Raw genomic sequence first — 135,254 nt, forward strand, 5'->3', positions numbered from 1 at the left:
TTCATGTAATTTATTTGCCATGTGTATGTATTTTGTATATACTCTTGTTAACAACATGTTTTATACTTCTTGGGAATATAAGCAAACCTATTTTTATAAATGTATTTCGTACGCGCCCTCATAAACACCTTATTTTAACAACCATCACTGTCCATCTGCCAGCTCCATCTGGTATGCACAGTCGATTCTACACAAACATTATAACAAATCACATCAAACTACTTTGTGTTCATAGTTGTTGTTTCAAGAAAAACTAGCTTTTGACATAATTCATCTCGGGATTACAGCATAAAAAAGTTCATGGTCCTCTAACATGTTCAATTACTACAGAATAGAAAACATAACTGGAAAGTTCAGTGTGTGAAATATCGGTCAGGGCGACACCAGCAGAAGTAAATATTTCACAACGGCGCTCGGACACAAGAACACATCGACTCATAGCTGTCGCTGATGTAACAGAGTGTAATAAGAAGTCATTTATCTCTGGGGAGACACTCCGCTGAGTAGCTCCTGTCTGTTGGTTGTGATCACAGCCGGCCCAAATAAGTATTCTCTGTGTGGTCAAAGGTCAATTTATTTGTACTGCACGCTGCTAGCACAGATAGTCATCATAGGTTTTATTTCAGAAGTTCATAATAACGTTATTACGACACTACAATGTCTTAATTCTGCTTTGTCATGAGCACAAAGCAGGATTAAGAAAAACTTTTGATTAATTCTTGTGTAGATGTTTGAAGGACCGTACAAATCCTGAGATTGTGTTGGAGCCAATGAGACTTTAATGAGAAGCTTTGGTCCACCTTCCAGCCCTTAGAAGGAAACTGGCATGTTCAAAGATGCTGCGATAGCAACTAATTAATTGCACATGTAATGCTACACCACATTGTGCATCTTTCGTGTGCATAAAGTCGGACACTTCTGAGCATCAATCACCTTTTTAATGGTTCATCTTCAATGGGCCAAATGGCGTCAGCATGAATTATGATGTAACCACCTCTCTGCCTTGAATGCAGTCGTTGCCCTTGATCTCTCTTGAAAGGGGGAATCACATGTTGCTGCTGAGACAGGAACAGAGACACAAGCTGCACCCCAAAGTGCAGCGCAAACGTTGTCATCCAATCACAGCGAGACACATCTCCATAAGCAGCCGCACGAAAATAGAAACTAAGCTGAGAGGGGGAATCTCAGAGGATTAGTAGTCTCCATTTCACGTTACTTTAAGACCACATTTCCCCTTATCCCAGTTACCCGCTGCGTTTCTTCTCAAAATCTCAGGGTTCTACCGACACACCACATTCTAAAAGGAAGAATAAGTATAGATAGAAGTAGTGATGAAGGGAAGATGAAATACAAAAAAGAGCAGCGGCAATAAATGGGGGAAAAAAACTATTTCTGCTCCCTCAATTCAGCTTGTTATCCGCTGACTCATGTACATCATATTTGAATGTAATACCATCAGAAAAGGCTTTTGGGGCCCAATGGCATCATCAGGTCTCTTTCCAGGGTTTGGTCCCTGGAAACTCGACAAAGCCCCCCTTGCCCCTCTTGCTATCAGCCAAATGAAGCTCTGACTCACATCCTCTCGACCCCCCGGGGCTCCTGCCGCGCTCCCAATCGGCTGGAACAGAAGGGCTGTGACTCAGCAGAAACACAAACACCTCAAACACCAGCAGGGTTGCGCGCAGACAAGGGAAAGGGAGTCATATTTAATTCATAAGCTCTTGTAAATGCGGGCGGAGCCGATTTTCCGATGCGCCGAGGCCCGGGAGCTCCTGGCAGCCGGCAGAGAGAGAGAGAGAGAGAGAGAGAGAGAGGGCTGGTTCCTGTCACTGAGGCAGCTGCATTTACCCAAGAGGACAGCTCCATCTTAATGGGCAGCAAACCCATAATGGAGCACACGTGTGGCGGGGAGATGGGTGTTCTGGTAGTGACGGCCAAATCCATTTGTCCTGATGCATGGCGATCCGCCGTAATGCAGTGGACCAACGGAGCGGTCCCGTCTTTTTCTGTTCCGAGGAGTCAATGTTCTTCATTAGTTCCCCGACGGGAGGACAGTCGTCCACCAACAAACAACGAGTATCCAGAGGTGTGATTTTATGGAAGGCCGACTGTACTTCTCCTTTGTTTGGTTCAGCATCATGTTGATTTAGTAAATCATTGTCCTCTTGAGAATAAAGCAGAATGTGGCTTGTGACTGACGGGTCACTACCACTGCGAAGTCACATTCAAGTCACATGTTGTATTTCATACATTTACATATTTATTTGCATATATATAAATGTATATAAAGAGACGGTAAGAAACTACATAGTGCAGGAGGAGTTAGTAGTAACTGACAGTAGTAGTGAAAAGCACTTAAATGAAAATAATGAAGCAACATAAATTTAATAATTCATTCAAATTGAAAGACCAAACAGTAAAACAAAAACAATGAAACTTTTACCAATTAGATAGTAGTTTAAGTTAATAGGTTGAGGTACATTACAATAAAATCGATATAATTAAGGTTCACTTCAAATGTTTTTGGTCTAACAATACAATAGATGATTACACAATCAGGTTGTGCCAAAACCTCGTCTATATTTCATTGACAATTGATTGACAGAAGTCAGAAGTTAAGGCCGTACGTCTAATGTCACGCGCTGCCTCATTTCACTAAGAGGCTCAACGCGACCGCTGACGGCCTTTTCGATTCACTGATGAGACGCACAAAGAAAGGACTGCATGTTGCTTCTGTGTGCAGTTTTCCATCGTAACACAATTACTCATTGATTGATTATTCATTCCTTTAATGCACAAAATTAAAAAGTTCGGAAAACACTGTATATAGTCACACTGGAAAGAAAAACACAACGTGGTTTAATAAGTGATTTAACTTCCAGCCCACATGTACACTACAAAACCTTATTTCAATTTCTATTTTGCGAAGCCGATCAGGATGTTGCCGCCGTTTGCTGTTACGCAGCAGAACCTCTGGCTGTGACAAGAACTATAAAGGATGTATTCCTAATTAGAGTATATGAATGATGTTGCGATTAAAAAAAAGAGGAAAATCCTGAGAAAATGTGTGGATTTCAAATGAATTTCCCTCCATTTATTTTAATCCCACCTCAATAGGTGAAATTCCACAGTAAATGCAAACAAAACAAACCCCAATTACATGTTTTCATAACGCTTTAAAATATGTTTTTACAGGCTCGCAATTGTGTCGTCTTGTTGCTGCCTCTTCTTCTAGACTGCTTTACCGGCACCTGACATTCACATAACCACACCGGGGTGCTGAAAATCCGCTTAACTTCCCATTTAGTGTTAGTGGATGTCTCTGGACTTTTAAAAGCGGAGTTGCTTTAGCATAGTGGCTTGCCTACTTCGAGCTGAATTGACATTTTGCCGTTTTCCCTAAGCAATGACACAGCTATCGTTTTTCTTTAACGGAGGTGATGACGATTTTCGGGCAATACTTGTACTGTTGGACCGTTGGTAAGATGTTGTGCTAAAATCGTACGAGGGTGTGCTGAGTGGAGGAACTGACGCGCTGGGTCGGAGCGAGGCTGCGCTGGGTGGAGAAACTGACGCGCTGGGTCGGTACGAGGCTGCGCTGGGTGGAGAAACCGACGCGCTGGGTCGGTACGAGGCTGCGCTGGGTGGAGAAACTGACGCGCTGGGTCGGAGCGAGGCTGTGCTCACCGTGGGTTGATAAGATCTCGGTGGCGGTACCGACGTGTAGCCACTCAACCTGTCAACGAGTGGGTGCGCGGCCTTGTACTGCAGCAGGTACTCTGGGTAAATCTGGAACTTCTCAAACACAACAAAGATCGAAGGGTCCAAAACGTCGTCCACGCAGCTGTGGTAGAAGTTTATGTCCCCTCCGTCCTTGGAAGGAGGTCGGCGGTAGCTGGAGTTCCCTTTGGTGTAGTCTCCCACCAGCACCCGAGAGACGAACATGGAGCGGACGTCAGAGTCACCGGTGTAGCAGTGCGAGTACTTGGCGTCCCGGGCAAAGTAACTTCCTGTGTTGGGACACAAGAAAATACATTTTTGGGGAGTTTTTCCTGTGCCGATGGTGGGTTTCGGGACAGAGGATGTTGTATGTGTACAGACTGTAAAGCCCTCTGAGGCAAATTTGTAATTTGCGATTATGGGCTATACAAAATAAAATGAATTGAATTGAATTGAATTTCCCAGCGTCCAAGTTGACTCACCCCAAAGCATCTTTTGTCATCAAATCAGTAAATGGCTCACAATTTATATTTCTTCAACTCACCTTGGCCAAACACCGTTCCATTAAGTCCACAGATCCTCCAGTCAAAGTTGGTGTGGCAGATGCCATCTACGTACTTTGGGTCAGTGCCGTGAAAAAGCTGTTTTTCGCTCACATTTTTCCCGTTGTTGTTGTTTTTCATTTGATTCTTCTGCCTGTATACAGGAATGAATCAGGAACGGTAAAGCTGATACTTTAAAGGAAAGAGTGCTGACAAACTGGAACTTTGGCAACCACAGAATAATAATAAATACTGATATGTGGCTATCAGAGGGTGAGGGTGTTATTTCCCCATTATAAAAAACGTACGTACCACTGAAAGACATCCCAAAGAGCTTTGTTCTGGATCCTCTCTATTTTCACAATGTCAAAGCCTCTCATAGTTTTACGGAAAAGACTCTCAAGCTCCTTAAAGTCATCCGAGAGGCGCAGCAGGGGCACTCGCTGGGAAACACACAGCAACAGAATTACGTTTACTCAGGCGTACGGCTTTCACACATTTGTTAGCCACAGAAACACATTGGGAACATTGACATTTCACCTTCAAGGTTTATTTACACGTCCATCAGCTTTTTTGAAATAATAATTATAACATTATTTCTGTTTGAAATATGGTACATTATTAAGACTGATATAATCAATGGTGATATTTGGATCCCATTAGTTTGGTAATTTTATTGTTAAATATTCAATTTTTATTACAATGATGAAGATTATTGTTAGTATTACATATATTTTACCATACAGTTCATAATTACTAGAATGATGATCATCCTGGTGATGATTATAATAATTAGTGTTTACGTCACCATTGTTGTAGTCAATTGACTGAGAAATAGTACTAAATGTACTCCGGTTCCGCCGGTTAATTATTTCCCCGTATCTTATCTGTATTTACATCATTTTTTGATTGCTGTTTCTCTCTCTGGCCCTGTCATGTCTTGTGCGTGTATTCATGTAAATTACTTGCGTAGCACAATTAATAAGCTCCAAAAAAAGAGAGCGAGTGAATATATATATATATATATATATATATATATATAAAAGAGAGCGAGTGAATATATATATATATATATATATATATATATATATATATATCTCTATATATATATCTATATATCTCTCTTTTTTTGGAGCTTATTAATTGTATATATATATATATATATATATGCGGACATTCTCAATCACACCCTACTGCAAATAATAAGCAACACTATGTGAAAGCTTCGAAACTGTATGTTGCCCGTCTTTACGTTGGATGCATAGAGAGCAACCGGCTTGGACTCTAGAGGAAGCATTCTCAGACGTATCACTTGTGACACGTGGAGCCAGTGCCGAAACGTGAGTGTGTCGTCGTTGTCGTAACTGCTTTTGGCGCTACAAACTGCGGTACGCGTTATTTTGTCTTGGCTGTAGACGGCGCACATCAGCACCACTACGGGTCAAAGCTGCTGTTTCTGCGTCGGCGGATTTGTTTGCTTACAGGTGCAGCAGGTTGGACTGGATGCCGCAGGCCTGATTTCAGAGACTCAGTGACACAGCGTGTCCTTGTTTTTTAAGCCTTCCATGTGGTGACATATCTCCATCTTAGTCAGCGTTTTAAAATATTATTTGTGATTTTTGTAAAAAAAAAATCATTTTTGAGGTGGTGACTACATGCTTGAGCCGCTTTGAATAAAAGCCATGGCTAAATAAATATAACGTTAACGAGACATAAAACACAAAAGAAAAGTAACCTATAAAAGCTGGGTACTAAAATATTTGTCTAACGTTACTGAAACAGCAGAGAAGCGTGCATTTGTTGGGGACTATTTCCAGATGTGGATTAATACGCATTTGGAGAATTTACAGCTGCAGGATGTTGAATTTGGGATTGATAAACGACGGCAACAAGTTAATTGTAAAAAAGGAACATTTTTGTTTACAGCCTTGAACACGCCTAAGAACGTAGCTGCCATTAGCTCCTCGTATGACGGCGATATGTCTGCGGCTTACCGCACAAACACGTTATGTAACATTAGTGTGCCTCATCACTTACAAGTGTGGTGTTGATGGGCAGAACTGAAATAAAAAAGAGTTATCAACGCATAAAGTAAAGTAAACATTACAAAAGAGGGAGACGCACACAACCAAGTAAATTAAGGATATTTTTTCAAATGAAATAACCCAGAGAGGCCACTTAAACCAGCAGCGGGGTGTAGTTTCAGCATAGTCAGTAGTGTAGTTAAGTGCAGGAGGAAAAATTGATTATGCAATGTTGTTTAGTGTAGAAACAAACAGTAACCTCAAAACGGGCGACTCAGGAAGGAGAGAGGCACAAACTGAACACTGGAGAGCTTTTTTGACAGACGGCACGGATTTCTCCAGGGGAGGAAATCCAAATAATGTTATCATAGATCTTATAGCAGTTAGTATTGTTTTTCTAAAAAAAGTAATCGAGGAATAGAAATAGATCCTTGGAAGTAACGTTGCCAGAGCACTTTGAATATGCGCCGTGTTCCACATACCTTGTATCCTGTTTCTGGAATCTGCGTCTTGTCCCAGTTGTTGGGGATGGTGCTGAAAGCCGGTTGAACAAGTGGCCTTCTGTGGTCATAAAAGAAAAGGGTTATTGTCGGTGTGAGGCGGCTTGAAATGGTTCCCAACACAGCGCGTCTGAGATGTCGTACCTCAGCCTCTGTGTTCGGACATCAACTGCGGAAGCAAACTTAGGCCGTCTTTTCACGACCCTCTTAGTGTTGTAGCGCGTGTTTGTTTGCATCATGTCTGCGAAATAGAAAAGATTATAGCACTGCTTGAATATTCCAAAATGCACCGAAGTGTGGCTGGAGAGATCTGTTGCGTAACATTTGTTTACCCTGGAAGCTGAGTGAGTAGGACTGTGAACCGGCGGTGAAGTTCACCACATCTTTGTCATTGCTCAGGAACTTCTGCTCCAGTGTGGCGCTGTCCGTGTCCGCTACACTGCGTCCATCAGCCTGGAACACAAGACACAAGCAGAACCGAAAAGGTGACCAACGACCAATCAGGAGTTGGTACCGTGTGCCCGAAGGCCTCCAAAAACAAAAACAAAAAAAGTGAAAAGAGAAAAAATTAATATCAAATATTATCAAATTATTATTTTCTGCAGCTAGTTCACTGCAATGTGAAGTTGTTTGAAGCAATGGTGCTGTTGACTGTCGACACAGGCTCGGCTTTGCAAGTGGGATCATGATTTTAAACTTCAATAGTCCAAAATTCTAATTGGACGGTCTCACTTATTTTTCTCATGGTGTGGCAAATGTTTGTGGAGTGAGGTTGCTGCAGTGAACTGCATTCACGGTGGTGACCCGACTGGACAAAATGTCACCAAAAAAGAGGTAAACTGACCTTTTTGGCCCCCATCAGCTCGGCTAGCTTTGCGCACCGTGACACCTTGTCAGTGTGCATACCTTCAATAAAACTGCAGGCCGCAGCGGCTGATGCTATGCTTCCATGCTGCACCTGTGTTTGCTAACTCGCTCCGTTATCTATGAGGAACTGTGTCAATGTTTACTGAAATGATATCACTTTGAACTTTGATCAGACTTCGTCTAATAAAGGCCTTGAACATTTCTATTTCTTAAATAATACCCCAACACCATTACATAACGAGTCCATTGTTGCTATGAGAAAATGTGAGGAGCAGCTTTAGCAGATCACAGGATATCAAGCACTCACATCAACACACTTATACTTACACCAGTGTGTAGTGCTGAAGCGTAAACGTTCCACTTCCCGAACTCGTCCTCCCAGTACCAAAGCCACTCAGTGGTGTGGATGAAGGTCGGCTCAAGCAAAGAGTTTGCGGTGGAGAGTCGGCGTACTTTGTCCGATCCACGGGTCATCGTGTCAAAATGCACCGGTGTGATGCCGGCACTAGAATACAGACAACCAGAGAGCCATTGAGAAAAGCCATAATATACAGAATATTTCTTCCTGTAAAATAATATCTCTTTAAGTCCCACCCAACAAACAAGTAAGATTAAACTAAAGAAACAATCTGCTTTTATTATTCTTTGTTTGCACTTGCCGTATGATTACTGTAGGCGTTGTATGAACTGGATGTGTTGAAAAGCTAAAAGGAGTTTGATATCTGACTTTCCCTTATATCCATATACAACCTGCATATCTACCCAACAGACTTCGTTTTACTCTCACATTTTTCTGCAAATCCCCCCCCAGTATATACACATTGAGATGGTTGTGCTAAAGAACAATATCCCAGAAGTACCTGTATGTTTTTGCAGGGTCACAGTAGTCCTTCTCGATGGCCTCATTATCAGGCAGGTCGGTCCACCTGTCGAACTCTCTGACCTCCCATTTGTACGGCATCTTAAAGTGCACTTTAAAGCAGCGCTCTGAGAACACATTGGTCACAACACCCAAATGAGCATCGAAGAATGATTGACGTTCCCCCATGACGCTGTGTCACTGATTACTCACCATCATCATGTATGCAGCGTCCCTTGACGAAGTACAAGCATATCTCAGTTTTATCTGAAGGACACAAACAAAAAGTGCACTTTTAAATTCTTGTTGCGGTTTCTTTTTTAAACGTGTTAATAGTTTAACACTTTTCCCCCCCTGAGGTTTGCAGGTGGTGTAGTTCACCTCTCACGGGTCTTGGCCTCTGCAGTCCACCCGGAGCGCTGGCACCCTTTGTCTCATGGTCCTTGACGGCCCCCGGGATGTCGGCACTGGAGCCGGCTTGGCTGCCCGCTTGGCTGCCCGGTGGTCCACCGCTCCCTTTGGCTGCGGTCGAGGTATTCTTTGGGTTTTGTTTTCTGTTCTGAGCATCGTCTGACAATTTCCTGGCAAAGAAGTCAAGCGGCTGCCGAACTTCATTCAGTCCATCTTCGCTGTACAGATCCAAAACGTCAAAGTCGATGTCATCGCCAATGTCATCGGGGGAAGAGGTTTGCTGCCGCAGTAGATCGTTGCCATGGTCTCCTCTGTTTCCGCTGCAGCCTCTCTGGCCTCTGCTGCCTCTACTACCTCTATTGCCTCTATTGCCTCTGTTGCCTCTGTTGCCTCTGTTACCTCGGTAACCACCTCTCCCTCTGTACCCCTGCCTTTGCTCTGAATTCCCACCATCGTCGCCGCTTCCATCATTGACAGTGGAGGATTTGCCCCTATCGCCCTTTCTGTCATTGTACTTCATAGCCAATATATTCCCATAAACTGACCTCAGAGAGGGAATGAGGTCGTCAGGTACGCCTTTCTTCCGCAGGTTCTCGTGTGGCTGGGGAGCATTAAAATCATGGTTCTTGACACAGCTGCAGTCGCGATTCATGTACTTCTCGCAGATGTGCATTCTCTTGCAGCCAAGGCCATCCCCACACAGGCCGAACTCCCCGCCGCCATTGTTGTAATTGTGGCATATCTGGTTAGAGGAGACGAGGTGGTTACAATCGAGAGTAAGCAAAGGGGGATGATTGACAGACGTGTGGATGAAGTCATTCAACTTCTGCTACTTCAGAGGACACTAGGATCTCTAGCAATCCTGTCTTCAGAATCTGTGTCCCCTTCTGTGCACGGACGCATCAGATGCAACAATGTGAATTAGAAAACCTGCTGTGGTTGAGGTCAAACTTACGGAAGGCAGGAGCCAGTTGTCATTCTGCAGCAGCAGCGTGCGCAGCTGAGTCAGGTTGAGACTCTCCAGCTCATGCAACTTCAGCATCCGCATATTGTGATCAGAGTCCAGCTGATGGGAGAATTTGAATGCCAACCTGTCATCAAAGAACACAAAAGACCCATGGCACATGAGTGGGTTTGATCTTAAAAACACGTCCCCTGTTCCAAACGTCGAAAATGAAGCTGTCTGTCTATCCGTAAATAAAAAGTAATATAATAAGAGAGACAGTGTATTGGTGTGATATAAAAATTATCTTGTGGGAGCATTACCTGACATTGGTCCCTGTGAAATATGCTGAGCTTAATATTTTATCTGAAGATACTATGATGGACCCTCCACATAATTATTCCACATGCTTGTGTATGCAAAAAAAAAAATCCCAACATTAAATTGGAGCAGGAGCACAAAGTAGGGGGACCAGGGCAACACACCAATGGTGACACACACAGACTCCCATCGTGAAGGAAGATGTCCTCCCTAGTATCTGTATACTCATTTAACTCTGGACCAGAGGTAAATAAGCAAAATTGTAAATTGGGGTTAAACAAATAGTCTGACTATTACTCAGATAGTATCGTTTTAACTTTGAAGCTGCATCACACACTTCATTGTGTCGAACTAAACTCCGCGCTGGTCTTTATGACAGCGGCTCTCGCGGAAACCTGCAAATCTACGGTGCTTGAACGCATCACGTGTGTCGTTCAAAACAAGTCAATAAACGCACCGAAACGCAACTCCGGTGGCCTCCTTCTGCACTGAATAGTTCTATTTACATATTTAAAATATGGTGATTATTCGGATTTCCACAATAAAGACCTCTTTAAAAAAGAAGAACTGAGATATATTTGAAGTAGTCACGGGCCTCCCTTGGTTTCACGTTAAGCCTCGTACTTGAAGGGAACTCTTTACCTGCCATGATTGACCGGACAGGATCCGGTGAAGAGGAACCTTTTACACAGGTGAAGCCCGCACAAGAAGCCATCGCAATCTCGGACTTTGCACATCTTCAGCTCGGTCCTGGCCACCACCTTCTGCTGCCCGAAGGGACAACACATAGCGAATTTCTCCTGGTTGCTGATGACGTCATTGATAGCTTCGCCCGAGCCGAGATTACACGTCAAATCATTAGTGTCGACTGCTCCTTGATTGTTGCAGATGAACTTCAGTATTTCGGAGTCCATGGTCTCGGGCCTGCTTCGTTCCGTGTGTCCTTCGGCCGTCTAAGGCAAGGAGGCCGACACCGCCTGCCTTTGTCCAGGAAGTACGGTGTCGTTTCCGAAGACTGGAAACCGAAACTTAGCCGCAGCTCTGCTGTAACGCTGCTCTCCTCCGCCGGGGGGCGTCGTCGTGTTATGTAAAACAAGCTCACTGGCGTATTAGGTATAGGGCATGACGTGAACGTGTATGAACGTGATACATATTGTTTTAGAGCTTTGTAAATGCGCGTCATCTGGGTCACGTGACACCTCCTTACATTGAGGGCGGGTTTTAAATAGTTGCATTTGATTTACGTTAGGGGATTGAATAAGAAAACGCAACGCATGATTTAATAATCTGTATTCAATACTTTGCATTATACTGACTGTTCCCTTGCGTTTTTGCCGTTGTTGACAGTTTAATGTTTAAGTGTTTTTACGGTGGGATTACAATTGCCACTCAGAAGCTTCAGCCCTCTAGAAGAACAAGACCATTCTTTCTCCCTGTTAAATAGGACCCGCAGGCTCGCTGTGGAACGGATAACAACAATAATGTACATCACATGTAGTCACCAGATCTCTACTTGAGTCAAACCACTGCAGGAGATTTGAGAAACAATTTCATCATCATCGAAACACAAAATGAGGGAGTGACCTTTGGACGAATAGAGATCTTCACATGCAACAGAGGAGTTTGAGAGACAATCTGTGCCAAAGATCACTGAAGCTTTTACTGGAAGCTCATTGGTGGTGTGACATCCTTCAATTTCTCCCCCATCATATGTTCGGTTAGTTCATTTGGGCCTGTGAGGAGGGGGGGCTTCAGTTCACCAAATCGATTCTGTCCTAATGAAATACTGTGCAACATTGATCTATTTCAAACCGTATTTACTGTTTTTCCGACCACATGGGGGCAGCGGAACAAGCTGTTTTCAAACTTTTGACATCGATACATTGTCAAGTGCCTAATAATTGCATTTGCTTATTTACACATCCACAAACAGAACAACAAAAACATGTTAATTTAACATTTAAGTTATGTTTCTGATTCTACTTCATATCAACTTATCATTGTAGCTCTGTTTTGGTACAACTCTCTCCAACCACATTAGTAATTGAATCCATTGTTAATACAACGATGTGTCCGCCGCTGCAGCCTAATGATCCAAATACTCAGATTACTATTTGAGTTCCATAATACATACTAACGTGGACAATGTAGGACCAGCTGGTCCCTGGTCCTCATTGACGAACCACCTCATCTAACCCCCCCCACTCAGCTCATAAATCACAAGAAAAATATATTTACTTGATGCAGCAGAATGATTTCTGGAATCACCATGACAACATACATTCTAACGAAGCGAATATATTCCATATTGTCCTACATGCTAAAAAAAACATGTAACATGTTATAATATTAATTTCTTTCCCACGCAGTATTGCTTGCCTATGCATTATAAATCACAGTTTTTGCACTGCAATTCCTGAGTGGAAGTCAATGATTGACTTCAGCTTTGTGAATAATAAGCGTCATGCAATATTTAACATTACGAAAGAAGCGCATTAATTAGTATGAAATAATTAGTTTCGCGTGGAGTCCCTACATCACACATTCCCTCATACCCTTCCTGATTGCTTTACACTTTTTTGCAGTTTCTTTTTTTGCTCCGCGTCATTTAAGCCGATGGAGTGAACGGCATCAACGTCAACTTTTTACTTTTAGAAATGCATATCTGAATAAAAAGGGTCAGCCGCGTCTGCAGCGGCGACCTGCTTCGGGTTCCCTTTAAAAGGGGGCAAGGCTCAATGCCGGGAATTCACGTCATTTCGCCGTTTTACACACATCCAGATCAATGAGGGCGAGACAGAGAGAGAGAGAGAGAGAGAGAGAGAGAGAGAGAGAGAGAGGGAGGGGGGAGAGAGAGAGAGAGAGAGGGAGGGGGGGGAGAGAGAGAGAGAGAGGGAGGGGGGGAAGAGAGAGAGAGAGAGGGAGGGGGGGAGAGAGAGAGAGGCAGGGGGGGGGGAGAGAGAGAGAGGGAGAGAGAGAGAGAGAGGGAGAGAGAGACTGCTCTTCCAGGAAGGGATTATTAACCAGCACGCTGCCGACACATGAAGGGAAAACACACGCAGACAAAAGAAGTTTTCACACCGACAGCCGCGCTATGGAGCCGGTCAGCAGATAGCGAGAGAAGAGGCAAAGGGACGACAAACAGCAGGCAATGTGAAAAGAAAATAAACTAAACTTGTCCCACAACAACGAGGCGAGCGGCCGCTGCTGCCGAGCGGGTTCCTCTCGGGAGGACGCGGAGATAAAGAGGAGGACACACGGGAGAAGTGGAAGGAGAAGAAGTTGACGGCGGATAATGTCCGAATCCTCCTCCGCTGCGAACAAGGTAACGCGCTCCCCTTTCGCCCCCCCCCCCATCACCACTTTCCCTTCGGGGGGCTTCAGACACTCTCCCCTCCCGGTAGGAGCCGTGGTGCATAAGCACCTCCGAAAAGACGCGCAGCTGCAGCGCCATTCGGCCGGGGTGCGCTCGTTTTGCTCGTCATCTGTTGCTCGCGGCTCCACGCCGGCGGGGAGAGGATGCGATGTGAAGCGGAGCCGCTAAACTGACTTCGCCACGCGAATGGGGGATGCTCTCATTGACCCGAGTGTTTGCGCGCACACACACACGCACTCACGGTCAACACGTCACGCGGAAGGTCTTCCTCTCGTTAGCGGACGGTTAGAAAATGAATGGCCACATGTCGGTTTAATTGATTCATAAACATGAATTCTCATCAAACGTTTGGCTCAATCCACCACGTTTGATGTGCTGCTTTTATTTGTTTTACACACCACGTTTTGGCCTTTTTGTGGCTGCTGATTGATGACGACTGTGTCAAGAGTTTAAGGACACTTTGTGGTCCTGGTGCGCACTTCTCTTTGACTTGTTGTAATCTAAATGATCATCATCATCAATCGGTAATGAAAATAATCTAGAATAGCAACCACAAGAAGAGGAAGCTGTGATTGAAGCTTTTATTTCCATGTTTTTTACTATTGCATTGACAGGTTGTTGATCCATCTTTTGACAGGTTAGTTGTGGATTTAAGCCCTGCTAGAACTTTTCTAGAAACAGTATTTGAAGCCTCCATGCGATCTGTTTTATGGCCTTATGTGAACCAGGGAGGTTTTCCTGCGATCAGCACTCCACTCTGAGAAGTTTCTCCCTGAATCCGCAGAGCGGAGGATGAGAGATAGCGAGAGAAGCCCCCGTCTCCGAGGGGAGGAAATGGAAGCCTGCAATATTATTACTTTGCTTCCAAAGGAACTTCCTGGTGGGTGCAGGACTCTGAGGGGCCGGTTTGGGGCAGACGGCTGAAACTAAAGGGGCTTCATGCCCTGCGCTCCTTTTTTGCAGGAAAAGGAAAGCGGTCCTCAGAAGGACCCGCCACTGGGACAGGAACTGTTGGGCCTTTTCACTTTTTAGGGGAAGGATGACTGATCTAACCTAAAAAAAAATCTGAAGTCACAGAAAAACATTTGGGTTGATGGTCTAAGTCTCTGTTCTTTGTCCCGTGCAGACGTTTCGTTTATGTTCTACATCTGTATAAAGTGCCAGAGAATAGTGAATACATTTTTTTTTTGTCCGACGACCCCCCCCCCCCCCCCCAAAAGTTTGATATTGGACCAAAAAGAGCATCACTTGTGTTTCCGTCACATTGAAAGATGTTTCAAGTCATTTCGTCGAACTCCCAAGAAGTTACGTGGCGATATTTACCATCTTCAATTGAATGATCGAGGAAAATGTGCATATCTGTCGATGCGATTAATTGGTTACAGCGTCGCTGGGTGTGGACGGCGTTGTCTTCCCCACATGCAATTATATAAATAAACATGCTCTACTCCTCCCTGGGTGGACATGGACTGGGATCATTTTATGTGTAATGCAACATCGGGGGCCGGCGTTAACCGTCGCTCTCCAAACTAAGACGTGCATGTAGAGATCGAGTGGGGCCGGGGGGCCGTTTGGGTTCAGGGCCGGCGTGTTGTGGAGCTTTGTGAGCCATTGCTTTGTGTCTCTGTGTCTATTCATAGCAGGAGAGGAGCTCTTTCAGTCCTTCCGCCAACCCGCTGCCAAACTCCACTTCCTCCCCCGTCCATGCTCCCGCCGCGAGGCCGGCCAGCCGAATGGAGGACGAGCCCGCCAGGCTGCCCGCGCACCTGCGTGAGTCACACTCACTCACTCAGTAACTCTCTCACTCCCTCACACACACACACACACACTCACACTCAAAGAGAAGAGTTTTTTTTGTTGTTGTCCCTTTTCTTGCATATTGTGGTGTTTTATGTTTGCATTTGGTTGAAGTTGTAATTGGGGAAGTGAGATTTTCGTTTGTCTCGTCCCAGAAAATCCCCCGTCAATCAAACCGCGTGGGTCGGCGCTCCGTGGCCTCTTCTTCTGCAAACGCCGCTGTCCCAGAGTAACAAACAGTTATCGGGCAACGTGAATACATCAAATGGTTTCCAAGATAAAGCTTAGATAAAGCTTACGACTACACCTTATCGCACGCATTACTTTGCGGGACCCAAATATTACGTACTGCAAGAGTCCTGCTGGGGCAGGAGAAGAAGAAGAAGAGGAGGAGGAGGAGGAGGAGGAGGAGGACTGGCGGTAAAGGGGACCAAGACCTTGTTGGACTTCTGCCTGACACCGACGGCAGAATTGGGACAAAGTGGCAATAGACTGAAAGGCGACCCGCTGATGGGGATAAATATCATGTATCACAATAATAACAACAGGTCAACCTCTGTTCTGTCTCTTAACCAATCGCAGAGTGGGCGGGACCGGCGCCGTGCCAACAGACGAAGTGTAACCCACGGCCGCTGTTGTCCGTTAATGTTTAACCGGTTTATTTATTTGTCTACTTGGAGCAAGTGTGAAGTTCAGGGCCTTTTTGTGGGGGCCTGCGCAGGTTGGGTCTCGATGCGACGACGCAGGAAACTCCCTCGGCTCACTTCCTCTTCTGCATTGTTGCAGAAAAAGGAAGAGCGCTCTACAGGTCCGCGTCGAGTTTCCTGTCGAGTGAACCGAGTGGTCAGCTCACATCCGCAGATGTGGAAGTCCTTCTTTGTTTTGAGTCGGCCCGCCAGCGTGGTTCCTCACACAGGCAGGACTCTCGCACATCTGCGGTTCAGGAAAATGTCAGGGCCCCCCCCCCGTCCTCCCCCGCGCACCCGTCCCCTACTCCACCCCCCCTCTCCCCCCCTCAGTGTTTAGTTTATGGCTGCGGCTGGTCGGGACTCTCGAGTCTTAAACACCTTCTGCTCGTTCCTTTCTCGTCCTGCGTATGTGAGCGTGCATTAGCTGGAAAACAAACTGCCCATCGACCCCCCCCCCCACCCCCCCACACCCCACACACACTGTGAGGGAGTTCTGTCCTGGAGGGGGGAAAAGGGGGGGGGGGGCAGAAAGAAAAAGAATGAGGGAGGAAATTGCAGTGTGGGCAGAAATCCGCCTTCTCCATTTCCTGGGGAGGAAGTGGATTAGATCGGGGAGAGTAGCCGCCTGCTCCTCACACTGAAGAATGCTGCCAGACTCTATCTGAATCTACCTTTCAGCCCGACATTACGCTGTAATACACAAACCTCACCATGTGTTTCTAATAGTCTAAATGTCCCTACGATATATTTTATTACCTCGCTTTTAATTCGCGCACTAAAACTGTCCTGTTTGTAATTGTAGATATTGACGGAAATGGATGCAAAGGTTCATTAGAAACAAAAACAGTGTATTACAGTGTAATGTAAGTACATTCTGTAGGTAGTAGCGTGTATCTAGTTAACAGAGTGGATAAGATGTGAACTAATGTCAAAGAGCAACCTAAATCACATTTACGATCTCTATATAATTCTATAATGAGTCAAGAAGTGAGGAACTACAAACCAACGGCATAACCGCGTAAAAAACATCTGTCTGTCGGGAAATAATTACTTTGAGACAATAACTTCAGATTGAACCCGCTTGTGATCACTTTGGATGGAACTGGTCCGTTCAGCTGGTTTGTATTCAACTGTGTCGCCCGTAGAAAATACCCAACCAGGAAACCGTCCAGCACGTGACCGGCTAGTTGTGGCGGAACATGTGTTTCCAATTCCAGTGTCATATTTAGCATGCAGACATGGGAGGTATCAATCCGTTCATTTGATTGTTTTCTCATTTTATTTTAAACTACCACAGAGTATCATTCACGGCTGGATATATCTGTGTGGACTAGTTTGCTTAAGAGCCAAACCTCATTAATATTGCTCAATACTATACATACTATAATAATAATAACAATATAATCTGCAATACAAGTCTAGTTTAGCGCCGTGTTGCAGCAGAGGCTAATTTCTAGTCGTCCGGACTGACTGAGGCTGAGCAAGTAATAACTTAAACTGGTTTAAGCTCATTCCCGAGCGGGGGAGCGCTGTCAACCACCCGCGGTGTTTTTTGTTTGTGTGTCAAATACGCCCGGGAGGGATTCCCGCCACCACGCACAACGGCGCTGTGCTGGCGTTAACCTTCCGGAGCCGCATTGAATTCATTCCATCGCAATCCGGGCGCCATCGCTGGACGCGGCTCCCACGTACTCTGAGCGTGACGCAACGCGACAGCCAGTCAGTGGGAAGACACTGAATTATTTAAGGTTCCAAAACACAAGGCCTTCCAGTGTGTTATCTAACAAAAAGCACGCACGAGGAGAGCGGCTGCAAGAGCAGGGATATCTCACTGGATGATTTAAAAGATCCATGTCCATGGAAACAAGACAGGCTGGTTTCCTTGGTGCGTGTGTGCGTGGGTGCTCACAGCTGGCTTTGCACTATGATTGTGCAAGTGGGTGGAGTGTGTGTGTGTGTGTGTGTGTGTGTGTGTGTGTTACCGTACATGACTGCAGCCCCTCTCCCTACGACATCCTTTGGTCTCTCTCTCTGCCGCTTTGTTGTATATTACCCATTTTACTGTGCGGGCCAATTGGTGTCATAAAGAATGTGTGTGTGTGTGTGTGTGTGCATGCAACGAAAAAGAAAAAAATGGCATGTTGCGTGTGTGTGTTTGGTCTTTCAGTGGGGAAATTTCCTGCCCCTGGAAGCAGCTCTTGTCCTCAGGAATTTCCTGAGTGGGCAGACGGCGCTTCCTGAATAAATGTTGTTGTTTTTGTTGTGTGTGTGTGTGCGAGTGCGTGTGTTTTAAACTTGCTCCCTTCTGAAAGGGAAACCGTTCTCACATGCCAGCAAGTAAGCGGAGCGCAGCCCCCTTCTCTCTTCCTGCCCACAACACACTCCACATGGTGTTTCTGCGTGGGGGGGCGTTTCTTTACTCTAAATGTCACAATAATAAAAACCCCACTAATGCTCATCCCCTTGATAAATATCCAAATAATGAAATCTACATGTTCTCCATGGGAACGTCCGCTAGAGTGGTTGGTATTAATGTGGAATAGGGAGGGAAATAAGAGATGCTGAGTATTAAGAATTAGCCGCTCGGCAACAGAAACTTTATCAAGAGGCAAACTGTTTCAAAGCGGCATTCTGGAAATGTAAAATTGCACTTTTTTGGGATATGTGAGGAAACTGCTCCACCCTAAAACTGTCTGGGCTGAGCTATACCGACTTCTATGGCCTACTATGGTATATTATCCAAAACCAAATGGGTTCTGCACTTCCCATAGTCAAACCCCCCCCCCTATACGTTTCCTCAATGAGCTTAAGTGAATTTCTCTTTTTGGCCTGTTAAATCGGTAGAGTTCCCTTTTGATTTGAGGGATGATTCTGGAAAAAAAAGTCCCCAAAAAGTATCTGACTTTCTCAGAAAGATAGAGGAAATGTTCTGAGATAAGGTTCATGATTTCCACTTCAACCGCTGTTGAAAGCTCTGCAATGTGAACATATGGAAATAAATTACATGAATCAGTGGCACAATGTGTGGAGCCGTCAAAAGGGTTAAATGGAAACTGATTTCGATGCTGTTTGTGAATATGGTTCACTGGGAGAAGTGGTTTCACTGACCTCAGTAAAGGTTGTACATTGCATTCTGGGATGAGACCACGAGTAGACATTGTCTTGGACCCAAAAGGTTCTGAAACACCGACATGGAAGCTTTGCAGTCGAGATGATTACTTAAATTTCCCCACATGGAAAGTGTGTGTGTGTGTGCGTGTGTGTGTGTGGTGTCAGACATGCAGGGGCCTTTTTATTAGAACAAACATCTTTTGAAGCTCCTACACCCCCCCCCCCCCAAAAAAAAAAAAATCAAAGAAAAAAAAGGGCTGGCGAACAGAAGAAAGAGTGGCAGTTGACGCTGAATTCAGGAACAAACCTACAAGAGCTGGCTTGCTCCTTCGCTCAACAACAAGCTATCATAGAACAGGTCGCGCTACTTCCGAACCACAAAGGCTCCGTGTGATTGATGCTCCGTTTTATGTTTGTTTTGACTGGAAGGAGTCCAAGCCTGCTGGAAGGGGACGGGCACTCGCATGTCGGTGGAGGAAGTGGAGGATGAATATATGAGAATGGGCGGGATTTGTCTCTAGTAAATGTGTGTGTGTGTGGGGGAGGATTCCCCCCCCGCCCTCCACCCCCGCCGCTCCCACATGACGTGGTTTCAGTGTGCAGAGACGCACGAAGCGGCGAGGGGGAGATGAAAAGCGCCGGCATTGAACGCGGAAATGTGTAGTTCTCTACCCACATGTCCCTCAATCAGGGTGTAACAAGGTCACGGTCAGCCCTCCTCCTCCTCCTCCTCCTCCTTCCTCTGTCTGGAGAAAGAAAAACCTTTTCTCTATTGAGATAGCAAAACCAATATCCGCCTACTTCTGCTTCGGGAGAATAGGCAAACATTTACTGAAGAACTGAGTGACCAAAGTGCTTTTGAGAGCAAAGTCCCAGCCGAACCGACACAACGCTGCACTTTTGTTTATCTAGTTATAGTTCATTTAGCTCAGGCTAAGCCGCAATCCTCCGATTTACGTGTTTATCTTTTGATGTGTGTTGAAAGTCACGAGTTTAACAATATTTGAGTATCAGATTTGAGTATGACTCAAGGAGGAAGCCAATAGAAAATCTCAACACTGGAGATGACTACACATGAAATTTGGTGTCGTAAATACAAGTTCAATTAACGTCCTCCATTTTCTAACCGAATACCAGATCTTTGCGCTGGTGGCGTTTGGCTTCAGTCTTCAACCAGTGCCACTGAAATGTTGTCTGAACAAGCTGGTTAAAAACAGCCCTCTGTGGGTCTGTAGAACCTGTAGGTCCACAGAAGTAAAGCTGGGGATGCACATCGCAGTCTAAACGGACGCGTTTCTCCAGCTTCACCACCCAAACACGGAGAGGCTGATGTAATGTTGACGGGTCTGCTCGGGTACCTTTTTTTTGGAAGGTTGATATTCCTGTTCTGTGTGACCCGTCCACCTCCCTCCTGCTGGCCTTCCTCCCCTTCTTTCACTACATCGCTGGTCTGATTTCATTTGAGCACCCGCCAAAAGAAAAGGATCTTGGTTGTCTTTATATTTGCATTGGCAAGAATGTGGCACGTTTCCCGAACACTGCCGCCAACAGATTTCACCAACTACAATGTTTTACAGATTGTTTCTCTGAGGTCACGTTAGCTCGCAGGCAAAGCCACGTAAATATCAATCAGATTGGTGGCTAAATGATCCGATGGGGCACGTCTGTAAGCATACCTGTGGCCCTTTTCTAAATGGGACGCGCTCCCTCTTGCACGTCACCCTTTGTCTTTCAAAGCGTGGACGGGACGTCTCTGCGCCCAGCAGCCGGACGGGCCTCATTACCTTGTCTGGCTGGGGGGAGGAGGGTGGGGGGGGCTTCCGTACCACAACAACGAAACAAGATACCAGTGATCTCATCCTCCTCTTCATTCATCCCGAGCGCTTCCGAGTTGCCCTGGCAACTTGTGGCGGTGTGTGTGTGTGTGCGCGTGCGAAAGCACAAAGTGAAAATGATGTGTCATCAGAGCGGATTAGGAGCCCACGGTTTAGTCGAGGGCTCGGGATTCTACTGCTTGAGGGTTTTATTCAATGTAAATACACATGAACACATGAGCGCACACGCGTTCACTCCCATGAACACGGCGAGTCTTTGATGCGTTCAACAAAAGGCTGATGACAAGGAAGACTGAAATTGATTTTTCTTCCTGTAACCTTCGGCGCGTCTGGAACGGAGTATGACAGGGGGAGGAAGTGTGTGACAGTGTTGAGGGAATAAGGTGTCAGGGACCACAGCGCGCTCTGTTCTCCTCTCACACTCATTTTCCTTCCCGCCTCTAAGTAAGCAAAGGATATTTTTGTCTCACACAGACAAGAAGGTTTTCCGTCCATCACTTTCTGTCTCTGTCGCACGGACCTGAGGTTTGTCCCCACGTAGACGAGACTCTAAGATCAACCGCAATGAATCCCTGAGATGCACCTAGATGTTGTGTTGTCTTTGGCAAAAAAAGGTGACGTTTTGTGGCTCACTTTAAATTCACCTTTGTGTGACGTAAGAGTAAGCGGTTAAATATCATCTGACATTCCCTTTTTGACCCGGCTAACTAGTCGTATTTATACCATTCCGAAGGATCCTGAACCTCCTCTCGTCACTAAGGAAGCACAAAGCTCCGCACAGCAGGGAGCGACAACACAGCTCACAGGTGCATGCTGGGAGTGGAGTCGGATACGAACAGCTGCCGCGTTGGTGGCAAAAGGAGTGACAGCGCAGGATGCGGGCGAGCGGTGCGGCGGTGGAAGTACGCCGCCAGAGGCGATACGTGGATATATATACGTCGACTCCGAACAACGCGCGTCCCAGAATAGCAACGCAGAGCGCGCAAGAGTTTCAAACGAGCGAGAATTTGGGGCGGCTCGGGAACCTCCCGCTCAGCCAAGCATTCGCTTGACTTTCCTTCCTCTTTTTTTTTTTTTGTCTTTTGCTCGGTGCTCTGCCGCGCTCAACACTTTCCTTTCCGTTTCCACTCTTCACTTTTCTCATCTCTGTTAATAAGGCTGCCGGCGTCGCTCTCTAACCTTACCGCAGGAAGTTTCCTGTTCTAAAGCGGAGCCCACGCTGGATCGCTTCCTGCCAAAGTGCGTTGTGGGACACGTTTGTTTGGGCCCCCCCCCCTTCCTCCTCCTGCTCCCCCTTGTCGTTTCCTCCTTCGAGCTCCGTGCAGATGGCTGAGGCTGGCGGACCGGATCTCGGAGGGCTTTTGGCAGAACAGCACCTCTCTGCAGAGCGCACACCGCAGCCGTGACCCCGCGACCCGGGCTTCCCTCCTGCTGGCTGCCCCCCGGCCTTCGCCGCTCTCACGAGTCAGCCGCCCGAGACCAGCGCAGGGCCGGTGCACGCAGTGCAGATGGCAGCGCGGTTCCTCGTAGATAGAAAGTCAACAGGAGGAGTTTAGGAGTATTCCAGTATAGATCCATCCTTGTTATAGAGTACAGACAAATTTAGCATAAATGTATTTGTTTTCTCAGGAATATTTCAACATGTGGTTTTACCGCTGGCTTTTCTTCCATGCTTGATTTAAAGTTAACTATACTGCCGAGATCATACATCAACATGATTCCCACAAAGCATCGTAAACATGCTACTAGCTTATACCGTGGCCAAGAAGCCGATCCCAGGGGAAGTACGGTTCCTTATGTGCCCGCTGCTCGCTCCTGTTGTTGAGAAACACCTGCCGCTCGCCCCCTGACACCTTCTGAGCAGCTCTGTTGACAATGATGAGGGTCCGAGCTCGACGGGCCATGTGCCGTGCTTCAGATAACCGGCGCCTTCCCGGACCTATCAGCGATAACTGTGACTGTGTAGAGGAGGGGAGGGGCAGGAGCGGGAATCTGACGATCTAGACAGGGTTTCATTTTGTATCGATCGCTCTGTGTGAAAACCTCCTCTGTTTGACGCGTCCGTTGGGAGCCTGACAGAGCGCACACGGTTCCTATTACTTGTCTGACAGTGACATTGGCGGCCCAAGATAACGGCTGTCCGACTCCCAGAGGAAGTGTTTGAGGCCGCGCGATAAGTGAGATGTAAGAAACGACTAGTCATGCGCCGTGTGGGTGTCGCAGATATTGTGATCGGAGCTTCACACTGCGAGTTGTGCGTGTGCAAGTGCATGTGTATGTGTATGTGTGGAGGAGAGGCAGGTGAGTCGTACTGTAAATCTTATTATACCAAGACTGTAAAATGATGCAATTTAGTAGCGACATCTATCAGAATAATATATAAATGATGTTGTGTTGGAAAATATCACGGTGAGATTACAGATATCTTTGGTACGAATCAGGATCATTGACAGGATTACAAATTTGGAGGTTAACATGAGCACACATTACACCACTTCAGGACAGGAGCCTGCAATGGTAGTAGAGAAACGCTTGGTGGAAATTCCTGTCTTTTTCAAGTTTTCCCCAAGCAGGAAGGTTTGAACACTCTACAGTTTATCTTTCATGGAGACAGACAGACAGACACACACACACACACACACACGTACGAGAGGCGTACCGGCATGAAATGACAGTTTGTAGGAAATGAGCTTCTGTTCCAGCAAACATAATACCGGACAAACCGGGTCAATATAATTTCATTTATGTGGGTATTGTTGCTGCACCGAGCTAAAATCCTGTCCCACTAATGCGCAGAATGATTTGAGCCGTCGGATGATGACTACATTTAAAAAGGAATGGATTTTTTTTAAGCTATCCTCCAACCCCCCCCAAAATGATGAAGCCTAGTGCTCTGGCATTAGAATGAAATCAAAAGAGCATTTTATGCACTGTTACGGACCCCTCGATAAGGTGACGGCTCGTTCAGCCGAGGGGTCAGCCACATAAAGAAACGCGATAGGCAGGAAGCGATGCAAAGTTCTTTTTATAGTTTTCCAACCTCCAGCCTCTCCGTTTCACACATTAATATATCACAATAGTAGCTCGAACACAAAACACTGGTCTCCTGGTGTTGAGGCCGGGGCCTGGCGCTCTCGCAGGTCTCCTCCTTCTCCCGGCGCTCAGTCGCTCTCCCCTCTATATGCTCAGCCTGAGCCATCACCGCAACCGCTCTCAGGTGCGCAGGGGCGGAGCCTGCACTCAGAAGGGCCAAACCAATTAATAATCACAAAAACAAACTCAGAAGGCTGTGGCCGTAACACTTCCCCCCCTAGAGGAAGAATCATTTTTTTTTTTTTTCTTTTCCTCCTTCCTTAGAGGGAAAAAGAAAAACTGATTCTGCATGGGTTCATACAGAAAATCCTGTTCCTAAATTAATCCGCGAGACAACGCATCTGCAACTACGTTGTCAGAGCCTCTTTTATGACGGATCTCAAGATTGTACGGCTGAACCATTAAGGCCCACCGCATGAGTCGTTGATTTTGGTTATACATTTTGCTCAGAAAAACAAGTGGATTATGATCTGTATAAACAACGACAGGAGACGCACTAGCCCCCACGTAAACGTTAAACTGTTGTAATGCTAGCAACAGAGCTAAGGTCTCTTTTTCAATGGTTGAATAATTCAACTGATGACTGTTGAACTTAGCTGAGAAGTATGATACGGGGTGGCCTAGGTTGTCAGCACCCTCCTGGAGAAGGACAGCTCCCACTCCAACCGCGCTGGCGTCCACCTCCAGCTGGAACGGACGAGTCAGGTCTGGGGCGGACAGCACCGGTGCACTGCAAAGGAGAGATTTTGCCGACAGGAATGCCTGCTCGCATTCGTTAGTCCAAAGAAAACCCACTTTTGGACTACACAGTGTTGTTAACGGCGCAACAACAGTCGAGAAGTTCTTGCAAAAACAACGATAGTACCCCACCATTCCCAGGAACCTACGTAGTTCTCTCCTCGTAGTAGGTGTTGGGTAGTTGAGCACAGCAGCCACCTTTCCGTCCCGTGGTCGCACTTGACCATTTCCCACCTGCTTCCCTAGATACGTTACAGAAGCTTTTACAAATTCACATTTTTTTAGATTTAACGTTAAGGAAGCAGCGGACAATCGGCCAAACACGTCATGCAACGTTAACGTGTGTTCCTCCCACGTAGACGAGTAAACGACAACATCGTCTAAATAAACAGTACAGTTAGGAACCCCCCCTAAGACTGTGGACATTAACCGCTGAAATGTTGCGGGCGCGTTTCGGAGACCGAAGGCCATACGCGTATACTGCAGAAAAGCGTCGGGGGTTACAAACGCAGAGATTTTAGAAGCCCGCTCGGTGAGGGGCACCTGCCAATAACCTTTCAATAGGTCCAACTTGGTGATGTAGTTTGCACCCCCAAGACTATCCACACAATCGTCCACACGTGGTAAGGGAAAAGCATCCGCCACGGTGACGGAATTGACCTTTCGGAAATCGGTACAAAAACGAAGGGACCCATCAGCCTTCGGCACCAGAATGCACGGCGAGCTCCAGGGGCTACTGCTCGGAACAGCGAACCCATTCTCTAGTAAATATTGCACCTCAGCTTTCATTGCCTCTCTCTTAGTTAATGGACAGCGGTAAGCATGTTGCTTGAAAGGTCCTGCACGGCCAACTTCGATGTCATGCTGGATGACATTAGTTCCGGGAGGTACGTCATTGAACAGATTTGGGAACTCCTTTATCAGGTCCATTACGTACCGTTGCTGTTCGCGAGATAAATAGGCCAGTTGAGAAGGGAGTGAAGTTAAGACTTCCGAATTTTTGAAACACCCCCCGTTTAAAACTTCCATAGAGACATGCAACCCATCATCCTCAGTGTCGGCAGGTAAAGCATAAGTTACCAATGAGACCTGCTCGGTGGGTACCTTAGCTACCGGATCGTCAGGGGTGGTCGCTTTCGGTTCAACACGACATAAATAGGGTTTCAACATATTTATGTGACATACACGTGTTTTTCGCCTCCGTTCTGGAGTGTACAAGATATAGTTAGTTTCATTCAACTTACCCTTGATCACGTACGGACCCGAAAAACGGGCCGAGAGAGTGGTCCCATGAATGGGGAACAACACGAGAACTTTATCTCCAGGCAGGAAACGACGCACCACCGCTTTTGTATCAAAGCGTTTCTTCATCTTCTTTTGCGACAATGAAAGCGCTTCCTTCGCCGTATTACAGGCGTCTCGCAAACGTTCCCGAGTACGTGAAACCAACTCGAGAACGTTTGTTTTCGCGGACAAACCTCTATCGAGAAACTCTTCCTTTAGCATTTTTAAAGGACCCCGGACATCATGCCCGAACACGAGCTCAGCCGGACTGAACCCGAGAGAGTCCTGTCTTGCCTCACGCACTGCAAATAAAACTAACGGGACCCCATCATCCCATTCCTTTCCAGTCTCGGTGCAATACTTGCGAAGTGCGGATTTTAACGTCTGATGCCACCGTTCTAAAGCTCCTTGCGACTCAGGGTGGTAGGCACTTGCGACGACATGAGCCACTCCAAGAGCCTTTAAGGACGTACGGAAAACGCGAGACATAAAGTTTGAACCCTGATCGGTTTGGACCGTTTTCGGCAACCCAAAGGTGGTAAAGAATTTTGTTAGTGCCTTAGTTACCGTCTTGGCCGTGATGTTACGTAACGGGATGGCTTCCGGAAAGCGTGTCGCGACGCACATGATTGTTAACAAGTATTGGCACCCGGACTTAGCACGAGGGAGTGGACCGACACAATCAACTAGCACGCGCTCGAATGGTTCGCCGACGGCAGGAATAGGACAGAGGGGAGCCGGCGGCACAACTTGATTAGGCTTCCCATTGACCTGACAGATGTGACAGGTTTTGCAGTATTGTGCAACATCAGTTTTTAAACCTGGCCAAAAGAAATGCTGGAGCACCCGGTTATAGGTTTTAGTGATACCGAGGTGTCCGGACCAAGGATGGTCATGGGCCAGTTCTAAGACCTGTGATCGAAACTTCGAGGGCACCACAATTTGATGCACCACATTCCAATCGTCTTGCTGCCCAGGATTTAGCGATCGACTCCAGTGACGCATTAGCACCTTATCGTGCCAGTAAAACTGGTGATTACGCAGCGATATTTTCCCCTTTTCAGCACTCGCCCGACATGGAGTTAAAGATAAATCTTCTCGCTGCGCTTCAATCAGAGTTTCGCGCGAAACAAGCAAATTAGTAATGAGATCAAAGCTCCTAGCTGACCCTGGAGTCGTTTTGGGCGGCTCTGGAGGATCAGCCAGCACGTCAGTTCCCAGAATCTTGGGAAACACAGAATCGCAGAGTATATTACTTTCCTGAAGGTCATGTTTTGCTTGGGCTCGTGTCACCACGGCGCTAAACACCCCTGGCAGGTTTCTAGCAAGCACATCCGCCTGAGAGTCGTTGTGCGGGACGTCGACCACTTGCACCACCGGCATGACTTTACCCCCAGCTATATCGTTACCCATGATAAAGTCAACGCCTCTCACCGGTAGCGAGGGACGCACTGCCACCTCAAAACATCCAGACGCCAACTCAGACGAAACGTGCACCCGATGCAACGGGACAGTCACAAAACCCATTTCAATACCCTGCACCACCGTGCTGGTATTACACGCGGAATCAACACCAAAATCCAGAACATCTGCTAATATGAAGGACTGAGACCCCCCTGTATCCCGGAGAATTCTTACCGGTTTTCGATCCTCGCCCCTCTCACCTACTGAAACAAAACCGCGGAATATGAACGGCTTGAAACAGCTGTCTGGGGTCGTGGGGGACACTGCAACCGCCGGAGACAAAGTTTTCACCAACACCGAGCCTCGCGGTTGAAAAGATGAAGAATCTTGTCGTTCTTGTTTACGTTTCAACGTACGACACTCAGCCATACTATGACCCATTTTGTGACAGTAACTGCATTCTCGATTAGATTTCGGACTGGGAGGACTCCATTTACTTCTCGAGTCGGAAAGATTTTCGTTCTCCTTCACGGCGGAACCCCCAGAATCAGACGGACGCTTGTAAAACACCGTTTTGTGCATTAAAGCATACTCGTCAGCTAACACCGCAGCCTGCTGAACAGTGCTGACTTTTTGTTCGTTCAGATACAATGCAGTACGTTCAGGAACACAGTTCTTAAATTCTTCGATCAGCAACAGCTCTCGCAAAGAGCTATAGTCAGTTACCTTGCACGCCTTGGTCCAGCGATCGAATAAGATGCCTTTTTCCCGAGCGAATTCAACATACGTTTGCGACGTGCCCCTTTTCGAGGTACGGAACCGTTGTCGGTAATGCTCAGGAACAAGTTCGTATGCCCGTAAAATTGCAGCTTTCACGGCTTCATACTGTACGCTTTCCTCTAACGAGAGAGATGCACATACCTCCTGCGCCTTACCTGAGAGTTTACATTGCAACATTAGTGCCCAAACCGCGTTTGGCCATCCTAAAGCTAACGCCACTCGTTCAAAAGCTTGAAAATAAGCTTCCACTTCCTTTTCCCGGAAGGGTGGAACGATCGAGATGTTTTTAGCCACGTCAAAATGTGTTGAAAACGGCGCTACCGAATCACCACCAGTACCAACTGGTTCGTCAACGCCTCCCGACGGTGATGGACCAGGCGACGTAACGGGATCACCTTCGACCAGAGATGTTTTGACAGTAGATTTCTTTGGTACCTCGGGCGCAGCCTGTAACTCCAACTCCCGCAGTCGTACTTTGGTATCAGCATCAATTCGATACATTTCGATCTGACGCTTCAAGTCATCTTGCCTTGCCTGAGCTCGGTCCTGGGTCTCCAACTGCAGCCGTGCTAAACGTAGTTTTAGACGTGCATCTGAGCGACTCCCTGTTGATTCTGTGGAAAGAGAAAGAGGCTCAAATTTAGGCATCGAGTAGGCTAAACCTTCCTCCGCACCAACCCCCACCAAGGGAGTTACTGGACCACCACGCGATACGCGTAAAGGCGAAGTTCCCGCAGCAGCTGGTGCCTCCAACTCCGCCGCTACAGTGGGACTAGACTCCATGGCCGAAAAAACACCTTTATTAACCAAGCCAGCCACTAAACAATCTTTTAACTCTGCTTTTCTTAGTGTTCTAGAAAAAGGAATCCCATAATGTTGAGCAATAAGAGACAAATCACTTTTTCGACATGTCCCTAAAACTTCAACATTTGGTTGATCTATAAATCGGCTTAACTCAAACGTTGCCATTTTTAAACAACAATATGCAGAAATAATCAGGATAATCCAACATTCTCTGGGCCTACTTACCTAACCCATAAAGCTAACTTTTCCTCTCTAGTCTTCAGAGGGTACCGATTAAGAGATCGCTCTCTCCCCCGGAGTACCTCCAAAAATAACAAACTAAAATAAGAAAGGCAAAATAATAAACAGTAAACCGTTGTCAGGACTGGCGCTAAGCACAGCCCCGCTGGCTTACTCTGTCTAACCAGAGAACGTGGATCACCCGAATTAAATTAGATCACTCGAATTCCTTAGCTACTATCCGGACACAGATATCCCGGACGAGCCCCCATTTATGTTACGGACCCCTCGATAAGGTGACGGCTCGTTCAGCCGAGGGGTCAGCCACATAAAGAAACGCGATAGGCAGGAAGCGATGCAAAGTTCTTTTTATAGTTTTCCAACCTCCAGCCTCTCCGTTTCACACATTAATATATCACAATAGTAGCTCGAACACAAAACACTGGTCTCCTGGTGTTGAGGCCGGGGCCTGGCGCTCTCGCAGGTCTCCTCCTTCTCCCGGCGCTCAGTCGCTCTCCCCTCTATATGCTCAGCCTGAGCCATCACCGCAACCGCTCTCAGGTGCGCAGGGGCGGAGCCTGCACTCAGAAGGGCCAAACCAATTAATAATCACAAAAACAAACTCAGAAGGCTGTGGCCGTAACATGCACTTCCATATTAGCGTAGCGGTAGCCTATTTAGAATTTGACGTGGCCGGTCAGCTAGCTAGCTAGCTCAGGCATTTGTTTGCGCCAAAAATCAAATGCTACATTTTCGTATTTCAAGGCACCGCAGTGCAGACTGTTCTCTTGAGCATCTTTTCCCTGGCGGTTACCTTGTCTTGTCGGGGTTAGCATGAGGACAGTGGCTGCAAAACGAGCTAAATACTTGTTTGGCTGGTTTTAGCTTTAGCCCTTCACCATCACAAAACAATGAAAGAAAATGTAATGGCCATTTCCGACTTCGACTGGATTTCTCTGGAAAATAACCATCCATTTCCAAAACAAATATTTCTGCTTTCACAACCATTCTGCACAACACCCCCCCCCCCCCCCTCATTTGTATTTTCACAGTGACTAAATGATCGTGCCGATGTTTTACACTCCTGTTTCCACAGCAATGACAGACAAAGTTAAGAGTGCGAGGGAGAGAAACCCAAAAGATAGGATCTCTGCTGCCCCCCCCCATGTGTCCATTTATACACAAGCTAATAAACGGGCTGTCCTGTGATGCCTGACTGCATCGCATAACCGATCAAATTAAATAACTCTCACACTCTTTCTCATATCCCCCCTTGCGTTTTCTTTCCTTTAAACCATCCTCTTCAAATCTTTTATGCCTCCCTCCTCCTGAATCTGTCTACTCTTTTTTTCTTCTTTATCTCTGCTGCCGTTCCCATAATCCCTCCCTCCTTTTTGGCTTTTATCTCCACTTCCTCAATATCCTTTTTACTGCCTCTGCCTCCTTCCTTCCTCCCCCTCATCCCCCTTTGCTCTCTCCCCTTCACACCCCCCCCCCCCCTCCTTCCTGCCTTTCCTCCCTTCTCTGCTGAGCTCATCCTTCCCCCCCCCCCCCCCACGTTTAACAAGACCTGGTCTCAACTTCCTTTTCTCCATCATCTCCCCTCTCCAGGTTTGCAGCCGGTCTTCTGGAGCAGGGAGGACGTGTCCCAGTGGCTGAGGTGGGCAGAGAAGGAGTTCGCCCTGCGGCCGATCACCAGCGGCTCTTTCCAAATGAACGGCAAAGCCCTTCTGCTGCTCACCAAGGAGGACTTCCGCTATCGATCTCCCCACTCCGGTACCCGTTTGCCATCATTTCCTCCTCCTTCTCGGTGGTTATAATAGTGGTTTCATCTGGACTGGGAAAACCGGAGACATCAGTGAAAATCTTTTTGCGAATAAGTCAGTTTCATTGATCGCATTAGATGTTTGTTATTGTCCAACTGGAGCGACTGGACATGACTGGAGTTGCCAACTAGGGAGGAAGAGCAGGTTTAGCTCATTGAAGCAGAATGAAGGGAAATACGTGCAATTCTACATAGAAACTCTTCTATAATAAAATAAATAAACATTCATGATCCCACATGTGTCTCCCAACAAAATGTTACCCGTACTTTAGTCTGCTGTTGCCCTTTGTGGTTTAAACCAGTATTACAGTTTATTTCTACATGACAACCTGTGCCGGTGTAGCTGAAACATGACCGTGTTTACAGCTAAACGGCGCCCTTTAGAATTCAACGGAGCGCAGAGGTGGCGAGGCGGCAGTGGAGGGAGGCAGCCGTTACAGCGAGGCTGCTGGGGGAGGAAGTAGCGGATGGTTCATCAGGAAGTGTAAACCAACCTCAACCGTCTCCCCGGCAACGCGAGCTGCCGGGCGCTTGAAAATAATGCAGAATAAGTTGACGGATTTCCTTTGCAGGCTTTTGGATCCGTGTTTGAACCAGGAGTCAAAGTCTGATTGTGCGTCCTTGGAATTGTACGCAACACACTGCTGTGTTGGACACAAGAGTGGAATGAAATGAGCCATCAGCCTTGTGAAATATTAAGATAACGCGAAGGATAAATTGCACGGCCTGGAAAAGAAGACTCCCTTCAAATCCAGAAAAGAGTGGGAGTGTATAGAGGAGTCAAAATGAATGTGCTATGAATGCTGAAATAAACAGGGAAATAAATGTAATTTCTGACATCTTATCCTTCGAATCTTTTCATTTATGTATCTAATTCTTTCATTCAATTTGACAAAGTAGTTTATTTCAGCATTTTACCGATCACTGATTAGATCCAATGAGGTGAGAAAAGGTCGCCCTGTTTGTTCTCCAGCCAGAGACCCGATGCGTCCCCTTTGCGTCTTGCGCCACGTTGAGAGGAATGAACTGGAGCTACAGCGAGGTGACGCCCAGCTGACAGCTGTTGTCAGGCTTGTGTTCCCATTCCAACTCTGCAAAATTGTTCACATCCTGTTGTGTTTTGGGGGGGATGAAAATGTGGGAAACGTGATTCATCGTCGCATTCTTATTTGTCATTAGTCGTCTCAATGTGACACGGACATTGTCTTGTTGTGAAAATGGATTTGAGCATCAGCAACCGTGGACGCTACAATTTACATTTTTTTTAAATCATCGGGAGTGGAGAGATAAACCCGACGGCGATTGATCACATTTTAATATCAGGTTAGTTTTGGCGCTGTTGTCGAGTAGAGAAAGTTCTTTTGGGGAAGTGAGCAAATGGTTTGGCTGGTGATGTCTGTTTCCTCCTTTTAGGGGATTGGAAGAGTGCAGTTCCCATCAGCCCCTGCTTTGTGCCATATTTTCCTTTTGTCAAACAACACCCCCCTCCCCTCCAGAATGTCTTAACCTCACGTCTGAGCCACCGTTTGCAGAGCTACTACTGCGTGTTTGGACTTGAACTCCTCTTAATGACCTAAATCCATCAAGGTGTGTGTGTGTGTGTGTGTGTGTGCTTTGTCGGATGACACTTTCTCCTGTTTCTTCGAAGTCTTTTGTCATTGCGAGTGCCACCGATTAACTGTCAGGCACACGTGACGTTTTAAAAACACACATTTATAAGATCCAGAATCAAAGCATCAGGAAGTGGGAGCTCGTACACTCCCCCCCCACCCCGCCACCCAACTGCAACCCAACACCGCAGGACCAGAAAGTAAGAACTGAAAGGGTGTGTGTGTGTGTGTGTGTGTGTGTGTGTGTGTGTGTGTGTGCCTGCACTCGCCATTACTTCCTTTATGAGAATCATTTCCTTGTTATGGTAAGGCTTTAAAAAAAAAAAAAATCCCTCATGCTGGTGGCCTTTGTTCAAATCAGTTATTTTTTAACCACGCATGTGTTTTGTGTCGGCGGGCCGCCATCGTGGGCGTTGAGGCCAAACCAACTGCTGTTAATGATTGTGGAGCTTCCTGCCCGGTGTCCCCACTACTGTACGAGCACGCCGGGGTCATATAGAGCTACGGCCCGTCTACTCGCGGTCACCACCCAGGTCACGTTGGCCGCTGACTGGCAAAACATCAGGAGTTGGAATATCCAGAAGAGGCTGTTTTCTAATAACAATTCTCGAGTTGCCACAGAGCCGTGTCCTCAAACGTCACGCTTACGCGTAGTTTTCCCCTCTGAGAAGCTTCCATTATTGCTCAAGCTCCCCGCTGCCTTGAAAACAAGAAAGGAGAAGAAGGGGAACCGGTCTCTGCAGATGACGCCAATGCAGGCTACTGGTGGTAACCTCTGACCTCTTGTGTGTACGCAGGGGACGTCCTGTACGAGCTGCTGCAGCACATCCTAAAGCAGAGGAAGCCCCACGCGTTCTACCCGTCGGCCTACTTCCCCGGGAACTCCTTCCAGTCGCTGCCCGAGAGCGCCACGCAGCACCTGAAGCTGGAAGGTGAGTTCTACAAGTGGGTTGACCTCTAGAGTCTGCAGGGAGGTCGCCCCCCCCCCGCTTGGTTCTTTTCCTCCTCCTTAAGCGTCTCCAACATGACGGGGTCTTGTTCCTATGAACAACCTCAGCAATCGACGACTACTTGCAGCATCCGTGGGACTATTTCATCTGCGTCTAGGAGCTGTGTTGGAAATGAATAAGGGGAAATATCAAATAATGCATCATATTTTAGTACTTTAATAACACGGTCAGGCACCCATCACCAAGTCAATATTCTTTGTATCCTATGTGCAAACATGCTTGGTAATAAACCGTTTCTGGTTCAGATTCTAATGATGTGAATTGCCCATAAATAATCAGCAGCAGCTATTTATATATTTATTAAATATACATTTGTCCAACTGTCAATGAAGAAGTATTTACATCGACTTCATCACAATAGCAGATGCTGAGGGTGATGGCATTTTCTATAAGGTAAAATATTGTCTTCTGATAAAAACAATGGCTGCGGCTGCGAGGGCGGCACGGTGGCGTGGTGGTTAGCACTGTTGCCTCACAGCAAGAAGGTCCTGGGTTCGATTCCGCCCAGTGGCCTTTCTGTGTGGAGTCTGCATGTTCTCCCCGTGTCTGCGTGGGTTCTCTCCGGGTTCTCCGGCTTCCTCCCACAGTCCAAAGACATGCTCTGGGGATCAGGTTAATTGGGGACTTTAAATCGCCCGAAGTTGGCTGGGATGGACTCCAGCCCCCCCGCGACCCTGTGTGCAGGATAAGCGGTTTGACAATGGATGGATGGATAAAAACGATTGGACGTAATAGAGAGGTGCAGGAAGGAAGTCGACCTGTCCTTGGTGTGTCCGCTCGCGCTCATGTGACCGGGATGACATTTGTTCACAACCGCAAGCGCAAGCTTCTTCACACTGTGATTTAGATTTACCGAGAATTCATGATAATTACATTAGAAGTAAGTTAGGCTTAAAAAGAGGTGTTGTTTGCTTTACGCAAGGAAGTATCGGTTCATTTCAGATGGGTTGGTTGAGTTCACATGTTGGCAGTAAAAGCCGCTCCACCGGCTCCACGCAGCTCTGCCCGTATGTCTCACTACCGACTTCCTGCGTTTCAACGCCCTTTCCACGTATCATGCGGCCAAAGGAATCAAAGCAACATTCCAACCACTTCTGACAAAAGCCAGAGAACTTCTGCTGAAACTCCTAAGGTCACCGTCTTCGTTCTAAGTGCAGGGTATCAGGGACACCTAGTGGTCTTCTTCTGTGCGAAGACCGAATACAGAGAGACCAGGCGACACAGTAAACAGCAGTCAAAAATATTTGGTTTAATATAAAGCGAGATGAAACGCTGGAATGAGACGCTGGAAAACGGCCGCGAGGGTAAAATCCACGGGCACCACCACCACCACCATCAAATACCCCTGTCTAAAGACAACTCCTCTTGTCTTTAGAAGCTGGAACCATTGCATGTTATGAAAATTCATACAGTTAAAAAAAGTTATCTTTGTTTTAATGGAGAACAGTCTAAATTAGCCCATATTGTGTTTTATGATTACTAAAAAATAATCAAATTGCCTTGTTGTTTATATGGTATAAATATTTTTTTTATGCCAATTTAAAAAAAGGTTTTATAAATTTAATAATTTACACATTTGGAAATTGGATTGAAAGATGAAGATCAAACATTGATAAAAATAATAGCCACACTTTTGAATTATTTTATCTGTCTTAAATACTTTACTAAGCGCTCAGCGCTGTAATGAATTGCTGTAAATTTATGGTGGATTTTAAACGGCATCTTACCGTTTTTCATAATAACTTACAGAAAGCTCATTGTTTATCCCTTGCATGTAATGCAGTCAATAACCATAACAGCAAACTTCTGTAGTTTAACAATACCACAGAGATATTGATGTATCCATATTGTATCTTTTGAAACCCTAGAAACGGTACGGCGAGCACCGCGTGGTTCAGAGCCGCTGCCCCAGCATCCACCCACCATCGAGCTGCGTCACCGCTCCCGCTCCCCCCACCACCAGACCGCCAGACAATCCCCCCTGGATCCAAGCCACCCGCGCACCGCCGGCGAGGACCACACCCAGGCCTTCCCCCAGCTGCCCGACAGCAACCACCACCCGCCCGAGGAAATGTACCCTCTGTCGGTGTCCCCGGCGGCGCCCAACGGCCGCTGCGGGACGCCCCGAGACGGCCCCTGCCCGGGGAGCCCCGGGGGCCAAGACGCGGGCCCGCCTCGCGTCATCCAGCTCATGCCCAGCGCCATCATGAACCCGCTGCTCCTCAGCCCGAGCAGGAGCGCCGGGGGCGGCGCCATGGACTTCCGGCACGGCCGCGGTGGGGCCACTACGCAGGGGACGCTGGAAAACGGCCGCGAGGGTAAAATCCACGGGCACCACCACCATCAAATACCCATGTCCCAACAGCAGCATCTACTGCAGCAGCAGCAGCAGCAGGAGGAGGCGCTCTACAGGAACCACGTCATCATGCCCGTGTCGCCTCCAGAAGAGCCACAGATACCCATCGGGCGGATCGCAGGTAAACACTTACAGCCCTCGTAAGGTTAAAGGGGCAAAGCTAAGAGCGGCGGCATCGCATCCGTTGCTTTGGTCCCACCGCAGAGACGGCAGGCCTCATCTTACTTACCCCGTCCCTCTGGAACTGTGTGAGCATCTTGCAACAATGGTGGCAACTCTGCCCGTGTTTCCCTGTCGCTTCCTCGCAGACTGCAGGCTGCTGTGGGACTACGTCTACCAGCTCCTGTCAGACAGCAGGTACGAGAACTACATCCGCTGGGAGGATACAGAAAGCAAAGTCTTCCGCATCATGGACCCCAACGGCCTGGCCAGGCTCTGGGGAAATCACAAGGTAAACAGGCACTCGCTGGGCTCCAGATGTGCAGCAGCTGTCGTCTGCAGGCGCGTTCCTCTGTAGGACAGTTTGAAGTACGCATCAAACGATTGGACAAAGTAGCACTACACATGTGCATGAACATGCACACGCCCAGCTCAGGTGTGTGTGTGTGTGGATAACATTTAGAACTTAGGACCTTTTCTTTGTCCATTTTTCAGTTGTGGTACACATGATATTCAGAAAGGGGGATGAAACATTTTTTCTAAGAATTAAATTTTGATTAAATGACATGATAAATAATGAAATTGAATAAAATCAAGGGATGATGAAATATTGGTTGTCCACTCCTGAGTTTCGTATTGTGTTTTTATCAAAGAGGCTAGTGTATCATGTGTATAGAGATTTTTTTGACCCATACATCGTATTTCGGGTGAACTGGTTGTAACAATCTGATAGTTGGACCTTTCGGTGCTGCTGTGAGCAGTATGTTTAGAAGGCATTTTCTGGCTGTCCCATCCAGGCCTTCAGGTATGGCTCCCAGTAGTGCTGCTGTGCTGTGCTTGTTGGATGTCCTGTTGAAATATCTCTTTGAGGGCAGCAAAGACTTCTCCAGCATGCACTGTATTTAGGGTTTAGTCAGAATATATATGTGTGTGATTGGCAGCATGTGTAGCACAGTTCCGGTAGCACAAGTTGGACTGTGTTGGCTACTATTTCCGGAAGAATCTAGTGATTACTCCTGATTGTGTTTGGAACCAGGTGTGCCTCTGTGCACATTTCCTCTCAGGTATTCTGTGCTATTATCCTGTTCATTTCTGCCTCCCATCTCCGCTTTATGTGTAGGGAATTATGTAGATTCTTCTATAGAAAGACGTAAAATAGCTTACCTACTGTTTTCTTATCTTCGTTTCCCCTCGGTACCTTTATTAAAAACCTTTCTATAGGCACACGTGTCACAAACTTTGTCCACTCTTTTTGTGTTGTTAGAAAAGTTTCTTTCTGAAATCAGAACTCAGGACCTTAGGTGATGTTGGATGTGTTTTCCAGCTTATCGTTATGTAACGACCCGTGTGTCCTTTTGCCTCCTAAAGAACCGGACCAACATGACGTACGAGAAGATGTCGCGAGCACTGAGACACTACTACAAACTGAACATCATCAGGAAGGAGCCTGGACAAAGACTGCTATTCAGGTAGGTTCACTCCAAGTGGCCTTTCTAAACAGAGTCGCCCACACTATTCATGACATATCCGTAACCGAAGTTTGAATAATATGTTTCTCGTCCACCAGGTTCATGAAAACCCCCGACGAGATAATGAACGGACAGACGGACCGGCTGGAGCACCTGGAGTCCGACACGGACGAACAAATCTACATCAAAGAGGAGTGCTGAGGAACTCTGAGGGGGGGAAAAGGACTCCGTGAACTACTTACTACTTCTACAGCCGCCGATGCCTTTCAGGAGCAGCCCCAACAAGCGCTGTTTGATCGGGAGCGCGTGGACGTTCGCTCGCATCCGCCCCGCGCAGACAGGCGTGAAATGTCTCCAGATTGCCTTGGGATGCCATTTTCCTAAAGTAAAAAGAAAAATAACATGAACGGCATCGGTTCTTGTGCTTTTGCAGCGATGGACAGAAAAGACTTTCTTAATGTTCCCTTTTATTTTTGAATGACCCACAGAAGCCAATCCCTCTGTGCTTTGGTCACTTTGATGATTTCCTTATTGTTTTTTTTCACCTGACACTTTACTGTGTTATACTGTGGAGTTTTGCTGTTTGTAAAAAGAAAAATCGGGTGTGTGCGTGTGTGTGTGTGGCTGGAATGTTTTCACCATGGAATAAACATTTTTGATCAAGCTGTATTGTTTTAGTTCTTTAATATTAATCGCCTTATTCTTCCTTCCGGTTTCTTCAGGAGGGACGTCGGTGAGGTTCGGTGAAATAAGTAAAACGTCCACATGATGGCAGTACTTTACCTGTTTCCACGATGAGACCTGAGCTGTTTGCAGAAGCTTCTTTCTGCTGTTAATCAAACCTGCTTCTCTTGTAAAGGGTCATTTACAGGATTAAATGTGGCTGCAGTTGATGGCACAAATGATTGGATACTATAGTCCTTAGTGATTGTCTTGCGTTTGGTGGAATTGGTGGTGTCTTAGTGGGAATAGATCGCCGTTGAGCTTAATTATGAATCAAATGTGATTGATGACTTATTAATTGCCATTTCAAAGCAGTAATTCACTAATTGCGCCCTGGCTGCTTTTTTTGCGTTACACTTTCTAATTAGTCTTTTGCTTGGTGTTCTCTGAATAATAACATCTGAATAATTCTGTTTATCATTATCATTATTCTGCTAATTTTCCAAATGAGCCGTTGACGAATAATACATATGCATTGGTTGCTGGTTTTATTGTGACATTAATTGGTGTTTTTCCAAATCAAATCACATCATTGTTGGTGATTAAATCTAGCTTCTTCTGCAGGTGATCTTTTTCTTCTGCGAGGCAACTCGTCCGTCTCCCCGGACAACTCAATGCGACGTCCAAGTGACGTCTACATGATATGACCCACGTGCTTGCAGGTAATCCGGATACTGTAACGCGTTAGCGGCGGAGGAGGCGGCGGCGCGCTCCGCGATCTGCGCTCCGGAGTCTCCATAAAAGTTAGTGCGCGCAGAGCTCAGCTGTCAGACCGGAGAGAGACGCGGCGAAGCAAACACCGCGGAACCAAGTGATCGGTCGGGATCGATCCTACTTTTATCACAAATTATCACATCCGTCGTGAGCGTGCGCCGCGATCGCGTGTGGGACTGTCAGCTGCCAAAAGGTGCACCCGCGGGACGCAATTAAAGCGCGTTATCCGGGTATTGTTTTCTGGACTAACGGAATAAACATCGGTTTGGATGCAGGAGAATTTCTGCTGTGCGGCGGATGAGATACAAACGACCCCGAATAAGACATTCTGACAAGGCTGATTTTTGAAGAACCAGAAGAAGAATCCCCCCAAAATAGAGGCACCACTCCCGTTGGTCCCGTTGTTCGTTTGTTCTTTTTGCGCCAGTCCAGGACGCAAATGTCTCCACATCACAGGCACACCACTGGATTGTAGTAGCAGCCCCACCGATGGTTTGAGAGGGCGTCAAGGTGCTGGAAGGGAGTAGGACAATTACAGGTAAGAGACACGCGACCCCGACACCCATTTTCTACCTTCTTTCGGGAGCTGATCACCCGTCGGCTGGTGCACACAGAAAGACACTCAAGTGTTTTATTTTGTAGACCTTCGGCCTCGCATCAATACGCAGGATCAGGTCCTCTTCAGGACGGCAACCAAATGCGTATCGGATCCGGTTTAAATAGAACCCCTTAAGCCCCTAGAGGCTTGGATTTACACTTTTTATTTTCATTCACGTGTCTGACTGATTCATAAAATACTTAACAAGTTTTAACAAGAAGTCATTGTAGTGGAGTTATGCTATTTAAATTACTTTATAGCATTACAGTATGTGATAATGATAAAAGTTGCTACATATAACTACATCAAACTGTAAGTGCATTTCCCAGCTGTTAGTTCTTTCCAATCAATTCACTTTGTTTTCAGCAAATCAGGGCTCCCCCACCACGGAGACCTCAGTATTGCAGCAGCTGGAGATGTGCGCAGTAGGTGAACAACATCTGTATACTGAAGGAGAAAAACTCAAATCCAAAGAAATATTCCGATACATGCAGGATCTCTGTTGTACTCTCGGGCTTCACTCGAACCAGAGCGGGATGTCGAAACATCTCGTGGTTTGGTGTTCTGTTGGAATTGGGAACGGGCACTTCCTCCAGCCTGGGGTCACACCGCCCAACGCTTTTCATTTGCTTCAAAAGGAACGAAGCGACATGCTGCCCGTTTACAACACCGGGATGATGCATGAGGTTGGACAATAGACTGTAGTCACAAACACAGTGGAGCAGACGGGCAGGTGGAGCTGCTCAAAGAGCACCACTTCTTTTTTCACTGCATCAATCCCACCTACATGGCAAAGAATAAACGTACTGTGCCTATATCCTATGTCATTAGCTATTGGACCAAGTGCAACAATTAGAACATTTATGCCTAAAAAAAAAGACCCTCTGAATGAAACAAACTGCAAATCCAATTGCAGTTTCTACTTTTTTGGCCTCCTTTCACACTTCCAGGTAGCTGTATGACATGTACGGCAGAAGCTTTTCTTCTCTGTTACAATAAGAATACTCCAATGACTCCTCTGATTCATCTTGAGGCCTTTTTGACATGGGCACTGTGTGAATGGCTACAAACAGCCAGAATGTAAAAAATAATATCAGTCACAGAGAGTTACTGTGACCATGCACTTCGAGAATATTTGGCAGTAGAGACATTTCTTCCACACCATTTTAGTACATTTACCATTCGCACATGAGTGATATGAGTATACACTTCTTCCACTGATGCCGTCTCCCGCCACTGAGCAGGACATGACGTCATGCGGCTCGAGCGGCTTTTCAGCGGCCGGCAGGTTCTTTCTACCGACTGGCAGCATGAGCGGTTCCCCGGCTCGCCGGAGGCCCGAGCAGCAGCTCGACTGATGGGGCGCAGAGCTCCTGGCCACCCGGCTCGGGTCAATTTGGTTCCACCTCCAGCCTCCAGCTGGGCTACCTGGCACCGTCTGTCTGGCAGGCGATGGCGGCTTGGACCAATGTCACCTTTTTTTTTTTTTTTTTGGTGGGTTGCATGACCTCGTACTCGGCATGCGTCGCCATTAAGCGGTGACACCGAGGCACGCGGTCCGCTGCTCCTCGCCAACCAGGTTGACTTAGCGCTGAACAGCTGTGACACACCACCAACAGCGGGGGGAGGGGGGGGGGGGGGATCTCTCCTTTATATATAATATTAACATTTTTCATAAAATTTCGGACCTACATTTACAAGGATGTGTTTTGAAAAGTCTCCAATAGTTAAAGCAGGAACAGAAGCGCCGAAGCAAACAGCGGGATACAATAAAGTAAGATGATTAAAACATAACAAACATTTACATAAATCATAAAATGACAGCTGAATTCCAGAGTTTTAGGCTCCTGGTATTTTGCAGGCTGACCTACGGTCACGGCTCAACCTTCGAGGTCAAAAGCCAGCATTTTACCTTCAAGGTCATCGCCCAATTTGAACCTTTTCAAGGTCAATGCCCAACATGACAGCTTTCCCTACCATCATATCACAGGGGCTCCACGCCTTTATTTCTTACCCCTTCTGCCAAGATCTGTTCCGACTACTAAGTTGTAAAGGTAGGAGAAACACTGCTGAACCTCTCAAAGTCAAAGCCCAATGCAGCCCATCTCAGAGGTTAATGCCTGCCATCTAGACCCCCTCGTGTAGGACAGAGCCACCAAGATCAATAGCAATGGCCCCCCTGCCACTATTAACGCTAAGCAGGTATCGCTAATCGCATGTCGTCTACGCGAGGGCCGGAGTGAGAGAAAGATCTCCACACCGACCTCTCTGTTGGTGTTGGTGTCGACGAGGTGGCATCTCCGACCGGGACGCTGCGGGAGGCCGCTAAGCCGAGAACAGACTCCACTCCGTCCGTCCGAGTTCTCTTCACTCGTCACCTCCGAGCCGAGCGATCGGCGGCGGCACGTTGTCACTCGTTTCAAGGAAAATGCTTTTAATTGCTGCAGCCGCAGAGGAACCGGAGAGATGAAGACATTAGAGATGGCAGGTTTTTCATCATTGTTCCAAGAGAACAGCGTTGGAAATAAGTGGGGGCATGTTGGATGGAATCTGTGAGACGCACCACATCGCCCAGGGATTTCTGGCCCCGATCAAAGCTCCGACAGGAGGTCAGCTGCTTGATAGGCGACTGCACACCTTCTCCTGAAACTTGAATTTGTTTAAATCACCCCCCCCCCCCCCCCTTCACATATATATTTGATACAAGGTTCGTACTGTTTCATTCAGAGTTAAAATAAAATGTGTACCCAGCGTTGAATAAACAGGAGCTCTGCAGGATGGATCAAATAATAACAAGCGATTCCTGACGTCCCCTTTGACCTCTGTCTTCTTCTCCCGGCTCCTCTTATTCCTCCTCTGATTACATTTTTGTCTCACCTTTGTCTGCCTTTTTATTGCTTAAACACAGTCATACCACACCGCTGCAAAGTGTGGTTACCCACATGGTGAACCGCAGGTTGTCGGTTCTAATCCCCCCCTCTAATTGGTGAGTTTAGGTGTGCCAAAAGTATAGTAAATACTAAATTTGCAATGTTGTTCTTTGGCAGTAGTTGCAGAAAAGAATGACTTGAAATATAAAGACACAGCACTATAACATTTTTTTTTTGATAATGCATTTAATAATTTATACATTAGAGTAGAATATGATAGTGATCCATCTTAATAGGCCGACACTAATAAAATAATAGCCACACATTTGAAGTAGTTCATAATTAGATACTTGACTTTGCCTTTCTGCGCATAAAGGGACATTTTTTTTTTTTTAAGACTGGTACATTTCTTTGTAATGCAAAGGATGTCTGTCTATACTCTTTTATTCTTAATTTTGTGTTCAAGGGTTCTTTTTGATTATGTTTTGTTGTCACTTTCAATTCACGGTAGTTATAAATGTATTTCTGTCTACAAAATATGCACAAGGCAACTACTGTGTGGTTAATGTAAGGGTAATTTCGTGGTTAAAGGTAAAAATTCCATAAATTGTTCCTAACTCACTATAATTTCGTGGTAAGCAGATGTGAGGATTTTTAAGCAAATGGCATTTTAAGTAACTGTTGCAACAAACAAAACCTCCACAGACCTCCACCCCACAGCCCAGCTTACAAACATGTGCCACGTCACGCAGGACAAGGACCGGCCTCCCAGCAGACACCCCCCCCCCGAGGAGCATTTCGGGAGAGCAGAAACATCCTCACCTTCCCTTCCTTTATTCTCCCCTCCCACCTCGCTGGTGTCACCCACTCGTCCCCTCCTTTCCATTTCATTTTCGATGGCTGACTTTGGTTTGTGCGGAGCTGTCGGCCTTCGGTGCTTTCGTGGAGCGAGCCAAACCCATCTGGGACTGGATATCCTGTTTACCAGCTCTCAGCACTCTGAAAACCACAACAATACTGAGCTGAGGCAGAAGTTCACAGCTCATTACAGTTTGTTCAGGTCACGGCCAAGGTCAAACTCAGAGAGCGGACTCTGGTATTCTTTCTTTATTTCAATCGACACATGTTGTCACGTCATCCTTTGTGAGCCAAACTCCCGGCAGACACATCTGAAGCTGTCCCGGGCGGTCCAAAAGATAATTGACTGAGCTATTTGATATTGCAGCACTCGAAAGTCAGACTGTGATGTGGTAGAGCTGCAACCCAGTCAACTCATCCTTTCCTGTATTTCAAGGTTCTACCCGTCTGTCTTTCTAATGCTCGCTCTTATCGCTCAGCTCGTGGAGGCTATTGTCAGCTGCTTCCTTTGTTAGCCATGCGGGATATGCGATCTGTCTGTTACATTACAATCAAACGAGAAAGGAGGGAAGCCGACATGAGAACAGTGGAGCAGATCGAAAAAGTAGATGTAGTGCGCTCGTTTTGTTGTTTTGGTCTACTAGTAATATATTTTTTTAACAATAAGAAGCATGCAGAATATCAACAGACTTATTAATGAAAAGAAGAGAAATGAATGTCAAAACAAAAAAAATGTTTTCCCTTATAAATAACCAAGCAGCATCGATGACATAACTCCAGTGTGCAATCTGAAAACAGGCTTCGATACACAAACAGCATCTAATTCATAGAGAATTTATGGAGATACAATATGTATATATGATAATCTATGTGCACTCCTCCCAAAATCCAATGAACGCAGGACGGTATCCTTTCTATAAAGCTGCTCCTATCTGTGTGTATGGCGATAGATACATATTTATTTTGGTGATGTGGCAAAAAGACACAGGGTCCTGTGTGTGTGTGTGTGTGTGTGTGTGTGTGTGTGTGTGTGTGTGAGTTTCAGCCCCCCCCTCCACACATCAACACTGAGCTCCGAGCTATTTGACCCGGGGGGCTGTAACCTAAAGACCTGATACTGGCAGCCTGTGGCTTTCAATCTGACCGCTCTCCCCCACTTATCTGGCAAATAAGCTGTTTTAATTGCTTACACACAGAGCCCTATCAGGCCGTGTAGTGAGCGTGGAGATAAGGGTTACACAGACTCGGGCATTAGTAACAGGATGAGCGGACCGCAGAAAAACAGAGCTGCGGGGTCCCGGGAGGACGCAGAGTCAGGAAATAGCTGTGGCCATCCTATTAATTTCAAACTCTCGGAGCCGTTTTCTTTGGCTCACTGTTGGACTCAGGAGGCGCCTTTCGGCCCCGCTTGCCCCCCCGAAATCCAAGAAAATTTGTGTAAATTGTACAGACGTTATTGGCGGGCCGACAGTGATGTGGAAAAATCACGCAGGTTACTGAGCAACACAATCTTTACAATTTCAGCCGTCTTCTTAAGCAGAGACGAAAGACAAGAAGAATGTGGCGCATTTGTCGTGAATTCTGATTCTTGATCCAAGAATTTGTCTTTCTGACATTAGTGCGCACACACACACACACACACACACACACACACACACTGACAACTTACAGATGCTTACAGCCCACACAGCAGGGCAAGGACACACAACATCACGCTTCAAATGCGTCCACACATTATTTTGTTTTCACACCTTAAAGCTTTATAATGGCATGTTGTTGGGTTTTTTTTTTGGTCAACATCTTACAGACTCCAGCAACCTTCCTTTCCAAAGAGATTTGGATTGTTGAAGTTTCAGCGTGTATTGTTTTGACCCTTGTGGCGCACATGAAGAGCCAGTCAACACAGCGGCTGGGTAAATGTCAGCTACACTCGGCTTCTAATGAGACCAGAGACTAAGGAGAGGGCTGACACCAGCGCAGGCTCGCTGCTGAGAGGCTCATTTACATTCTACCCGGCGACAGCTGGAGATATGAGAGGAGAGAGGGAGAGAGGTAGAAACAGGGAGGGAGGGACACAAGGAGCTGGAGAAACCGTGTTAGTTTTGGGGGTTTAAAAACCTTTTCTCGGAGGCAGTATTAATTCAACGAAATTGCCTCAAATAGTCCAGCTTTTCCCTTTCTCACGCGCACAGCGATCACTACCGCTCGTCTCCGTTAGTGATCCAGTCCAAAAGTCCAAAATGTATTTTAAAAGATAGAAGCCAATTACCAAATTAAGTATTCCGTATTTCTTGGCGATTCACCTTTCATTGACATTCACAATAAATTGCACATATACAACCAAAAAATCATAATTTTTCCATATTAGAGGGATGACTTAAGTACGATCACAGCCATTCAAGGCTTCATTGGAAAACCTCCAGAAAAGCTTTGAAGAAAATAAGACATTTTGTCCTACACTAGTCTCCACACTGTGAGAGAGATAATCCTACTGAATTTGCACCCAAGATGACATCAATGCATCCTCAATAAATCCTGACCAAAAACAAAATGTCATTTGTGATGAAATTATCATTTGGAAAATGAAGGACAATTGTTTAAAGATCACAGACAACCACTGACGTCACACTTTTTAAAAACTACACGCCAAACTCATCTGAAATCTGCTTTCAACCTGGGACGCTTGTTATGAATGTGGTTTTCTTCACTGCTGTCATTTTATCTTTTATATATATTGTAATTTCTTACTCTTCAGCTTCTGCCTTTAAATACCTCAATTCAGCACTACACAAATGAAATGTCCATCCATCCATTGTCAAACCGCTTATCCTGCACACAGGGTCGCGGGGGGGCTGGAGTCCATCCCAGCCAACTTCGGGCGATAGACAGGGTACACCCTGGATTGGTCGCCAGCCAATCGCAGGGCAACACAGAGACACACAACCATTCACACTCACACTCACACAACTACGGGCAATTTAAAGTCCCCAATTAACCTGATCCCCAGAGCATGTCTTTGGACTGTGGGAGGAAGCCGGAGAACCCGGAGAGAACCCACGCAGACACGGGGAGAACATGCAGACTCCACACAGAAAGGCCACTGGGCGGAATCGAACCCAGGACCTTCTTGCTGTGAGGCAACAGTGCTAACCACCGCGCCACCGTGCCGCCCTCAAATGAAATGTGCTACTTCCTAATTTCCGTAAAGACTAAATGATTTACATTACAGTAATTACATTTTGAGAAATACATATATATATTTGCTCAAAACAAGATTTAGCATTAATAGAATTGATGCTTATTTATCCCCACGACCCTCGACTCAATCTCAGGGAGATACGAGAGATCCGATCATGAAGCATGTCCCTCTGCTGCTAAATACGTTCAAGTGCAGTGTGCTAACAAGGGGACTGTATCCAGCGACACGAATGCCATGATCATGAATGAATACTAAAATGAGTCTCCGTAGTTTCAAAAAAGTGTGTGGTGACTTGGCTTAAAAGCATCTATTTTGTGATCTGCTTAAACTGATTTGTTTGTGTAAAGATAAAACTAGCCTGTGTGGAATCTCCTCTGCTCGGCTCATTGTGTTTGATCTAATGTCACATAGACTGTCTCGTGTATTCGACTGTAATCCTGTGATCTTACATCTGCTGCAATCTTTGCATCCTGGCAGACAAACCAAAACAGCTCTGATGCAGGATGAGGAGCAGTGGAGGTGATGAACACACGATGCGTCACGCCTTTGCCCCTGCAGCTCCTTGTCCTCTCTGGCTCAACATCAGGCCGCTATACAGTTGTGGGAGTTAGAGAAAGAGAAGAAATGCAGTCGCATTGGTTTGCTAGTAACATGCTAGAAATGAGTAACAGCCCCCAGACTACAACCCACAGAGCTCCGGCCCCACGGCTCTGGATCTGTTGGTTTGCTGATGTACATGCCAGATGTTGCAGGTGTCACTTGAGACGGTTGTCAATTTGTTATAGTTACCTGAAAGACATGTTCAAATATTCATAAATGAAGGTTTTTTTTTAAGCCGTAGGCGTGCTGGTTTTAAGACAAAACAAGTGGCAATAATTGCTTTATGTCAATTATCTTGAATGTATTATGGCCGCAACCGACCCCTTTCATACAGCTGACAGATATGGGAGTGTCGTTGATCTTCTTATCCAAGCCGTTTAGAGGCAGAGAGACGCGCTTTAGGAGAATGAAGAGTGATGATCATTTAATAACCACACCCTGCAACATGCTCCACCTTTTAATCTATAGACCTAATCAATGGGCGTCATAAATGTACAAACTTACTCGTGATATTTGTCACATATCAGCTACAGAAGACGGACGTTACTGAAAAGGATTGTTGGACGTCAGTTCCACAGTTGGTTTGTGTATTGTTTCTTTGGACCGGATGTGTTGAAAATCCAAAAAGATGAGATATACTGCACTGACGGAGGGCGTCACATCGGTCAGTGAAACCCGGTGGCCGACGATGCCCCGTGACCTGTCAGTGCTGGATCCGACTGTCAGAGATGGATGACCCGCTAAGCTTTTCAGCCGCCTTCGTCTTTTTAAGCCGACTGCGCACATTATCGGAGGATTGGTCTGCCCCTGAACTGAAGATTTTCTTTTCAGTCGCTCTGAAGGACACAGCCGAAATCAAGTTCTCAAATAGTCAACTTAAATGAGTTCGGAGCAGCATTGGAACCAATTACATGGTCAATCTCAATCTCAAGGTGCTGACAGGCAATTACTAAACCAGAAGCGAGGAAACACCTGCCATGAGCAGTGTCTCTCTTCCTCAGGCAGCACACATGACTGGCGAGTCACCAGCCAGGACTGTACATGTGAAAATACACCTCATTTCTTAGTCTCAATTGTAACATGGCGACTGGTATTGCCTAAAAAAAAAAGAAATGATCGATGGCTTCACCCCTACCCTGAAAATGGTACCCATCATGTGAATGGAAGCTGCAGGAAGCAGTTGGCGCTTATAAAGTGTCTGCCGACCCAAAGCGGCAGATCGCAATCTGGCGAAAAAGGGAACAATCCCCCTGCAAACTGATGAATTTTGCTCCTCACTCTTCTGGGTGAATGTGTGAATAAGTGCACCATAAGAAAACATTAATAATGAAAAGGCATTGTGTTTGTCTCTGTTATCTATGAGGCATCACAGTAAAGATGTTAACCAATAATCACACAATTATTTCGTCATTTAGAAATCCCAAATGGGATGTGAAATTAAAAAAAAAGTACTTCATTTGAGAATCTAGATAAGACAACAAATGGGTGGATTATACCAAGACTGATCTCCAGTACTTAAACACTGCTGAGTGGCAAAATATAAATTGCAGAATTATTTCTTTAAATCTGCCTATAGTGTGAGGAGCTCCCACCATTGGGGTACCAAAGAAGCACCTCTGCTTGATTCATGACAATTCTTGGCTCTTGGCATTTCACTAAACCATTATTCTATGGGTTCACAGATTGGGTTTCGATTATAAAGGGGGACAGATGAGAAGACTAAAACTTTATAAAACGTAAATCCTCTCTTAACATCCACTTCATGAAGCACTGAACACCACAGCAACATGCAGTCACATCCTGAGGAGGCTTTATTCAAGGTTGTTAGATGTGATACATGCTGAGGAGCATCTGCTCAGCATCTTACTGTCTGTATTTCTAACGAGACTGAGGTGTTTGCATGCGTGTGTGTGTGTGTGTGTGTGTGTGTGTGCGTGTCAGGGTCTGTACAGGAAAGTATCAGAGCCCCATTTACAAAAACACTCTGCTATCAAAAGCTCAAGAAAGTTTGTCACAACAAACAACACCTGTTTATCAACCTATGCAGGAATATCTAATGACTTTGGATTGAGGTCTGAATTAGAAGAGAGCTGCAAATAAAAATCCAACATTCACTCTGACTATTGTCCCAGCCATGGACGTGTCAAACTGCAGCATTCGTTTGTTCTAGTTAAGCAATGACAACCGTATTCGTTCACTTTCTCTTCCAAAATGGACAAACTCTTTAGGTGAAAGGAAGTGAATGAATTACCGACTAGCTCCGCGGTGACCAACATAGCACCAAATATTATGACGTTCAGATCACTCAGATTGTACTCTGCGGCCTTTCACCACAGAGTTGGACTGCTCACTCGTGTGACATCTTTTGCCGCCCTCCAGTCTGCTGTCTACCGAGCAAAGAATCAGACAAAGAAGCAGTCCGCTTGCCTGATGAGAGACTTGGTATTTGTTTAAAAGCTTAATGATGCCTACAGGTCACAATGCTGTGCACAGAAATCCACAACAGTTCTCAGAAATCCATCACTCTACATCATGACATGATTGAGAAAGTTGTTTTGGGGGCATTAACTAATTATCTCTGTCGCTGACTGCTATAGAGAGACAAAATCCCTCTGGTTCTGGCAGACCACCATTTTCTAATTAAATATGTATGGTAGTCAATGGGGAGACAAATCAGCGTTTGATCTAGTTTCTTAAACTCAAAGACACTGTTTGTATTTTTGGGGAATAAAGTCCCATGGTGGTAACCGGAAAGCGACGGCAGTAGCGGCAGCAATAAGTGAAGCTCTGTTCATACTTTATCAAATGTTTGCGAAGCCACCACCTTGGAAATCTGGCGAAACATCTCTCGAAGATCTTCATAAAGGATGTGCTAACCCCCATTACCTATTGGACACCTTTACTTTGTAGCATTTTTCTAGTTTTTACATTTTTCCTAACATTGAGATTAAAAAAAGAATTGCTCATTCTTGTACAAACCTGCATTAATGGAATGTGGTGGTGAGTCTTCCTGGTTCATGTTTTCTCACTGAGAACACAGCAACCAACCCTATGCATGACCTGTGGAGGGCTGCGTTCAGTCTGAATAGCTTTAGCTGGGTGGCATTTGGGGTTGTCACTTAGTCTTAAGGGTAATTGCAACATCCTTCTTTCTTAAGTCGCAATTCTCCCACAAGTCTTTCCATCATCTTGTCGCCAGCTATTTCTATCTAATAAGCTAATGAGCTGGCTAAAATGTATGCCAATATTTATTAAGGCAGGAAAGAGGAAAAAGCTGTGCTTCTGAGGTGTGATCAGCATAAAGCATACTCTTTTTTTCCACGGGACTGACTGAGCCTCACCATGTGCGTTTATTTGCACGCCGTTGAACCGGTGTGTCAAATCTCATGCCGAGTGCAATCATTTATCCGTCCAAACAGCACCTCAGACGCTCGCAGGCTGACAGACCCTTTAATGGCAGCGTTTCAAGAGATTTCAGTCGGGGGTTTACCAAATACGTTGAGTCATGTGGCTGCGGAGGTTTTTAAAAGGGGGGAGCTTCTGAGTGATAGTAATGAGCTCTAGGAGACAGCAGCGCTGCGGTTAAAGCCGCACGGCGCCCAATTATCTGCCGGCACCTGTCTGAGTCAGGCGTGGCTCTTACTGAGCGGGGCCTTCAGACGGCCCCAACGATGTCCCACACCTCTTCGCTCCACTGTATGTCCTCCCCTCTCTTATTATGAAAGGGACATTTGTTATGAATTGTATATTCGAAGACGATCTATGAAAGGAACAAATTTCTCTTCCTCCAGAATTTCTCCAGCATTTCTCGTTAGATTTGGACTTCGACAGCCAAGAATGACTGAGAACAGTCTGCAGCATTTAAATTGGAGTGATTACACACTTTCACATCGTTAATCAGTAGTTATTGCATTCACGTGCTCTAAAAGGTCCCAGTTCTAATAAATAATAATGGGGTAGCAGAGAGACGAGATGGCATATTCATGTAGCAATGTGTTTTCATACAAAATAGATCAAAAAGGCTAACCAAAACAAAAAGTAACTTCATAAATAGGTCTAGATTTGTTTGAGCTGTCACTTGTTGGCATCTTTGTAGCAACATGTCTGCTTAATAGCTAGTGTGAAACTAAATCATTGATATCAATAGAATTAATAAATTTACAAAAAAAAAATTGGGGCACCAATGCCCAAACTATAAATCAGTTCGAAAAAGGCGGGCTAGCTGGAAGCTAAGCTAACAGCCACATGGCAAGCAGAGTGTGGCTGCGAGCTGGCAGACATGTTGCCGTGGAGGAGGAGGCCGTGTTTGTTCACCACGCGTGTTCCTCGCGTAGTTTAACTTCTATCTGTAGGTAAATCTACATGTGGCAGGATAGGTGTAATGGTTTGTTCGTAAACATACACAATTGCTTGTTCAATTTCAACACAAAAACAACACATGCCAATCTAACTTCTGCCCAGACATAGTGTCATGGAATGGGTGGAGGAGGCAGGACTCAAACGCAGACTTCTCAGGAAACAGAAGACTTTAATTGTCAAAAAGGCAAAAGCAAAAGGCCAAGGGGCAAAAACACACAGGAACCAGTGGAAAAACCGGCAGACAGGAGCTACGCACATCCACGACGAAAGACAATGACGCGACAAGTGACACAAGAAACACACGGCTTAAATACACAAGGGAGGTGCGGGTGATTGGACACAGGTGGAAACTATTAGACAATCACAGGACAAGGCAGGAAGTGAAGTTACCCGGGGACACGAGTGGCAGAAAAACTACAAAATAAGACAGGAAGTGAACCACACCGTGACACATAGTCTTAACTGTGCGTTGGTGGGGTTCGCTGTGTTTCCTCGAGTCGTGTTTAATTTGTCATTTTCTCTGTCCTTTGTGATTGATTGGGCTTCTTGGAAACTGTTGGGTTTCTGGGGGGGATAGGAGAAGCTTTCGTTCTGGTTGAACTGCTTTAGGCCACGAGTGCAGAACCTCTCGGGAGCAGTGAGAACGTGGGACTCTTTAGGGAAGAGCCCTAACAGCTGAAAGCTAGAGAGCCTGAATCCGTAATTGTTCAACGAAGCCAAAACGGAAAGAAAGTTGTCTTAACTTCTCACTGACCAGAATCGATCCGGAAGAAAAAATTTGGAGGTGAAATCTGTTATCATCTGTCAGAGAAGAGCACATGGACCCCTTTGGTGACTGTGGGTGGACCAATGAGATCTCATTGTTGAGGTTCACCAAGACATAGGTGTGAGGACCAACTCATGCAGGTTTTTTTTTGTCCTGTAGCAGAACTGGAGACCAAACCTGTGTTTAGTTAGGCGTGTTTCATGCCACGCTTAACTAGGGCTGCAACTAACGATTATTTTGATAATCAATCACCGAATTGTATCAATTTCATCAATTCGTTGTTGCAGCCCTAAACTTAACACAACATATTTAAGTCAGTCTCTGAATCACTCACAAAATCAGTAGGTAGTTAAACATGTTCTTACTAGTGGAGTTCTTTGGTAGAAGAGAAATCTGATTGTGTTCGTGGATTTACAGTAATGACGATATTACAGTGCAGCATTAGATTTCCAGATTTTCAGCATCAGATTTCCAGTTTTCCCTGAGTAATTTGGCTTCTTTAGCTCTGGAATAACTTAGGAAATGTTTAAAAGGCAACAAATCTTGGAAACGTCAATCATGAATTGTACACAATTAGATTTCTCTTTTTCCTCTACCCAACCTTAATAAGCTAATTTGACTAGCTTAGACTTGATGGCACGCCGACTATAATTTGTCAGTTGCGGTTAGTAAACTAAACATTGACACGTGACGTTTCGTGCCCGGCGAGCCTCGTAGTCACGGCCAGTGAGGAAAATGGTTTTGGAACAGGCTGATGCTGCTTGGTGATTCTGGTTGTGTGCTTAAGATTTTCCACCTGGCCGTTTGTGTAGAGGTGGACTCCCCGAAACTTTCGGGACACAGCAAATTATGAAACTACCTGTCAAATACAGAGACTTCTACTTTCACACATCAGGTGGGTCAGAAGTGACAGCTGAGGGATTATGTTTGGACGGGTCTTCATCTTCTTTAATTAAACAATTTAAATAAGATTTTAATTTATAATTGTATTTGCTGTTTTTAATTGTCTTTTAATTCCTGCATTTTATTTCACTTTATTGTATGAAATGTTATGATGTGAAGCACTTTGAGTCTGCCTTGTGTATGAAAAGCGCTATACAAATAAAATTGCCTTGCCTTGCCTTGCCTTCTCACTTAGCCTTTAACTACAGTTGCTTTGAGTCTCCTTGAAAAACTCAACATATGTAATTGTTCAATAGATAATTTCATAAGATAGAAAAAAACTCCAAATGTGTTCATGTCCAATTTGTAACTTTTTAAATGATATGTTTGAATTCAGTTTTTCTAATGTGTCACACACACACACACACACACACACACACACACACACACACACACACACACACACACACACACACACACACACACACACACACACAGGTCTTTCCTTATTTTGTTGATAGATGATGTAATAACTTGGTGCAATGTAATAAATTGTGTTAACATGGCTTAAAAATGCAATAAAGTTTTGAGAGGTAATCAATTCTTAGATAAGATAACATCACGGCATTACATTATCTGCCATAGCGAACACCACGCAATGTTAAATGATGAGCCAATGATACTATTAACATTCTAAACGGGTAACTAATACCCGTAACTAAAATTCCTCGGTTTCTTACAACTTGTCATATTTTATGCGATATTATTATTGCAGTTCAAGTTAGAAATATGCTTCAACACCGACTTAACTTGCACTATTAATCACTCTCTCACTCATCAAATTTAAATTGCTGCAATATATTGTGTAAATAAAAAAAAAAGTTTATTTGACCAATAATTAGTGTGAAATAAACCCCCTGCGCTTTGGGAGATAATCCCACAACACGTTCTCAAAATCCCCTCGATTGCATTGGACTGAAAACCAACCTCTATCATATCACATGTGGTCCTTTGCAGTCTCCTGCTGCCCTTCACGCCCTCCATATGTATTCCAATAGCATATACTTTTCCATTTTCAGCCTTGATTCCTTAAATGTGGAATTTCATACTTTAGCATTGACTGTCATACTGTCATTTTCTCTGACTAAAGAAGGACCGGGGGTCCAACCATATTCTTAATTACTTAACTCCACATGCAATCTGGCTCAGCCATCTTAGCCAGGACGGTGGATCCATTAGGCCCTTATCATGTCAGGGCGAGAGCTGCCCAGCCATTAGTTCTGCTATGTTACGCCGCATTTCAATATTCCTCCATAACAGCATTTTCTGCCAGAAAAGGGGAGAAGTTGCGGATTAATTTAAAGTAATCTTCCATTTTCCTATTGCCTTTAATTGCTTGTCCTGGCCTCTGACACTGTGTACGGTCATCAGCGATGAGTTGGCTGAGCACGGTTCCCATCTTATTGTTAAAGAAAGCGGCCTGTGTTTCAGGGAATACGTATAACCAGGCCGATCCTGCGTCCTACGTCCACACACTCACAGACTGACATTTCTTCAGCTAGATGTTTTGGTTTCAATTTTGAACCATGTTATTTCCAATCGAGGGGCCTCTCGTCCCTTTTGATGGAACCCCGCGGGGAACCTATTTTGTCATTTTGTGGACGTGAAGCGCAAGGCCTCTGAGAGCTGATGTCCCCCCCCCTTCCCCGCCCCTCCCTCCTCATACCCCACTTCCACCCCCATTCAAGTCAACGTGGCCGCTGAGTCAGAGCCGCCTTTTCGTGCCGCTAACGTTCAAAGCGGGCCTGTAGGACGACCCGATGAAAGCAATCTAATACCACAAATTAGCCTGTCACTTAGCCCGGATTATAAGCCTCACGAGGGCCGTGGCTAAAATAACTCGAGCCTCATTGTTCTGTGATGTAAAAACAGCGGAGCGAGGAGTGCAACAAAAAAAAGAAAAAAGAGAAAAAGGTGAAATTTCATTTTAAATCCTGTGCTCTCTGCTCAGTCGCCGTGTGTAATTAAATTGATCCCCCCCCCCCCCCCCCCACCCCTCTGGCCTTTTCCGTCCCAGCAGCCGGCGGGGAGAGGAGCAGCCCTATCAGGGCCCGCCTCTGGCGCTCGGCGGCATGTTTCCCGCTCTGACACGTGAGAGAAGAGGTCGACGCCAAAGAGCAGGAGATAAGGGGACGCGAGGCGCGTTGATTTATGGCCCGTGCCGGCGGAACTCGTCATCGAAGGCGCTTTCGGGACCGCGGCTAGCGTCGTGATGCAAAGGCAATTATGATGAGATGACACGGCTGCCCTCCCTGTCCAGTGTTCTTTTCCTACTGTTCATCTTTCTCTCTCTCTCTCTCACACATACATCTTTACAATTGGAAGAGGATTTCATTGGCCGTCACATCGTTTTGGTTTATGGTGGAACTATAGATCTCTGCTTCAATTCCCTCTCTGGTTGTCGGTCTCCGGTCTGTTTACTTGAACTGCTGTGGTAAGAAGACGGCGCTCTTTAAATACACCCGACAGTGATTTCACGGCGTACCGACACATTCTGGAGTACAGAAGCTACAATCACTGCGGCGAGGGAATTTCAGTGTGATGTGATAAAAACACATCAGCTTTACAGCTGAAAGTATCTTTTTAAGGGAAAGCCAAAATTAATTCAACAATATTTTTACACTTTCAACGTCAGTCCTCAGTTATAAAAAAGTCTTGACTTGAACTAAACCTGAAATTGAATTGAATCAGATTCCTTTTTCCCACCATGGTATTCCAAAAATGTCAATCTGCATCGGTGTCAGTGATGAGGAAGCAATTGTTTCTTCATTTAGCCTCTTAAAGAAAGAAAAAAAAACATTGATGGATTGGCGCAAAGACATTTGAGTCAACTGTGGTTTCACTGATCATTCGACTTATTGACCTTCTGTCGAAAACAACTTGACAACCTAAGCTGCAACTGCTCAGCAGCAAGCCTACAAAAAATGTTTTACTCCATTTTCAGTCACCAACACGATAGAGGATCAACAGAAAAGTAATCAGCAACAATTTTGAAAATCAATTAAATCAAGTAATTTATTTCATGTAATATCCCATTGTCAGATAAACTTTTTTTGACATACTAACATAATAACCGTGGATTAATCAATGATGAAATTAATAATTGTTCCAACCTTAATTATAAGACGCCCAACGGATCATTCAATATCTCCAGCACTTACAACTTTTCATTCAGCCTATATCTATTTTGTGTTATATTTTTTCCAAATAATTCCCAGCTTGCCTTGTAGAAACGTAGTTTTGTGCTGCGGTCAACTGCAGGTTTCATACATAAAGGAGAAAGACAGTGACGGTAAGAGACTTCCAGACTGACCCAGACCCTTGACCCAGTCATCCTGCAGGTGTTTTTCTACCCCCTCTGTGGGTGTATTAATTGGCCTCCACGGCTCCTCCACAATGGTGTTAAACATCACAGCAAAAGGACACAATGAGAGACGCCTTTGGTCTTCATAGTCAACGTTTCAGATCACACCTTTTGCTATAACTCCTGTACATGCCATCGGCATCAAATGGAGATGTGAAGGCTCTACGTAAAGAAGGTCATGCACACATACGCAAGTCCTAAATGAATCCACATTCGCTCGGATCTTTGAGATGAAACTGACACAGCAGAGCTTGGCAGCTAATTAAAGAGTTTCTTAATCATCTGTCAATTTCTGTCCTGTTGTCGGTGGTGGTTGAAAAGTTTCATTAGACGCCTAAAAATAGGTTTGCCCCCCCCCCGCCCCTCCGCACCCTCCGACACCTCGCTCCTCACCTTTTTCTTCTCATCAAAGAGCGTGCGAGATATGACGCCGTTCAAGTTTCTCGCCGCGCTTATTGGCTGCAACTAATCCGAGGTGGGAATTTCTGGCTTTCCGATTGCACACAGACAGAAGGGGGTGCGCCGAGGCCGAGTTCGCCGGGCCTCTCATGGGAGGGGGGGGGGGGGGCATCCATGGCGACAAGTGAAGACAAGAGTGGCAAAGAAAAAAAAAAATCTAAAATAGCTCTTTAACATGGCAAGACAGCGTGAGAGCTCACATTTATTGGTTTCCATATCACTCGAGTCTTCTGTTGTCTTCATCACAGACACAAATTCTCTCACTTATGTCTGATCCCCCTCATTCTCCTATTCAGCTCCTCCAAGAGCGAGGCGGCTGCAGCGTTGAGATATTTCACACGGAGCGGAAGAATATCACAATGTTTTGATTGACTCCTCTGCGGCTCTGTTGTTGTTTAGAGAGCTTCCTCTTTCAGCTCCAATGTCGTACCTTAACATAAAATCCCCTCTCTGCAAATGCAGCAAGAATTTGTCACAGTTTATAAAAAAAAAAGAAGAAAAAACTGATTTTACTTGTAATGCAGCTAATAATCATTTGACAGAGCAAAAGAAAAACCTGCCAAATGCTCTTTTGTGCTTTAAGGTGTCATGGAGGGAAGGCGATAGGGGGCCGGCCCGTACAGGCAACAGGCCCTGGCTGTTTGTTTAATAATGATGATAAATGGCGGGCTACCTCGGAGTGCAATGTATTCCTGTTCCCCCACGAGATTTCTTAAATAGTTTTTATTTTTATTTTTCTTAACTGAAATCCAGCCAGCTGTGAATTGTGGATGAACAGCAGTTCACAGCAAAGTCAGAGGGTCCCTGCACGCTGCGTGTCAGGGCGTGGGTGCACTGTGACCTTGTTCAGGTTGTGCGCGCCAACAGAAATGACTTCAAAGACGTTGTGAAGCGGCACCTAAACACAACTAATCTCTCCAGGTTGTTATTTCTTCTGGCCGAAGCCTCTCTGGACACGGACAAAAGTCTTGCCTCTGAGAAATACGTAGTCGAGGATATCGTTTGAGCCGGGCGGACGTTAAAGGCCCTCAAAATCATTTTTCTACATTACACATCTGTGTGTGTGTGTGACACTTTACTTTGTGACTGACTTGTAACGGCTGACTTTGATTGACAGCCGAACGATCGGTCCATCTCCCGTTTAAAATGTGCGCCGCTTTACGCTTTTTAGCCCGCGGGGCTCTTTGACAAAGTAGATGAGATGTATATAGATACAGAAATATAGAGCTCGGTGTGTTGTTGTGTTTTTCTATTTTTGATTTGTCAAGCTCCTCCTGTGGGAGATGTGCATGACGTTCTTCTAATGAATGATAATACCAGAAAACACCTCAGTGATAACATGGCATATGTATTGAAAGGAGATGTTTTCATTATTGAAAAACACCATAATAAACATAACGTAAAAATGAGCTTACAAACACATAAAAGTTGTAAACTAATTTTATAGTGCTTAGAAATGCTAAATAGGAGGGTTAAAGAAAGTCAAATAAATATAGAAATAATAAAATCTTGTATGAAGGCACATTGTAATGGGAAAAACAGTCCTATCTGCTCTCAGATAAAGAATTTCTGTTATCAATCTGGTACAAAATAAAAATTGTATTTAATATTCTGATACATGTTAAAATCAAAACGCCTTTGAATCAGGCTCTGGCTTATTACATAATTGACAGCCGTGCCGAGGGACAGCAAAAAAAGGAATATAGGTTGCCACGTCCCGTCAAGCCCCCTTTTTAGCTTGAGGAAGAACTCCAGCCACTGTCACAAATGTTTAAATAATCACTGTTCCTTGACATGTTGGTGAGACGGGGAAGACGATGAGCACCGCAGTCAATTGAGTCGAATGAAACAACACATTAGAAATTAGAAACTGCAGCGGCGTGAAACGCTGAACCACAGGGCTGAAATCACATCTGGCCGGCAGCTTCCTGCTGACTCTCCCACACCTGACTGGTTGTCAGGTATAAATATCATTTCTCATACATCATTTATTTATCCTGCTCACTGTTGCTCCCCGCTCATGGAGCTGACACGCTCATCTACGGCGGTGCGCGGCGACCTGGGGATTCGTGTGCAAGGACGCCGCGCTGTCTCCACGAGGACGCACAACGGGACACCATTTCACATGCTTTTAAAAGGGCCGACAAAAACGCCATTTTGTCATCAGACATACTTTGGAGCCTTTCCGACAGTTTCACGTCATTGCCTTCACTCACGTCGTCGAAAAAAACCAGATAATAAGATAAGATAATAGCAATAACTGATAGTAACAATTGGTTTCTATTATGTCACGTCATGTTTAGGTGTAATTTTCCTCCAAAACTCATGGCATTTAACGATTTGAATGTATTTTAACAAAGTTCATATATCATTAGGTTTATGTATAGTAGAAAAGTAGAAAATACGTATTGTAATAAAAGTTATGAATAATTTGACTGAAGTATAAAAGGATTAGCATATATTATCCTCAGAGTATTATATATTTGTTTGTCCAGATCCCTTTTATGGGCCGTTCTATATTGTTCGGTAAGATGATAAGTGAGTTTTTTTGCTTGAAAAATGTGAACTTTTAATAAACCTCATCGTTGTAGATAAGAAGTGCAAAAAGCTTGCATGCTGTGGACTGAGCCTGGCTAGCAGTTTCTCCCGTTCGTGATATTACATTACATGTCATTTAGCTGACGCTTTTAAGTGACTTTGCATTTTTAACCCTTTTTTAAAAACATTTGCCCAGGCAGCAGTTAGGGGTCGGGTGTCCAAGGGACACTTGGAGCAGCCGGGGTTCGGTTCCGGCTCACCCGCTCTACTCCACGCGCTTCACGCGCTTAGCAATAGCTATATAGCAGAGGTGCTTAAAACAAAAGCATAGAAAGTGAATAAGTAGATTTCCCAAAATGCAAACAACTGAAAGAAACTGTTATTAAGAAAACAAAACAGTGCTTATGCATCATATTATTGGACTTGTATGAGCAGCATTTTGCTGTTGGACTTGATTGTGATGGAACTTAAACATTTTTTTTACGTTGAATAATTTAGAAAGAACATTTTTTTAAATCTAAAATGCAATCGATAACTGTAGCTGTCACACTGCACTGCAGTAAAAAGTACATCTCTCCAATTGTTCTGCTCTCCAACGAGACACGAGCTTACTTATCCTCACCAAAATGTTTGCACTGCCCTCACTGATAATTCACAGTCAGCTAAGCGAACAATCACAGGGAGGCAAACGGGCTGTCGAGTGACGACATGTCGACCAGGTTTCACAGAGGAACACATGGACGCTGCTACGAGCCGACGGTGCCGGGCCCCACTGCAAGGTGGGGGGTCCGACTGAAATAGCACGCTGGATCACGAGGCGGTGACGCACCGACACTTTGATCAAAAAGGAAATCTAAGGTTGAGACCGTTTGCCTGTTGCGGTTTTGAAGAGCGCGACCTCTCGGATGGCATCCTGGCGCGTCGCTGCGGAAGGTCGTTTTGGTGGTCGACGCTCTGAAAGGGCACTCAGCGTCAGTGTCGGGTGACGCCGCTGACACTCGCTCTGCCTCGGCTTCTTCTTGTGCAAGTCTGAAATCAAGGCCCGTCTTTTTCTGGGCCTCCGGTTCCCTCCCCCCTCACACAGCTGGAGGTGTCCCGTACCCCCCCTGACATTGGACTCCATCGAGATTACATTTTAAAAAGGCGCTAGAGGGGCAGAAATCTGTGCAGCGGGACTTTTTGATTTCTCTCCAGCTCAAAAAGAAAATCAGAACCGGATGAAATCAGATGATTTTGCTGAAATCCAAAGCAGATCTCACAAAGTCAGCCTCTGTGATTCATGAACGATTGGCACATGTAGGACAAAAGCGACCCCAAAAAACACGCGAGGCTTGATTGAAGGGGGATTCGCCAAGGCCCGTTAGGAGACCGCCGACTGAAACAGAGACACATTGCTGGCGCGCAGACGTTTCACGGAGCCGCCGGGCCCCTCGGCGTGTGCTACGGGTCACATCCTAGAATTGATACAAGCAGTCATCCAAAAGTGGATCCGATACGTGCGAGCAAATCAGAAGCAAGCACGAAGGCCCGAGGAGCCTCTCGCGAAGCAGCATTTTGGAATCACACAGCAGAGGAGCTCGCTGCCGCCGCCGCCGCCGGCTGGCGTGTGATGATCTGATCCAGCGAGTCGCCAGGACAAGGTGGTGCTAAAGCGGCGCTCCATCTCACGGCCCCAAAGTTCGCACATCATCACGGGCCCTGACAGCTGTCCCGTTTTGTTTATGAAGCGGACCGAGCGGGATTGACGGCGAACGCGGCACGGAGCGCGTGACAAAAGAGCGGGCAAACTGCCTTGTTTGGCGTGACGAGGTCGAGAGCTTCCCTCGCCGGCTGTCGGTCGGGGGTGGGGGGGGGGGGGGGGGGCAGCTGCGTTCTGGCAAACGAGCGATGTTTGCTCTGTGAAGGAGCAATCGGCTCCCCGCAGCCGTCCGAGGTGTCAGTCTCTGTCACGGTCCAAGTGAAGGGTGAGATGGAGGGGAAGAGGAAAGTGGGGGGAGGGGGGTAATCCCTGTGTCGAATCCGGCTGCAGAGGCCGAGAGGAAAAGTCCAGCTTTTCTAAAGCAGCACTCCCTCTTCCCGCCCTGCAATCTCCCCGATATGCGGATTACACAAAGACGTCGTGCATTTTAAGGCAGCGTCTTCCTACAATTGTGGGGAACTGAAAATTGAATCTTACACTTTTAAAGTAATTACCAAGTAAAACACTTTATGGTTTACTGCAAAAAGCTGCTTTAACGGCGAAACATTTATGGAACACGTAGCAGTGTTAAAAGCCTTAAAAAGCTTCTTTAATACAATATTTAGAGCATTGATAGCACAGTATGAAGTTGTGTGTTCTAATCACTGGCTCACTATCAGCAGTCCCTCTGACCTGCATCCGTCAGGTCCGACGTAATTGTACCTGACCATTAACTTCAGATTTTTCCCTGTTTGCGTTTGAACAACAGGATCATTTTTTCATGAAAACATTTCGGAAAAACACACTGAGCTCTGCAGCGGTCGCTGAACTTCTCCGTCACCTCTGCCCACCACACAGGGAGGAGATGACATTTAGTTCCCCGATGTTACTATAAAAAGCATTCTATATGTATACTTGGTACCTATTACTTTACCTTCTTTTACACCAAAATGTGCATTAATGCCTTTTATGATTGTCAATCAGAGGCTATCTGAAAAAAACACTTGTTTTTCTGTTTAAAATGCACAATGGAAGATCTGCATGCAGAAATGATATGCACTTGAGTTATAACCACCTGAAAAACTTATCCTGTCCGGGATTAATTCTCTTATGCAAACAATTACTATTAATAGGCCAAGGGCGATGGAGTCTTTTTTCGCTAATGAAAAGTATCTTTGGTGTGGGTGAGCCCGTCAAAGTAGGAAAATAAGTGACACAAATGGGACGGATGAGAATAGAGGTGAGAATCGTGACTTAGCAGCGACACTCAATTTCCCTGAAGTGTTTAGCATTCACCGAATCAAACACACCTTTACGTTCCTCGCCATTCTAAAGAAACCTTGGAGAAGATACATGAGACGCTCATCTTTCTCCCTCCATGTTTACAAACTGAAGAGGTTTGATGTGCGATGAATGCATTTCGGGTTGAACAAAAATGCAGAGAAATATCATGTATATCTGTTTGTATATCTATTTACAGTTAATAGCTTTGTATGTTCCGTCCGTTAGTGTTCAGGCTTCAGCTTTTGTCAACTGTCTGAATCAGTTAAGCTCTCACCTGCCGGTGTATACAACATTTGCAGATGCTTCAGAGTCTTCCATGTTTCTCTGTCATGGAAAAATTGGTGTGGAAATGATCACTTGTCGTTTCCAGTATATCTGAAGTATAATGGGATTATTAGCTTGTGATGAATCTATGGCGCACATGAACTGCATAGCAATGTACAACGTGATCTCTAAAACCTGTTCGTAAAAATGTATACGAACTATTTGACATAGAAATTTGTAACAATACATACTAACTGGCGGTGGTTAACCACGCCCCTTGAGTGAACGTCTCTCCGCCATGTTGGATTCTTGAGTGAACGTCTCTCCGCCATGTTGCATTTTTTGAGGGGGTTAGGGTTAGTATTGTATTCTTACAATTTAACATTGATTTCTCGTTAAAAATGCAATCATAACACGTTTATTTTACATCGTTAGACTTCACAAAGTGTGTTTATGGGGTGCAGGTCCCCATTCACTTTGAATAGGATGACGTCATCAGTTGCCAGTCCGTATTTATTTAGTATGTATCACTACGAATTTGTATCTTCAAGATACTCTATTAAAGTTAAGGCATCATCCCACCTCAACAACCCGAGTTAAAGTGTGATGAAAAGGAAGCTAATTTAGGCAAGACAAGTAGTTTTGAGTAGGAACATGCAATCATAACAAAGAACAAAACAGAAGGGAACATAACGTGAAACTACTCTGATTGATGTCTTTCAGTCTCACTGTCGGTAAGATGAAAAAGTATGTTGGACAATGTCTCAGGATTCGGTGGTTATTCCCAGTGTCTCTAGGCAACAGTGAACAATATGTTATTATTTCCCCATCGACAGCAATAAAGTGAAAGTAGACTCCAGGGACTTAACCCCCGGCAAACCTTTTCCATTCATTTATTTGAATCTGCAGCAGCAGAAACTAGAAACCATCTAACAAAGTTAACTTGTGAATATACTGTAACTGTATTACAGCATACAAAATACTCAAAGAAAATGTATTTAATTGCATCCAACACAGAAGTAAGGACATCTGATGCGCTTTGCTGATACTTTATTTCTGAAGTGGTCGCTCTGCAGCGACGTTCCTGCCTCAGTTCATCAGAGATCAATATTTCCTTTCATTCAGTTGAGGTGGGAATTCGCGGCGCTTGTTACAGCTAGGTGTTTTTCACCTTCGCGAACGTGAGAGTCTTTTAATGGCAGGCTTCAGTCAGAGCGTCGGCTCACCAGGGTCAATCATGGAGGAAGTCTTTTTAAAGCAGGCTGGTTGGTTTGCTGCCATTGCATGTTGTTTCACGGCGAGGAGTGGGAGGGCCGTCCACAGCGGTTCCGTCAGAGACGGGGATTTCTTGCTTCATTCAGTTTTAAACAAATTCACTTTGTGCTCTTACAAAAGGGAAATCCGAAGATCTACACCATCGGCTTATCCGCCGCACAACGGAGCCGACTCATAACAAAGGGATGAAAGTCAGATCTCTGCATGAATCCGAGCAACTCAAGAACTACTGAGGTGGAACCGGAGAAAAGAATATTACGCCTCACTAAAAGGTGTTCATTTGCATTTGAAAGTGTCCTCGAGTGCAGTGGCGCAATATACTGTAGGGAGGAAAAGACGTTCTGTGTCTGCTGCATCGAGGAGACGCGACGCTCTGCAGACAATCAGAGTATAATTACACATCTCATTTAAGGTTTGCTTTATTAGCATTTGTTTTTTTCTCATCTGCTGTTCTCCCAACTTCAATGTGGAGTTCATGTTTCAGGCTTGTGGCAATCATCTGCACACATTATGACTTTAACCTCAGGGCCTTTTCTGTGACAAAGGGTATACATTATATATGAAGCGCTGTCAGACTAAAAACCAACAATTAAAACTTTGAGTCGGAGTTTGCTTTTTTCTACAAAACATTCATCTGAATTTTTGTAAAACCCACTTGCAACGTGCAACACAAACAAAGGAACGCTTTAATAATACTTCAAAGCAATCATTGCCATGAGGAACTTTTCGCACACATTCATTCACTTATTCATCATTTACACAATATTTGTCAAAATCTCTCTATTTAGTAAATGCACTAATGGTCAACATTGTTTCAATTTCCAATATGTATTTTGTCTACGTCTCCATGTTGTTTGTCCAAGAGGGTGCATAAGCACTTAAATGATGCATTTGTGGGATGAAGTTAATTTCCGCATTGTAAGGGTATTAATTGATTTCATTTAAAACATTTTGTTTTACTAGTCAGACATATTATAATTGTTATGCAGATCATGTTAGAAAATAATTACCTCATTACACATCTAGCAGACAGAGAGCAACATTAGCATTCCTTCGGTGTCATGTTTCTGGCCACCAGACAAATACAACTCAAATATTCACTTCCCTCGGAGTTTTGTTCAGGCTGCGCCAACTCCTCTGAGAGATGAATCTATAGCTGCTAAATGCTCCACCATGATCAATAGCTAGTTATGTGGTCCATTGATAATATAAACATGAATTAGTGAGGCGTCATTTTCTGTAGGTGGTCCACATTGGTTTATTTTAACCATAAATGTACTGTAAGGTTCTCTAACCAAACCACAAAGATAAAAACATTTTTATAGTACACATTTTACAGTTGTAACAAAAGTAAATCTTGAATGCTTCACCTCCTCCTGCGCAGCCGAAAAAACTACCAGACCTCCGTGACTGGATCAGTTGACTGGATCAGTTGTGCTCAGCGCAGCCAAACAGACAAGTTTGTTGTGCAAGAAAAAGCTCTCCGATTCAAGGTCGAAATGCAAAATGGCCTCAAACTGTAACAAATAGTCGGCGGCTCGCTCTGCCGAGCACGCCGCCACCCCAATGACAACACGGCACATTCAGGGACAATGAGATGTCATTTACGGAATTGCACCCTTAGACGGCACCCAACAAATGACGCTGCAGTGCTCAGCCCTGCACTCTGTCCGTGTGTAAAAAGACACACACACACACACACACACTAGGAAACAGCAACATCGCTTGGCCACCGTTTCAACCCGGCCTCCAAGTCTCCGGCTAACCGGCGGCTATAAATCTGTCGCCATTGAGGTGAACATTAGCACCCGCTGCTGTAATACGAGCACTTAAGTGTACAATTTGAGGTCCAATTGAGCAGATACATGAACCTCACCATTACGAGGCTATCGCTGTCAACATTTGAGTGACTCTCCTTCCACATGTCTAGATGCCTTTGAATTCCCCTGCTAAGTGTCCTGAAACTGACAATCAAGGCCTCTGTGGGGATTTACTTACATGTTGGAGATGGAAAAATGGATGGAAAAGCACGAAACCCTAAAAGATGAGTGGAGTTCTTTAGTTGGGGTGTATTTTCTTTCCTCCGGTGGATGAGCGGCCAGATGACACAGCCTTCAGATATTTGCCCAGTGAGCATTCTGCAACATAAAAGTGTATCTGAGTGATATATTGTTTCGGTTATTAATAACAATGCATAACTGTATAAGCAACATTTTGCTGCTCGAGTTCAGTGTTCTATATTATAGGCCGATACATATCAACAATGCCCCATATTTTGTCGAATTAACTATCGGATTAATAGTACAATTTTCTTTCAAAAACAGTGGAGAAGTAAAAAATAGTAACTTAAACAGTCGAGTAAAGTAACTCGAAATTGCAGTTAGTGCATTAGTTCAAAGGGTCTTACATTCAAAATATATTGTTCCAATCCCAGTGCTGTCGAACAGTAAAAAAGTTGTGGATTGACCAGATACAAGAATACACTGATTCAAACAGCTGAAGCTGGTATTAGTAAAAAATAAAGCACAACAAAAGCTTCCACTATTTAATTATGCTCTATATGTATATACTGTGATTTTATTTACCGTTTCATTTTTTATAATTCAAAATGTGTACATTTTCAAAACTGATGTTGTCTGGCATCCCAGGGTCTTCTAAGGCATACAGCTTATTAACTCGGCCAATACTTAAAGCCCAGGTATCGGTATCCTGACTGAAAAAGGTGGGTTGGCTGCCTCGCTAACGGGACGTCCTCCTGATGTCCAGCTTTTCTTTGAAGTCAGGGGACATTAGCACGGAGACGTTCTTCACCTTTGGTTACATGACTAAACGTGTGTGGACGCACAGAGAGTGAGAGATATTTGCATGCTAATTTTTTCACACACTCATACGCTTTTATCAATCTCAAATCACCTTTACACAATATTACATTCAGCGAATTAGACAAAAAACCCACAAATAATGTGACTTGTTTATTTATGGAATAAAGGTGTACTCATGGTTTATACATCCAGCCCCCCCAACTGTATTCTTCATTTCATTTCAGAAAAGAAAATACAAACGGTTTGTCTGTAATACTTCTAGTCTGAGACGTCTGTGCTATGGTGACACGGCGCTAACGAATCCAATACCTGTGTGGCTCTGAGAAATTCTGAGCAAAAGGTCATGTGCGGCTTGCCAAAATAAACTTAATTACACGAGTAAATCCGAGAGCCCCAATGAGGTTTAGCCAATCTATACGTCAATGAGGCAGGCAGATAAGAGGCGGTAAATAAGGCGCAAACGCAGCGTGTAACTTTGTCTGCTCGCGCCATACGACACCGCGCCTCTTCCAGTAATCACCGCACGGCTCCCGCGCCCCGCGTTTGAAATGCGATCGTTGTCTGTCACGACAACGGGCCGTGCCAGATGGCGAGATGTGCGTCCCCCCCTTTCACCCCCCTCGGCCCCGTCACTTCATTAGGGAGCGGGAATCCAGAGGAAGGGGTACTTTGTTTGGGGTGGAGTAGTTGCTGTTGCCGGCTCGGTGTCTGTCGGGGGCCTGTCGGGGGCGGCAGAGGGTCCTCACTTTCTGCTTGTGTCCCCGCTGCCAGAGCCTCGTGTTGCAGGCGGAGATGGAAGGAGGTGCTGGGGAAGAGACAGGGGAACTCGGAGACGGTTATCTAGGACACATTTGCAGCTGTACATTGTTTTGAGAGGCAAAGGCAAAGATAAAAGCCCGTCTCTCGGTCGTGATAAAAGCCCATATGCAGTCAGACAGGGGAAGCTATTGGGAAGCGAGTGGAGCAGCACCCTCTTCCTAATAGTTAAACATAGTCCTTGTATGTAGTGCACTTCTTTGAATGTCATAGAATAAAACAAGTGATTTAATAAATGACATGTTTACTCTTTTCATTTTCCCAGGATGAGTGAGCGATACGCGTGGATCGGAAGTAAAGGGGCTCTACTTGTAATGGTGCTCGTGATCAGTGTCTGGGAGATGACGGTGCCAACGGAAGGAGCTAAAGGTGAGCGCGCTCAAACAGCTGGATTCACCTCCCAATTTCCAAAGAAAAAACGTTGAGGCCCGCACACCTTCTATTTGTGCCAACACGATCGGAATTCAAACATCACCAAGACACACTGCGAACACAATGTAGCAGGTTTTTTCTTCCGTGTTCATCAAATCCATCGATGTAGATATGCAGAATGCTGCAAGCATAAATTCACCATCATCCTGAGATAATAGTAGTTTGGAACGTTGCAGCATGAAGATCCAGTGCAAAGAGCTTTGCGATCCGTCCCACTGACTATTATACTTGCTGTCCGAGGACGTCACAGCATCCGTTTGAAAGGTCAGCCAAACTAAAGATTTAAAACGGATTTATGCTGGAAATCCATCCATCGTTGTTTAGTTTAGTGAGGCGTACTGACAAATTGCCTTGCCTTCATCATCGCTTTCATCGCAGCGCTTAGTTGCTTGGTTACGGCAGGTACAACAGGGTTAAGACCTCCAAAGCACCATATTCCAATAGGACGATAAAAGCTCCATTGGCTGGCACTCTTTGGAGTCTAAACAGCTTTTTGCTAGTGTGTGGGGAGTGAAGACAGGGATATTTGGTATTTTTGTTACTGCCAACAAACTCCATGAAAAGACCAACAAATGTTTTCTGCATTGCCAGTTTGAGATGTATTATTCATCTGTGCCATAGAGCTCCACTGTTAATCACAAACTATTAAAAAGACATCACCTGCATGACGTGTTCCTTAATGACTATGAACACAACATGGGTTCTGTTTAAATTACACCACACAAACCATCCTGCTGCCTGAAATCACCTTTATTACTCCTCAACTGAAAATAGTCCCAACAAATGATTATTGATATTTACTCCTGGTTGAGACACATTTGTTAAACGATTAGCCGTTTGAGTAAATCACTGAATAAATGAACACATACATTTGTTACCTGTTTCTAAAGGTTGACATTGTTTTGAGAATATTCTGGTTTTGGTCCTTTCATCATGCCAGTCTTTTTGGTGAAATTACTCTTAGGGGGAAAAGAATTACATTGTGAGATGTGCTGACTTTATGTCCTTTATGTGAGTGAATGCTGAAAATCGTTCATCCTGCATTACCCATAACACAACTCAATAGTTTCATATTCTCCCAAAGGGGAAGAATGTTTCCACAGTACGCAGATTATACGTCCCTCCCAGAACAGATACATTGTCATTACGTACTCCCCATTAGATCAAAAGATGAATACATAGTGATTAGCAGGCTATGGGATTCAGCGTCATGGCAGACGTGTATGAGGTGTTGTAGTAATGCTTCGTGTTATCGATTCTCCCTGCCCTTTAAATGCCTGTAAATCTTTTCAAATTGCACATGTACTTTTCAATGAAGGCTTACTTTACCGCTGAAATACAGTCTCCAAGCCCAGCGTAAGATGACATCACCAAGGGCTATTTTCTGAGCCTCATACACAGCCAGAGAAGACAAACAAGTGTTAGTCATACTCTTGAACTAGTTGTGTAAAGTAAGAGTTCCCCTTTGAGATGTTTGTTCTAGATATGAGGAGCTTGAATGCTTGAATGCTAGTCGAGATCACACCAGGTGAACAAGGAAAACAAGGAGGCAGCAGGACTCAGAGTACAGCCAAGGAGACTTGAAGAACTGGCTTACGGCCGTGTTTTTCACCCCATTACATCATTCTACAAATGGTCCAGAAAGGGAAACCATCTCTCCAGCGTTTCAATAAAGATGAGAAAATCAGGGCAAAGTTCCCCTCCACGTCTAGACAACACATATTTTCTCTGTGAGGAAGTTTGTTGTGTCATCGTCCATCTTCAACCAAATTGTACTGGCGTGGGCTTCTTTTAATTGCCCATGGTTAGAGGCCTCAACTCTCCATGCAAAACAAGAGGGCCCTTCTGCACCGACGCGGACGAAACGGCCACCGCTCGTCATGTCAGGTGTTTTCTCAAACATGCAACGTCCCAGATAAAGTGTCACAGTAGTAAATTTGTGACGTCACTTGACTGGAACAGCTATTTGGGAGGTCTGATTCAACCCCCCCCCCCTCCCCGCCTCATTAAAAGTGTTGTCGAGTCGTCAGTGGTAAACCCAGGGAGATCAATTATGGCAACTCAGCAAGACTACAAGTACAGGGCAACCCACATGTTTCATCACTGGGAGTCCCACTGACAACACACGGCCTCAGGTAATTGGTGGTGTACAGGCAGCACTGGCGCCGGACAGGATGTCTCTGTGTGAGCTTGATGTAAAAAAATAAAAAAGTCCACAAATACCCCTCTCTTTTTGTCGACCAATTAGACGGGAGCCCGGGCGCTTTGATGTGCGCGGCTTTGATTGGCAGCGATCCCCCCACTCAAGGCTCTCATCATTTCAGCAGGAAGTGGATCAGAATAATCCCGCACGCATTCAATTTCTCTCCGATGGCCGCTGCCGCAGCGCCTTGATTTCCCCTGGGTGTTATTTCTGATGTTGTAAACCTGTTATCATTCTGGGGATGAAATGAACCCAGAACATGTCCAAAGTAGAGGAAATGTATTTCTTCACAGAGAATACAAGAAAAGTACAACTAAGCCTTCCCTCCGACAAGCAGGGCCAATTTAGTGTTTCACTTCCTTGAATAAAATGGGCAAAGACGGCATCATGTTCAAACATGCTTTTCTACTTCATGACAGTTATGTTCATTCAGTTTATTTCACTTTCTGATGTGTGAAAAAAGCAGGGTTGATTTATCCTCCGCGCGTCCTCCATCGACCTTAAGGCAGGTGGAGCAGAGAGAGGGTCGGGTCCAACCGGAGTCAATCCCAGCCAGCCCGCCTCGGCTCACCAAGTTGTGGTGACATCTGATTTGTTTTCATTAGCAAGTATTGCAATGGATCCGATACGTCACCCGCTATGCTGAGCTTGAACGTGCCACCATCCTCATTCCACTCATTAACAACATTAAGCTAAGGAAACCTCTGACTTCCTGGGATGGTTCTGCAGATTCTGCTAGCATTTTATCATTTCTGTAAGATCTATTGTGGCAGCAACAGGAAAAACAGGTTCGGAGATAATAAAAGAAAGAACACCTTGAAACAAACAACCAAAATGTATAGTTGCTTTTTCCTACCAAACGATGCAAAACAGGTGGTTCCCAACGTACCAGTGATCTTTCATTCATTTTCTTGCCAACACTAGTTTACCATCCAGCTCATTCCCCGTTTTTCTTCCCAATTCATGTCCACTACGTAATGAGGCATAAAATCCTCAACAAATATGAAGGAAACACAAAGCACCGTGGCCCTTCCGTAAGCTGTTGCTCGAATGTACTTCGAAACAGGGGTGTTGAGATCTGCACCTCGCTTTGATAACGCAGCACGTCTCTGCAGACGGCATTTTCAGATTTTATGGTTGCGGAGAGTCTAAATTTTGACCTTCAAATTGTGCTACCGTGATCCCTGCAGACACACTGCGGCCTTGGATTTCAGTGTCCACAATGGGAAACCACTTAGCAAGAATAAAATCAAGCAGGATACTACGGGGGACTTGAACCTGAGTGGAATGAAATTGATGGTTCACACTCCGTTCCTCTTGGACGCGCGCTGTGGTAAACTCAGGTGGTGCGGCGGTGGTTTCAGTTTGCAGTACGTCTCTCGAGCTGCTTCCCTTACTGGTTGTAAATCTTTCACGGACGTGTGACCTACGTGTCTGATGCAGCGCACAAGTCTTCTCGTGTTATATGCATCAAAGATTGTTGCTGGCTCCGCACCTTAGACCTTCTGCACTTTGTAATAAAAATGACTTATATAATGAAAAAGAAGCATCTTGCCAGGGAGGAAAAACACCGCTTGCACCCTTGAGGGCGCCGTAACTAACAGCCAGAGACACTCCCCATGTTAAACATTACAATCCATCCACAAGCTTAGTCCTTTCCACAGAGTTTGTCTCCCGCAATCGGATTTGTATCTGTGGCACAAAGATGAGTACCCGTCCGTCACTCATTCTAAAACAAAGAAACAAATAGTTTGAGTTGGAAATCTGTACTGCGCTGTTACCGTGACAGTTCTGCACCTCCCTATGTAGGTTCGCACAGAGGGATTTACACGCATGCAGATTATTTCTCTGTATGAGGGCTGGTATTTGTGGTCACACACAGGGATGTGTGGAAAGCAAAGCAACGATTACATTATCATTCTCAACAGCTTCATGAATGACACAAAGCGTGCATCATTCGCAGTTTCTCCAGGGTCTCCGGAGACCGTTGTATAAAAGCTTCTCAAGCAGAGTTATTTCAGCTCTGCATGGAGAGAAATGGCCCATCGCTTCTCAACCTGGGTTTAAACGAATGGCTGGAAGCAACAAAAGCCTCGTAGAAACAATTCTGTTTGTTAGTCAGCGTCAATAGTTGGAAGTAAATGTTACGATTCCAAGCTGCATATTAAACAATATGGTTGAACCATGGCCACGCTATTCCTTGGCCAGGACCAGTAACGTTCTGAAGCCTGTGCTGATTGCCTGGCAGCCTAATGTGTCTTTTTTTCAAATTTGATTTTATTATGGATTCAACATTCAACATGTGGCCGGTTTTATTCATGGACAAGGCTGAGAACAAACTGCATCCAGAGACTACTATAATGCATATTTAGATTTTTTTACAGTGCCCAAGTTAGCATGGATAGAAAGCCTAAATAAAGATCATGGTGGGATTGAATAAAATACGATTAATATATTAATCAAAACAAATGAACAAGCAAAGTCCATCAACAATGTAGTGCTACGCTGCACCATTGGGGAGGTCTGGGTTATATGTAAAAAGAGGAAATGGTCACAACATACATTGACAAATGGTCAGTAATGCACCACCTTACACAAGCAAAGAAATTCCGATGAACTACTCATGGTACTTTAAGGTGACTAATGTCAATTCAAATGATTGTTAAAAAATAGTTTATGTTTGAGCTTACCTTGTTTTATTCCCCAGTTAAACATTTTCAAAAAGAATTCCACTATCAGAATCATAACATAAAAGACATTCAATATGAGAGTCTTCCAAAGGCGTCACCAAACCGAGGCCGGCCTCGGATGCTATGTTAGGTGTGTCTGAGCTCAGGAGGAAACGCCCAGGTGTGCTTCCTGGCTCTTTTTGTAGACTCCGCCCCGTTGCCTTGGTCTTAATGGTAGGTTCATATACAATGATATAACATTGTAATTCAGAGAACATCTTCTCAACCTTTATAGAAGAATCCAAGCCAACCGGCGGTGAAAAAATAGTTGGTGTCAATTTATGATATTGACTTAAATCAAACAAATTCCTTCTTTTGGGAAATTCAATTCATTTCAATGCAGCCGCTGCAAAGTTAACCAGCACGGATCGTTTGGACTGAGTTACGCTTTGTTGAACTTTGTTATGTGAGTTCACATTTTTCTGTTAGTGACCAATCTAGCTAGCTTGCTAGCTTGTTACTGCTAGCCGTTAGCTCAGAGCTATTGTAGTGGTCCAGCGATAGCATGTTTTAGGTTGCTGGTGGTTGATTTGAAAACATTCAGTTTTTTTATACATATATACTTTTTACATCGTCCTTTAATACATGTAAATACATATCTAAATACATTTTGGAGAGGGAGACATGTCAATCCTTGCTATTGTTGTTCACCCTGTCAACAAAGAGTCATCTTCCTCATTTTAATTTAGATTTGAGTAGAGCCGAAACAGGTAGACAATGTCAAAAAACCTTTGATGGTAATTACCTATTGATTATTTAAAGATAATTATTTATGGATGGTCTAAAATGAGCCATCAAAAGTATTAGACTATGTTGTGAGTGATAGGATAGTAAAGGTAAATGTTGTATATTAAACTCTCTGTGCCAATATAGTGCACTAATTGTCATGCACTTACTATAAACATGTAATTGATGAGGGTTTGAGACCGGAGTACATACGGCCAGTTAGACGCTGGGAGATGTAACAGTTGGCTTTACCACAGCAAATCATTCTTGTCAATCATATTCTTGTCAAAGTAGGACCTTATTGTTTTTTTACGGCTGTCAATAGATTTTTTCAAATTAACCAATTAATCACACATTTGGAAATTCATTAATCTCGATTAATGGCAACTAATGAATGTTGTTGTTGTTACAATGTTGTTTTTAATGAATGTTTGTTTTTCTTCTAAACACTAAATTAAAAAAATAATGAGTAATCACTTCAGAAAGCGTGTATTTTAGACACTGTTGTTTTATTTGTAATGTTATTTTAAACATAAAACTACACAGATTTAATCATCTTGGAGACCGAATTCCACCGGGGGGAACATGTTGAACTAGAGACTCTGCCTGCTGTCCTCGTGCACTTTGCTCTCAACTCTTCATAATTTAACGGCTGTGTCTGAAGTGCCAACAATCTCCCCACATTTAGCCAGAACGTTTTCAAACCGCGGTCTTTTGGGGACACAGTCAGCGTGGTTACATGGATTCGAATAACTGGCTTAGTCGGACTGAAATCTAATTATCCGTTTTATGTAAACACCTTTGTCCGACTATGTGCGGTCCGACTACGATGCGACTAACACGCCCGGATAACTCGATCCGGTCCAGTTGAATGTAACGGTGAATCGGATAAGGAACTGGACTTTGCGTCTTTGCGCATGCTTGAGATCCCGACGGCGACTTCTCTCCGTTATCAAATCAGCCAATAGCGCCATTCGTATTCGCTGTACTCCTATTAACATCATGCACACATAGTAGAGGGATGTAGCTTCCTCTTGCTCTCCGTTCGCCATCTTTCTCGTAATGTTGATGTTGTTGTTGTTGGTTGTTGTTGCTAGTGGTGAAGCGGTCAAGCGGAAATGGCTGTATCACAACTAGTTGCAATGAAAACAGCGCCACCTATCGTATCGGATATGACATGCTTTCGGCCAATGATTCGATTTATTCACTGCCATGTATATTGGGATAATAGCACCTCCCCCCGAAAGAGAGCATAGTCCGACTAAGCAAAGATTCGAATTATACCATCATGTAAACACACTGAGTGGCGGTCCTCGGCAAACTGTGTGCCCCCGCAAGGTAGATGTTGAGTTGGAAGTAGCCTAGCAGTTAGCTTAGCCTAGCAGATAGCTTAGCATAGCGGCACTTTAAGGAGTGCCACTCACTCCCCTTCTGTTTGACACGTGGCGTAATTCCTCTGCTCAGTCCTCCGTTGTATGTCACGCCTCTGTTTTATTATACTTCCAATGCAAAAAGCCCTGCTGCTGGTGGTCAACTTACTAAAAACCTGAAGTAACGGAACAAACGTACGTTAAATATTTTTTGTTACATTTCGGCCAAATTAATCGCATAGATTAATGCGTTTATGTTGACAGCCCTAGTTTTTTCACTTATGTATTCAAAACTTCACCCCATGTGCTGTGTTGTGGATTTGTACATGCTGAGGTTGCTATAAATATACATTTATTTTGGGGATATTTCTGTATTGTATTGTATACAATATCCAGAAATATCCCCAAAATATCCAGGAAATATCCTTATTCATACTTTGTGTGTATAACCTGCAGTAACTGATGGAGAAGCACACAGGAGAACATCGACACGGAAGGTTTCGCATCCCAAAGTCACACAAAACACAAACAAACAAACAAATCAATGCAAATTTATTTCATGCATCCTTTGGAGGTGCAGGTAGTTCACATGCAGAGAGAGAGAGAGAGAGAGAGAGAGAGAGAGAGAGAGAGAGAGAGAAGAACAATATGCAACAGAATCAAGCGGAGGATATTGTGGCTCCATCCTCCAATGTTTCCTAACTGCCAGGCCACCGGGACGTCCTTGAATTCTATTATTTAAATTTCATAGCATCACGCCTGTCGTATAAAACTCAGAGAGACACAAATCTACAAAACACAAGTTCAGCAGCAGCGGGTCCAGAGCCGGAGGGATCCTCTCTGTCACAGCGGAAGGCGCAGTAGGTTTAAAGCTGATTCCCCAGCGAAATGCTTCTCTCTGTATCTGCTGGCAGGGGAAGGGATCCAAGCACAAACTCCAAATCCAGTCAGAGAAACCACAGCCACTCAGTGTGAAGAATGCACTTTATGTGGGGGATACTGGCACCACTTCTCTTTTCATCTAAAGCAGCTCGGCTTGCTGCGTGTTTGTTTTTCATATCTCCTCTTGTTCGGGCCAGAGCACGAGGAACCACCTCGAAGCTTATGGGGCGACTGCTGCAACCTGCTTTATTGCTGATGTGTGAGGACGGACGACAGGGAGGATCGTTTGGGTGCATAATCAAAACAGAACATTCCTGCCCCTCTGTCTTTTTGCTTTTAAAATTGAACTTCTTTTTAACCGTAGGTTGGCCTGAATTCATTCAAGCCCCACCTGTTACACTGGCTAACCTAAACGGTGTAGGAGGGGCAGACTATTCGGCGCGAGGAACATTAGACTCCTCCTTCATGTTAATGCAAATGCAGTGTTCTCTGAGTTCCGTATTGAAAAAAAGTAACCTCAGAGGAGTAGCGATGGGCTATCGTTGCAGAACGTCCCTGTCAGATTTAAGATGGTTCAGTCCGAGCAGAGCGGCTGACTCCATCACCGTTCGTCCCAGTGGCTGCCTGTTACAGCAGCTGGAATGTGCCGCTGTCCGCCCATAAAACACGCCGGAGTGAGAACGTAATTAACTGAGTTTAGTTGAGCCGCCACAGTACAGTTAGTTCACACCAGTTTCACGCAGTCATCTCAGATTCACAGCTCACTGCAGCAACAGTGGGCATCTCAGCAGAAGGACACCTCGAGAAAATGTCACATGCAATTAAAAGAGAATGGAGCAGCTCAGGCTCTAAATAATTCAGACAATGGAGCGTGATGTGGAAATTGGCTCCAAATACTGCAGCACTGCACTTTCCCCTTTAGATGTCTGAATTTTTTTTTATTTATTTAAACGCTTCTGTCTGTTGTGGGAAATCTGGAAGGGTATCAGTTCCAATCATTACCGTCTCATACTTATTTAAAGGGAGCCGTTTAAAGAAAAAAAAACGCGGATAGGGATGAAAATAATGATTTTATTGAGGTTTTCAAGGCCAGATCGTGATTAGTTAGCTCTACCACTCTGCTGCTAGTGCTAAATGTTCCTAAAGAGACACCATCATTTGGCAGTCATTCCCTTCGTTGCCTTTGCTGGCCTGTCGGTACAGCTTAGTGGGACCACATCCATCGGCATTCAGTGAGTGGGCGATATGGAAATAGCCTGAAATCACACACAAGGACACTTTTAGTTACTTTGTTGAGAGTACTTTTAGAGAGTGAATTAAGAAACCTGTCTGTCGGTAGCTCTTTATTTAATTCATTTTTTTAAATCTATTATTACAATTCATTTCTAATAATGTCCACCTCTCCTGCTAAAGTACTTACACTAACATAACACTGTCATGGTGTGCTTTTTACCTCTCACACGGACAGCCTCTGCTCACATCTTCAAAAACATCTCTCTAAATTTGGTCAAATAGGCATCGTTTAGATAAAATAATGACCTACGTGAAATAAAAATGGTTACTCCTAAAAATTACACAAACCTAATAACAGCTTTTTGGTTAGAGTTTAACAACTGTGATTGGACAATAATGGCCAAGCTGAGCAAAGTCAATTTGACTCAAAAAACTGTAACAAAATGAGACTTTGAAAAGCAGACTGGACATAAAGAGAAGAAACTTTCTTTGATAAAAAGGATCTTCCATAAAAGTAAATTGGTAGTCTGTTCTCCCCCTTTTCATTATTGAGACGGATTAGACGAATGCAGAGCAGACAATAGAGATCCAACAGAGATATTCTTGTGGGACTCAATCCAAGGCCGGCAGTGTGTTTGTGTGTGTGTGTGTGTGTACATCAGGGAAATAACTATTTCACCCCCCAAAAAAACTAAATCCTCACTAATTAGTCCATCCTTCTGTTGTTTCTCCAGCAGCTCACCACGTCCCAACAGGCACCTGCGAGGTGGTGGCGTTGCATCGCTGCTGCAACAAGAACAAAATCGAGGAGCGGTCACAGACCGTGAAGTGCTCCTGCTTCCCGGGCCAAGTGGCCGGCACCACCAGAGCCGCCCCGTCCTGTGTAGATGGTACGCTCCGGCTGAATATTTCATGGGACTCTTTTTTTTTTCTTCCCGCTGACGCTCCTTTCCACAAATCTTGAGGATTAGTTTTGCTGAGATCATCGATAAAGTGTTTCAGCAGACGATGACTCACTAGGTGAACTTCTAGAAGATGCTGTAAGGGAGCAACATGTAGTGTAGTCTGAGATTCATTTATGCGTCCAACCGTTTTTTGTTTTAGCAGATTATTGACTATTTGGGAAAATTTAGTATTACATAATTACATGTTATGTACAAATACAAATATCTTATGATGTAATTTGAGAGACGGACTGGTGATAACAGTATACAGTATATTTACTAATTAAATAAATTCATTTAAATATGTAAATCTTACATTAAAGTCATCTCATAATATAGATTTTTTAGCAATCTATTAATGATTCACTCAATTGATGAGGCCGCAGTGAATGTGTGACAGGAAAAAGAACTCACGCGCAGTATGATGTCTTCAAACTCAGCTTCACCAAGAGCTTTGAGCACGGATGAATCTTTACGGCATCATGTAAAATGTTTTTCGCGAGAAAATCGAAGAACACCAGAAATCGTTTGCAACGATATGAAAAAGATATAAAAGAGGGAATTAGCCCAGAGTTTCTTCCAGTGTCTTCTAGAGAGACAACTCATCGGAAGTGGCTCCGTCCCTTTGGTCTGACGGGTGCGTGTTCCAGGCTGAGCTCTGGACCCAATCGTGTGTGACCTATTCCTTGACATTTTAGTATTGACATTTTCGGCAAATTAGAGATGTGAGCTAACTGGCCTCAGCTTAAAGCTCCGCAGGTGAAGTCAGAGGGAAAAATATCCCAGTACTTAACCTTTTAATTATTCGTTCTTCTACAAGCAGGGATTACCTTTAGCTCAGCTCTGTGTGAGACAATCTTCTCTTCATAGAACGACAAATTAACCTCCGGACATCTGAGAAAAACCTGAATAGATTTGAATGTGTAATTCAGAAAGGCGGCCACGGAGAAAATACCTGCAAACATAACTGAGTGAAGCTGGGAGAAACAGCTAGATATTTAATCTGTTGTACCGTTTGTGTAATCATTTCTGAACGAGGGTAGATTAGTTCTCACTCAATATCAAATAGTGCACACAGAAACTCAACACCTAACACACTTAAATGTTGAAGATGTTTCAACTCGACATTATCAGTATGTAGTACAACCGGCCTGATAATGGAACGTTAGGTTAATCTTCAATCTATATGTCAAATCTTACAAACTCTGCAAGGTCACGCAAAGAGAGTCGAACAGCTACCGTGTTTGGATTGAAATTTGGCACTTCATAGCAAAATTGCTACTCACCTAATAGCTAATATCGTGCTCCTAACAGGACTACTAAATGCTTGGGCGACCCTGGAGACCCTCGGCCGTATCTCTCACATTGTTATATTCTATCCAGAGGATGGTACATCACTGCAATCAGGGCATTTGAACCTTGATTAAAAACAAGCATAAATGGTTAAACACATTTATGATGTGTTAGTGTGTCTGGCCACGCAGGATAGAAACTTTACTACTTGGAACAATATTATAAAAAAACCTTACCGGTGGTTGAATATGAGCTGAAAGAGATCAGAGCAAATATTTCTGGAAATCTACAATCAAGGCAATAAAATGAAATAAAAGCACAAATCTACGTTTTTTTTCTCTTTTTTCAAAAGCTGCCCTCGTGGTTCCAAAGCGTCATTAAGCGATAAGTGAAACGTATCCGATGCACTATACCAATGTCTGGTTCTTAATAATTCCATTTAATTTCACGAGAAGTCTTTGTGGCTTTTTAATAGGTGCTATTACACAACCACCATCTGCTGGCAGTTGACCTGATGGACGCTCTACACCGCACTGCTGCTGTAGCCGCGACTGTGTGGTACAAAATGTTTCCCTCGTGTCATAAAGTGTCCGTCCTCTACAACTTTCTCTGGTGAGGCAGCCGTGCTATGTGTGGATTACAACGGCAGTCCTCTTCATTAGGAGAGAACGCCAATGAGGGTGTGTGAAAGTAGATAACAACCTGTGTCATATGCTAAATTTAACTGATTGCTCGTACAATGGAACAGCAGAAGCTTAATGTGGTCCTAATGGAGGCAACTTACTGGAGCTAAAAGGTTTTCCCCTCAGATGGCTGGAGCTCTTTTTCCAGTTCCTGACTTGAAAGCATAGGAATGCAAAACACTCAACAGAGTGCACTTGAATAGCAAATTAGATTAGGTTGCCAGTCATAAAAGCACATCTTGCATCATTTATCTGATACAGCTGTCAAAATGTGACACAACTTTTTGCAACACTGCTATGATGGTGTTTGAAGAAAACTAACGATATTATGGATGCGAGCTTGTAATACTAACATTATGTCCTAAAATAATAATGCCAAAAAACATATCACATTGAATTTGGCATTTGGCAAAACCAATTGTGATTCACATTCACATTTCTGACCATGTCCTCTTTGACCTCTGCATCTCGCCCTCCAGCCTCAATAGTGGAGCAGAAGTGGTGGTGTCAGATGCATCCGTGTCTTGACGGAGAGGAATGCAAAGTTCTCCCTGATCTAAAGGGCTGGAGCTGTGCTACAGGAAACAAGATCAAAACTACTAAGGTGAGTTTGAGATTCAAACCATATTCAGACCTGTTGAGTCCGACCTCGCACACCTCCAACTCTTGCACACCTCCAACTCCTCAAAGTCATCGGATCGGCCGCCTCTCGTAGCCCTCGGTTTGCACTCTGGGCTCGGGCCCCTGGGGGCCTTTAATCAATGTGCTGCCATGTCTCCTTAGCACTTTCAGGCCACTTTGAGTACCCAAACTGGCCAATTAGTCACTCCTATTACCTGCTTTTAACGTGGTAACACGACGCCCGTATCCTTCACTGTGTTATGACGACCCGTAGCCTTCACTTCTACCTCCCTCCATGTACTCAATTATTTAAACTGCCTGCACCATACCTGCCTGGAGCCGGAGCCTGGAGCCTACGGCTATTGATTCACAGACTTGTCGGGACCTCAGAATGGGAGATGATGAAAATGAAAATGATGTATATATAAATATATATGTACATCATTTTTTCTTTTAGTGGTCCAAGCTGTCTGTCTTCTGGGAATAGATTTTTGTTGTTTTTCTTGATAAAAACTTAAAGAATGAAAGTTAAACGTGTCGTTTCTGTTTTTGTCTTTCGTTACATGGAACCCTTAAAAGATTTCAGCGGACAAAGAGCAGCTTTGGTAACGCTTCACAGCGTAGTCCAGGTAATAAACCCCTTTTTTATATGTTACGTTTTTTTTTCTATGATTACAGGGGTCTAAGCTTCCAAATTAAAAATACAAAGACATTCTAAACTGGCTTCTTTGCTCTGTCTCATTTTTACTTCACCGCTTTAGAAGAATGCATGCACATCGTTTACCGTGGCGTCACCTTAGATTTCCCTTCAAACCGACAAGGAGAAGGAGAAGGGCTATTATTCAGCACATGGTCCTGCAATGCAACCAGGAGTTGAAGAAGAGAGTTAGAGGGAATGTACGATCCGCAGAGACAACAACGTATTCAAAGCATCAGCGTTGCCCAGCGGATTCATCGTGCACACCTTCAAACTCACCTGGAGGAACAAGTTCCTTCAGTTTCAAATATCTCTGTAGGCTGCTTTAAGCAGCAACGTATTGGGCTCTCTTCTCCACCTCTGCAGAGCTTTTTGGGAAAAAATGGACAAAGATAAAGCTGGAACCTCCAGATATACTAACCTCTAACGCTGTGCGTCATCAATGCATTTATGCACACTGGATGCACCTTGAGAATTCAAAGCTGAAACAAAGCAACCAGCTACTAGTCCAAGTTTAGATGCCAAGAATGAGCCTGAAGTTACAGTGTCTTTTGGCCAGAAATCCTGGAGGGAAAGATAGAAGAAGAGACAGCCACTCACAGTACGGGTTTAAATACGTTCTAACAAAAAAAAACTCTAAACTAAACTAAAACTAAACTCTTGACTTGAATAAGAAGTCATGACATCTAGCTTTTGAAATGCAAATTATTATTTGTGTATAATAAAAAAGTAAAAAAATAATAATAATCGAAATGCTCAAGCAAACTTACATACTGCAGCTGACCTTACAAAGTGGTTACTATTAACGGGCCTAATTCCATAACGCTGATATGCTACCAGACGTAGTAGAGCTACGTTTGTATTTCTCATTCTGTGGGCATGCTAAATACTACAGTCGTTATGTCGTTACAAACTACTGAGAGGAGTGGCAACCATACCTAATTTCCATGTAATGTCTAATATACAGGGTCTAGCACACTCCATCTACCTTCACCAGATCTTTGTAGATTCATATTAATGGAGGAGCAAGTCAGTTTTCCAGTTCTTCAGATCTGATGAAGTCACCGCGGGAGGGATTGTCAGGTTTTGGCTGGCGGAATAAAGTGCTACCAATGTGCCATTATTCAGGCTGAGGTACAAATTAGCATCACTCGTGTTAACCTCAACAAGGTGCCTTTCTGAATTCTTTTCTTTTGTCATGTTTCGTAATTTTCTCTTTGTGCTAATTCCACTCATTGGATCTCTGCAATTCACAGATGGCGGGGCTAATTTAATGCTACCATTTACAGCTGCTCTGTCGCAACAATGTCAGGCTGAAATTCTACCGTGGTGTTTTGTTGGGCGATGCAATGACCCAAAACAAACAGATGCAATCTGCCCTTCAGAATCAGGAGTTAATAAAAAAAGTCTTGTTTAGCAAAGTTTTTATTGTGAATTTTCAGTGAAAACAGCCGTGATGCCTCTCCTATGACTGGATTTCTTGCCTTACCGTCACAGGTTTTCATCAACAGTTAGTCCACTGACACCCCTCCTCCAGAACAGTGACTTGATTTGTGGGGATAAGCAGTCCTGATGGTAAAACTTATTTTGGGCAGAAGGTGAAACTGCAGCGTCCCTAATGTCTGTTTTTCAGCTAATTTTCAGGCAGATTCACACAAAAGATTTTGCATAATGTTGCATTAAAACAATCATGCTATAAAAATCCCAGCCTCTGTAGTTACTGCACAAAACATATTGCAGAGAAGGACTCTGCGCTTTGCCAATTACACGGCTGAATTACACATACACAAGCCTGTGCACCTGCTGTGTTAAATCTTTCAGCCAACCTCACTTCAGGCACAGAATGAGAAATAAATCCTCTTGCCTGTTAAATTACCGCTTGTCATCCGTCAATTATTCCAACGCGCTGAAAACTAAGTTTGTATTTTTTCAGAAAGTCAACCCCGCCCACCACCCTGTCCTGAAGTGAGACACAGTGAAGATCCATCTCGGAAGACATTTTCTCCACTGACAAGAAGCGCTTCCGCTTTTTGTCTTTTCAGCGTGGAATTATTCTCAAATTAGTAGCCCATTAATCACAGTGACAGCTGAGAATGTAAATGACTCCGTGAAGACTTTATTACAACCTGTACTGAAGCCGGCGAAGTGCTGCAACAGCCTACATTTATAGAATCTCTTCACCATGGGTTTGATATGATTACACAGGTTTTCTTGTCCATTGCTTGCCTGATGTTTTTTTGGGATTGTTTAGCTTATTCTGCATAATTGAGGATGATTTATTCAACACTGTGCCGTCTGTTCTTCCTCACACAACCTGCTGGTGAATTCTTCTTACTGGTTTGTCGGAGCTGTCGTATCTCCTGTCAAAAGTTCAGCACTGATAATGCCGCCTTACATATTCGGCGGCGCCTGCTCCTCGCCGGTCCGTCAAACCCACGTGGCGGCTGTCGTACGGATGGAATCGATAGCGGACGTCGTTATGAAGGTTGTTATGTTATGTTCTGCGAGAGTCTTTTCCGGAATGTACTTTTGGAGGAGCAGAGGAGCTGCCAGTCAGCCACTGGGCTTCGTGACAGGCAATTTACTCTCAAGGAGAATGGAGGTCTTCAGAGTGCCTGACAGCTTCAAACCGGCGGAGGGCGAAAGCCCGACTCGCCCTGAATGCTGCATCGCAGTCCAACCGATAGATCGATGCGCTGATACATGAAGCCAATGTACGTTTTTTATGAGGTTCTGGAGTGATATGGATCTGAAAGAATTCCACGACTTGACCTTTTAGACGTGACTCTCTTTCAGCCAGTGAGGAGCGCCGCACGCTCCCGTAGTGTAGAGAGAGAATATAATTTCTGTAAGACGGCAAGCCTCAATGCCTGTCGAGCTCGACCCGCGAGCCCCCTTCCTCTCAGGCCTTCCCAAACCGACAGGAGTTCCCATGGAGGAAATTCACTGACAAGTGTAGCCTCAATTTACACAGACAAAAACAAGAACACCACTGCAAAATGAAATTCGGCAGTCAACAGTCATTTCATCTCAGTCATCTTGTTTCCATAAGCCTTGGAAGCCTAAAATTGTAATAGAAAATAAAATTCGATCAATCGCCCGGCCCGAGGTAAACCCTTTCCGATTTCAGCGACCCCGCGGCTCATACGCGTGATAAACTACTGCTGAGTCTCTGCAAAAAGAAACACGCGCAGCATGCAGTTGATCTCATCCAACTCTTAAACAGTTTATATCCTCAAAAGGCCACGAGCAGGGCTTTCAGACCTTTAGCCTTACTTTCCCCTCCGAAGATAATACGTTTTCTCACCGTGGCAACCATTTAAAATAAGCCCACAGAGGCTGAATAATGCATCAGATTCAGTAGTTGCTTTGCCAACATCTTTGACATGTCAGTCGGTGTGGGCGGATGTCTTTTGTCTCCTCGCTTAAACTTTCTGTTGATAGAGTTGTTGTTATCATTAGGCTACTGTAAATTTGCTGCTCAGCCTCGGTCTCCCTGCTTACGTCAGACGCTCCGCTCCATATTGTTGCACCACACAGACAGAGAGAGGCAGGCAATATACATGAACATTGTATTCAAATATTCAGTGTTGCTTGTGGGGTTTACTTTCTTAGATTGAGTTTTGATGCTAGTGCTGCTTTGATGGCTTTGACTTCATTTTAACACCATTTCTTTCTTCCACAGGCAAACTAACACCTCGGGTCTTTGTCGGATCATCAAAAGAGAAATAATTCAAAGGAACTTTCTGTAAATAGAGACTTCCCGTTTTCTGGACTGCAATTAATCTCCGGAAAAACTCTGAATGCGTCTTCTTGAACTCTATGAACACGAAGCGGTGATCACTGAGCACTTCTTTTGGAAGGACTCCATTAGAGCAGCCCTACCGGACGCAGGGTTTATCCTCTAACGTGATACTGCTTGTGGTGGAACACGACGGTGAACTTGCCTGTTCGTTCAATTCTGGAGTTATGTGTCAATCACACGGGACCTGCAACACAAGTCGGCGAGATCTGTTTGTTGTAAGTATCGCAAATACTCAATGCAAAATGTGATTTTTGTTTGATCAGTCAATTGTGGCTTCTTCTTCTAACAAAGTGTAGTTTCAAGGGTGCAGACAGAGTAAAATATGTGGCTGAGCTGAAGATATTCAGGGTGAACTTAAAAATACACAACCACATTAATCAACCTACCGTTCCTACGGTGTGCCACAGAAGGGGTTAAAGGATTCAACCTAAACAGGATACACTGATCCAAACCGGCCAGCTGATAACGGACTGAAAGCTGGAACCGGATGTGGTTTATTTTTCCTTTGAAAATCACTCTGCCACTTTCTGCCGCTTCTGTCAGATCTTTTTTTTCTTCATCACAGCTCTGGAGTGTAAATTATACACAAAGCATCTGGTCACTGGCAGAGTGATGACAACAATGCTCTACAAACCATTTTCGACGCTCACTCTTTGATCACCTTTGCGTAGGTATCACTGACACTTCCTTTGTCTGTGCAAGTGATGACATCATTAATAAACTATGGTTGTGTAACTAAAGCCTTGTGTCTTCTTAGCATACGCTAACAGCATTTAGCCACATTAGTTAGATTAGATTAGATCTACGGATGGTGGGCAATCGGTCCCCCACTTTCTTCCAACTATTGGTTTTATTATCAGGACATTTTCCGGTGATGGTCCTTTAAAATGAATTTCAATGACTTTGGTGATGGCCAAGTATCATCTCTAGCGCCATTAAACGGTCTTAATTTATTATCATAGCGTTTGCTGGAGTTCCTCTGATCATTATGTGAGATCAGCCGCTCATTAATCATTTTTTGTGTGCTTTACAAACATTTAGTCAAGTTATTGAATAAACAAACAAAGTTGCTCCGAAATTCTGAAACGGCCAGCACAGTTCACAAATCCATCCGTTCTAGTTTTTTATGAAAACATTTCAAATGTTTTCTCATATACCCTACTTTCCACAACAAGACCCTGATCTGTTAACATCCCATTGATCTATTCTGAGGCCAATGTTTTCCTTTAAAATTGTTTCATGAATTTTCCAAAATTGCAAGCCGATGCTTCATTACAGCAACGTCCACAATGCATTTTGGCTACGAGTCTGAAATTAGATAGCAAACAACGGCACACAGAGCGTCAGCATTTGCCCTCTGTCTCAGAATTAAAACACAAAGACAGGATTTGGTCTTTTGAGATTCAGACACTTCATGAGGATGCCATTATGTCTGAGATGGAAGTAAAGATTCTCTGTTTAACTCCAGAATCATCAGGTTTTGATGTTCTTTTTTCATTAGCAAAGTAATTAAGTGATAGTTGTCGATATCCATGGCGCCCACACACTCTCATTTGGCATACTTATGTTGATGTTAAAGTCAAAGAAATATAGGCTAAAATTGAATGGAGTGTGGTCAGTTTTGTCTGAGGGATAACTTCTCAACACTTATTTAGTTTTGTTGGACATAAAACAAAGGCTAAGCTTTCGTTATGCATTGTTGCTACAGGATGGACAACCTCCACACCACAGGGGTCCATCTGCTGTGGACTGTGAGCTTCCCCTCTAAAACGTTCTTTCAGAACCAACTGACACTGGTCAGTGTAAGATTAAGACAGAGTCTCCACAAATAAACCTTTCCAAATCGACTGGCGCAGATGATTGAGGATTAAGGATCCAGGCTCTCCAACACTCAGCGGTTAGGCCTCTCCTCAACCCAACGCTTCCCCAACCAAACCTCGCCGGTGAAACCCTTCTTCTAGCTGCTCCAGAGAGGTCCTCACTCCCGCCTCAAGCAGCTCAACAAGAAAGAAAGCTCACTCTGTGTCCTCTTGGACGTAGCTTGCGTGTTGGAGAGCACAAACAACTTTGCGCCACCAAGAAAACCAACAGTCCACAAGACCGTCAAACGATCCCCGCAAGGACCGAGCAGGATCCCGAGTTAAACGTGACTCGAGGAAACAGAGCAAAGCCTATCAATGCACAGTAAGGCGATGTCTGGGCAGATTGATCAGCGTGTGTTGTTATTTTTGTTTGTTTGTTTATTTCAATTGGTATTGACCTGATTAGTATTGTTGGAAGTTAAACCCTGTTATACTTTAAGGAGCAGTTTTCTGTGATTTCTCTGTGTATATGTTTACTGTGATGCTGGCTGGAAACATAGTAGCCAGTGTATAAACTGAAACCCTCAAGTCCTTACTCTTAATGGTTGAATGTTAATTATGAGACTTCATTTATGGTTTGGTCATTAGTCCCTTTTTGTAGGGTGGTTTCCCGTTATTTATTCATTTTGTGAATTGTCTTAGTGATTATTAATAATTCTATTGATGTCAATGATGTAATTTCACACAAGCTATTAATCCAAACAATGCCCCTACACCGTGCACAGTTTAAAACCCTATATTAGATAACTTAAACAACAAAATCCTCCCATGTATGTCTCATTATATTATTTCACCTACCAATGTCCTGAAATTACTTAGAATTCTGATGTCTGGATGAGAGCTTCTTAAATTGTTTTTAGCTGAGGACCCCAGTGAGAAATTAGCTTCCACTTGCTTTGGGAAATAGGCTTATTAAAAAATTTCATATCCTCTCCATAAAGGGACCCACCAGCAACAAGCCTGCGCGTCAATTTGGATCTTAACCCGCAGCTTAAGAAGCGCTGCTACCGCTGAGGAGATTTTCCACGGCTTTTTGTTGCATCGCTGATGCATTTTATAAACGCTTCTCTTTCGGGAAATCACTAGAAAAAAAAGAAGAAGTTTCCACAACGGAGGCAATAGTGTTATCAGGAGGTCATTCAGCTGCAGACACTTGACTGACACAGATAGATGAGGCAATTTGGAAAAGATGCATTGCTCTTGTTTCTTCAGGTTTTTTAAACGGACCTTGTGTTCTCGCGTTCCTTCGGCGACGCGGCCTGTAGACACTGTCTGCGTCTGTCAAACACAGTCAAACCAAATGACTCTGTCTCCCAGCCCGCCCGAAGCGCTGTTTCTCATGTTATCGCAGCGTTTCGACTTCAAACGTCAAGCTTTATTCTTCCTCACCGAAGGCGTCCTTTGGCAATAAACGACAAACGTTCCCCCACGAATGAAAAAGCCTGCGACACCGCTGGCCTTGGCGTGTCCAAACAGTTTGACATTTCTGGGGTCAATGCCAGGCTCCCGGTCGGTGTCTGAGTCAGAGGACTCGAAGGAGTGTCCGGGGGTGGGGGAGCTGCAACACACAGAGAACCTCTCTTTCAATGCTTTAATTTCTTTCAAGACATTCAAAGGAAGTAGAGACAAGCGATTTCTCTCTCCCTTTTTTTTTCCTTCTCTCCTTTTTGCTGCAGTCATTACAAGAGCACAGCAAAGAATCGCCTCCTCTCACCATATGTTCTATGGTTTCATAATCTAATGATGGTTTTGTAATTACACAGTGCACCGAAGGAGGGGAGCTTCTTGATTCACCGGGAAGATGTATTCCACTTTGTTTAAATGTTTATATAACCAAAAGAGGGAGAATTACAGATGTGAATGTAAATCACTCTGACATGAAAAGTCAGAAATACCAAACTTTGGGAACTGCGAAGTGTGAAGTGTGTGAGAAGATGTGTCTTGCAAAAGGACCAACAATATTCGGCATCTGACCATGTACTTTGTTAAACCCATGCAACACAGTTGTCTGTATGACAAAATCACCTTTTTTTTCCAAGGATGCGCACTGCATCCAACAAATACTCTGATGCATCCAACAAAGACATGACATGAGGAGTGAGACACAGGCTGTAATGGAATTGTTGATATGTAGGAATAATAAAAGCAATAACCGTGGGAAGGGTTGATATACAGTAGCCCTCTCAGTGCTGTGTGTTTAAATCCTTTTAAGCCAAGCCTGGGAACTCTGCTTCGTCTCAGCCGAGAAACCTCCATCTTCTCCACTTCATGACCGGAACCCAAACAAACAGCAACTTATGGAGCTTAAGTGGTAGTTCTAGAAGGAAGACTCCCTTTATACCACGCGTAATGTAGATATGCTTCAGCTGAGATTGGCTGCGCCAGGTGTATGCGACCAACCAATCACATAGTTTGGATAGGAATTGCATGTATTATATATTGTTCATTCTGTACACATGGCATCCATTGTAGTCTGTCCATCCCGGGAGTGGGATCCCTCCTCTGAAGATCCCCCCTAAGGTTTCTTCCCTTTTTTCCCTCTTGGAAGGGTTTTTTCATTTTTTGGGGAGTTTTTCCTGTGCCGATGGTGGGTTTCGGGACAGAGGATGTTGTATGTGTACAGACTGTAAAGCCCTCTGAGGCAAATTTGTAATTTGTGATTATGGGCTATACAAAATAAAATGAATTGAATTGAATAGTTGCTGTCAAACCTTTTTTAAGGGGTTCTCTCTGTGTTGCTGTCAGGTGTCATTTCAGAGCGAAACCGGATGCGACCCTCCTCCACCCCCAGGCACCTCCAGCAGCAGGCATTCTTCATTTGTCCCGGGTTTCCATATACTCCCTTCTTCACCACCACCACCGTCTGGACTCCAAAGGCGGGGATTCTGCCAAGCAGAACTCTGCATCACGGCCCCCTGATTATCCTGGTTTAGGATGAAGTCCAATCGCCAAAGATTCTGCACTATTTCAATATTATACTGTGTAATAAATGTTCTGAGTCTGCCCTGATTGAAATGGAAACTGATGTCTTTATTCCATCTATCCATAGATATGTCCATTTATTTTGATGTGAGACCTAACAAGGTAATTCTTCTTTCAAGGATGTTGTTAATTCTTAACATCTGCCATCAAGGATGGTGTGACAAGCGATCGTTTTATCAGGTGAAACATGTCTATTCAGTTGGGTTCGTTGGATCGGTGTGTGCACACGTGGTCTGGCTGCGCCTCGAAAGTGCAGTTTGTTTGTACAAACTAACCAACCACAGGTTTTTTTAATGGCTAAACTAATGACGAATCTATCTACTGATCTCAGCCAGTGAGTTTATTGATCTTTATTCAAGGCATTTAAGCACATACATGGGTCTTTTTTCTCTGATTAATTAGTAGAAAGCTGTCCTGACTTTGTCAATTCATTACCTCATTTGTAAGCGGTAGGACAGCGCCCTCGCAGTAACATGAGTCATGCACGCAGAACTTTAAACTCTCTCACTCATCGAGTTTGTTAAGTACACAACCAAGCATAGGTGTGAAGGCAACAAAGGTTGTGTCATTCTGAGAGGTCAGTCAGACTAAAATAAATGTAAATAATTTATTGGCATTCCAATATTTTCTGTCGGAACCAAACATCTTTTGCCACTAATCGTAACCAGGCCTGTAACCGAGTCACCTGCAGGCTGCCAATCCTGAAATCAGCCTGACACGGTAGTAGTCAGTCCAACAGACTTAACAACCCGTTGGTTGCTACGGTCTCCATTTTGGACTGCAGGGCCGAGCCAAAACCAAGTTCCAACCCGATAAATCCCTTTTTTTTTTAGACTATCTTGTGTGACTCATAGAGCTTCATGTCGCTTTTGAATGACGTTAGAGGGTTAGGCGGGGAATCTTAAAGCCAAATGTCACTGTTGGGCGTTATTTTACGCTCAACCTGTTTTGGATACTAAGTGGCTGATCTGACAATCCAATGACGAAACTTGCAATTCGGCCAACCAGAGTGGGATTTAGGAACAAATACAGATTTTCAGTCCAGCCGTTTCTCTGCTGTGAGGCCTGCACAAAAGCCTCCTTTAGAGTAGTTCAGCCACACTCTATCAACGGTAAACTTTTCTACGTGAAAGCTATCACGTAGATGTCTTAATTGTCTAGTATCTTCATGTCTTATCATGCTAATACCCTGTTTTTTTCAGGTGGTTCTATAAATTCAAAGGTTTTGCGTGCCATTCATTTATTTCTAAACTATTAACATAAAAACATATCAACTTTATCCTGACAGAAAACAATGTCCGTTATGTCATTTTGGGAACAAAGCCCCCCCCCAAAAAACAGCTACTCACATCCTACTTACATCATGCACAAATTATTTATTGGTGACCCAGAGAATACAATCTTCTTGCCTTAAACTTTGTATTTGAGTGGTGAAAATGAATATGATATGTCTGCTTTGATTAGGTACCCTTAATAAAAAGCTAATTATGACATTATATCAGATATTTGGTCATACATTTTTTATATATTCAACACATAATCTGGCAAACCGGCACTCCAGAATTAGAGCAACTATTTGAATATTGTAATTACTTCTGACAGGTGTAGTACTTCATGTGGGTGTGAACATGATTTTTCATCTCTGAAGTTTTAAAAGAAGTTCAATTAAGCTTTTACGTTAAATTTATTTAAGTTGATTTATGAATAATCATCTTATAAACATCTTGTTTCTGTACTGTTGTCCCCCAGATTTCAAGCGTTAACTAGATGCAAGGGTGGAAATGTCTGCCGTCAATTATTCTGGTGATTAAGTGACAATATCAGTGAATATTTGCAATTGCAAGGGAAAAAAAGATAAACATCACTGTTGCAGAAAAAGAAAGAAAAAACCTTCAATCAATACTATAAATGAATCTGTAATCTACATTGTAGAAATGTAGAAAAGTGAAAAGCTGCAAAATTCTCAAAACATATTTTAGGCATTTCTCTATTTATTCAACAAGTGCTATAGTTTCACCTAAGTAACGTAATTGGCTCAAGATATATTCAATATACTGATTGTAAGATTATTTTACAGAATACATTTTATTCAGACCGCATGCATCGTTAACTGCTCCATAAATGCTGAAACTCGCCAGGAGGACCTTTTCTTTACTGTTATCAGTGCTACGGTGATGCATCACGGTTGTACCCATTGATGTTGTTAAGACTGCCCTCAGGGGGGATATTGCTATATTTATTTATCGAATATTTGATGAGGAATGGATCCCCGAGCACGTACCGACCAGAGCTGACGTCAGCAACAGTATCCGGTCCTTCTAATATAACTGAGACGCCTCTAATTAGCAGCAAGATGAATCACGCCTGTTTGTTCCCCTGAGCTACCCGAAACGTCCCTCACAGCGCAGTGTTTAATATGTGAAGAAGGAAAAGGAAGCAGGAGGGATTCATCCCGCTAATTCATGTCACTTGCAAAAGTGTTTAAGCAAAGTTTATGAAATTAAAAAATATATATATTTAAACTATGAATGACAATGCAGCGCTGCAAAGTCTGGCAGCGCGATTATCCAGTGATGAATGAACTGCCCGTCTGCCACAGCTGGTCGCGGAGCATTTGAGAGAGGTTATCCAAGATGGCTGGGATTCTGTCCTTCATCCTCATGTCTGCAACTGACACCAGACTGTCCAGTTCCCTCCCAACCACAGAGCTGGCCTTCCTTACGAGCTTGTTGAGTTGGTTGCCCTTGCCAGCTTTGATGCCGCCTTCCCAGAACAGCACAGCGAAGAACAGAGAGCTGGCTAGACTGATCTGCGAGGATCCAAATGTCCTCAGGAAGAACAGTCTGCTCCGTCCCTCGTGGAAAGAGGTTGTCGGCGTTATCGGACCTGACCAGTCTATTCTGAAACCACAGCGCTTGGGTCCCTGCGACCGCAGCCGGGAGGAGAGCAGACGGCCGCTGTGGAGACGCAGGTTTTAGGGTTCAGGCTGGCAAAATGTGAGTTGGTCCTCTGAAGCCCGCGTGGTCCCTCCTCCCTGCAGTCGCTCACTGGCCGGGGAGTTAGGCAAAGGAAAGTGGGCCTGGTTTCATCTCTCAGACCCTCGCCTCAACTTTTTGCAATTACTTTAAATCATTCAGTGGGTGGACTTGGAAGTTACACTTTAATGATGCCGCTTTGACAGACATGAGCCTGGTGTCCTTTTAAGCTCTGCGCCTGGACGGCGTTCAAATCAGACAGCCTCTCACTTAATGGTTTTGGCCGTGAAGAAATAAAAAAACCCACCATTTTACATTACAACCTGTTTAGGCGTTGTCATAGTAACATTACATTTATCTTTCACTCATTTTAGAGATTTCAGATTTTGATAGTGGACCTACTTACATGAAAGCACCAAACTAAGAAGACGAGGCACCATTGATGTACATTTTACACTAAACTGGTTCATATCAGCACCAGCTTTATGAGGAATACAACTGTCAAAGCTTTGCTTTCAGAGAAGTTAGTAGCTTTGCATTATGCTCCAGCAACGTTTAGCAACCAAATTGAAGAGGCGCGAATACAATGATCACCGAGGCATCTGGCGGTGCATAATGTCCCTAGAAATCAGTTTTCCTCAAAGCTGTCTCTTCATTGTCTGCCCGCTGACACACGTTTCTCCTTCTATTGTAAAGCTAAAAATCGGGTGAAAATTGGCGAGAGCATTGAGCAAATGAGATGCGGCGGAGCCCTACATCACCTGCAACAAAGCAGACAAATGCTTGGCATCGGTGCTCTGAGTGAGCCATCGGTGTCATCAAGCTCACCTGTGCGCGGGAGACGGACAGGCCGCTGGATAAAGCAAAGTCATTCGGTCGGCCATTGTGCCGACTACCGCTGCTACGCCTTTATTATCTGGGCTCCCCGGTATGAATTTGCTATCATAAAACCATTCGTGCCACAACAATAGTTGTAGAGGAGATTGACAATAAGCAATAACATGGGAGTGAGAATGCACAGGCTTTTTGTGAAAGCAAGTCATTTTAATAACTGTCAGATGTCTGGTGGCAAATCAGAACGGAACGAATGGGTCTTTTGTCGGGTTTGACAGCGTCTTTGTTTCCTGACACTGTCTTTATCTGACTGATCCAAACATGTCGTCTCGGTATGCTTCTGTATTCATCAAGGCCCGGATGAGATATTTTCCTCCCAGTGCGACTATACCTGCTATGTATGCCAAGCTATGGAATCATAATAGAGTTTCTCTACTCCATTGTAGCGGCGTTTCTTATTTTACACATTTAATTACGAAGAATAAAACACGGGATTAGATATTTTTCAGGGCTCTGTTTCCTCTGAATCCATTTCATTCCTTTGCAATTTCATGCTTTGCAGAATTCTCCAGTCACAAGTTAATTAATCAGGTGGAGACTGTGGGGTTACTTTGTCTCAAGACTAAATGGCCCATATTTAGCAGAAAGAAAAACTTCCTCTGAGGTATGTAAAGAAGAAAAGCAGCACAGGAAGCCGGGCCCTTAATGTTCAGCAGCAGTGGTCCCCGTTTCATCTCAGCGCGCTCTTAACGAGATAAATCCTCCACTGACAGTGACCCGAGATGAAAGTAAGAGACACAAAGCCGGCAAGAGTTCAGGGAAAGTTCTTCATCATCGAATGAATCGCATGTTGCTGCTGGGGAGGTAAGTGGGTGGGGCGGAGGACAAGAAAAGTTCCTTCACCTCCACAACAACTTTGTGGCTGATCCCACAAGGAGGCCTCGCTAGGCGCTAAAGATGCCGGGGATTGACGGCTCTAATCTCGCCGACTTTCTCCGCCTCGCTCAAACTTGGCCCTCTTCTTTTGTTCTTTAAGCCCCGGATTCTCGCGCTCCTACAACTCTATTTGGACGCGGTGCTGCTTTCCGACTGAGGGGAGGGGCCGAGGACGCTTGCTGGACGAGGCGGAACAGAGGACGCCACCACGGTCGAGACAGCAGAGGATCAACGCCCCTCTAAAAAAAGGGACAAACTGTGTGTGTGTGTGTGTGTGTGTGTGTGTGTCGACCCGGTGACCCGCGTCGATGATTGGTTGTTTGATCCGTCTTCGCCCGACGTCCACAGAGAGCAGAGGAAAAACAAAGCACAAAAAATGAAAACACTTTCCTATCAGATAAGTGGTAGTTTAGCGGTTCTCAGCCTGGCTGCTTTTTCTTTGTAACCGTTTCATCAGGAAATATTTTACACCAGGGATACAAGTTGAATGCAATTAACTACCTACAGAGGCAGAAGGCAGCACCACTCTGGGATCCGGTGCACTCATAACAACTGGCTGGATGAAAACAAATTTGTTTTGGCTCACCAGGAACACTTTGTGAACCGCAAATTGTTTTATTGAAAAGGTAGTGAATGTGCAATAAACAACGAGCTCTTAAGTCTGTTCTTCTTCACGTAATGTTGGCAGACTCACCACGATAACCCTGAGTGAATAACACCGCACGGGGCCGAAACAGGGATGCTTCTGTGTTCGAAATTCACTGACAAGTCATTAATATTACAGCATTGGAGATGTTGTTGCCACCTCGATCTAAATTGAGTTTAATTGAATGAGGACTACTTCTGAAATCTAAAAAATCTAAAATGGCCAAATTTGACACGCATTGCCTTATTCTCAGAGATAATTATCCATTCTGCCTTTATTCTGCTGGAATAAAGCTTGTCGAATTGCTTATTTGTTTAAAACTTGGTATTCTGATAAACCTGAAATGCCCGAATGAAACTTTGAGTCATTTCGCTTGTTAAATCAAATTTGTCGATATAACAATTTCAGATAATAAAGTTTTAAACCTCAGTCCGCCATATCTATTTACATGATTTGATCCCAAAGCACATTCACATTTTCCAGCTGATTTTCCCTGAAATAGACACGGATGTCAGCATGAAGACGCACTCTCAGTGAAACCATGTTCGCCATTAGCGGCGCGATACAACACAGCAGCACCTCATTAACGGCGTTGGGGAGATGGATAACAGGGTGGCTAATGAATACGTCCTCTGCTGCTCGAATCCAAATATGGGGGAGTGACAGTAAATCCAGACAACCCCCCCCCCCCCCCCCCCCAACCCCTCTCCCACGTGCCCCCTCTGCTCACTGTCTATTCATGAATGTGTGAAGCCGGGGGATTTAGAAGAGGGCCTCTCTCCTTTGTTTTGCGGCCGGGAAGGCGAGCAGCGAGGCTCATGTGGACACTCTGCAGCTACTTTAACGACGCCTTGTTTTCCGAGGCTCATCGAGAGCGCCGCACGAGGGCACCTGTAAGCATCGGCGAAGTGACAGGACATCCCTTCCTCCTCACAAGCGCCAACAAACACTGACACGGACGGTTTTACAGTCCACATATTGGCAAAGCTTAGCTTGCCAGGTTGTGTCCAGCGTGCAGCATCAGAATCAGAATTGCGTCATCGAATTGTCATCGTCTAATTATTTTGTAGAAATGAATATCATACCATTCCCATACATTGTATTGTCATGAGAACTGTTGAGGGGACATAGAAGTTTTTAACTAATATGTTTTCAGTTAATCAGAAACAAAGTTCATTGTGCAGAAGTCACGCTCTCATTATCATCTGGAAAAGGCCGCTATTTGTTATCCACTGATAACCGAGACACTTATTACTGCTCAGCCTTCAGTTAGTGGTTTGTTCCTGACATGCTCATTGGTAACTTCAACATCCATTTGGTAAGTGAGCCGGTTCTTTATCCAGTAATCACCAGCTCAGCTCCAAGCAGATGTCTTAATGTTTAATGCTGCAGTATCCAAACTTTCCAGGCCCCTTCCGCGAGAATGAAGGGAAGGGATTGCTCTATTAGCTCGCAGGCTGAAGCTGGATGAGGCCGTCTGAAGGAACAGATGCCACAGTAAATTCACAGCCTCTCTCATCTCAGCAGCGCTCTGAGTGAAAACCAGGAAGTATGCTCGGTCCCTCCACTCCTCATCGCTTGGGGAGGGAGGAAGAAAGGGAGCCCGGTATTGGCTGGAGACGACTGTCGGATCCCGACAGGAAGTGTCGCTGCAACGGTGCGGTGTGTGTGTGTGTGTGTGTGTGTGTGTCATCGGCGCGATCGTGCCAGACAACAGGAACTGTCTGCCCAAAGTCGCAGATGGCGTTCGAAGCCATCGGCGCTTTTCAGTTGCAGAGGCTCAAGAAGCTGTCTTGATTGTGATTAAAAGTGGAAGCAGACAGCAGAGTTCTGACACAAACTATTACAGAGCAACGTTCAAGTACTTTGAAGCAGCTATTAATATATTGGTTTTTCACAGCTTTCTATGATGCCGTTTTAGACCTGAGTGGAATTAACCTGAGTAAAAAATGGTCGACGTGGCTATTACGAATTCAATATTGTTTTTTTTTTTGATGTTTGCTGTGAACGATGTGAACGTGGCTATTACAAAACTTTTCTAAAAGCGGATTATGAGTTACCTGCCCAACCCCATGTGCTAGAACACAAGACAAGCTAAAACAATCAAAAAATAATAACTAAAGCTACAGATCACATCGTAACAGTGACCCACCACACCATTTGGGGATTGAGACGGAAGACAATGAAACATGACTTTCTGTAAATCCAGTTAGCTTTTTATTTGCTGGTGCAATCATTCAAAAGCAAAAGCAACATGAGTGCACAGTGAATTTCAGTGAGTTGAATTGACTCTGTGAGATTCAATTTTAGCTCCAAGCTGGTATTTATATTGTCCCAATTCTGTCAGTGTTAAATCAATACTCAAAGTGTTATAAATTATAGTTATAACAATTATAAATATAATAATTTGACTCGGAGTAAGTGTTAAATACACTGTACGTAGAGTCAAACCCAACACCAAGAAGAGTGACAGTGCAGCTACATTTCAAACCTATCAAAGGGTTAATGTAACTCGACTGAGTGTCACAGATCAGTGTTAAATACATTCTATGTAGAGTTAAAAAACCAAGTCGTTGACACTGGATGATGACTCCAGCGCTTTCGTACAATTGACTCTAACAGCTGAATGAAGGTTTTGCAGTGTGATTTCAACACTTTTGCCTATCACAGGAAAATGAACTCTAAGGCTTTTGCTGTGTATATATATATATGTGTGTATATATATATATATATATATATATATATATATATATATATATGTGACCCAATGGACACTTAAAATACTTTGGGAATAGTATCCAAACGTGACAACGCCACTCTCTTTGGAGGGGAGAGACCCTGAATTCAATTATCTTATTGGCCAAAACCCCATACGAGGTAGATCATAGACAGACAGAGGCTTCTGCGTGTACAATGCAATATCACTTTTATTTAAACAATAACTTTATAAAACCACATCCAAATAATTTATACCAGTAGTGATTGACCGGGGGCACAATGACACTTCCAACAATAAAAACACTGCACACGGTTAAGAAAGGCTAAAATAAGCAACACTACAAACCAACACACTCAAATACGATTACTGATCCTAGTTAAAAGACACAACACAATAGAAGTGGGGAAGGGGGAAGCGACGGTCATCAAAAGGGCATAATATCAGTGTGTTATCTCTATAAATAGAGGGAGCAAGATGGAGGCACTTGAGCACAATCTAAACTAAAACTATGGTCGGAGAAAAAGAGCAGTGGCTGTCCTGCTGACCACTGCGTGTCACCAGTTCAGCCTGAAATGCACAAAACAGCCATTAATCACCAAGTACCCACCATCCTTCTCATTACAAAACGCATAATGTGCTTGCAAGCCCAACTTCCTACCTCCTTGGCCCAATGCACCTGTGCACCAGCAGGTAGGACCCTGGGCTCACCAGGTCTGGTTCAAGTCTAACCTTCTACCATAGAAAAGAACATTATATTAATTTCCCCATGGCCTACAAGATGTAGATTAAAATTTCACAACCTACCTTCTTAGTACGGTTTGCTCACCCGCACGGTACTGGCGAGCAACAAACAAAGCACCCAGACTTCAGCACATGCCGGACAACGAGAACAAACATGGGTTGCTCAACTCTCACGGGATCTCCTTTATATGGAGTGGCTCTCCTTGAGTTTAAGCCTCCCGCTCTATGCTGAGGCTCCCAGGTCCTAAGGTCCCACCTCTCACATATATATCCATCCATCCATCCATTGTCAGACCGCTTATCCTGCACACAGGGTCGGGCGATAGACAGGGTACACCCTGGATTGGTCGCCAGCCAATTGCAGGGCAACACAGAGACAGACAACCATTCACACAACTACGGGCAATTTAAAGTCCCCAATTAACCTGATTCCAGAGCATGTCTGCTGGACTGTGGGAGGAAGCCGAAGAACCCGGAGAGAACCCACGCAGACACGGGGAGAACATGCAGACTCCACACAGAAAGGCCACTGGGCGGAATCGAACCCAGGACCTTCTTGCTGTGAGGCGACAGTGCTAACCACCACACCACCGTATATATATATATATATATATATATATATATATATATATATATATATATATATATCAGAAAAGTCAATACATACATATATATGTATATATATGTATATATATATATATATATATGTATGTATTGACTTTTCTGATTGTACTTTCTTCATTCTTGTTGTTCTGGGTCTGCACCCTCTTAAATGAACTTTTTGTAAGTTGTTTTGAAAAAAACTACAACTAAATGAAAAATGTATATATATATATATATATATATATATATATATATATATATATATCAGAAAAGTCAATACATACATATATATGTATATATATGTATATATATATATATATATATGTATGTATATATATATATATATATATATATGTATGTATTGACTTTTCTGATTGTACTTTCTTCATTCTTGTTGTTCTGGGTCTGCACCCTCCTAAATGAACTTTTTGTAAGTTGTTTTGAAAAAAACTACAACTAAATGAAAAATGTAAAGGTATATCTTTAGTAGACCTTCAGTAGCTAACATAGCATATAAGTGCTAACGTTAGTTAAAGAAGTACTAACCAGCTCGTATAATAAAAGCTTTCACTGGTTTTTGCGTCGAAAACAAAAAAATGTTTAAAAATAATAAATATATATATATATATATATATATATATATATATATATATATATATATATATATATATATATATATATACTAGGGTTACATTACTTTTAAGACATGACTAGCTCCAAATGTGCAAACTACTGACACCATTGAATGAGAGAATGGTCTCTTGCTGCTATTATCAGAAAAACATAGTGAAAGAAAGAAGGGCCCCATTGGATGTTCTGTCCCCTTTCTGACGGGCAGTTTCCTCAGCACTTGTTTTAAAATTATGTCATATAAATGTCTATATGTACAGTATGCGTGTTGCTAAAACAGATGAAAAGGACAAAAGCTATTCAAACCCTCGTCATTTCATGAATGTTTGAGACACATCATCTTTCTCCCTCCTGTTGCAGTCGTCATAATCTCTGTGTCTCCCGGGGATCTTCTTTTCTCTTCATCACACTACTGCTCGGGACATGAAGTCAAGGAGGTTCAATAGGGATGGTGTCACCTCACGGAAACCAATTATGCGCAGGCTCGGAAGCTTTCATTTCTGTGCTGGAGCTTTGAATGGTTTTGATTTTCCGTGATGAATTACCGCAACCAAATGAGGATGAGAGGGACGGGGGAGGGGGTGGGGGGTGGGGAGAGGAAGCCAGAGAGCAAGCGGCTGAAAGAGAAAAATCCAGGAGGAATTCTTTGCCTCAGCTCCCTCGGGGCGTTCAGTGTGTTGGAGGAGTACTGTACGTTTCTCTGGCAAGCGTCTCTTCCACCCACGCGAGTCTCTCAAACCAAATCAGGTCCCGGCGGAGGAGTTCCTTCATCCAGCTAGAGTGTGCGTGCTCTTGTGTTGCACACCTCCTCTTAATTAAACAATGGCAAGCACTGAAAAACATTGTTTGACGGAGACTGTGGAAGGCATCTTGAAAAATAGAAGAAAATAGAAGAACAGTCTGAGCTAATCTCACAGGATGGAAGTTCATTAAGCAGGGAAAGCTGGCCTGAGCTCATTGTACTTTGCATGTCACCTCTCATTGGTTCAAGTGTACTATACTTCAAGTGAATACATACTTCCCACATGACAAGTTTAGCTTTCATGTATCCCAGGATGCTTTTGTCCATGTATGTACTGTGTCCCCCAGTTTATATTAGGCACCAATCGCTGTATGCAACGTCCTCTAGACGGGAACCGTCAAACAAACTACTGCCAGTAGGAATTCCTTTCATTGAATCAGAAAACTACAGTTACATGCACACACGCCGTGCATCCGGATTTCTAGCAGTAATGCACTTAAGGCGATGTATTGTTTACCGTGTTTGAACACTGCACACGTGATGCAATTTCTCTAATTAACCACTTTTTTTATTGAAATGATGTAATAGTCTGTTGAGCTCTTCCCCCCCTCCGTAGAAATCAAAAACTGGGCAAATACAACAACCATTCACCCGTAATGTACACAGCCATGACGCATGTGTGTGTGTGTGTGTGTGTGTGGCGGATGTGCATGGATGTGCATGTGGCGTGCATGAGTGTATATCCCAAAGGAAGCAGGGAGCAGGAAAATACCTTGTAGAAAGTGAACAAAGTGAAGCGTCGCATGTTTACGGTCAGAAACAGTGATCGAAAATGCACACCTCCACCAAGAAAAGGTTCGTGGAACTAGTTTGTAGTTTCTTACACCAACACACAAGTTATTAGTATCAGAACATGTTAAAAGTTGCCTCAAAATAAAAGCTTTAGAAGAAAGTAAAATATAAATATATGTCATACTTTCTCCAACTGCTATAAACAACAACTTTAATTGGGCAAGGCGCCGAGGCATAATAATATACTGTATGTTCTTAACACAACCCTGCCAACCTTGGTGGCCTGTAGAAAAGCCTTTGTAATAAAGGTCCAAGTTCAAACTCTGTTAGAACCCAATAGTTTGGCTCTAACGAGGCGAAGTGCTTCGCAGATTCAGGCTGACATCTTTGCAAATGTGATTTATACTTACGGCGCAGCAAGGAGCTCAAATCTTTAATTACCGTGCAAATTACTGGCCAGTGTAATTCATCAGTACACAACCACCAGAACTGCATTTCCACACTAATTTAATGAATAATTGCCTTGGTGAAAAACCTGCCTCTTCTAGTATAACGGCACAGGCCTTAGAGGATGTGGTCAGTAATGTGGAGCAGCGCTCACATGACTACTACCTGTTTTAAATTAAATGAAATGACGAGGTGTGAAGAAGATCCGGGTTTTAATTGCATTGACGTTCACATCTCCATCGTGCTGCAGGGAGCACAGCTATTGTAAGACAGGCTGTCTGGATTCCCTGCTCTTTTCATCTTGCAAGTCCCAACGCAGAGGATGAAGGCCGCCTCGATTTGTTCCCAGCCAAAGAGAGGACACTGACCACGAACTAGCATTTGAAAGATAGACCGTAGCACATGTATTACTAAACTCGCTCCAAAAGCACAAGAACCTGGAACCGCAGACTCGTATCCAATCAATTACTTGGTGGCTTAATTGATTTGCAAAGGTAATCACTGGGCACACATCCACCAGGTCGGAGTATTTGATGTTTTAATAAACGGTTTAGCTGCAGAACTGGACGACTGGATCGATTCTGCCTCTGCAACCTTGATTACAGCCCGCGTTGGGATAAAAAAAACACAGTGTAGCAGCGGGACGAGGCAGACGACGCGATTGGTCGGGCTCGACTATATTGTGGCCGCTGAAGTGTTGCAGGTCATCGTGGTGAAGATCAAAGCTGACCGCATTACTCCATTTTCTCTCTTACAGGAAGGAAAACTGAACCCAGGAGCTTACGGTAGATCTTGGAAAAACTGTGGAATATGCAGCAAAATGTAAAAATAAATATGAATCAAAATTTGTCTTTTGTGAGTCACATCCAATTGAGGTTTAGAATGACACATACGCAACACATAAGACTTCATAACAGTTAGTTCTCAAGTGCAACCGGATTCTATAAAGATAGAAAAGCTGAGTCACTCTCATGAACCTTTGCTTTTCAAAGACTTTTCAGCATCTACAGGCGTATTTAAACTCACCCTCTCCCCCAGACCAAAAGTTGAAATGATACTGTTAACTTCTTCCACTTTTGACTATCTGACATCATTGTTGCGTGGTCACGTCTACCAAAACAAACTAAAAGAGGACACTGACAAAAATATTCTTTCTTTGAAGCCCGTTTTAACCACAGACCTTTTTTTCAAGGTATACAACCTAAACCCCATTCACAAAAAACTTAAAGTAGAGGCAACCATGAGGGCGAACTCATCTCTGGGTTTTAAGAATCCGTCCTGCAGCAAATTCACCCAATGCCCAAATGCAGACTACACAATGTCAGCTTGATACAGTAATACTGACTGATGCCTACACACGTTGGGCATTTGTAGCTACTGGTGTAAGAAATGTCTGCTTCATTCAAAGGGACGCAGCATATTGGATACCTCACCAAAATCCTGTCAAACAGACAAACATGTCAGAATGTGTTTGCCATCGCGCAGCGAGCACGGTGACAACGGCCCACTGCAGCACAGAGCTGCCAACGTAGTGGAGACTCTCCTTTAAGGGCCCTCGATCGTCATATGGTCACATTCCACAAATTGTGAGCACTGTGGGGATAATTCCTTAATACACTTTCAGCGTCTTGCTGACTGCTGCGTGTGCGTGTCACACGAGTCTGCAGCAGAAGACGTGGTACAAGTGGTTGCATTAGGTTGTATTGCCTAATGCCACATTTGCATCACATCGCTGTTGCAGTGTACCACAATTGATTTAAAATAAATGAGCTCGGACAAATGGGGCTTTTGGACTGATTTATTTGAAACATTGATGTTTACGGGCCAGAAAATACTCAAAACACTGACCCTCCATTCTAAGGGCTGACATTGCCCGCTGCAATACGTTTGACTACGCAATTACCCAACTGGATCACCTTGAAAGACAAATATCGGGCAGTATCGTCCCATTTGAGGCATCCCGTCAAGATGATCCCTTCCTTCATTGATCATTTACGTAAATATTCAAAAGAAGCGTTGCCTGCTAAACATTAGTAACATTACTGCTAAACAAACACGGTTAAACATTTCTATAGAGATTTTGCATTTCCACGATTCACCCCGCATTGTCCCTTTAAACACACTACGTGTGAAGAAAGAAACATTTATCAAAATCCCGTCACTCTTAAAAAGCAATCTTAATGCCCAGCGTTAGCCGAGCGCCCCATTTGTAGCCAAATTTTACCAACCTTTAACCAACGAAAGTGTGTGTTGACTAATAAAACAACTAATCTGTCAAATTCATTTACTTCTCAAACATATTGTTTAAAACCATCACATTGAATCTTGTGTTTGATACAGATGTGCTCAAAAGTTTCTTGCAATTTGGATATTCTGCTTAAAAAAGCATGAAGGAATTCCTGAATGTTTGACCAACCCACAAAGAGAAGGCTGCCATAACAACAACAACAACAACAACAACAACAACAAACAAGCTAATGAGAAAAAGGTGTCAAAAAGATTAAAGAGTAAAAACAAACTTTAAACCAGTGGTTCTCAAATGCCCACTTGTCCATAAACGTTTTCTAAATCAGACAGTGGATGCTCAGACCTGAGAGTGAAGTAAACATTTCAAATGTGTTACACACAAAAAAAAGTAACATGGACTAGACTGACGCACGCACACATGCACCTACGACGAACCGCACACATCGATATACTATATATACGGCAGCATTGTGTTCCATCTGCATTGTGTTAGGACTTAACGTGTGCGAGAAATGATCAGATGTAAAATAATGAACAGAAAGTCCTTCCTGGACAAAGGCATTGTGGTAGCAGAACCCCACGCTGACTCTAAGACAACTTCCTTTGACGAACTTTGGAAAAGGGACTTTGAAATCATGTCAGCTTCATACGGTAGGTCCCATTTAACAGTCTAATTGGAAAGCTTTATATATGTTCTCACAAAGTTGGTTATGAAACTTTGTTCCCAGGAGTTTTTCTTAAATATAAAAGTCCTCTTGGATCTTTTTCAGATAACTCGAGTAAGAAGCTATGATCATTTAAATGAGGACTAATACTGTGAAGTTCACGGATCATCAGAGGATCCGTCAGCCTCTTTGTACACATCTACACCTTCACGTTCTGCACAATGCGGAGGAAACAGTGCCTCTGGGAGGCGTTGCTGGAGTCTAACATTTCCATGAGCTTCCTATTTGAAAGGCCGCCCACCAGCCAGTTTTAATTGCCTACGGGGGCCATTGAGTAAACACGCAGGCCTCACTGAGGGTCAAATCATCTAGTTTGAACCCCAGCATGGTCAGAAGCACCACTACTCTCATAGACGAGGTAGACAAATGGCCGCTTCTCAGCACGTGCCATTCAGCCACATTCATATTCACATTCACACCCATTCGTACATCGATTGAACAGCACTCGACGTATGAATGGGACACTTCAACACAGAGGAGAAGGGAGTCTTCTGATAAGTCAATAACCTGATAAACACTAATATGAGGCCTGAGGAAACATCTGATAATAATAAGGCGAGTCAGTGTTAAATCAAGACAAGCTCACAAACAAACAAACAAACAAAGCTGAACCGTGAGCGAGCTTTTACCAGTCGACTGGAGGTAAAAGGAGTCATTTTCTGCGGACAAAGCGAAGCGTTGTCGCATGGCCGCGTTGTCAGCCGTGACGGCGGCAGCAGCGGGCCCTCAGAGAGCCGCCATCCACCCTCACATGATTATCTTTCACCTTGTTTACAGCACTGCCCCCCCCCCCCACCCTGCATGGTCCTGTCTCATTACGTCCATCTCACCAAGTCGCTCAGCCGAGGGAGGGGGGAGGGGGAGGGAGCGAGGAGGAGGGAGGCAGGGGAGGGTTGGGCAGGGGACAGGTGACGCAAGGACAGGTGAGGAGAGAGACGATTAGAAATAAATGGATATGTTCGCAGGAACATTGTCTAAATCGCTCCTGACACGGGAAGAAAACGAGTTGAGTGTGGAAATCACCCTGAGTATGTAAATCCATCTGAAGCAGGACGGGCAGCCAAGGACAAGGCAGCGCCGTCCATTGGCGTGTCTCTGCTTTATATCAAGGAGAAACGTCTTGGAGTCAACCGTTGTTACGCAGCGCGTCGATAAGCAGGTTTGAAAAAAGGAACAAAATGAACCGTTTGCTGAATGGTGCTAATCTTGGTGCTGTGGGTGTGTCAATATGATTATGTGATACAAACATCGGTCCAAGTGCCGCTGGTTGGAGTTGGAGACTCGAGACCAACGGGTCAACCACAAAGGTGTGAGATGCTAATTTGTAAGGTGTGAGCTTTACAAGCTGCATGTTGATTTTACACAGATCCTTCTATTGGAAAAACATTTTCTCCATATGTGGACTAGGGGCACAAAATACCAAGGTTCCTAAGGCAGATAGGACGCTTACTAGGCCGCGGTCTGTATGTAATAATCTATAAAATGGCACCTGGCGTCCACACAGATGGAAGTTAGATAACACAGAAGGCGTCTGTCACGGAAAGTGATGAATCATGTCATGTCTCGGACACCGAAGGCAACTTAAACCTTCCAGAGCAAAAGCCTGTCCTCATAGGTGCGCGTCTCGCATGCCCCATGTAGGCATTGTGTTGGAGGAAGCCGTCGCCGAGCCCGCGACTCATCGATCCGTCCCTCCAGGGGCCTCCGTTCACCGCCGCCTCGGCCGCGATTAGCTTGTCACTCTCCACATTTCTGGGGCAGAACTAATCTGGCCGGAGAAGGGACGTGTCCTACCAATGTATGCGAGCCATGAACAGAGGCGCAGGAGAGAATTGGGTTTCGGATGCGGAATCCTTCCGGTGTGCTGAGGGGAAGCCGAGCTGCTGGAGACACGTGGAGCTCATCTGTCGCCTGTGTAATTGATCAGCAGGAGTGATTGAGTGTGTCAAGAGGGGATTATATCGTGATTAGCAGGTTTCCACTGAGGTATTAGTCTTTTAGATGCTGACTGTCAGACAGTCAAGGCGTCTCGGTTTTCCATCCATATTGCAATAATTTAGGGACATTTTAAATTGATTTGTACGCTGCAAATACCAGCCCCGTTTCCTAAAAATGGCGTTGAGCGTAAATGCACTGATGATTACAATTAACAGAATCACATTGTCGACAGTATTTTTCCCCCTTTTTGGTTACACATTAAGTTTACCACGTGTTACACTTTCAAACATTAAAACGGCCCAACAAGGTGATAATCAACTTGGGGCCCCTGCAGTTAGCCGTCACTGAACCGTGATTCACACCTAAACACCCAGGAAAGGTGCCGAGTTTTGAAGCATATTTGGCTGAATTGTTTTTGCCTCTCTCTTGCATTTGAACCACACCACTGGCTGGCGAACAACTACAGAAAATATCTATAAGAAGGTTTTTACTCTTTTTAATTCTTATTTTGAAAGTCCCAGATACAGTTACATATTTCCTTAGATTTAAAGTGAGGGAAATTAAGCATCCTGTTCACACACTGTGGAATTGTATCAGCATTTTAGCTAAATTGGATCATTATTACGCATAAAATTGCGTTAAATTTGTTTTATGGAGAGTAATATAACAATCAATCTATGCACAGGTATTCAGGTGAGAAATGTGATCATTTTACCCAGGATTCAATAAGTCATTGACACCGAGGCGTGTGGGAACAACCTGAGACGCAACAAGGCTCTGGATGAATTAAGAATTCAGCTCTGGGATAAAAGTTTCTCACTTACATTGCTTGGCCCCAAAAGCATTTAATTCCGTGCAAACATTTCTCTTTTGAAATTAATTCAGTGCTGCATATTTGGCCAGATAAAATATTAATGGTATTTTAATATTTTACTGCAAATAATGAGGGCTCTTGACCTCTGTATTTAAATTTAATCTTTACATGCAGAATTTATCAGCTGCATTTTCCCTCGTCTGTCTGGAAAAATTTCCAGGAAATTTTCCCAGAAAGTGCAGAGTGATGATCCCGTCTACCCAATTAAAAACATTTAAAAAAATGTTAACATTTTTGAACAGAGTAAAGTCCCTTCATAATAAAATCAAACCAAACTGTTTGCCTCTGTGCTCAAAGCGTGTGACAGCTCTATCGCAGAGCGCATGCACGAGCTGAAGGTCAGCCGGCACGTAATCTCTGCGTCCCCGTCTAAATTGTCTTAACTGGGGCGTTCGCGTTTCAGAAATGAGCTGCAGGTGAAAAGGCATTGGGCTGCCTGTCATCCTCAGTCACCTTCATCGCCGTGCCGATAGCAGCACGGAGCCCTGACAGGCGGCCACAGGTAGAGCTGCAGCTCATATCGTCGGCCAGAGACACGTCCAATTTGATGCATTCCCGTCTTGGATTATACATGGAGTGAAATTGCATTTACACACACGTACACACACACAATGCAAATGATAACGTTCCAAGGAAGGTGAGGCACAAAAAATGATCTTCTGTTTCTGATGGATGAATGAACAAATGGGCCGAACATATCATGTTCTATATGCACTGCCGTTTATTTATTTTTACTACATTATTATTGGTTTTAATTGTTTTTTATCAGCCAGGATTTCCACCTGCAAAGCAATAAAACCTTTCCAGCAGTTGTCATTGTAATTACTGCATGTTTAACCAAAGGGATGTATTCACAGTGAGCTATTTTGTATTATTACCATCTTGGGTGGCAAGGACACAGCTCCTGAGATTAACCTATTACTATTAACCTCCAGCGTGGCGTCTTTTAAACCAATGCTTTTAAAAAGCACCTAAAGAACATATCAGCTTTTCTGCCTTTTTCTGTTTTGTTCACAGCTTGAAGAATTATTACAATATTTTTAGTATTTTTGGTTGTTAAGGTGCTTTATAGGAGTTTGGAATATTCGTTTGCCTCTTAATGAATCTGAGAAAAGCAAAGGTTGAGTCGGCTGCTTGCAGGTACGAACGACAGCAGACGTGCTGGTAGTGTTTACATGTGGGGGAAGCGGAAGGAAGGTCCACATTATAGCACAAAGAGGAAAAGTCTGAGAAATATACCTATTCTATTTCCGCGAGTTAGACGAAAAGTTAGATAAAAAGGTGGACACCACTATCTGTCGCCCTCTGAGATCTGTAGATGAAGAGTGCGTTATAAATAAAATCGATTTTTATTATTGTTACTACATAATACTAAGTATTGAGCTCGAGCCAGGAGACTAGTAGCTAACAAGAAGCCAAGGGTTTTGGTGAGCTCTGCTCCTTCTACTGTAACTATTTATTATCCAACAGCAGCCTTTCTGCCGTCTTTGTAGATAAGGAATATAAAATAACCAACAGTCAGGAGCTTATTTGCTGAGCATAATGTAATCTGCATCTGCAACTGAGATAACATTCAGGTATGCCAGGCATGATCGGGGTGAAGGTGAAGGAAAGATGTTTTCTCAAAGTGGTTTTAGATTCATCTTCAGATGAAGGAAAGGAAATTAGATGAAACGCTAAGTGGCGAGCCGTGTGTGACTGGCGAATCACCTCATTGTGTGAACGGCTACATAACTGAACTGCGGGTCAAGCTTTAGAAGCTCTATTCTGAATAGTACATCGCAGTCTTTGCTTCCCAGTCGTGTATTTATGGGCTGAGCTTTTCTAAACAAATGCTGCCGCCTTTAAGTCCATTTGTTCTGTTGCTGTGCTTCGTTGTGACAGCTGAGTGATTAGCAGCAGCAGCAGCAACAGACCCACCTCCTCTCAGTAAATTAACCAAATAACATCCGACTTTATTCAGCTTGCAGAAGTCAGAATGCAATCAAGTGAAAACATGAGGAACAAGAGAACAACAAAGGGTTTGCCTGCTTTTGCATTGACGATAACGCCGCAGTGGATTTTGGACACAATCAGCATGGTTGGAAATACTGTAGCATACAGTTCTTTATAAGCGTGTATTCCTCCTTCAGATGAAGCTATTTGCGGCTGTCAAGCATTCCACCTCCAATAAAAGAGGCTAATCCATCACCGTGAACACAGAGAACGTTGGTTTTACTCATATTTTGCTGCTGCATATTTTGTCTTACTTCTTGGTATCAATCACCACACACCCACGTAAAGAAAGGGAAGTAGGTAATTTCAAGCGAGGATTCAGATCTAATTGTATATACTGCAAAGTGCTGGTGGGGGTGTAAACTTTATACAAAAACAGAGGTGCCTCTTTCTCTGAAACGCTAGTGACAAGTGATTTAAAAAGCCTTACACAACTGAGAAGTTGTTATTATAAATTCAGCGTAACTCCGGACTGAGGAGAAACTCTCCTCAAATAGAAGATTCATCCAATCAAAGAAAAACATGTGTCTTATGACTGCTTTTAAACTCACAAAAAAACTCCAAACATCTCTGCACAAAAGTGCAATGTAAAGGGAAAATCGAAAAACACTGTATTCAAGGCTGCCAAGTTCAGCATATCTGGCTCAGCCCTGTGGAATTAAACACACCCCCAACGTGCAACGGTTACATGAGACAATATGCAAACTATTTCCAACGCTGCACTGCAGGTAATTGCATTTAGTTGTTTCAGTCATGAAAAATATTTTCACAAAAATAGCAATAACTCAGTTGGGTGGACCGAAAAAAACACTTCCTGCTAAACATAAACATTCTATCTTGGCCGGGGAAATAGTGATCTCAGCTTCAGTTTGTCGAGGTAACTTTCTCCATGAGCTTTGAATCATATCACAGCATCTCAGTTCAAAAGAACCCCTGCAGACGCTGAGGTTTAGCATCTTGGTCGTTGCCATCCTTGCTTTTCTCAATGGGAGCGAATGGAAGCGACCATGTTTGGACAAGAAGACAGAGCTCAGGTAGCGACTTGTCAAGGTCTCCCTAAAGCATCGCCTGCTTTAACCTCCTTTGTTCTCTAAATGGGAGCATCATTTACGAGTGGATCATTCCGCTGTAATGCAGACGACAGGAAACTAGCAACTGAGACCATGAACTCTTGTTCAAAATGTTGACCTAATTAATAAATCAAGGGAGAGGTGGGGTCCTTTTGTCTTAAGCGTTTATACAATCAAACTTCTTCTGGTCAAAGCTCACAGATTTTGACTTGGGATTGTTTTTACACTTGCGGGAATAACAGCAATAAAGTTAATGTGAAGTGAGACGGAAAACAATATTATTGATCCAAGCCATTCAGTCATTAATATTATTTTGTGATTATAATTGACTGGCTTCCTTGAAGTTAAACCACCCGTTTGAAATCCATTGGGTTCGGTTAAAGGGATGAAATATACACTGGTGAGAATCCGTTCAACAAGGAGAATAAATTGAAAGCAAGCTTAATATACAACTAAATAAAGAATGAAAAAAGAAAAAAGTGTGATGGTTGAGAATATGGTTGTCCTAGCTGAGACGCAGAACACCCCTAAGACCTTAATTCCACAAGAAAAGATTGAAAGGGATATTGATTCCTCTGCGTCTTCCACCTGCAATCGCATGCTGTACGACTTGCCTTTTGTCGATTGGTAATTATATAGGTGAATGATTCCCAAGCAAAGCCCTGCTAGTGAGGAAATGTACATTTTTGCTGACAAATGGGTTAGACATGCGAGGTGGAGAGAAAGCACAGGACGGCTTAAATTAAAGTGATGGAAGGGAGGCTTTTTCTTCCTCTCCCTGAAGTGTGAATAACGTCTTTTTAACAAATCTCAACGAAACGGCTTCACGCTTGTCGTGGTGCGAGTTCATGCTCTGACGACAGCGTCATGGCTTGGATTTGATCTTAATTTATTACAGTAAGACACGGACAGGGAGTGATGAAAACATGCTTATTATGTCCTTTCAATCTTTGCACTTTGCACTGCAGAAGATCTGGGAAAAACGTTTCCCCTCTCACCCCGCGGTTCTTCTGGAATCAGAACACTGCCCGGCTGTGGGCCTCCAGGCCTCGAGTAAACGTTTGTAACGGCCGCATCAGTTTATGACGGTGCAGAAGGGAAAGATAAATGGCGAGGCAGACCAACTCTGTCTCAGGTGAATTGCACAAGATTTATTCGCACTAACACAATGGTTTATAAGCCTACACCAGCAATATCACGGGGCGCGAAACCTGCACTCATGTTTTGTTTGGTACCTTGATTTTGTCATAATTTGGAGACGGTGGCAAAGTCATAGATGCAATGCTCAAGTTTTCATTAAATGAAGCTTAGGCGAAAATTCAGTCAGGAAGACTGGACAGGCTGTGCCGGCCTCCTCTCTCCCCGGGGGGGCACGGCCAGCTGATTAGGGGCGGGGTCGGGTAGTATCAGATGTGGGTGTCGTTACCGTAAACCAATTGCATTGGTGCAGGCAAACGTTAAAAACCGTTCTCCTCTCCTCTCTGTTCTTGCTGTGAGTTATCATTTCAGCACGCTCCAAAGGTGACCCGCCACCACCCCTGACACCTCCAATCTACAGCAGAACCTGGCATATCAGGAGAGTCATGCAACTTGGGCTCTACCACCACCACCACCAGTGTTTGGACTCCCAAAGGGGCGGGATATGCCACGTCTCAGCTCGAGATCCCGGCCCCGGGTCTATCCTACGGCAGGATGGAGTCCAAGCCCCAAACAACTTGCAATATCATATTATGCCTGTTATAATAAAGCATTGTTCAAATTTCAGCAAGTCTTTCCGGATTGAAATGTATAATGTGAAAGGTTTTTGTTGTAGTTACACATAATCCCACTATGGTGCAGTTCCTCTCTGCTCCAAGGAGCATTTTTGGGCCTTTTGACCGCTCAACATGAAAAAGAATCTGCGATAGACAGCCAAGGACTGCTAACCTGGTAGAGGGAGCTGCAACAGCCTCCTACACTGTAACGAATTTTGGAGGGGTGTAATTATTACTCATGCAAATCGTTTAAATTTTACTGGAAGTGTATTAGTCAGCAAACAAATGTATTATCATGGGAAACGTACACTATCTATTTTTTTACAGTAACACGTAGAGCCTAATGAAATGTTTCTTTTAAGTGAAGCTTACCTTCCCTGATTAAGTGATGGTTAATACGTCATATTGTCCAGTTTTTAATAACACTTATTAGGTATTAAGCGCTTACAATCCAAAGTTAATGTTACCTACTTTTAAGTAGGTAACATTGTAGTAATCAGTTGTATAAAGTGCTGAAGTTTGGTAAAATCTACCCAAACAAACCGAGTGCAAATTGTTACCTCACATTTATTGAGTAGATTCTATTGGTTGTTTTTTGCGCATCAATGTCTCCTCACCGTCCCACACCAGAGGTTTGACATGAACGTGTGCAAGTTTCAAAACGTCTGCATTTCCAGACGAGCAACGGCATTCTTCTATGTGCGAGAGGGAGACAGAGAAGTCGTCTATGCCCTGCACGCAAAATAAGAACTGAGTGGCGGTTTGGAAGTCACGACACTTTACATGCAAATGACTTTATACTTTCAGAACCAATTTGTAGTACAATAAAAGAAAATACTAGTACTATGTATTTCAGCTGGAGTGCTGGATGATTTTGTGCACCATTACATGTACAACTGTGCGTGAATGTCCTCGTGCCTTCGGGTTTCTCCTACTGGTGAAATGAGGCCGGCGATAAGATGCAAGAAGGAATTGTGTTTCTCCCGTCTCACAATTTCCCTTCGCAATGGGACCCAATATTAAAAGATAATGCCGGTCAGAGGTTACGAAGACTGTTACAAAAGAGAGACATGGACAAAAATGTGAGTGGGGGTATATATCGCATATTGGTAGGCCACCGTTTCCCCGTTATGCCGCTAACGGTGCCGGTGGGGAGCGCGTTAGAGTCATTCGGAGGTTCAGCACATTTGTTTTGATTGGTGTGTGTTCTGTTTTAGGAGCTTGAAGATGCTGCGTTCAAAAGCGGGGAGGTTCTCTGAACTCTTCGATGGGGAACAACACAGTGGGGGGGGGTTTCAAGGGTCACATATAGCAAATGAAGGAAAAACCTTTCAGTGGCGACCAACAACAACAAGAGCTAAGTTAATTACAAGTATTTGGTCAATTGAAAAAACACACTAACTACACGAAATTGGTTGGTTAAACGAGATGAACTGTTTTCCAAAGGCTTAATTGTGACATGACAGAGTCTGATGGTTATGGTTTCAAAATGAAAGACTAAATTATTGACTAAAAGTGATCAAACCAAATGAAAATATAAAAACTGCAATAAACATGCCAAGAAAATAACCTACCTGAAAAAGGCAAAGGAGGAACACCAAAATAAAACCCACAGGTACATAGGCACAGAAAAAGCTTTATTTGTCAAAGTTTAGGGTCACTGCAGGAGTTAATTAGTTCTCTCGCTGAGGATCCGTGTCTTGGCAGCAAATCATCACACTTCCGTGGCCAAAAGGGAGCGATACAAATTCTGAAACAGAGATTTGATCAGAAGTTAAAAAAAAGTCCTACTTCTCACCCTTTCTGCTAGAATTACACAGTATGCAAATGAAAGGATTGATTTCTAGTTAATTATTTAAAACACAGCCCATCTGTCACTAAAACTGTCCAATGAAGGAGCTGGCGTCGTCACAAGGAGCAAAAATACAGCGAAGTGAACTTTTCTGCTCGAGGACGGAGCGCAGTGAATGAACAGCAGGTGTGATCGCACCCTCGCTGCTCCGATGGGAGAAAGGCTCCTTGTGTGGCGCATCCGGCTCAGTGCGGTTCACATGGCAACAAGACTCTCCAACCTCAAGAGATCGGCCACCCGGGCATCCTGGGAAGCTGGGCTGTCAGATCCTGCAGCCACTCAGGCGGAGTGCATGAGGTGGCTGGGGAAGAGAGACACACACACACACACTTGCGTGCGTGCATGCGTGCGTGCGTGTTCACTCAAATTCCCAAAATCCATCAGTGATACTTCCTGCATTACATTACTGCCCCGCCACTCTGTGCCTGATTCCTGAGCTCCCTCCTCCTCTTCCTCCTCCCCCGTCCTCCTCCTCCTCCTCCTCGGCAGCCGTCTCAGTATTTTACTCGGGTTAAATTGATACTCTCAGGGGTCGGATGGGTGGCGAGGGCCCAAACCGGGATGTGGGAGCCAGGGTTTCAAGGGATGCAATTAATCTCGATCAAAATTCCCCTTTTAGGTGTGATTAGAAATAAGCCAGGCTAAGAAGAGAGGCAGAGCACTCCAGCGGCGGCACCACCGCACACCGAGACCGGGGATAATTTGTCTCGCTAACGAGGATGTAATATTGATCAGGATGCGGCATGAGATCCTACAGCAAATTATTCTCCCTCATATTGATTTCAAATGTTCAAGCAGGTCACAGTGTTAGTTGGTATCTGATTTGATTTAGGACAGTTTTAGTGGAATTATGAAATAAACAAATTAAAGGTGTTTTAGACAAATTACTATTAAATGTCATCTTGCTAACATCTAATATCCCTTTCCTTTCATTGGTGTTCATTTTATATTTTGCTTCCACGGGGATATTTAAATACACCTGTTTGTATTTTATGATGACGTTCTTCCCAATGACAGTTTTGTTTTGTTCAATTGGTACAAACTATAAAATTACATCTCAAAATGCTGTGATTTTTAATGATCTCTAAAACCACTGTACATTTATTTCACTTGGCTGTGAATTGATTTATTTGTCGTCATTCTTACTGGATCCCACGTTGAGTTTTGATACTCGCTTCAAAACCAAACGCCGGGAAGAACCCGGGAGAGAAAACGCTCGGCGGATTCATGGCTTTGAGTTCGGAGGCTTTCTCTGTGATGAGCCTTGATCCCTCTTAGCCCAACCTTTCGCGTCGACTCGGGATGAAGTCGGGCCGTCAGTGCTCGGCTTTGATCACCATGTCAACAGATATGTCCCTTTCTCGCAAGAGCCAAAAGGTAGGAGGGGATCCGGGGCCGGCGTTTTCAGCAATTAACAGGGCGTTCTACACCATTAGTCGAGCTGAGCGTTAATAAAGCGGAGTGTTTAAGTGGATCCACGGGAGGTTATTTGACTGCAAAAGAGCCCAGGAGCCCTTAGCAATCCGTCTCTTATATCTGACTCTCGACTAAATGTTTGACTCATAATCTCCTCGTAATGGCTTTTCTGTCAGAATAGGTGTCAGAGTCAGATTTCAGCCTAACCATGTTTGCATAATGCTGCAGGGCCTTTAAGGTGAACTGCAATGACAAAAACCAATATAGAGGCATCATGCGGCAAAATTCCCTCTGAAATGGCATTGTTTAGGGAATGACTTATGGTGCATTACAACCAGCGGGTTCTAAGCTGTTTACTGGAATCCTGCTGTGTTTTCTTGTTTAGTTGTGTTTGTGTGCATGACAATGGCTGGCATTTCAACTTCGGTGGCAGCAACAGAGATGCCTGAAAACAGCAGGGATTTATTTATTGAGTTTCGTGATGAACCAGCATATATATATATATATATATATATATATATATATATATATATATATATATATATATTGTTTTCAAGCAATGATGCCATCCCTTCCGTGGCATGTTTTCACTGACAAACCAACGTTGATAGTACGAGTAATCAAAGTCAGAAGAACTAGTATTTAGACTTTTGTGTTTGCATGTGATTATCAATCAACACACTTGCAATCAGTGATTCTCTGCATTGAGGTCAAATAAGATACATCATTAAAAAAAGGTGCTAACCAAACACAGTCACATTGATGACAGTCCTTGTGATAACAACAACAGAAACCCACTCTCAGTGGGAATTGCTTTAGAAATACAGCAGCCAAACCTTCAGTATTCCATTGAGGAAAATACCTCTTATCATTTTAAAACCTATTTTCATATACTCTGCCATTTGTTACAATCATTCAAATCAGGCAACATTTCTCTGTGGGCCGATGGATGCAGATCACTTTGTTTTTTCATGTTATTTTCTCAAATTTAGGTGACTTAGTGTTAGGGTTAATCTCTACATCACGTAGAGATTTGTGGTTAAACATGTGACCGGGAACATGCAATCTGTTCTTTCTCATGTCCCGCAGACACACTGGTTAAAAAACAAGATTGACAGTTTTTTTTTACAATAGATAACATGGGGTTTGCTTGAGTTGTCAACCATGAGACATGTGTTGTGTCTCTAAAATACGGAAAATAAAGGTAGAGAAATGTCCTACCGCTGATTGATGTGAATCAATGCAGAAAGCTCAAATCATCCCACAAACAGCTTCTCGCTGCTTCAAAACACAGCGTTTGAGTGCAGAAGGTGTGAAGCCACTGCTGTTGTTAGCTTCTGCATTCATACCCCGAATGCCTCACAGCAGGGCAATTACTGCCAGGCTTGACAAAAAGGCAAGAGGAGAAGAGAAAACAGAAACCGATGCTCACGGATTTATTTGCCTAAAAAGCAAGAAAAAAGAAGAGCTTTATACTCAATGATAAAAGAAATAGAAAGAGGCCACCACCCGATCTCCCATCCACTCCACGAGGCTCCGTCTGAAGCGCCTGCCCGATGCGGGACTATCCAGTGCAGGTGATATGGCGATCAAATGGCTTGCCAGCCAGCCAGCCGGCCAGGACGACCTGTGGCAGCCAGCGCCACCCGCAGCCGCCTGTTGAAAGGAGACACAATCCCGATAAATGTATTCCTGTCAACATTGCTGCGATGCCTTTTTAATACAGCCCCCGGAGGATTCAGGGCAAAAACAGCCAGAGTCAAACTTCATTTCTGTGGGCTGAAAGAGAGCTGTGACAAGAGCCTCGTGCAGGTCATGGATAGCCAGGGACTGGCGGGGCGCAATGGAGGACGGGTATAGAGCTCCGTAGACCCAAACCCGTCTGAACGGAGCGGAGCGCCGGCACCTTTCAAGCTCAAACTCCACAGCCTCCACAGGTTCGGAAGGAGCCATTTAGGCTGCAGTCACGCTTCCAGCACAGTTGGGCGGCTTTAGTCTGAGCCTGCAAACGTCTCGCACGCATCTGGGAAGTCTCTGTAAGGGTCCAGCCTGCGGACGTCCATCAACAGCAACTTGTGGTGACCTATCATCCAAAAATTTGTCGAAAGTCGTCTTTCTGCGTGATTTTTACAGGGGAAGCTGAGTCTTTCTTCAGCTAAAAAAATCTCTCCATCCTTCAAGCAGCCTTCCAAAGGTCGTTCCCCTGGTGGCCGGCAATCGAATGTTCTGTGTCATAACCCGGCATAACGGTCTCCCGCCTTTCATGATGGGCCATCCATCAGTTTATGCAATGGAGGTAACAATAAGGAATAGATTATGGAAGCCCAACTGACCTTTTTAAGTTTGGCTAATTGTAAATTAGGTTCAATATGGGGGTTACGAGCTTGTTCGCGGAGGCCACTCGCCCGGTAGTTGGTGGAGGAAGAAGGTTTGTGAAGTTTTGTGAAGGTTAACGGCGAAAGTTGAACGCTTTTGGGACGAGTGAAGGGTCAACCGGATCCCTCTGTGCTCTCTCTGTCTTCATATCTGGCTGCCCTCAACATTTATCGACATGTGAAAGGTTACGGCTGACAATATTAAGCCTCGCAGACAAAAGGCTCAAGTACAAAAGCTGGGCAACAATGTTGGGAGAAGGAAGGAAGGAAGGCCCAGTTTCTCCCTCACAGAATCAAGGACTATAAAATGTATGCGCGCAAAACATTTTGAGCCAGAATTAGATGAGGCCTGCCATTGTATTTTCTTGTATTTTGTGTGTGCATGAATGAGTTACCATTTTAAAACCCAGTAATCTTTAGCTTTGGTGGGACACTCATCATGAAAGAGATGCTATCAATACAATACCTCAAATTTGTTTTTTAATGCAGAGCTTCAGTGTACAAAGGTGAGCTCTGTTGTTTTAGAGACAGTGAAGTTTCTGCAGAGAATAATTACACCACTCGGCAGATATTGTATTTTTTTTCTTGTAATTGAGCAACCATCTCCTTGCTTTTTAATGCTTTGTACTTCACATCAATGGTTCTTCTTGATTTGATCTTCTTCCTTTGTTTCATTTAACTGAAATAAACCATTGTTTGTCTGTGTTCTATCTCAATGTAAACTGCAAGAAATGATCATAATCAAAGTCCGTTCCATAACAGGCGATGTACACAGTGGGTCGGCAAATGTCTTCCGGAGCACTTTAGCCTGGAATTCGAACGTGCACATGCGGGATCCACCACTGTTTGCTCTGTCTGAGCTCAAAGAGCACTGAGGGTGCAGCGGCAGAGTCAGTGCAGATTACTGACTGCCGGCTTTGGTTCGCTGCCAGCGCGCTACTTCGGAGCCACTGAGCAGTTGCAGTTTGCTGTTCAAGGGCCTTTCTTTATTTTGAATCACAAACAGCCCATGTCAATAATCTTGAAAAAAAAAATCCTTTGTTCTGCACATGTGCCCAGGCCGTGACAGCATAACGTCGTGACGGATTTTCATACAGATGTGTAATGATCAGTGTAACTATTAATTATTTTGAAAAGCAATTACTGTACTGTACCTAATTACTCATTAGGAGAAGTAATTACTCCCATCCCTCGTCGTATTACTATCTTTAGCTTAGTCAGTTCTCAGCTCTTTCCTGTTGGCCCTTAAGCAACTCAAAATTCGGTTCTGCATTTTATCTTGATGTGTAGAAAACGCTGGTACGACAGGAGACCGAGATAAACCCCCCCCCACAAGCCCTCGGACTGTGCACACCCATTTGAAAAACTCAAGCTTTGGTATGTTTGAATATTTCCTGCAAATTCTAAATGGTGGATGGAACAGGACAGAAGTGCTGTCATACAGTTTGTGTCACTTTGTGAAAGTTGATCAGTGCCGCTCCGTCCCTTTCAGTAACGCTACACAGGAAAGATGTTTGCCCTTTTTTGCAGTCGCCGATTTTGAAACTCGTGGGACAAACGACAACAAAAAAAGTGAAGGATTTACGTTGTGTTATGTTTAAAATATAAAAGTACTTGGTTGCCACAGGACATGATCTCCTTGGTGAATGGTTCTCATTTAGTATATTTGTATAGTATAGTATATAGTCAATAGCAAACGTAATCAATGACAAAATCTGTTTTCACGGAAACACACAACCTGTGAATCACGTTGTAGTCTCGTTCTACCGGAACTTAATTTTTCGGAGACAAAGCTGGCTTTAGATGGCACCAAAATGTGCTGTTTGCAAGTCTGAGTCATTCTAGCAATAAATGAAGCCTAATAGTCTATATAAGTCTTTGAGCAGAGACATGTGCTTTAGAGGACGTCACATGCTCATAATGCAGATCATATCATTTAAAAAACTATAAAAAAAATAGCCTTTTATAATAAACACGTTTACAGAAGTGTTTAATGTGCACTGTCCGATATCAAATAAACTAATGAAAAATAAAATGAAAAGTCGCATTTGACCAGACAAATGAACATTAGAATCACCACTGTGTTATTGTGGTCAATCTGAAGAAAACCTGCCCATCACTAGGTTTTGCAAATTGAATTATGTAGGTGACATGGCGGCTCATGACCTTCAGTTCTCTTTGATTGAGCTGGTGCCTCGACGACAGCTTTGTTTTCTTTGTTTTGAAATTCTTAACACACTTCTACACTGAGTTCTGAAGGATTCACTTTGCCACAAAAATCATTAATTGCCTACAGCAAGGCTGTAATAAATGAAATTTGAGGCCGCTAATGATTAGATCGGAATAATCACAGCCTCTTGGGACTCTTTATGTTGAAAATAATGCCTTTCAAAATTGCTTCATTAGAAAAACATGATTGAGTAGTCAAACTGCAAATGAATATTTCTTGGTCATTCAAGAAAATGTATTACCATACTTTATAAATAAATGTTGTCTTAGCTACAGACTTGATCTATACAGTGATTATTAATACTCATTTCAGATCTTATATTTATCATTCCGTTATTGCTGTCAAGGCCTTTTACTGTTTTCCAGGCCATCACGGGTTCTCACAGTAACAATAAATATAAACACATTTAGTTTCAAGTCACCAAAGAAATCTTCCATTTATTCTACAAAAAACTGTGTTACGAGTTGAAGTAAATTGGGCTTATTCTCTGGAGTTTGACGATCTGAGCTGTAATCAACATCCCTCCAAACATCGCACATCTCATTTCAGCAAATGATGTGTTGACAAATAATACACAGGGTACAAATGCATTTACATATAAATTAAACCGTAAACCCGGCGATGGCTACACACAAACGCTACGTTATGAGTCAATAATTTAGACTAATGACTGCAATAATAGCAAGGATTTCTGTAAAACAATGCAAGTGGGATATCATTCGCCTATAGCATGTGTTCCCAACATCCTGACATCAGTCTTGTGTGTGACTGTTTCCTTAACGGCTTACACAATAATGCGGCTCAAACAAGATGAGAACTGTAGCGAGATCTTCTCACTTTTAAGCGGATTATTAAAGGTTCACTTTAATATATTTTCCGGAAGCAAAGAAACGTGTCCTCTGTGACTCTCACGTTCACCCAACCCTAAAAAAAGTCACAGCTTTGCTAATACGCTAACTGAGTGTAGTCATCATTAAATAGGGTTTAATTTATAAATAACCTTAATAAATCACCCCATATTACAAGTACAATATCCGGTTAAACAATTAGCCAATATGTGAATATATCTCATGTCTTTGTAAGATAATAAAATGTGTGTATCCACCGTTTTGCAGTGTAGTTTCAGTTCAATTATTATTAGTTCAATTATTAATTATTTTTTTAAAACCCTCAAATCAGATATTTGAAAAATATAGAAATAATAGAATGTTAATCCAGGGGCCACTAACACTAATCTCATGACCTTCATCATAGTCAGCCAATCAAAGAATTACGTCAGCTCCATTATTAGATCACATGATCAAGACTTGAAGAGCCCTTTGAATTGCAGGTGAAAACCATGCCGTGCGCCTGATAGATGAGAAAAAAGCTATTAATCAGACCTGGATTTAATATGAGCCCAAAAGCGGGACACTGACGTAGTGTAAGGGGCTTAAACGTGACTAGTCTGTCAGCGGGGAGCGCGGCGACGGCTCTAAGTCACGCTGAGTAGCGAGAGTGCGTTAACAGCACAAGTTTTAAAGCTCAGCCCTGTAAGTGAGAGCCTAAAGTATGTTTTGTCAGCTAAACAGGAGATAATTTAGTGGTGTGAGATCCACAATCCACCGGGTCACTGTAGAGCTTTTGTGCTGCTTCTCCTCTAATGAAACTGTAAACTGACCCCTGGGGATCTTCTGCCACATCGATTGAGAGCAATTTGTACTTCCCCTGCAACTGTTGGCTGCTGTAGATCATCCCCGCTGCAGATATGCATGTGCGTGATTAGGTTCACGGTGACGAAAAGTCATTTAAAAAAACAAACAACCCCCCCCCCCCCCCACAGGGCCTGTTGCAAAAATGCAAATCAGATTGCACTTCGGGTCCCCTTTCACTCCCCTTTCACTCTGCAAAGATGTTAATGTGTTTTTCCTAAAATATCTTTAAGCTTTGACGGCCAATCAGATCTCGTGTCTGGGCCATATGCTGCAACACATGTTTCACAGGCCTTTTATCAATAATGACAGTTCTTTGTCGGTTTGGGCGCTTTCACGCTATCAGACGGCCCCTGAGGCTCATCTTTCCAGGAATTGTCAGTTGACGAGTGTGTCGCATAAATTGAAGCAAAATGTGTGGTGTTTTGCAAGCGCTACAGCGATCATGCTCCTAATGAATGATAATGTTTAGGTCTTTAGCTGTCCTTTAATCCACCGAAAGCTAACTCACCATCAAACCGCTCTCTTCAAAGTGCAACGCCAGCATCTGTATCACATGGATTTTTTTTCTATTTTCTTTTGGGAAGGAAGATGCCGCTTCAGGAAATCATTTCTTTCCTTTTTGCAATCCACCCCTCCGCGGGACCTTCACATGCCCAGCAAAGGCAATCGTTAAGAGCTTTTTTTTTCTCCCCCAGCCGCCATTAAGGTCTAATATATCAGTCGTGCAGTCAATTGTACTTGACAGGCAGCTTCTTGAACTTGAACTGGGTCATCTGGTGACAGATAACATGGCCTGTTTGTTCAATTTCCTCCTTGGCAATGGCATCGTTCTGAAGTGAGTTATTATAAATCACTGTGGATGCGTTCATCATGTATCTTGTCAGAGGCGGGGAGGGTGCTGCAGTGTGTGTGTGTGTGTGTGTGTGTGTGTGTGTGCGTGAAAGGGAAAGAGCTATAGTACAGTATGTGAAAAGGAAAAATGAGAGAGGACAAATAGGACAGCGGTAACAACTTGAACATTTATTTCAGTTTCTGTGCGTATTCTCAGCCAGTGTCCCTGAATCCGTTAGTGCTGCGTGTTTACATCTGGGCAGGAGTGATTAATAAAAAGAGGTTATTGTCACCGGTGGACAGCGGACACTGTGGGAGGACATCAGATTAGTTGGTAACGTGATCCTTATTCTTCAGACCCCACTGCAGGGTGTGATATCACAGTGTGTGCTGCTTTAATCTAAAAGCAATAATCTCCTTGGGGGGGGGGGGGGGGGGGCATGAATTTGTTTAGCCGCTTTATATGACTGGTTGTGCGCGACACGCCTCGTTGCTTATTAAGAACATGAACTGTCTGTTTCTCTGTGTGCTTGTTTCTTCTTTGGTCTCTTCTAAACTGACTGAATCAGGGAGAAAAAAAGAAGACTTCTTCAGACTGAGGCATTCAGCATCTCTCATCAGCATCATGAGAATCAGCACATCACCTTCTGACACTGGATAGAATTAAGATACGTTTCTATTAGTTGACCATTAATCATAGCTGGCAGTTTACTGTGATGAAATCAAGCGCTTTTCTAGTGGTGGCTGCAAACACACAAATGTACATCTGTGGCTGTTTGTCTTCTTCTTCTGGTGTTTCTAGACATCCGTTTGTCAGGTTGGATGTCAGGCTCCTGCCAAGGACGCCAGTCAAATGCAAACTGCCCACAAGTGGTCACACTGGAGGGACCCTTCAGGGCCCACAAAGGGAGGATAAGGAAACAACTAAAACTAAGTGACAGGAATACTCTCCACTGTGCTCTTCTCAAGACACCTAATATCCCTTTCGCATCATTTGAGTGAAAGCCTTCAAATTTTGGGCGCTTGATTGACTTTCGTGTGACGTTACACTTAGAATGAAGAATGAAACTGAAAGGGAATCTGGGAAGAATAGTTTGCAACACCTCGCTGAAACCTGTGAGCCTAAGTATGAGTTTGATGATCCTACTGTTTAGCTGTAATGAGGATGGATATCAAGACATATTGGAACAGACACACACGGCAGCTACTATACAAGGTGCTATTCTGGCATGCATGTGTCACACTTTCATTTCCATAGATTAACAGGTGAGGAAAAGAACTCGAGTGCACAAACCTGCTAATGGAGAGTTAAAGCTGGGAAATGAAACCTTAATTGGATCTGTACATCGAGTTATTATTATTAAATCGGGCAAAAAAGCTTTCAGAGGATGATCAGTCAAAAAATAAATTAAGATAAGTATTTCAATCTGGTTGAACTGAAATTACAGTAAGTTTCGAACAAAAAATATGAATAAATAGATATAATATACTATACTTGACAGAATCATTCCACCATACTGTTTTTTTACTTATTTTGAGAATTATAACCAAACCAGAACAGGATTGAAAACTAATATAAGTTATGAACACATGAGTGCACTTTTGGAAGATATATGTAGATTCAGATCTTTTTTTTATTTTTATTTTTATTTACACGCATCTATTTTCTGTCCAAACGTTTATTTCTATTGATTTACTTAGCATTTTATTTTTTTGAATTCACATTAATAGAATTTAAATGCTTGAACGTTTGAAATTATTTTCTTTTTTCCCTGCTTTACGCTTATCAATTATACCTTTTTGGTGGGGCTGACAGGTTGTCTAATTGGACTATTGTGTGTACCTTTCTAGTGTTGATTGTGGTGTCCTCTTTGCATTATACACACGTCAACAAGGGGTTGAAATAATATACTGTCCTCCTTTTCTGTAGTAACAGATAATAATAAAACTGTCAGCTTTGGACCTTTTTATTTAACTGCTAGTCCGTCCTATATTCAGAGGATTTTTACAAACCAGTTTTTAGAAAAGGTTTAAATTGATTTGAGGAGTAGTAAGCATATTTAAGTTAAGTTAAGGAGAAACTGGCATAGTTCACTCCATGTAATCATGCAGAAAACGATTTGGACCTTAATCCTGATTCAGCCTTGCTACATTGATTTACAAAGAACTCTTAAAGCCGAACGTTGCTTATCATGAACCAACAACAACACAGGGCCCTTTTCTGACATCCTCAATGTTGTCTTGGTAACTTAATGATCGAGGCAGAAGGAACCCGATACTCAATCAAAGCTGCGTGCTTTCCCTCAAAAACATTTTCCGAGACCGACAACAACTTATTTTTCTCAAAGAAGGGAAACAACACTCGACAGATTGCGTGATAAGCCTCAAACATCTCACTTCAAAGGACACGACCGGACCCGAAAAACACCAGCTACGCAAACCGACACACACACACACACACCGGCCGCCCGGGAAATCAAAGCGGCCCTCGTTTCTTTCTCATTAGCTTCTCAGATTCCTGAGACGGAGCTACCTGTACATCACAGGGATCGCAGCAGGCCCCGGTGAATGAGCCAGACGCCAATTTGTCTTGACATGTTAAGTTGTTACTCGATCGGGTTGCGAGACGCGGCGCCGTTAATGGACGAGCTGAGCGTTTGTCTTACTACACTGAAGGCCGCGCCAGGTTCAGTTACCGACGGGAGCTTGGTGACCTTGCCTGTGGCCGGCGCACAACGACTCCTTGACGACGGCTTGATTTCAATCAAAGGGCTGTTGAAAAGTCACAGAGGCATCGCCTCATTTTACACACTAGAAACGCATTCGGTCTTCTGTCACAAGTGAGGGATTTTCACCTGATTGAATTGTTAAAAGAAATGTAATATGTAAGACTGTCCGGCTTCCATGTGTCTTATTTTCAGACCCAAGCAGATTTTGTATTGAATGCTGATGGTTAAATGATAGGCAGCAGGTCAAAGAGAGACTGTGACATGAGATGTGGATGTTTGTGGACGCGGAGGGATGAATCTTAATGACTTGAAAATTGCAATAGACTTTTTTGCATTAACTCATCTTAATGAAGTAAACGTTGATTGCACAATATAAAGAATGTAGAGTGGCGACACATCTGCGTTCAGAATGGTTCCATATAAGTATCACTCTCACTCTGCAATTACGTCTGCCACCAGGTCGCATTTCCCGGGAAATAAATGCTCGATTTACAGCACAAAGGAAGTACTCTTTTATTTTAAATCTCTAAAGGATGGGGACTCAAAATGTGTCCAACATATCCAAATAGGTACAAAGCGAAGGACAATGTTTATTGTTCTTTGTGGCTAATTGTACCACCACTAATGTGGTGCACATGGATATCACCTGCTAATCATGGTAGCATGTTAGTGGGAGTATTGCTCAAACTTAAGCCGCAAACGCATTAGCCACTATCACTGTCCTTTTATTGTAGAACATTTTCCTACCAAATCCTTTCAGATAAACCCAAACAGAATTTAAAAATATAAAATCAACTCAACATGTCAGGTTGATGGTACCCACCTGGCTAATATATGCACTTACTGTATCTGCCGTTCAGCCACCTTATGATCGTGCCGCCCTTGGTGCCGTGTTCTGCTTTGTGAGGTGAAGCTGTCACATAAAGCTCATCAGGGGGCATTTCGGCTGCCTGCGCTAAAGCTCCACGTTCCTCTTCATATAAGGTAACAAGTTTCACAAATGTCCCTAATACAAATTTCACCAGCAACATAAGTCTGCCTTTGCAGACTTCTAAATAAAGCAGAAGAAAGAAATGCTCTCTCATAAAACACACCCAATGTTCTAGTCCTCAAACAGCACAACAACAAATTGTGAGCATGGACAAAATATTTTTTCCGTACAGTTTTATTACAAATGCTCGGAACAAAACTAATTACTGTGATTACAAGAATATGTCACCTTGTTTGTGTGATTGCTTTGCCAGCCCTTGAGTGAATTCAATTTTCAGGCTTTAAATTGAATCCCTTAATTAAGAGGAGTTCTTCCGTGCTTCAGCTCCCGTTGCATTGCATTGATTCATGTCTGACTTAGCGATCACAGCAGGGAGACCGCAGCTAATGCTGCATGAAAAACGCAGCAGACAAAGCGAAACGCAAGATAAAGTTCTGCATGGGGTTACTTTACTAAATGATGCCTCTATCTACGTGTACGTGTGTGTGTGTGTGTGTGTGTGTGTGTGTACACCAGTGTGCCATGGTGTTTGTGCAAACCCATGCTGCACCAAATCTTCAGTTATAATGATCTCGGGGCGGCATCTGGTACTTTTACTGTTGTTTGCTTAAACGTTTCATCAACACGAGGAACACCGTGAACAGTTGAAGCTGCAAGAACATTATGTGAGTATAAGGCTGTTGTTAATACTCAAAAACAAAATATTGCTTTAAGTTGTGTTCAAGTTCAAATAAAGAGTTGGTACATGACCCGACAGCCTATCTATACGTAATTAAATAGAGTATAATTGTATTCTGTAGTTCTGTATGTAAATGAACCTACTTCTCACTTTATTTGTTACCTCAGTAAACGGCTGGCTCTTCTTCATGTAAAGGCTCAGCCAGTATTTACCTTAATTAAAGGCCAGAGGTATAACAATATTTTTAAAACTGGTATAGTATTATAAATTATATATACTGGTATATATTCTAGCTATATTTGGGGTGTGGGTATAGGGGTATCAATTGTTCACCATTCGAATCCACGCTGAAATATCTAAACATCTGCTGATCGACAGACATTCATTGTCCCCTAACAGTCATTGTCCCCTAACAGTGTATCCTAATCACTTTCACGCTGCGATTGTTGCTCTACTACAACATGAGGTTGATATTTGTAGTTTTGGGTGAAGCATCTTGACAACTAGTCGATGGATCGCCAAGAAATTTAGTCCAGACTTTCACACTCTGCTCGGGATGAATTTCAATCGCTTTGGTGAGAACTACTCAACCAGCACGGTTCATAATGTAAATTCACCTTCAGCTATAGTTTGTGTTCAGAGCCAGTGAGCAAATGCAAAACAGGAAGAACATGGTAAATACCATGAACTATTGTAGGATAAGACAACACACAATTACATGTCGATCTACATAGTGTCCTGTCTTGCATGCAAAACCGCGGAGAGGTATCTATTAAGATTTTTTTCAAGCAGAATGTCATCCAACGGATCGGACTGAGAGAAGGGTGGATGCACGTTAAAGCTTCTCCAGACACAAATCTTGCATGAGCGGCTCAGAAAGATGATTTATTGCACAGCTGCACAACAACAGTTTTGCGTTGGAAACAAAGCAGTCGTCCCTAAATTATTCATAAGAAATAATAAGAGGATAGTTGCTGTACAGCGTGTTTCTGAGAGGGTCGGACTTCGAGAGGGAAGATGGAGATGAGAAAAGTGTGGCGTGCAAACAGCACATCCTCCAGTGAGTGAGTGAGAACAGTGCGTTTACCGGGTTCCACGCGGAGCCTTTCAGAGCATAGGAAGGTTTTATGATACCTCCACTTGTGCTGGCTTCGGGGAGCCTGTTTGTAGTGTAATGTTATTCTTGCCCTTGGACACATGGAGCTCTGCCACAACAAAAGGAGACTCATTCGAGGGGAGAAAAGCGAGGGGCTTTTTCAAACGGCATACATTAAACGTCTTCTTCTGCCGCTCTCACCTTCTGTGTTGCCGGTCCTTTGAGTTTGCCTCGAGTCCGCGGGCAATGGCACTAACAAGGCTCCCTGCCGGTCCTTGGTCACACTGTGTTTACCTCACTGTCGCTGCAGCTGTGCGGTCAGCACACAATGCAAATACTGTACGCCGGTCACTTGAAACTTTGAGTTGTTGAGTCGTACTTTTTCAGACATGCCGAAGGACCGAAGGACTGCGGTTTGTTTAAGAGATAAACATGGTTCAAACACTGAGTTTACGCAACAAATAGTTCCAGATCAAATAATTCAAGTAATTAAAAAAGTTGTCCGACTGTGGGCTTGTTGATACCAAAAATATGGCAGTTGTGTTGAGGTGTTGATGTAGTGGTTCTTTTTTTACCAGGTTCAATTTGAAGAATTTGATTGCATTTTATGCAAGTATAGTATTTATTTATGCTGCAGCGTCCTCTTAAAGGCCCAGTGGAGCACGATGCTCTCAGGGGAACTGCTTCCTGCTGGCCAAGTCAGCAGAGGACATCATTCTTCTAAAAGCCAATCATTGTCCGTTCAGCGTTGTGTTTCTTTTTTTTTTTGACTGTTGAGGCGAGAGCGTAGACAGCCGCATGCTGCTGCACCCAGCAGCTAATTTCAGAGCGCTACGACTTTTTGGGGCGAAGAGGCTTGATGCTAGCCTTTCATACCGTGGCAGCCAGAGTGGTGGTACGTGTAGTCAATACGTTGTTGTCATAGAAACAAAACATAGACTAAAAGGGAGAGCGTTGAACCAGACCTGCCGGTTCTTTTCTAAAAGTAGCGCCGTATAGATCCACATCCTAAATAAACTTCCCACCAGAAAGACCCACTCTTATAAAAGGAGTTTGTTTCCTGCACACGTCTCAAGAAAGGTTGATTGCTTCTCACTTGGCTGGTTGCTTGGGGACCAGTGGTTGAAACAGGTTGAATTTGGAAAAGCGGTACGCTGAAAGTTGATCAACTTTGAACAGACAAGTGATGGTGTTCGATACAGCAGGTCATGTTTGTCTCTTGAGCGTCGCTATAAATATGAGATATAACAACTGATTTTGGCACATGCCAAACAACCGAAAGGGTCAACCCTTTTCAAAAATGCCAAATATAATTTGGAGCTGCACTAACCCCTGAAATCATTTCAGATAAATAGCAAGTGGAGCCTTCTTTAAATCTTCTGTGAAGAGTAACATGCAGTGGCTACAGCTACTCTACCGTCTAACAGGTGTCCTTCTGTTTCAACACACTGCAGGTTAAGCTCAAGTTTGCCGTTTGCCCACCGGCATTTTACTCAGCGGTTGGCCTGTCGGAGTGTGAGTCGGTCAGCAGGGAGGCCCGTCACCGCCAGGCTGCTCAGGGGCACGAGCACGTCAGATCCATGAAAAAGGCACAGAGGCACAAGGAAAAGCAAGTTGGTCCTCTTTCCAGGGACGCACACTTGAGGAGAGGAAGCCATCGCTGCCACCTGACCTGGTGACGCAAGAACCACGACGCCGGTGACTCGGTGCTCTGCCAGCGAGGTAATTCGGTGAGCAAACGGAGAGGGATTAATCATTGTACTCTATTCTTATTTATGTAATGAGCAAAGACATGGGCATGTGTAGTCCTACCTCTGCCAATTAGGGGTGGATGATTAGGAAAAGACATATGCAGATATGCAGTCATTGAAGATCCAGTTTTCTTTGGGAAGGGGAAGTGAGTGGACATGATCGTCCTCTCCATGCCAGTACTGTAACAACAGTTGCCCTCGGTGTCATCTACCCCCCCCCCCAAGGCAGAGCCCAACACTTTCCTTTTAAGCTTTTGCTTTGTCTTTTTTTTTTCGCCTCTGAACTGCTTGCTCACTATCACAAAGGTACAGTGACAATTTCAGAAACCCTTTACGCAAAAAAGAAGGCAGAGATTAAAAAAACGAAAAGCTTTGTAAAAAGTGAAACCACAATTTTTCCCTAACCTTCACCACCTGCTTTTGTAGTCTAACTGTATTCATGCATAACAAGTCCCTGACCACAACCTTACTGTGGTTGAACAAATCCTGACTAAACATTAACAGGCAATCCGACGTTCGCAAAATTTCATGCAAGTACAATGATGTGATTAAATTTCAACCTTCCGAACCTGACAAGAAAAGGTTGCGACTGAACTTTTTATAAGAAATAAATTAAATACAGACTCCTTGATATTTTTGTGAATTGAATAGAGAGAAAAGAAAACTTCATATTGAAATATCAGGTTAAAATTAAAAAGACACTGAAAACCGGGTTCTGTTTCCTACAGAGCAAACAAGAACACGCAGTAGGAACGCATTGTTATTTCACAAGAGCTTTTTTATGTTTTCAACATGTGCTCTTCTCATTGTGTTACGTGGGCGGGATGTTGCCATGTGACTGTCAATCAAATCTTATTAAGCCTAACCCACACAGTCTCAAGGAAGCTGGGCAGCTGAGTTTAATGCTGTTCAATTCCTAATTAATAATGTGGAACTATGTAACTTCAAAAGAAAACTCTCAAGCACGAATCCGACATAACGGCAGAATACTGCCAAAGACCAAAACTAACTTGTACAAAACTCCAACACAACCGTAGACACACTACGGGTTAGGGTTAGAAGAAGAAGAAAGGTATAAAAAGGTGTTACGTAGTGGGAAGATGTGAGGCAGGAAAACAAACACTGGTATGAGGTCAAATAAGCATAGGACACAAGAAGTGAGGATTTTCAAAATAAAAACAAAAAAGCAAGATTATGACAATTTCAGGGATGAATATACACAATTACACAAATACATCAGATTTCAAACCAGTGTTGTACAGTTACTGGTCAGACCATACCTCATGCAGTACAAAATACAAGCGTGCAAACACATCTCGCACAACCAAAACAAACAACCTACAACACTGTCCGTGTGATGAATTACAAGCTCAGAGGTCCTTTGGTATCTGGTGCGGTTTCGCCCCACAATTCGCTCATCCACAGTCTGACTCGGTGCCCAGACAGGTGACCTTTTTACCTCGCGTCATGAAAGATGCAACCTGCTGCTGGATGAATTCTGCGTAACCTTGCCCCGTGGACAGGACATGCCTAAGTACATCCGGCCTGCTGTGTGATGGTCAGGAGGCGGCCCTCGTGTGTTCAAAACCTTGGTGGTGGAAAAGCAAATTCATGCAAAGAGCGCTGGGCCCAGGAAATGCCCGTGTGATGATGTGATGTGACGTGACGTCAGGTAAAGCTGGGGAGACCTGGACCTGCCGCAGGGCGGACCACGTCCATGACGCCATCCAAATTCAGCTTCAAGTCTTATTTTATATATATATATATATATATATATATATATATATATATATATATATACATATATATATTTATATTTGTACAGCTGCTCCCGGTGAATAGTTTGCATAATCACATGCATGAGAGTCGAGCTGCTGCGAGCATCTTCCTATGGTGAGGTGAAACAGGGGAGTGATGAGGTTTTTTTCTGCAGCGCGATGTGGAGACGAGGCGTCGGGGAAACTTGCTGTGACTCACAGCATATCAGTTTGAGTGTCAGCACTTTGATTGTAATTAAATACCAAAAGACTGGTGTCCTACTTTTGTCCGACTTTGGCAGCCGAGCACCGGCGGATTGAAGGACGTGATTAATGACATCGTTGTCATCTATTGTTTTTTACATTTCTTCCTCCTCCTCCGTATGTGAGGTAGTGTGTGTCTGTCTCAGTTGATATTTTGTGTGTTTCTCACACTATCGCCTGAAATTGATTTTTTTTTTTCTCAAAGAACAATAAGGATTGTTTTGCATGTGATGCAGTGTCAGTGTGTGTTAGTAAAGGACTTTTTCCGCCACCATTACACCGTTTCATGATGCTCTGGTGTGAGCAGATTTTTACCTGTTCTGCCTCACTTTCTCTTTCAATATTATCCTAATGCCCCAGATTTTTTTCTCAATATTGTTATAACTGTTACTGTTGATTTTGCTCACTTATAAAAGTACTTAAGTAAATGTGGTTGTTGCTTTCAACCGGCTAACATTGATAGGTGCATTACTCAAAGCTCTTGCAAGCTCTCATCTGACCAACAAATAAAAGCCACCTTGTTTTTCGCATAATTATTTGATTTGTCATCTCAATTTCTCACATATTTCTTGTAAAGCAGGAAAACAACACATGCTGAAGACAAAACAAGGACAAGTTGCCAAGGAAAGGCAAGTTTTTTGGAGTTTTTCTAGTTTTCTTGGATGTGGTGTTGTGCTGGTGTCTATATTTATATTTATTCATTGCGAACATCACCGGGAAAGATGTCTTTTACTTGATATTGATAAAAATAAAAATCGATTTAGAAAAAATGGTTGGAAACCGGAGAGCAACAAACAGGCAAACGCAGCTCAATTCAAAATAGTCTGTTTCTCCTTTTTTTGGGGCTTTTTTTTTTGCCCAAAGCATATTATTTCATAGTCAGGCAGACAGTCGTGCAGCACAACATCTGCCCAGAAACCAGAAATTTCACCCTCAGCTCCCACCGGAATCCACAACTTAGGCCGCTCCGCTCACTGTCAATAAAGCCCAAAAGTCACATTCTTAACCCAAACCCAGAAGGGCCAATGAAAGTCCTTCAGACCGGCCTTTGCAAATTGAAAACTGTCATGAGACATTTCAGACCTCGCAGAGTTAGAGTTATCGCATTTTGTGTTTTGCATTGCATGCTTTTCTGTGACGTTGAAGGCATAAGACACAAAGCTGTCCTTTCAGTCGCAGAATCACCCCCCCCAAAAAAAGAAAAACTCAACACAACTCACTCTTTCCTCCTTTGAAGCCCACCTCTATAAATAACTCCCCAGTGCTCTGACACAGTGGGGATAGAGAGAGAAAACCGAGCCAAGAGTGCCCTCTACGTGCCGGCTGCAGCTCTGTGCCTGAAGGAGTTCTGCATCAAACGCTCGTTGACTTCACAGAATCCGGCCTATTGAGCTGCGGCTGCACTGATCAATTCAAACGTTTTCCCTTTCACCTGGTTCTTCAGCAGCTGTGCCCCACCCCCACGTGGCCTCAATATTAAGAGCCTGGCGTAAATGCCAGTGGAAAGGCTTGATGCTCTCGGCGCCCTCTCTAAGTGCAGTGTCATCAGAGGTTAAGTGGGAAGGCGGCCCAGATCAAAGCAGCAAAGCAGATCTTCACCGTCTGACTTCATCTCTGCTGAAGCCGGAGAGAATCCTGTCACAACCTCAGAAGCAGAAGAAGAATAAGAAATAAAAAGATTTTCCTACTGGACTAATTACCCCCCCAGTCACGCGTGTGTTACCCAAATCAAAGGGCTCCGTTTGAAGACTTGTTTGGGTAATAAGTCTATTAAAGAGCTATGAATATAATAAATATATACAATAATAAATATGAGTTAGTGTCCAAATCCCAGCGGATGTTCTCCAGGAGACTGTCCTGCTGATACATGAGAACAGAAACAGCATGAGAACCCCTGTTTGTTTGAATCTAAAGCCAACTCAACATTAATATAACATGGTATTTTTTTTAAATACTTCTACAACGAGGATGTTAATGTAAAAAATAAAGTGAGAGATGCTTTCCCCGATACAAGTGCAGCAACCAAATGCACACACACACACACACGCAAACACAGGAAAATCATTTTTCAATCACAGACTGAAGCTGAAGGCCAAATGCTTTCAAAGCTGCAGAACAGGAACGTTATTGTCATGTTTGGAAAGCGGCAAGGGCATTCCTGAAACGGTCACCGGTTGAAAAAAGTTAATTTCTCATCAAGATAAATAACTGAATCATAGCGCTGGTTCTTTGCTAGTGTTTTGGATTTGGTTTAGGACATGTCGCTGTGCGTCATGAAAACATCTTCGTTTGTTGATGCAGTGGCTTTGAACATTCATAACTGAACAGAACACATTTAAAATAGAAATAGATTAGATTATTAATGTTTAAGAAAAGGTTCAGACACCCTTGCGTCTTAATGCTCACAAAGATAAATAATCTTACTGTTCACTCTACTTTTGTTTGTCCGTCTTTTGCTGTCAAATCTGGAAATCATTGCTCAACCTGAAGTTAAATGAATTATTTGGTATATATCACAGGATCGAATGACTGTTTACCGAGAAAGCTGACCAACCCGCGGACTTGAACCACATAACCCTCACAA

At 44.0% G+C, this 135,254-nt stretch overlaps 3 protein-coding genes and 2 long non-coding RNA genes across 9 annotated transcripts; 2 read left to right on the plus strand and 3 right to left on the minus strand.

The window, feature by feature from the left end:
* Positions 1–2,242: 2,242 nt before the first annotated feature.
* On the minus strand, positions 2,243–11,363 carry LOC120817764 (protein mono-ADP-ribosyltransferase PARP12). Its single transcript, XM_040174275.2, has 12 exons — positions 10,830–11,363; positions 9,879–10,014; positions 8,894–9,665; positions 8,726–8,779; positions 8,514–8,640; positions 7,981–8,158; positions 7,119–7,239; positions 6,931–7,027; positions 6,769–6,847; positions 4,575–4,705; positions 4,265–4,416; positions 2,243–4,010 (listed from the first exon to the last, which is right to left on the minus strand). Exons 1-12 carry the CDS (start codon positions 11,099–11,101, stop codon positions 3,400–3,402), a joined length of 2,730 nt encoding a protein of 909 aa, XP_040030209.2. The 5' UTR covers positions 11,102–11,363; the 3' UTR covers positions 2,243–3,399.
* Positions 11,364–13,053: 1,690 nt separating this feature from the next.
* On the plus strand, positions 13,054–38,409 carry etv6 (ETS variant transcription factor 6). 2 transcript variants are annotated; one of them, XM_040174280.2, is made up of 8 exons: positions 13,054–13,512; positions 15,204–15,333; positions 30,929–31,093; positions 33,550–33,684; positions 35,631–36,239; positions 36,427–36,569; positions 37,646–37,746; positions 37,845–38,409. In XM_040174280.2, the coding sequence occupies exons 1-8, from the start codon at positions 13,483–13,485 to the stop codon at positions 37,945–37,947; spliced, it is 1,416 nt and encodes a 471-aa protein (XP_040030214.2). In that variant the 5' UTR covers positions 13,054–13,482; the 3' UTR covers positions 37,948–38,409. The 2 variants fall into 2 exon arrangements, with proteins under 2 accessions (XP_040030214.2, XP_040030215.2); XM_040174281.2 differs by having other exon boundaries at positions 13,075–13,512; positions 15,207–15,333.
* Positions 24,707–26,201, minus strand: LOC144406243 (uncharacterized). Its single transcript, XR_013467445.1, has 3 exons — positions 26,071–26,201; positions 24,976–25,068; positions 24,707–24,850 (listed from the first exon to the last, which is right to left on the minus strand). It is a non-coding gene; the product is annotated as an uncharacterized LOC144406243 (long non-coding RNA).
* A 791-nt stretch (positions 38,410–39,200) lies between the features above and the next one.
* On the plus strand, positions 39,201–90,370 carry LOC120817769 (chemokine-like protein TAFA-2). 4 transcript variants are annotated; one of them, XR_013467444.1, is made up of 7 exons: positions 39,238–39,721; positions 68,141–68,244; positions 78,185–78,340; positions 80,850–80,974; positions 81,571–81,620; positions 85,374–85,708; positions 90,101–90,370. XR_013467444.1 is itself a non-coding variant. In XM_040174286.2 (6 exons), the coding sequence occupies exons 2-5, from the start codon at positions 68,142–68,144 to the stop codon at positions 81,598–81,600; spliced, it is 414 nt and encodes a 137-aa protein (XP_040030220.2). In that variant the 5' UTR covers positions 39,201–39,721; position 68,141; the 3' UTR covers positions 81,601–81,620; positions 85,374–86,228. The 4 variants fall into 4 exon arrangements, 3 of the variants coding, with proteins under 3 accessions (XP_040030220.2, XP_040030218.2, XP_040030219.2); XM_040174286.2 differs by lacking the exon at positions 90,101–90,370 and having other exon boundaries at positions 39,201–39,721; positions 85,374–86,228; XM_040174284.2 differs by lacking the exon at positions 90,101–90,370 and having other exon boundaries at positions 78,188–78,340; positions 85,374–86,228.
* Positions 90,371–98,637: 8,267 nt separating this feature from the next.
* Positions 98,638–99,181, minus strand: LOC144406311 (uncharacterized). The gene is made up of 2 exons (XR_013467584.1): positions 99,106–99,181; positions 98,638–99,014 (listed from the first exon to the last, which is right to left on the minus strand). It is a non-coding gene; the product is annotated as an uncharacterized LOC144406311 (long non-coding RNA).
* Between the last annotated feature and the right edge of the window lie 36,073 nt (positions 99,182–135,254).

This window comes from Gasterosteus aculeatus, chromosome 4 (genome assembly GCF_964276395.1).
Source record: "Gasterosteus aculeatus chromosome 4, fGasAcu3.hap1.1, whole genome shotgun sequence".
In the NCBI taxonomy this organism is placed as follows: Eukaryota; Metazoa; Chordata; class Actinopteri; order Perciformes; family Gasterosteidae; genus Gasterosteus; species Gasterosteus aculeatus.

Excerpts from the sequence above, each read along its gene's own strand:
- LOC120817764 (XM_040174275.2), bottom strand. The coding sequence starts at position 11,101 with ATGGACTCCGAAATACTGAAGTTCATCTGCAACAATCAAGGAGCAGTC. Across the intron at positions 10,015-10,829 it reads TGTCCGGTCAATCATGGCAG|GTTGGCATTCAAATTCTCCC; the intron begins GTAAAGAGTTCC and ends CTTTGATGACAG. Across the intron at positions 9,666-9,878 it reads ACAACTGGCTCCTGCCTTCC|ATATGCCACAATTACAACAA; the intron begins GTAAGTTTGACC and ends TCCTCTAACCAG.
- LOC120817769 (XM_040174286.2), top strand. The coding sequence starts at position 68,142 with ATGAGTGAGCGATACGCGTGGATCGGAAGTAAAGGGGCTCTACTTGTA. Across the intron at positions 68,245-78,184 it reads GCCAACGGAAGGAGCTAAAG|CAGCTCACCACGTCCCAACA; the intron begins GTGAGCGCGCTC and ends TTGTTTCTCCAG. Across the intron at positions 80,975-81,570 it reads ACAAGATCAAAACTACTAAG|ATTTCAGCGGACAAAGAGCA; the intron begins GTGAGTTTGAGA and ends AACCCTTAAAAG.
- etv6 (XM_040174280.2), top strand. The coding sequence starts at position 13,483 with ATGTCCGAATCCTCCTCCGCTGCGAACAAG. Across the intron at positions 31,094-33,549 it reads CTATCGATCTCCCCACTCCG|GGGACGTCCTGTACGAGCTG; the intron begins GTACCCGTTTGC and ends GTGTGTACGCAG. Across the intron at positions 33,685-35,630 it reads GCAGCACCTGAAGCTGGAAG|AAACGGTACGGCGAGCACCG; the intron begins GTGAGTTCTACA and ends TTGAAACCCTAG.